This window comes from Hirundo rustica, chromosome 8, assembly GCF_015227805.2.
Source record: "Hirundo rustica isolate bHirRus1 chromosome 8, bHirRus1.pri.v3, whole genome shotgun sequence".
Lineage (NCBI taxonomy): Eukaryota > Metazoa > Chordata > Aves > Passeriformes > Hirundinidae > Hirundo > Hirundo rustica.
Window position 1 is genome coordinate 30,914,460 of NC_053457.1, and position 144,179 is coordinate 31,058,638.

The 144,179-nt window shown below is 41.3% G+C and overlaps 1 protein-coding gene and 1 long non-coding RNA gene across 2 annotated transcripts; both read left to right on the forward strand.

Moving 5' to 3' along the window:
- The first annotated feature begins 63,200 nt into the window (after positions 1 to 63,200).
- On the forward strand, positions 63,201 to 113,561 carry PLPP4 (phospholipid phosphatase 4). The gene is made up of 8 exons (XM_040071139.1): positions 63,201 to 63,353; positions 81,344 to 81,452; positions 85,300 to 85,390; positions 88,624 to 88,687; positions 89,912 to 90,036; positions 104,932 to 105,102; positions 110,599 to 110,787; positions 112,089 to 113,561. The coding sequence occupies exons 1-8, from the start codon at positions 63,298 to 63,300 to the stop codon at positions 112,097 to 112,099; spliced, it is 816 nt and encodes a 271-aa protein (XP_039927073.1). The 5' UTR covers positions 63,201 to 63,297; the 3' UTR covers positions 112,100 to 113,561.
- Positions 113,562 to 123,536: 9,975 nt separating this feature from the next.
- LOC120756083 (uncharacterized) lies at positions 123,537 to 127,133 on the forward strand. The gene is made up of 3 exons (XR_005702011.1): positions 123,537 to 123,949; positions 124,815 to 124,881; positions 126,850 to 127,133. It is a non-coding gene; the product is annotated as an uncharacterized LOC120756083 (long non-coding RNA).
- Positions 127,134 to 144,179: the final 17,046 nt, after the last annotated feature.

Genomic DNA, 144,179 nt, shown 5'->3' on the forward strand with positions numbered 1-144,179 from the left:
TGATTAGACTGTGGAATCTATCAATTTTATGGCCCAGCATGGTAGCCCAAATTACAATTAACTTTCAAAGGTCTGTTTAATAAAGTTAATATTAGGGTGTGATGTTACTTAATAATAATAATAATAATAATAATAATAATAATAATAATAATAATAATAATAATAACAATAAACATTTCTATGTGTAAAGGTGTAGAAATAAAAGCTAAAAAGGAAAGATTTGTGCTATTTGTGCTGTTCCTGTTCGTATTGCCTGCAGTGGGACCAGCAGTGCTTTCATTTCCCTCTTTAGAAGGTGACTAAATTCCAACATTTGCTCTCTGTTATTCACCTTTAACATCATCCTTCTGTTCCTAGGTAGCAGTTTCACTGACAGGGCTGCCAAAATACCCCACACGTTTGTGAAATCATTTTGTCTTAACACAGCTGAGATCTCTGAAATTAAAATGATGGTTTGTGACACCGAATACGAGACTAAAATGAAAACAGAAAACACAGTGATTTATAACTGCTGCTGCAGGAGGAAATTTCTATGGAGCCAAACTTTGACTGATCTTGACTGGTCTTGATTTGATAGTCAAAATGGTCTTGGTTTCCTTGTACAAAAATATTTTTAATGAACACAATGGAAAGCCTAAATTATTTTAAGAGTTTTAATGCCTGATATCTCAATAAATTTTTCATCCAACCACCATAAAAAATATAGTTTGAAATAACACTCAAAGTCCTTATGCTATGTTCTGAATTTTTGCCATTCTAATGGTATTTTTTCCAACAAGCTAAAGGTTAAAGCTCTTATTAAAACTGAATTCTGTAACAGGACTTTAATCACAGTGCTTCTACTTTGATGCTGCAATATAAATAATCACCCCTGTGACAAATTTCACATTGCTGCTCAGTGAGCGTTGCAGCTACTTATTCCTGCTAACTTCTTCTTATTACATCCTGCTGGCTTGTTATTGTCATAATCTGGTGTTATCTAGGCAAAGTCCCATCACTCTTCCTGTATTTCACAGGGATATCCTCAATGCCATATAAATCTTTTTTTTTTTTTTTTTTAATATATTAAACCAGAATTAGGTGGCCTCCAGCATGTATATTTTTTGATCTATTGGCAACCACAAACCCTCTTAAAGCTGATGCACATACTGGATGTCTGTCACTTCCTTCCTTGAAAGAAATGAACAATTAAATTGGTCTCAGAGACAGATGAAAAAGGCCAAGGGATTGTCATCATGTAAATGCTGGGATTGGAATTTAATAGTTCTGCAATCTCCTTTTCCCTTCCCACCCCTCACCCCCATCACTCTGTGGAAGAGCTGTCAGTGGTTAAAGGAGAAAAACCAGGGGAGCAAAAATAAAAATGGAGAGCCACCAGAGGAATAATAAGAAACTCAATTTCTGTCATGGCTTTGGGAGAAAATCTACAGATGGAATTTAATTTTTAGGGAATTTTTGGATAAAAAGTGTGGTTGGAATTGCAAACAAGTTACCTCATGTTACCTAAACCTCTTGTATTCGGCAAAATAAATGTCTCTATGCATAGATTTTCAGTCACCTGAGAGGGATCAGATAAACACAATTTGCTTTAAAAAAAGTTTTCCAAACAGAGCTAACTCACACATTCTTTATGATCAAGCTAAGCCCTTGATGTGAGATGTGGTCTCTCAGTGTGAAATTCCAGGTTCACTGAAACAAACCCAGCTTTATCAATTTTTTTAAAATCTTGGTTTATTTTTTAGTTGAACTGTTATCCCTCAGTGGACAGGTTTTTCTGGGATTATTGTGTAAAAAGCAAATTTAAACTGTTAATGATGTTAAAAAATGAAAAAAAAGGTATTTTATTGCTTTGCACTTGTATTCCATAAATAGTTCATTTAGGGCTGGGAACCTTAATCTCATGACTAATATATGACTCTATGATCTTTTTCATTTCGTAAAACAGGAGGAAACACTTTCTAAAATTTCTGTTTGCAAGAACTGTGCTCGTTGCTTTGGGCTAGTTTATCTCTAGATTTTTTGTGATTGTCTCCAACCAGACTTTTCACAGGAAAAAAATGGAGAAAAATCTGATGCTCAAGGAGTTTAACTCCCATTGTCCTTGTATGTTTATATGGACAACCTAAAGGCCAAAAGAAACTCTTTTTTTGCCTCTGCCCTCATTTCTAAGTGCTTTAATTAGTGCCATGATATTCTGGATCATTTTATTTCTTAGAAACTGCAGCTGTATAATTTTGATAAAAAGACTCTCAGCTTTCAGAAAACTGATTGACGGGCACTAACTTTTACTTGGTGCTGTGAACAGCAAGCTGTCATGTTTGCCCTAAAGGGGACATCATTTTTGCTTTAGATTTACTATAGTATCAAAAAAAGATATGGCTTTCAATATTAGGAAGAGAAATGGGAAAAAGCTGCACTGAATATTTCCTGATTTTGAAGGAAAAGGATAGCAGAAATAGTGAGGAAATTATAGCAAGTAATAGGGTAATACCAATAGAAAAATTTAGTGGGCAGTAGATTTATGTATTTGAAATTGTGTTTTTTTCATTTTGCTTACAGACCCAGCTGGGGTCAGCTTTATATAGGGAGAGCAATAATATCATGATTATTGCTGCAAACAGGAGCCAAAGAATACCAAAAAGGAGAAGACAAGAGACACACTGAGGTCAACAGGTCAAAAGGAGATTTGGATATTTTTTAAATTAAAAATTGTTGTCAAGGGCTAAGCAACACCAGCCAAACAAAGTGCAGGGCAATGTTACTGAGATTTTTTTTTTTTTTTTTTTTTTTTTAACCTTGGTTCCTTAATTTAAATTGGAATTATTTGTTACAGCCAACTTCAGTCATGCCGCCTTACCTTTCCAAGTACAAAAGAGGATGAGTCTTCGTGTTGTATCACACTTTTCAGTGCTGATTATGGCTATGATCAGTTGAGTTTGGTTGGCTTCCTCAGGAAGAGGATTTCAGGTTTTTTGTGTCCTTTGAACCCGTTAACAACGGATCACCAGGTCAGGTACACTGAAGTAATGGAGCAGTTAGAATGTGTGAATTCTGTAGCCTACTTTTCCCTGAATAATCAGCTATCCTGACATTACACACAATTCATCTTTCTGGCTGTTATTTCAGTTGTTTTTACAACGCAGTTCCGTGGTGCTCATTCTTAGTTATGATGAGCAGATCAAAGCAAGGACAAGACTGGGCTTGTATTGGAGAAGAAAACAGACAAAACCTCATCTCTTTTAAAGCAGACTTGCCCTTATTTCCATTGGAAAACAGAAATTTGAGGCTTTTTTTCCCTCAGAAACCTTTTTTTCTGTTTGTTCCTGGGGGATGACTCTGGCTTTGTTCATGCAGCTCAGCACAGCTCTGTGGTACTGACTGTGATTTGATGAATTCCTGTAGTTGTCTCCATATCTTGCCTCCATTGCTCTTTCAGTGATGGTTCTGGGTGCCAGGAAATGGACATTTGATTCCTGAGCCAGCTCAGGAGGAACGTGTCTTGGTAATTTGTGTTACGGTGGTTTGCAGAGATGTTGTGGGGGATTTGGAACAAAATAAAAACCACTGCCAGTCTGGGATATCTGGAGGAAAAAAAGTAATCCTGTTGATGTTTTGGCATGGTTTCACCATTCTTTCCTCCTTTCAAAGCGTGGAAATGAATTAATTGACTTAAACCCTCTGCCTGCTGGGCCTGGCAGCTCTGAGCACCCAGGTGCAGGCGGTGCCTGACATCAGCTGTGGCTCTGCCTGGAAAATAATTCTGGCACGAGGGGGAGTTCAAAAGCTCCTTTTGAAGGACATTTTCTCATGGAGGTTCTTTGAAATTCCAAGGAATTAAAATGATGAAAGGTGGCTCTAGTCTGTGAGAGGAGGCAGGTGATTGCTTCACGTGTGCTTATCTTTGTGATCTGTGGATCTTTCAGCAGGTGCATTGACTAGGTATTGCCATAAAATGCATTTTATTAAAAATGCAATACAAAGAAAATCAGCTCTTTTAAGCTATAAAATGCTGGTAAAACCTATTAAAGATCAGAAGAATAACACCTTTCTGATCTAAGTGCATTTTGTGGGTGACGGGCTCGTGTTCCAGTCAGTACTTTGTTATTGGAATGGAGTTGTTTCCTGCAGGAAGAAAAGTCTGAAGCAACAGATTTGTTAAACCATCTTTTGAGGTTCCAGAGAAAGGTGTTCCTTTTCTAAAATCTGCTATAGAACTATTTTTCTTTGCAACTTGTTCTGATAAGAAATTCTACCTAAGGATCAGAAAAAATCCTCCTGAGCAAAAAATCTGTGGTGGGCCCAGTATATGCATAACACTCATGCTGCATTAGAAGAAAAGATATTTTGGTGAGAAAACCACCGGCTGGAAATGTTTCTGTCAGCTCTAGAAAAAATTTATAAGGTCTGAACTGTTTGTGAGGTGAATGATGGCTGTTCTGCACAAAGCTCACAGCCGAAGACCTAGAAAATAACCCACCTTTCCTCTTTGACATGTGTCAAACCCAACATGTGTCCCTGTTCCTGTTGAGCACTGGCCTTATGACCCATTAAAAACAAACTTTAAATTTAGTTCACTGTTTCTTTTGAAAATTCTGTTGATATTTTCTCCTTGCGGCTTTATCCCAATTTCTCTTTGGTTTTGATCAGCCCGAGTCCATTCATGTGACTTCAAATTTTCCCAGGTTTCAGAGCAAGTTCTTTGTAAGAATTTCTGTTGGATTCTTTTTCCAGCACTGTCTGTACTGATGTATTGCAGATATTTATAAAAATCAGAAAGCCATCATATTTCATCTTCACTTTCTTGTTTTTTGACTCCTCACGCCTCTTCAATGTTTTCCTTTTAGCTTCACCTCCTGTAAACACATAAGTGTATGTGCTCTGTATTTTTAAAATCTTCTGCTTTTTATTTGATTTTATGGATGTTTTTGTAGTGTCTATTCTTTCTCCATTGAAAATCTGTTGCTAATCTCCCATTTTTCTCAAAGATCCTTCACCGTGTTGCGCTGCATCGAATACACAATGTGTATCTGGCGTCTTGCAAATCCATCTGGATTTAGGAAACCGAGCTGTGCTCAAATGAACAAACATTTCTACGTGATTTAAAATAACTTTTAACACCCTTCGAAGCAGCCATGATGGGTTCATTGCTGAAAATTCCTTCCCTGTATGGTACAGCTGCTCTTTACGCTGACAACATCTTACAGTGTGGCCAGTTCCATCCTATGAATTTTCATAACCCTTTAGCTCTGGGCTACTGTGAGTCTTGTTGTTTTTGTTTTTTCTTATTTACCTCGAGCAAATCACTTATTTCTCATTATTTTATCCAAGTTGGCCTCTGATATTGCCAGTGTTCTGAAGATTTCTCTCCTTAGCCTTGAGTTATTTTCTCTCTCAGTGCTTCCAGTCTCATTGTTAGTCTCATCTTGCTTTCTGTAGGTGGCAGCAAGTATATTGTTCTGCTGATGCTCTTTCATCTCTCAAAGTGTTTGCTCCAGACCTAACCCAAGGAATGTGCAAATAAGAGTTTTACTGCAGAGGAAACACTCAGCAAACATGCTGAGGTCTGGCCAAGACGGGAAAGTGGGATTTTTCCAAAATCTGTATTCGGAGAACAGAACTGCAATAGATCCTTTGCCTGAGAGGAGTCACTGCATTGGCTGAGTGGTTAGGATGAGAGAGAGCTCTTTGTGACAATAGAGCTCCATCCAATTCCAAAATTCCAGTCTGAAACTCCCAGCACATCAGGGCCCCAGGGCATCCTTTGCTCCTGCCAGACCCCTACACAGCCCCCAGGACAGCAAAGAGAAGAGGAGAGAGGATGAGGAATAGAAAGGGAGGAATGAAGTGCACAACAGGTACTAGTGGATCAGGAATACCAGGCACTTGGGCGTTCTTTGCTGATAAAATGCCTCTGCAGCAGCTGCTATAACAGCACAGCTCAGAGCAGCCCCAAAGCAGCTCTGTGTTCCAAGTGACCCAAGTTGTTCTTGAGGTTTAGTAGTGTACTCTGTCCTGTAGCTCAGAGAATTTAAACAGCAAGAAATTCTCTTTGCTCCTCTCTGAAGGGACAAAGTTGTCTGTTGAGTGACGTGGTGAGAGATCTGAGTGCTGAGCAGCTGCACCCCATTTCCCTTCCCACCACCAGCCACACAGGCCCTGGTGATTTTCACAACATATTTATGCTCAAATACCCTCCACTGGAAACTTTGTCCTATTCAGAGGACCTTCTTATTGCGTCACATTCCTTGGTGAAAAGTAACAGGCTGGTCACCTTTCCTGAACCATTTCCCATCTGTTCTCTGTTTTTGCACTCAGGGTTGGGATATTCACAGACAGCACCGAGGTGGGTGGGAATGTGGATCTGCTGGAGGGCAGGAGGGCTCTGCAGAGGGATCTGGACAGGCTGCATTGATGGGTTGAGGCCAATTGTTTTTGTCTCAAGGATTAAATGAAAAACTGGATAGTGAAGTGTCTGCAAATTGGTGCCATCACTTTGGGAACACCGTTCACATAGACTCACGGAAAGTTACCCAGACATCAGCTGAAACAGGAATTTTAATGGACATCCACATAGAAAGCAGGATTTCAGTTTCAGAAGTCATCAAACCTGAAATGTTTCAAACCTGAAATGTTTCAACTCTGACCTGAAAATCCCCAAAATGAGGAGATGATCCTACTGAGCCTTGGTAACATTTCACAGCGAGCGTGGATGTGACTCGTGCTGCCCAGGAGGGGCTGAGTCTTGGCCTGAGAACGAATGACAGACAAGTCTCAGCTCTCAGCCTCACCCCAGGCTCTCCCCCAGGCACTACAGAGCAGCACCAGCGCTGCTGACTGAGCCAGGGAGGTTTTCCTGCCTCTGTTCCCTCTCTTCCCTCGTTGTCTGCACAGCAGCAGCAGCACCGTGGTGTGCAGGGCAGGGAGGGCTGAGGATGTGGGTCAGGACTCTGTTCAATGCCCAACGCAGGAAGGGGAAAGTGGAGTAAAATAAGATTTTTTTTTTTTTAATAAAGGTTCTACCTCATGTCAAGAGGGATGAGATTTTGTTCTCAGCTGCAGGGAATGCCTTGGGGAAGCAGAGCACTCAAGCTTTTAATTTATTTTCCGCTTTGCAGCGGGGTCAGACTGCAGAGCCCCGCTGCTGCTCTGCCTTAGAATGGTGCGTGTGAAGGAATGAAGCTTTCCTGCCAGCTGCAGGGTGCTGCTGCTTTGCTGTCTGCTATCCTGGTGAATAAATGAGCAGGAGCAAGTCGAAGGTCACCCTCACTCTCATCGTGTGTGAAATCCACCTGTACCCTTCACACACAGCCCCTGAGTAAGCAATTCCCTCATTTGTCTGGCAATGGAAAGAAAGGAAATGCAGCATACAGGAGTATCAGTGCTGTGAAAAGTGGCAGAAAATGGCCAGCTTCTACCCACTGAAAAGACAAATGCTTCTCTCTCTCCCCAGCACCCAACACTCATCCCAGAGCACACTTGCAGTGAAGTGTGCCAACAGGAGCAGCTGTTTCTTCTGTCTACCATTGCTTTACTATCATAATAATTTAAACACTTTCTGTCACTGAAAGAGATACTGAAAGAGAGAACTGGTGCAGAAGCACTCTCCCAAACAGATTTTAATCCTAGTTTGCTCCATGATACCTTGACCCCTATCTACAGATATATTTTTTCAGAGGAAAAAAACCCAAACCCAAACCAAATAACTTCTTTCCTTTCAGAAAAACTGTGGGTTTAGGGGGAGGGAATAAAGCTGCCTCTGTCACACACTAGTTTGAACTCACACTGGCCTGTTGCATATTCTGGTGGTGCACATATCTGAGTTTCAAACCAGTCTGGATTTTGTAGCTTTTGGTTTCCAAATTTATTTTTTTTTCCTGATATACTTTTACTTCTTTACTTCTACACACTGTTATATAAATATATGTATGCCTAAACTGTTCAAGACTGATGGATAAAAGCTAGTCCAATTCTATGTGTTTCCTTTACTCCTTGAAGCTAGTTCTGGGACTTGGATGCAGAATTCCAGAAGATTTTTGGGAAAGGCTGCACCTTCCCTGAGCAGGAAAGTCAGGGAGCTCACTGGGAAATAAATCTTAAATGGCAGTGGTATCCTTTTTTATACTGGGATTGAAGGCAGGTTTCAAAGAAGAGCAAATGGGCCCAAGGATAATTTCCACAGCAAAAAAAAAAAAAAAAAAAAAAAAAGTGTACGTGTGAAACTCTACTTCCACAAGGCAAATTTTTAGCAAAACTGATTGAAAAGACCAAAATGTTACAGGTAGGATTTGATAAAGAAATCCTGTGCAGCACCACACACAGGCCTAGGTACATTTTAGTGTTGAATTTTGGTCACGTCAGCTTTATGTACCTCTGCATTCTCATATTATATAATATGGCATGTAATATTCACACATCTGGCATGGAATTACCGTGTGGTTTGGGCTGGAATGGACACTAAATTCCTCTGGTTCCAACCCTTCTGCCGTGGACAAGGAAACTTCCACTAGACCAGGCTGCTCAAAGCCCACTCACATATAAACCCTACACAACAAAATACAGAGACATGCAGGTATAAATTTGCTTTTTGAACAGTTTAGAGGGAGAGATGAGAACTGAAGCAAATTAAACACAGAACAGCTGTATATTGAAAGAGGAATCCCTTGTAAATAAACAGGAGGCTGGGAGCAGCATCCTGGCAAAGGCTGTGGTTCTGCCAGCCAGAAAATCTTGAGGGGACCTCTCAAGCTCTGCTTGTGAGAAGATTTGTGTTGCAATGAACCTTGGAGTTTTTGGAGCCTGGAAGATGAAAAAAAAAGCTGTGCTGGCGGAGCAGAAAACAGCGTTTCAATAGCAGATCACATTTGAATCCTTGGAGTCAGAGAAAAACAGTCATTAACGAAGATGATCATTGTATTTATTCTGTTAAAAATAATATTTGTTGGAGTCTCTGGGAATATTTTGTATTTGAGCCATTGCCAGTAATGTTTAGCCAGAAAAAGAAAGGAAACCAGTTTATCATGAAGTATAGAATTGTGTGCTGAATGTGATCTAGGGATAGTGTCGGGTGTCACCGAGACACACAAAGCAGCCACACGCAGACAAGAGATTTTCTCAGGGCAGAGGTCCTTCTGATCCAGCTCAAAACCAAGACAGGCGGAGAGAGAGCCTCTTTGTTTTATTTCTTACTCTTTATACATTTGTGGGTCTAGCAGCAGGTTGGTTTCTGGGGTTTTTCAGCCCTCAGCCAAGTGGCTAAACCAACGGTCAGTTACAATTGTTTTCAGGTTAGAAATATGCAAACAAAGGACAGAGAATGAAAAACAAAGGATTTGTTTATGTTACATCTGTGGGAAAAGGTAGAAAACTGCTCTTAATATTGTACAATAACTAAAAAGATCTGACTCCATTTAAGAAAATCAAAAACTCAGAAAAACCAGGGTAACAGTCAGGCTGGGGAGCACCTCCTGTTCTCTGCTGGGCTTGCAGCATTTGTCACAGCCAAGAGCAGTAAAAGGTACCTGCAGAGCCTGCTCTCTGTGAGCCTGTGTGCAGAGCAGGTGCTGGCCGTGCCTGAGGGATGCACTGAGAGCAACCACACAGTCCAGCACGTTCGTGGGACATTCAGGCACTGAATGCTCCCTGCCAGCTCTGCCATCAGGGAAAAGCACACTGCGCAACAGCTGAACAGCAAAGAGATCATAACAGGCTGAAACCTTCTAGGGAGGAATTCCTGGAGTGCAGGCACGTCAATGACCTGGAAAATGACAAGGATCTTAAACTGGGTGATAGACATGAAGGGTTAGAAGGGATTTTGGGCAGGAATTCCTCCCTGTGAGGGTGGGCAGCCCTGGCACAGGGTGCCCAGAGCAGCTGTGGCTGCCCCTGGATCCCTGGCAGTGCCTAAGGCCAGGTTGGACACTGGGGCTTGGAGCAGCCTGGGATAGAGGGTAGAATGAGATGGGCTTTATGTTTCCTTACAACCCAAACCATTCTGTGATTCTGTGATGATTCTGTTATTTATTGCTTGAAAAGGTGGTGATGAATTTGTACATTCAGTGGGCAGCAACAACAGAGACAGCGACCAAGATCCAGAGGAGTTTAGGCAGTGAGTCTTTTCAGTATTCATTTTAAAGAGACAAAGATAAAGCAGAAGTGGGGTCATTACAACACTTTTTGACAGCAGAAAGCCACTGAACTTGTGGCAGTATAGTCAAAATAATGTTCCTGCAGTTTGTGGGTTTGTTACTCTTCTGTAGCGCCAAAGTGCTCTTTATCATCTTTTCCCAGGTCAGTTTTGAACCGCTACAATAACTTTGCACTTTGAGAGAAGAAGTTTGGGTCCTGTTTCTAAAAGCAAGAGAATCTTTGCAAGGAGCAGGTGAAGCACATTTTTGCTGTGCTCTTGTAGTTGTTCATCAAGGCACATCTACCAGCTTATTTCAGATCTTCCCTGCCATGGACATTCTCTAATGATCCAGCTAAAAGATATACCCTAAACAAGTTAATTCTTTTTTATTTCCTTTACCCCTAAAGACTACTGAGTTTTATCCAATGGTGTAAATCCTGTTTCTTAAAGTTTAAGGGTTTTAAGCAGTTTTCTTTTGTCTGTTGCTTTACTTCTGGCCTCTTGTAGTCTGATTTTATCATTACACTGATTGAGAATAAAAAGTACATTAGTAGCATATTTCTCTTGGTTATTTATGAAGTTATTATACCATTCCCTAAAAACGAGCTCGTAAAGCAGCCTTAACTTTTCAGCTCAAAAATCATGACTTTTTCTAGTGTGTGGACTATTAATCTCAGTCGTACATCTTCCATGTATTTTCTTCAAATTTCTTTTGCAAATTAACCTCACAAGCCATTTTACACTGCTGTTAATACTGCTGTGCGCTTAGGAGCTCAGAGGCTTTAATAAAACAAAAACACACCTGTACCTGGCCTACTTCTTTCTTCCCTTAGTGACGTTCGTTAAAAACAACTCCACTGAACTCTGCAGCATTTCTCTGGTCTAAAGCAAGCAATCAAATTAGGCCAATGCATTTGCTGCATCCCTTCTTGTACTTTTCTTTTTCAAAGTAATGGGCGAAATACAATCAGTTTGGATAAAAATGGGGATGCTTAGGAAAAGATGGCTATGTATGAAGTTATCATTTTTTTTTTTTTTTTTAATAAAAAGATAAGATTTTTTAAAATGGGATTTCTCGCACAAACATATTTTATTTGGAGCCACACTGGAGGGGTGTTGTCTGCAACATGTAATTATATATGTTGTTTGGGAAGATTGGGCTCTGGTGAGAAATCCAGGGGAGTGTCTTGAATAGAAATCAATAGCTGAAGCACCACCTCAGCTCTGCAGAGCTAAAACACCGCTTTTTTGCGTTCAGCAAAGTGGAAAACACATCTGTCAGCAGCAGAGATTTCTGTCAATACCTGTTTTGCTGTTCTGTGGAGCTGTGAGGATTTACAGCACCACAGTAGAAAAGCACTGAAGATGATCAGGGAGAGGGCCTGAAATGGGACTGAATGCTCGATTTAGCAAATGCTCTGAACCTTGGCTGCACCATGTCTGAAAACTCAGAGGGAAAACAGCACCAAAAGCTGCCAAACACCTTGGCACGGAGAATGGGCGAGTTTGAGCAGCAGGTATTGGTGCCCAGTCTGTCCATGCTCAGAATAAAACCAGAACAAAACCAGAATAAAACCTCATTTTACCAGGGCCAAGTAAAACAAGGATATTTGGACAGGGCTCATGCACGTGGACACACGCAGCTTTTGCAGGTGTGAGAAATCACAGGGAAATTCAGCTCTGCTCAGGAGTTTAGCTGGTGACTCACCTTCTAAATCGGTGCATAGGAGGGAAACGTTCCAAGAGGAATAAAGAATGGCTCAAGCTCTCCCTGTATTTCACCAGGAGTTTAGGTTTGGGCCTTGGGAGGCAGAAAATATTCCCAAATCCTGCATATTTCCCCCATGAAAAGACTTTTTTGAAGTTGAAGTGGATTTTTCTTTCCATTTAAATGAGATTAATGCCAGAAAGTATATGAGAGTGTGAGTTTCAAGTGGCTTTCAAGTAGCTATTTTGCAAACATGTCCAGAGTGTCAGCTTTAAAAAGCCACAGAAGAAAAATGAAAATCCTCATGTATAACTCCTTGGAATAAAAAGAAATGTACAATCCTTTGGGATAAAAATCATAGATATTGCCTTCAATGCTCTTTTCTATCAGTTTAAGAAAGAGAAACATGGGTGTGGGGTAGTGGAGCATTTCTGAATTATTTTGCATCTGACGCCCAGCTGTAACAGGGGTTTATGGAGGAGATGCTGATGTTTATCCTTAAATTAGAAAACCAATGGACTTTGGGATTAAGAACTTCAGCCCATCTTTTCTCGGTGTTTCTTTGCACATCCCTTTATTGGCACAGTAAATTTGCTGCAGAATGTAGGATTTGGGCAACGGCTGTGCTGGGTATCAGGGTCCAAATACACACCAGTGACCAAATAACTTTTTGGAGTTTGAGTCCCTAAACCTGTGATTTGGCAGCCCAAAAAGTCCTGCCCATGCAGGGTGGAAATGCAGAATATCCTGGGGTTGTTCCCAGGCCTGGAACACTGTAGCATCCCCTGGGGAAATAAAACTCAGTGCTTAGGAAACACTGAGAGTTCCTGCTTTGTCTTGTCACTGAATCTCGAAATAAATCTTGATAATGCCCTTTTGAGAGCGTGTGTGTGATTTAGAAACATTTGTGAGGTTGGTTTGTCATTTATTAGTATCCTACCTTTCAGCAGAAACTACGACAGATGGAAAGGCAGTTGTGACAGGACTCGCTCTGATATTTAAATGTTTGCTAAAATCTCTGTAAGACAGCCTGTATTTGGAGACATACTGGAGTTTGATTTAAGAATTTGAAATTAGAAAATATTTAATTTCAGCAACATTCCGTTTAGATGGTTTATTACAGTGAGCACCACTGCATTCATTATGCACCACAGAGGAACATCATTTACTCAGGACAGGTGTTTATTTTAACCAGCTGAAATACTGAAAATCTTTTACTAGGCTCTAGAATGACTTGCAATAAGTCAGATTTGTTTCTGAAGAAGAAATTAGGCAAGTTAAGTTCTAATTAGTTCAGTGTGCTGAGTAAACACATCAATCTGGATAAAATCTGAGTACAGATTGTGCCTGGAAGCTGATCCCAGGTGCTTTATTAAGAGACTCATTGTAAGGATGGGGGAGTCAACATTAAAAAAAGTCTCATTAAGTACCTTGATGGATCTGAGCCAACTGTAGGACTTCATCTTTGTCCCCCTATTTCCTAGAATTCCATTTTCTAGGATTTTTTCTTGTTGGAGAAATGGACTTTACTGCTTATGCCCACGGGAGGTCAAGTCAGGACAGAAAGTGACTGACAGGTGGAGCTTTAGCATTAATCAAAATTGTTGCCTCCATGGCATTTTCCTGGCTGTTTTGGAAGTTTAAATCATTCTGTTTGGAAGCAGAAATGTCAGAGCTCCATTTTTGCCTTCTTCATGAGCTCTGTGTGCTTTCCTGTGTCCAAGTCTAAGGGACATAACTTGATTTGTTACCTGCCTGGTGAGCTGTGTGGAAGGACGGATGCTCTGCCTCACATTCTCATGGAACAAGTGCAAAAGAAATCACCTTATTTCTGTCATCCTTGAAGTTTTTGAACATCAATGAACTGGAAAGATCAAAGCAAATTACAACCACTCAGTCTGGCACAGCTGTGTCGTGGACTGGGGGCAGGTCCTCAGGGTTACACTGCCCCAAGATGACAGATCAGTGACACAAAAATGCCAGGGGGGTGTCTGATTCCCTTCATATTCCACAAAAATGCCAGGGGGTGTCTGATTCCCTTCATATTCCACAAAAATGCCAGGGGGATGTCTGATTCCCTTCATATTCCAGAAAAATGCCAGGGGGTGTCTGATTCCCTTCATATTCCATAAAATACCAGGGTGGTGTCTGATTCCCTTCCTATTCCATAAAACATCAGGGTGGTGTCAGATTCTGTTCATATTCCATAAAATGTTAGGGGGGTGTCTGATTCCTTTCATATTCCATAAAAATTCCAGGATGGTGTCTGATTCCCTTCCTATTCCACAAAAATGCCAGGGTGGTGTCTGATTCCCCTCATATTCCATAAAAATTCCAGGATGGTGTCTGATTCCCCTCATATTCCACAAAAATGCCAGGGTGGTGTCTGATTCCCTTCATATTCCATAAAAATTCCAGGATGGTGCCCGATTCCCTTCTCATTCCCTGTCCTGAGCCATCCACTGGTGTTCCACTGAGCACATACAACTCCCCATGACCTTGCTGACCCTTCTGTAGGCTTGGAGCAAACTTCCTCCTTGCCTGGGAGAGCGTGGGTTGAATGCAGGAAGCCTCAAACCCCCTCTGAACCCTTTGGTTCTCCTGCTTCATCTGCATTAGGGAAATAAAGATGATCTCCAACATCTTTATTCTGTATAAACACACAGCTGAGTTGCAGCCTCCTTTATCTGTCGAGTAGAGCAGGATGTATAAAAGTGTCGTGGAGAGAAACAGCCGCTGTAACCATGAATATCTGAAAGATGGATGGTGTTAATAATACAGGAGGTGTTGTGCAAAAAAGTCTTGGAGGCTTTTGAAAGCTGGAATGACCTGCACAGCCAGGGCTGGGTTTCAAGGTTTTAATTTATTTTTTTTTTCTGGAAGGACTGAACACAGATCTGGCAATGCCAGAGAAAAATAAAGTGATTTTTACCCAGGAAAGCACAAAGTGTTTCCCAGCAGCTCAGTGTGTTCTAGGTTCTTTCCAGATACAGCAAATTTGCCATGATTTGAGTATTTGTGTCCCACAGCCCAGGCATGGAGAGATGAGGGACACAGGCTCCATTAATGACTTTATTTATTATGAAAATTGGAGCCAAATCACCACATTGAATTTGCCCAGTCTTGGTTTTCTATTATTTAAAGCAAAACCAAAACAAATTGGCTTTTTTTTCCCCGCCCCGCTAAATTGTTCTAGAAATCTAAATTCAGCCTAAAGGTTACAATTTCTCTTCAGATGGTTTCTGCTGACATTCACAAGATTAGATATTCATTATTCCTGACCCAATGGCTCTGTGTGTCAGCTCCTTCCTCAGCAGAGCCCAAGTCCTTACAGAGAAAAGTGAGGAATGTTGCACTTTCAGTGGATCTTCTGAAGTCACACTTTATTAAAAAAGAAGTTAACATCTGAAGCTGGTTAAGCAAGGAACAGTTTGCATGAAATGCATTAGTCAAAATTCCTGAAGGGGAAGGTTTCAAAGTTTAAAACCAATTAGTGCTTGAGTTTAGTCCCCCAGAGCTGTGTAAATGCAGCCTGTAAATATAACTGAACTCTGGAAATTGCTGAGAAACCCCAAAGCAGTGTATGCTGGAGATTATTAAAGAGCAGCAGCAAACACTGACTATATAGAAATTGAGAAAATATAAGGGATCACCGTGAACTTTTTGAAAGGTGAAGCTGTAATCATCTTATTCCCTGCATCCAATTTATACTTTTGCCAGGAGCAACCTGAGTGCTGTTAGCTGGCAGTGATTTTATGTTCCTCTGGGACTCTTGCTGCTGGTGATTTTCTTGCTAGATTATGATCATATAATGACTTTACTTGTGTGGGGGAAAAATTATTCAACAGGTAGAGTATTACAGAGTATTACTGGTCTTGTAGTCATTGTTAATTACTTTATAGTAGCTTTTGAACAGATTTCAGTCAGCACACTAACATTTTCAACTGCTTTTCCTCCTCTTCGTTGTATCTCATCCCTTTATGATCTCTCAGTTTCATGAACAGTGACTCATTTCACGTTTCCATGGGTCCATAAATGTATCATGCAGCCCACCCTTTTTCTCACCTTGCTCTCTATTCTCTCTGAAATAATTTTATTCTTCATCTCTCTGTGACTCAAAGGATGAGGAATTCAAAAGATTTAAGAAAAAAAAAAAAATGGGTGGAGAAAAGGCAAGCTAGACAAAAATGATACATCCACAGGCAACTACGGGGTAAGGTTTGGGGAATCCTTCAAATCTGCTTTTTTGAAAGGTTAAAATTAAGGAAGCACGGGGAAAAGTTCCTGAGGCTTTGCTGCTCACGTGGATGTGGTTTTGAGCCTACTCTCTGTAGCTCTGCCAGTCTGCTGCTTCCTAGTGCCCGAGTGAATGCCAGCCCATCAGGCTGCAGGAAATCATCATCACCACATCTGGCACCCAGGCATTCCAACCCAGACAGAAATCTGCCTTTTGCCAGCCGTTGTTACAGTAAGCAGCAACTTGGAAGCAAATTTCCCTCACCTCCCAGAAGTTTGAACACCAGCATCCTTCCCCCCTTCCCTGCAGCAGCATCCTGAATGGGAAATCTGATATTTGAGGCACCGCAGTTCTGGTGGTGGTGCCGTGGCTCCCGAGGGAAAGCTTGGTGTCTCACCAGCGCTTCCCCTCCAAATTCTCAAGGATAAATCATTTCTGTCAGCAGCTGGGGGCTCAGGAGTTTTTGATTCCTGCCAGGGTGGCAGAAGAGCTGTTCCCTGTGTCTGATTCATTTCACAGCTCAGTGGGGCCACGGGTGCCCATCCTGAGGGCTGTTATTCAAATCACACCCCGGACCAGATCGGATGTCAAGGATGCTTTTTAAGGGAGAGAAACCTTCCCAGAGAGAGGCTCAGACTAAGCTGCAGCAGAGGAGTGGGAAAGCACAAGGAAACATCATGAATTGCCAGTTACAGCCTCATGGATCTCTTTCCTCTAAATCTGAAAGTACTAAATTAATTTCAAATCAAAGGTTAAATTAATTTCTTTTGTCCTGAAATAAGTTCAATGAGCAGGAATAACGGAAATTTCAGCAAATGTTGTTTGTCTGTCTGCCAAAAAAGAGCTTCACCTGTGAGGGAGGAGTGCCAGATATCCATTAGGATGGGCCCGGAGTTCATAACTAATATTGAAGACTGAGAGCAAAAGTACTTGAATTTCTCAGTGTCTCTGGGGAGGTGAGGTACATGATTTGCTCCTTTCATTTCCACAGACCATCAGCTGAGGATGCTTGTCCTTGTCTACTTGTAGCTGATATTGAGTAAAATTTGTGGAAGTTTTTCTGTTTACGAAAAATTTCAAATAGACACTAAATCGTAGTGGAACCTTTAGGTTTTAAAGCACTTTTTAGCTGTTTTCCTTGAAAAACAGATCTTTTTGATCTGTTTTCTCCTGATTTAAACTTTTTCATCTAATTTTGATCTTCTTTTTTTGCTGCAATATTTTTGTTTTTCTCACAGCATAGTAGATCATGGGTGTCCCTGAAGCTGTTTTTGTTCCAAAGAAGTAAACAACATTTTGTAGAAAGAATTCAAAACAAAATATATAGTTTTGCTGACTAGCTCACTGGATTTTGAGTAAACATGCTGGATTGGGCATATATATTTATATATATATAAATTTATCCCTCAAATGTTGAAAGCAGGCAATCACCACACGCAAAACTGCAGCTGATTTAGGAAGAGAATAGAGACCCTACCAATTGAAACTAAACCATATTCAGTTTTTAAAGTAGCTTGACACTTGTAGAATTCATCATCATCATGGTGAGTATGAACTGCATCTGAATTAGGGCTGTAGGTCATATTAAAACAATTTGAAGTGAAAGGAACAATAAATTTCCAGTAGAATCACACCCACCTCATGGATGTCTTCGGTCTTGGAAAAGCAGCAATTTTGAGAAATGTGATGTAAGGACAATTTATACTTCTGAGGTTCATCAGGATCTCCTCAGGTTCTCTGTGTATTCAGTGCCATTTCTTTGGTTGGTTTCTTTTGTTTGGATTGTTTTTGATTTTTGATTTTTGAGGTTTTGTGGTTGTTGTTGTTTGTTTGTTTGTTTTTTAGTTTAAATACGCTAGAAACAATTTTACACAAAATCTAAATCCTTCATAAGACTGCATTCCAAAGAATGCTCTTCATAATGTTTGTGTCCCACCCCATTTCTAAGAATATCTGACCTGAGGAAATGTGGCACAGAGCTGTGCAACTTCTCGGGTTTCAACTCCATGCTTGCCTTGGGATCCTTTTGTGGACCCAGTTGTTCTATCGTTCAAAGTCTAAGGGATTAACTTCAAGACCAAGCTGTAGGATCAGGAGAGAGAAATTTAATTATTTTATTATATTGAATTATTTTATTATATTCAATGGGAAGAACTTGAAAAAGAAACACCAATTCATATTTGAGCTGGGGTGAAACACACGTTCTTGACTAAATATTTCTTTCTTATGAACTTCATAGGGGCAGACAAACCAGAATGCCCAGAGATGGATACTGAAATAGTCCAGTCCATGCCATAAAATGTGTGTGTGGGGATATGATGATGTTTATAGACAGGTAGTGATCAATATAGGAAATATAAGAGCGGCACAAATCGGAAGTTAAAGAGCTTTTCAAATAAAACTTTATACCTCAGCTGGAAAAAGAGTGTTACACAGTGCCTTTGTTTAGGTGTCCAGGAAAGTTAAAATCATATGAAATCTAAGTTAGTAGTGAGCCCACCTACTAACTAAGGCAGCTGTGGAAACACCATTTGGGAGAGCAGAGCGAGACGAACCCGGGGTTTGCTCATGAGGCAGAGCTGAAATGCAGGAGGGCGTCCCAGAAGGAGCTCTGCCCTCTGCTGCATCTGCTGCAGAAAAAATGTGCTGAATTAAACCCAAGCATTTGTCTGGCAGCCTGATTGCAAAGACTGATTAGGGATTAAATCCTTCTGACAACTGAACCACTTAATAACAGAGGTTTCACAAGGTGGAAGGCTCCAGGCAATTGGGCTGTGGAGCAATTAATTTTTGTTGTGGTGAAGAAAAAAAAACAAAAACCAAAAACCCCAACATAAAGAGCACTGAAAAGTCTCAGTGTACTCATGGCAGGTAATTTATTTTCCTTTTGCTTATTTGGAAGCTTACCTTGAAGAACTAAGCATTGACTTGAAGACTATGAGGGGAAGAAGAAAGGTGGGCAGGCAAGAGGGATGCGCTGAGTTTTAACTGCCGACAAAATGGGACAGAATTCTTTCACTGAGAAAAGTTTTGTCACTTCTTAGCAATTGTTAGAAGCAGCTCAAAGGTGGATTTTGTAAGAGCTGATTCTCAGAAAAAGTTGGCATCTGCTGGACTCTGATGAGCAGAGAGGGGAGGGAAACTGGAACGAGTCTCTCGAGCTGAAAAAGCAGTCTGGGTTCAGATTCACGGCCAGACCCTCTCTAGGTTTGAACTAAATGTGGCAGCTCACATCAATTTCTCATTTTTTAAGGATTCCTTGAATTCCTTACTCCTCCTCTCAGAAAGATGGGCCCAGGAAGTCAGAAGAAATGGCAGAAAATTGCTTCTTCCATGTAAAAACATCAGCGGTCGTGGAAGTCAATCTATAGAATTATTAGCAAATTCCTGCTAATTGACTCTCCAGTCTCAATCGTGCTTGTTTGTCAGTGTGTTCTCAGTTTATTTTTCCCTGAGGTGCGATTAACTCTGAGCTAATGAATCCAGAATTACGCCTGCATTACCAAAATAAAGAGATTGTTTAGCATAACAAAGCTGATAATTAACAGCAGACATAAGCTGGAATCAGCAGCAGTGGGATGTAGAGCCAAACTACCTGGAGATACCTCCCTCCAACAAAGTTATTTTGATGGCTTCTGTTACCTCGAAGCTCTTCTGGTGGTGACTTAAAAAAACCCAAGTTCTTCAGGCTGAAATCTGGCTTGCCCTTGGTTAATTGTTTGTGATTCACCAAGACAAGCAATGCAATTTAATTTAATTATGAAAATTGCCAGGAGGATCTCATGCAATTAATTATTTACTGGTATAAATATTTTCCGTGCAGATGAGAGATGTAAAAAATTTAGTTCCTCTGACCCACATATCAGGTTGGAGTACTTGAGGGACTGATGTAAATAAACTGTGCCTTCACAGTTTAAGGATGCCATCATCTTCATCTCTTGCTCTAATTCTGGGATCTCACATCCCACAGGGGAAATGAAAACTCTTTTGTAGTTTCTCTGTCATGCCTGAGCAGTGATAGAGATTAGGAAGGTTTTCCATGTCTAAGGCAAGAGAAATTCAGCAATAGATTGCCGAGGGAATTGTGATTTCTGGCAGCTATGGTGCATGGAAGATAGAGAAACTTGTGAATTCTCTGTTCAGTTCAAATGATCTGGCATTATACACAATATCAACATCTGAAATGCTGTGGTAACACCATCAGTTGGCGTGAATCTGGGGAGTCATTTACGTCCTCGGAATTTCAGACAGGCCTGTTCTTAGGAGTAATTTACCTTTCTATTTGCTGCAGCTATTTTCGGATCTCTTAGTCCATCTACAGCTCTTAAGTTTAGCGGTGCACAGTTATGGAGAAGGGAAACAGAGTTTTGGTAAATCATGGCTGTGAAGTTAAACTGGTAAGCAGCAGAGTGATGTGGTAGAGATCGTGGGTTTGGGAAAAGCAGCCTGTGGTTGTCAGAGGACAAAAATGAGAGTCAGACAATCTCTGCCTGACTCAGCAGAATTCCTTAACTTGCATGATGTTGGACAAATCATTTTAATGCTTTGACACCGTTCCTACTGCTGTTCCTACAGTGCAAGGGCACAGAGCCAAGCAAAGGCATTCCATTAGGTTGAACACCGCTCAAATTTAATGCCAATATTAACAATCCCACCCCCCCAAAAAAAGAAAAAATAAAATTCCTCAGGGAATACATCCAATCAGAGCAACACTCCATGTCCCTGCCATGGTTTTTACTTATGGGCACATCACCAGCTGAACTTCTCAGCACGTGATCTGTTCTTTTATATATCCCTGTAAATAAAAAAGGGTGCTTCTCTTTAACGTGCATTTAACTAAAGCTCATAAAAATCCCTTGTTTCTACTTTATAAGAACTGCAAGAATAACGTGCTGATTTTCGCTGCAGCTGTTACATTATTGATATTTCTAGGGCAGATTGTGCCACCCAGCAAAATTTACTTACAACACACTCAAACTAACCCAATAACATCAAACAGAACCACAAAAATGAGCCGACAGCATCAAACAGAAGCTCAGAAATAACCAAAAAAAGCCCAGCTTTAAAGTTTCAGTCAATAGCACAACTGGGTGTTTATCCAGTCCTTTCTAGTTGAAGGCTTGTGGATGTGGCTTTAAAATCAGTAGATTTGGTAGATATGGGAAGAAATGTACTTTATAAAAGACAGGATGGGTGCACAGACTTGAAAACAGTTTCAAAATACGGCACAGTATCTAACATTTTGCCTTTCAGTTTGGCTATGGAAATTTTTCATTGTAAATATTACAAAGGTAGCTAAGAAATCACAAATCTCGTGGTATTTTTTTTCCTGAAACTTCGACACCTTAAAAATTAGTTATTTGTCCATTTTTGCCTTTTCTCTGCCATTAGCACTGAAACAGTGGGCTCAGATAATTTATTTTAGTTTTTCAATGGTAAAATTCCAGCATAAACTGATAAACACTGTCAGATTCCAAGATATTGGGCATTTTGGGTTTATTGGCCAGCAAACCAATTGAGAATAGCACAACACAGTCCCTTAAACTGTGCCACGGCTAAAGAGACACCAAATGATGTGAAATAAGCTACACAAGCAGATGGGGATATATTACTGTGAAAATTCCCCATCCTTAGAACTGCTTAAAAGTTCTTTTTGTCCTGTAAAAAACTTGCTTGCAATAAGGAAAACAACTGATTTCCCAGGAAAGAGAATTTTAAAAATAATCTTTCATGAAATATCTCATTTTTACTGGTTTTCGTACAAAAAAGAGAAAAAATTAGGGAAATTTTTGCAAGTTCTGAGACAATTGTGAACACCACAGGGAACAGAACACCCAAGGCAAAGCAGCAGTGAACCAAATTCTTGTTGCTGAGAAATGAGAAGCACCAGCGGGTTCTGTGCCCGTGTTCGGTACAGCAGCCTGGAAGTTCTGACCCGCATTTTAGCAGCCAAACTCTGCATTTAGCATGGTTTTTCTTTCTCAGACTCTGATCCACAGCTCTTACACTGCATTTCTGGAGCTGCTGCTCCCCAGCTGTCAGATCCTTTGGGATGTGATCCAGCCTGGCAGCACAAACAACAGATAAATTGTATTTCCAGGAAAAGGCGTTTAAATATCGAACACGTTGGCCGCGTGCAGGAGCGAGGTGAGGACAATGACAATCACTCCCAAGTAATTAGTGAAGTGATCAGCAGATGGGTTTTTTTTCCTCTTAATTCCCAGAGATTGTGGTGCCAAGGTCAAAGCTTTGACCTTTTGTGGGGTCTCCTGCGACGGCACAGCCCAGCCTGAGTGACAATCACTGCCAAGGAGCTTCCGTGACAGGCAGGAGGGTGGAGACCAGGGAATTAAGAAATGCACTTTTGCAGTCACACCGTGCTTGTTCTCGGAGCTAATCACCTTCCTGTGGGCCAGCAAATGAGACTAAAATATTCTGTGGTGGACTCCTACGGCTCCCCATGAGTTGCAGGCAGCTCCTGTGATTTTAATGGTGTCTCTTGGCATGCATAAAATGGGAAGCTTCATTCCTGAAAGGTAATTTAAACTGAGTGCTGGATGTTGCAAATGGGATTGTTCAGATGTACGTTTTTCATTCCTAAAAACAAATTAAAACAATTAAGGTGTTTATTCTGGAAAAAAATAAAAAGCCCACAAACCCCACCCCAGAATTCTCTCTTGAAGAAGTGACATTATGTTGTGTGAAAGGCACCAGGATATTTTCAGTCCAGTGAAACTTGTTAGTATCAGAGAGATTTTATGATTGCTCTGTGACTTTTTCTGCCTTAGCTGCCATAAAGACTTTCTGCCAACAGAGCAGATGGAAACAAATGCATTTAACCTTGCATTAAGTGAGTTGTGTTCAGAATAATGTTACCTGTGGTTAATCCTCTTCACGAGCATCCAAAAAAATGTAGTGTACATGAAACATTCCTATCTATCAATAAATCCATAGTCAACACTGGAGGCTATGAGAGAAGAAGAGAGTATTTTTTCAACAAACAGGATTTATTTGGGTACTGTGTGGGTTCACTTTCAGTTCAGATTTTTGGGCCATGTACAGGTGTGCCAGGGGCCAAACAGCTCAGCAAGGCTGGTGACTCTGTGAGGCTTTAGTGGCATTGAGCACGTGGGCAGAGAGATGACAAGTGATGGGGAGAAGGAAGTAATCAGAAAATATCCTGGGGAGAAAAATATGAAGAACTCACTCCAATCAGATTTGAGTAGAGTCCCCAAAATCACCTATATTAAAGGAAGATCCCAGCTCATTTTGATTTTCATACATATATGTACATACATATACATTTTGATTTTTCATACATATGATTTTCATATTTTTATAGATATTGATACGTATAAAAGATAGATTTTTATATAGAGGGATGAAAAAAAAATATAAACTATAGATGGATTAATAAGTTTTAGTTCAACATGTCGCTGACCTGTCCTCACAAGAATAGAGGGAGATCCCTGCAGCTTGCACTGTGTTTTTTCAATATTCATCCTGCTAACAAGAACACATGCTTTCTTTCAATCAGACTTTTTTCTAAATTATAATAATATTAACACAGTTAACTACACTGGTTGTGGTAGAGGGAATAAGGTAAAGGTAGTTTCTTTTTACTAAAAACTCATGAAATTCAGTCTGCAATGATTCATCTCATGCTGGCAGCATCAATCACATCTTCATTTGATGTCACGAAACTATTTACAGTATTTCATTAAAATAATCAAGTGTTTGATCAAATAAAAGATTCAAAAGAGAGAAGAAATAGGATGTAAGATGTTGATTTAAGGGCAACTGAGACTATATAAAAAATTTGCATCACTTAGTCTACCCTCAGGCTCTAGAAATTTCTGTTTACTTGCAGAGAAGTGGGAGTTCTGGATATTTTCCATCCTAATATTCTGAAATCAGGAGCCTGGAGCCGGACTTTGCATTAAGAAGAGGAAATATTTTATTATGCTTCTTTATTGTGCTTAGGAATGATATTGAAACAGAGAGCTTAAAAAAACAAATGCTATCCATACATTATTAAAGAAATTGAGGGAGAAGTGATTAGGCCCAAACCAGCCATTTGGTTTGAATTAGATGGAAGAAGAATATTTGGAAACAGATCTGTAGAAAAAGAATGGCTCAAGGATAGATGTAAAATGGGAAAGAGAGAAAGAATGTTATATAAGGCTGCTAAAAGTCAGTGGTTGGAATCATCTCATTTTTTATTTGATATCAACATTGAATATATATATAAAAAAAAAGGAATTGTAGTAAGTCGAACTTTATTTTTTTTTTTTTTCTGTAGTAGTAGATGCAGTGTAATTTGTGAAATTATGCTCTAACTAATGTACAATAGGATGTAGCACAAATTTTATCAAGTGTTAAGTGGCTGTGAGGTACCAGGAACAGGCAATGTTGGAAAGAAAAGGACTGAACTGGATGATCAGTTTATTTCCTCAATAAATGTTTTTAGGCTCCTGGTAAAAGAGATGAAAATAGGCTAATAAATTCCTTGTTGGCCTGTAAAAAAAAAATGAAACAGGCAAAGAAATACAAGTCCAGGTTACTTGAAAGGAGAATCCCATTTAGATGGGAGAAATTTCAAATAATCCCACTTGTCCAACATTGTGGGAGAAAAATGAAAGATGTTGAGACTTCACACAGAAATGTCTTCACAAGCTAGAGAATAAATGTCCTTTTCCAGCACTGAGGGTGTGTTTGCCTGGCAGTGATTGCACTCACAAGATCTTGTGATGACACTGAAATTCGGGGTCAAGTTCTCTCAGCAATGTAATATGCAAAATCATTTATTTCGATTATTTTTCAATCAGTTGCCATAACTATCATTATAGTTTGTGCTGATCTGGCATTTTATAAACATGAGTAACTCAAAGAGCGACCAGAATTTTCTAATCTCGTTCCCAAGACAATCTAGATTTTTATAAAGGGGAAAGCTGAAAATTTTGAACTTTCTTGAGTGAATGTTAGAGTGGTCAAAGCAAGAGGTGGTCAGTCCGAACATCTCCAGTCACACATTTGCAGATATATAAACAATTTTTAATAGAACCTCAGTGGGTCACAGGATTCCCAGCACTTTCTGTGCTGATATAACATTAAAGTGGGATTTTCTTGGCTTCACTTAGTTGCTGTGAAGCTAACTAATAAAACAATACACGCTATGAAAAGACAAGGCAGAATTCTGTACTAGGGTTGCAATCTTTACCCAGCAGCTCTATTAGCAGGTCAGGATAACAAGTATGTTGTGACTAATAACCTGAAAAGAAGCTTCTGGGGCTTAGGCACTTCACAAATAATTCCAAACAGCTCCATGCAGCAGGCTTCACATTAACACTGTTTTGATTTACAGCTGCAGGAGACACAAACCAGCTTCAGTTCACTGCCTTTTGTGAAATAACCCTGATTTATACTAGCTGAGAATATTCCTTTGCATGGTCAGGACTGCTCCTGCATTGTTTCATTGCACTATGATGAAAAAAAAAAAAAAAAAAAAAAGAAGTAGGCAGCCATGGCTTATCTAGAGATAGAGATGTGTTAGTGATGTAGCAGTGGAGATTACTCCACGGTGTTTTGGGGTGAACTGAGCTGCTCACATCCACTTTGCAGATGGGGCAGCATTTCAGGGCTGCTCACGTTCAGCAGAGGCCCAGCTGCAGGAAATTAGTCCCACAGTTTCTAGAAAACTTCTGTTTCTCATTCTGGCTGTTCATCAGGGCTTGATTTTCCTGAAGGGAAAAGGAAAACGTGAGGAAATGGGTCACTTTATACTTCAGAGCTTTGGAGGCCTGCCAGAAGAAAGTGGCAGCGCTTTCTTGGCCTTAGTTAGTGTCACCACTCTTTCCAAGATGGATTCATGCATTAAACCCCTTCAGTCTGACACGATCCTGTGATTATCCATAAAAAGGTGACAACTGGAATTCCTACTGGTCACCCTCCTGTAAAGCTGGGTCACTCCATCTCCCGCCAGGCACCAAACTCAGCTGCGGTTACAGTGGGATGCAAAGTGTGTTTGAGAGGACACAACAGGCTAAAACTGGCACAGGTTACTGCCCTGAGCTGATGGAGTGACCACACAGATACAATCCTGCTACACCCCTTCACCAAGTTATAGAACTCCCCAAAGCCACTAATACGTTAATAAAATTAGCAAGAGTGACAGAGCACGTAAAATATTTGCAGATTTGCACCCTTCCTTATTCTTCCCTAAAATGACATCTGTATAGCTGTTGAATTCACTGGCCTGGGGGAATATTCCCAGGGTTTTTGCTCTCCCATCCTGCTGTTGCTGCTTCTCGCACAATCACAGTCTCCAGCCAGAGAAACCACGGCAGAACCTCTGGATGTCTCAGGGGCTGAACTTCCCTTGGTGTTCTCAGGAGTTGAACTTCCCCTGGTGTTCTCAGGTGTTGAACTTCCCCTGGTGTTCTCAGGGGCTGAACTTCCCCTGGTGTTCTCAGGTGTTGAACTTCCCCTGGTGTTCTCAGGGGCTGAACTTCCCCTGGTGTTCTCAGGTGTTGAACTTCCCCTGGTGTTCTCAGGTGTTGAACTTCCCCTGGTGTTCTCAGGGGCTGAACTTCCCCTGGTGTTCTCAGGGGCTGAACTTCCCCTGGTGTTCTCAGGGGCTGAACTTCCCCTGGTGTTCTCAGGGGCTGAACTTCCCCTGGTGTTCTCAGGTGTTGAACTTCCCCTGGTGTTCTCAGGGGCTGAACTTCCCCTGGTGTTCTCAGGGGCTGAACTTCCCCTGGTGTTCTCAGGGGCTGAACTTCCCTTGGTGTTCTCAGGGGCTGAACTTCCCCTGGTGTTCTCAGGGGCTGAACTTCCCCTGGTGTTCTCAGGCATGAACAGAAGATCCGTATGAGTGATTCAGGACTAAAATGCTCCAAAACTGCTCCCCTCAGCTGCTTTGCCAGTATTAGGTCATTCTTTGGATATTTACCACCATTTTCTGAGTCCTGAACTTGCTTCTCCTGCAGTGGCCTCTGCTACTTTGTCTCCAGGAGACACTGACGCATAGGTTCTACTTTAATTTTTTTTTTCACTGACACAGCACTGCCTTATTCATGGGAAAATGGTCTGTAAATGTCACATGGATGTGTTCTCAGTATAAAACGTAGTCACATTTTAAGGTATTTGATTTAACACATTCCAAGACACGAACTTTAGCAGGCAAACTCGATGAATGCAATTGCAGACAAAGTGAAAACCCAGTCACCTTAAGGCATTTACCAAGCATTAATGAAATCTTGTAAGTGTAGTTCAATCAAAACTAATAGGCTTTAAGAACATCTTCAGAGACCTGAGCTATGTGAGATGCCACATCTCAGTTTTTCTTTTTAACTCACAACTCATATCTGACTCTCTGGTAGAAATCTGAAATTTCTTTTTTGGGTTGGATCATCTTTGCCTGGTCCTTGCATATTCCATTATGTGGCTCTTCCCTAATGATAAGGATTTATCTACTCTCAGAATCCTTCCAAAACAGCTCTTCAGGCATAGCTCCAGCATAGTTTATACTAAATAGGAAGAAGACATTTTAAATCTCAATTAGAGAGCCTAGCCTGGTAATTATTCTTTACTATATATTTTGGTAAACTTCCAAATGCAGCCAAATCCTAAGAGTTCAATTACATACAACCCCTGAATACATTTATTGAAGTAGCTCCATTATAGTAAAGACTGAAGACTTTTTTTTTTTTTTTAATGCTCCATTAAAGTAATCATGGTTGCTGCTTTTCAGGATGGCATCTGTCTTGCTTTATTTCTTATCTGTCAGCCAGACTTCACTCTGAATTACACTGGCCCTTCAGAGTGGAAGGCAAAGCTGCTGTAGGGCCTTCTGCAAGGGGGATGAGATTTACCTCATTTCAAAACAGGCTCTGTCGTGGCACAGCAGTTACTGGCTGTGTGGAGAAATGAAACTGGTTATCTGTGAAATCTGGGGTCTGGCAGCTCCGGTGCCTCAGCTCAGTCACTGTTTTTCCTTTTTCACCCAGATCTCTCCTCCCTGAGGGTTCTTGTTCGTGTCCCCACACAGGTGAATTGCCCTGGAGTCCTTGTGCAGTGTGTGAGGTGAGAACAAATGCACAAATCTGGGCAGGATCAGTTAAAACATACAGGAAAACTATTAAAAACAGAGAGGGGTTGTCAAAGCTGAGGGAAACAATCTGCCATTACACCATTGTATCAGTCTTTTTCAGACTTACAGAAATTTCACTCACAGAAAGAGGAAGGAACAAGAGACAGTGGAGGATGGTTACAAAAGAATTTTGTAGTGCCTTAGACATCTCCCAGAATCCTGAAACCTGATAATTCTGGGTCAGGACTGCATTTGTATCGCTAGTGGAATCATCAGTTTGAGGATAACAGTTTTTTCTTTAAAAAAGCAAGAAACAGATTTTAAACTAAAACAGACCCATCTGCATTTTGACTCTTTGTTTTGTCAGTTTCCAAACTATAACATAGGCTTTAAACGGAAATGAAATTGATTGACCTAGAAAACACTGGAATGGAGATCTGATATTTTTTAAGTTTGGTTACAATTTAAATTAATTATATGGAGAAAAGGAAAGTATTCCCTGAAAACTTAACGTCACTTTTAATTATGCAGTATCTACCTCTTATACTAAAAGAATTTTAACAAAATGTTCTGAAGCCTTCGCTCAGCGCTGTCATGCCTGGGCTCAGCATCTATTTTGCCTGCAGGCTGGGAACAGAGAGGGAACCTTGACTCAGCTGTGATCATGCTGGCAGATGTGACTTGGGTTCTGACTGCAAGACAATTCCCTCTGCAGCAGCGACGAGGGTAAAGGATGTGCAGAGGGCAGAACCAGGCATTGCTCTGTGTTTAGGGAGTCACAGCTAGAAAAACACAGTGTTCTTCTGAAAAACACACAGAGAAAAACACCCTCTGGATTTGTGGGTGACGCTAAAGCAGGAGGAATGATTGCCAAATGGCTGGGAGGAAATTCAGAGGGGTCTTGAGGCCTGGGACAATGGGGACCTTGTGGAGATGAACCAAAAATGCTTTGCATTGTTGGGTGAGGAATACGTACAGCCCTGCTGGAAAACAGGGAGGGTGCAACTGGGCTGGTCAGGGACCCAGACCAAGCTCTGAACCTGAAGAGGGGATTTTGTGAGCTGAGAACAGCCTTCAGCTGTTTGACAGGGAAGGGCCAAAGGCAATGGAGCCAAACTCTTCTGTGGTGGTTGAACAGCATGGGGGAACAGCCCTGAACTGCAATTTGGGAGGTTCAGGGTGGACATATTGGGAAAACCTTCTCACTAGTGAGCTCTTGCCGTACCAGGCCAAAATTTTCTAGGAATGTTGTGGAATCTCTCATCCATGCAGACTTTTAAGATGTGGATTGACAAACCACGGTGGGCACCACCTGTGTTTTGCAACAACCTCATTTCTACTGGAACATTGGAGCAGATGATCTTCAGGGATCCTTTCTAATCCATATTTTGCTGATCAGAGCGTTTCATTCCACTGAAGCCTTCCCCAGAGAGCTGGTCTCTGCCAGAATTTTCATTATACTGGCTGATCATGAGCTTTTTACATCACCTCCATTTATTCAGACACCATTTAGTTTACTAATTTTATTTTAATGTCAGTATATTACTTAATTGGTAATGGACTAATTAGCATTAGTGTGTTAATATATAGGCATCCTTCAGCATTCATAATCTCAGTGCCAGCTCTATTTCTATCACAGCTGCGTTTCAATTACAGCCATCTCTCTTCTCACCACTTTACATTTTCAGGTTTTCATAGGTTTATCTAAAGACCCACAGATCTTAAAAGGTTCTAAGAAGATACAGTTCATTTCAATAAGAATTTTTCCAGTAAAAATTGCCACTAAGATCATGAAAGGATCTGCTTTAGAAAGAGGACCAGGTTCTGCTTTCCAATAACAGAACAAAGAAATTTGGGGAATGTGGCTCTCAAAGTAGGGGTTCGCTACCACTACTGCAGAATGCTGCAAAACTGTGGGAACTATCTGGAATATTACGTGATGAACGTGCAGGCTTCTTTTAAAGATGAGAAAACCCCTTTGGGAGGGTTTCCTTATGAAACTCTCAACTGAAATAAGAGCTAGCTAAATTTCGTCCCTCTTTGCCCTGCAAAACAACAAAACGTAGAAAGGTCTATATATTGTTTTACTCTTGTGGGAGCTACATGCTTGAAGTAAGAGCAGCTCTAAAACTTTTTAAGCCAGCTGCAATAAAAGCTCTCCAAAGTGGCCAGAGAATGTGTTCCTTTAACTGGTGGCACAAATGAAACACAGCAAATGCATCAAAATTTCTTCCACCTACTCTTGCTGAAGAAATAAACCACAGCAAACCTATTTTCCCAGGAAGGATTGAAGAGAATCCACTGACTTTCAAGGGCAGAAATTGCAGCTAAATCAAGGAGTATAGTTCTGTAAATGTAAAATGACACAAACGGCAAAATGGCTTTTGGTTTGGAACTTGGCTGGGTAAGTTCCCTAAAGTGTACAATAAAGCAGAACAGTGCTTAGGAGTGTTTAATGAAACCATTGCTGTGCTGGGATATTAACCTCATTTGTGATTTTCAACACAGTTTCCCAAAGTGACTTCACGTTGTTCCAGTTTAATTGCTTTTGTCAACTTGAGGAGTTTATTTGAGGAATAGAAGATAAAAGTCTAGGATTTGCCCTCTGTTAAACCATGGCTCTGATAACTCAGATCATTTTATATGCACAGGGCAGAATTAATGATATTTTAGATGGGAAAATTGCATTTGCTATTGCCTCTGACCCCGTGATGGAAAACCCATCATTGCCATTAAGTTTTAAAGGTCTGGAGTTGGTACACTAGGAATTCAGAAGTTCCATGACCTCTATTAAAATTAAGTTTTAATGTTCTTAAACAATTAAAGCTCAAATATTATATGTCCCCTAATGAACTTAATAAATATTTATAAGGTGCCGCTAAAGTGCACAGTCTAACACGAGTACGGTGAGACATTTTCCTCAATTTGAAAGGATTGTGTCCTGGTTTGGAGGCTTCCTACCTGTCTGTTCCACACAGTTCTGTGTCCTTTTATCAGAGGAAATCAGAGGTAATTACATGAACGTCAGCATTATTATTTACTGGTGTGGAAGCAGTAAACCCCAAATATCTCGCTGTTCCACAGTGGTTTTGGTGGCTCTGCTCAGGCACCAGAAGCTCTGGGCAGGACACAAGGACACAGGAGATCCCAGGCTGTACTGTCAAGTTTCAGCCACTCCTGGTTCATGGCCAGGAGGGTTCTGACATTTTCAGGTGTTTATAGATGCAGTGAAATATTTAAGAGTTGTGCAGAGAGATGTTTCCAGCGTGGTGTGTTTTACATCCAAATGCCGAGAAATGATTCTTGCACCTAAATCTGTGCCAGTGAAGCTGATGGAATGGTAAATGTCAGTGTAAAACTGATATACCTGAGGGAAGAGACGTGGCACAGTGATTTTAGCTCTGCTTGCAGTTTTAGACCCCTGTTAAAAAGCCTTATTGCAATAACCCCTCCCTGGCTGCAGTTGGGTTGCCACAAATACTTACATTGGATATTGTGTTTTCTCTCCCCTCTGTCAAACTAATGAACTCAGTCGTATTAGGCTACTCATATTATTTGTATTTATGAACATTGAGACATTCTTGCCTTTGGGAACTTGAGGAAGTTGCTGATTAAGATGACTTGAAAGAAAATATTCTTTTAAACAAGTTAGTTTAGCCACAGGCTCACTGCACAAAAAAAGAAAAGCTTTTTAAAGTTGCCCTTGCTCTAATTGTTTCCCTACATCTTAATGTTTTTCTACAGGTTTTCATGGATTCTTTCCTTACCAGTTACTTCCAGCACATGGATTACACTCATCTACTGCCACCCTGATGGTCCATCTCAGTCCACTGCCTCAAAATATTTGTTTTCCTTTTGATTATAACTCTCTGGGGAAGTTCTTGGTCGGTATCAGAGAGCTGCATTCCACATCCATGAGGTTCCATTGCTTCTTTAAACACTATTGATATTTGCTGAAAACCTAACTTTTTTTTTTTTTTTTTCCTTTAAAATCTCTCACTAGAAATAATACATTTTACTTTCTTTGTCTTGAATATTTGCGTTTTTCTCTCTGCAGCTGCCAGGTTGCAATGATTAGTTAATAAATGTCTGTTTTTCCTCTGTCACAAGCTGGCTGCATCACTTCTTTTAAAGGGCAGCCCAGGATACTTTAGGGATTGCTTCCCAGATTGAAGTGAAATGCTTTCAGTCAGTGTTTGGAAACAGATGAGCACGAGCCACCCCCTTTCAGACAGCATTCTTGTGTTTTTCACAAATTACAGTGCCTCCTGTAGACTGATAACATGTGGAGCTTTATAAGGAACAGTTTTCATCTCTGATTCTTTAGTCCTTGTTAGAGCTGCCTGAATTTAGCCTTCGGAACGGATGCGATTTTAGAGAGGCAGAAAATATTCCCTCAGTGGGGAAAGGAGAACAGCTTTGCTGGTATGACAGAGGCTCCATTTTATTTTATCTACATAACAGCTCAATAACAAGACAATTTCATTTGTTTAATTTGGTTTAGTTTCCTGGAATATTTGCACATGGAGAGAGGGAGGTTGAACCAATGGATTTTGGCACTTATGGCCACTGAGAACTGCAGCATTAACAAAAGTTGCATGTGAGTTTCACTTACTGTACTCTAATTAAAACTCTACAGATGCTGAGGTTCAAATCAGAGCTGACTAATCATATTGAATTTAAATGTCTTAATGGCTGTATTTTTAATAGAACAAGGGTACATTAGCTAATCCAGGTTTTCTTCCTACAGAGAGGTGTGTTAAAATTTCTAAGGCTTTGATCCAAAAAAAGCACATTAACTCATAGATTAATTCAGTCAGCTAATAACTCCCCTGAATTCAGTGATAATATTACCTGCTTAAATTTTTTTTTGTACAGAAAGGGTTGTTACAACTCACCTTAAGTATATTTATTTTTGCAGCAGAATAACACCATTTTGGTGGAAATTGATTATTTCCTGAGCCTCTGATTCGCAGGGACTCAACAACATTTCTGCTTTTTGCTTTTGCACCGGGTGTAGCACATTCAAAGAACCTGAAACACTTCCCAGGCTCTGTGGGAATAAATTCCATCCAGAGCAAAGTAGGGCATTACTTACACCTCTGGAGATAATTAAATGACTGAGTGTACTTAAACTGTGGTAAATGAGGGCAAATGTTTGCATTAATTTTGGATTCCACCTAAGAGAATTGTCTTCTTTTCCTTCTCCCCAGAATGAAGAATTATCTGAACCTTAACAAGGGCTCTTTTAAGGCGTTCAATGAACACCAAGCACTTTCAGGGATAATTATAAAGCAGGAATGATTACAAAGTATTTTGAGTTGTGAAATTATTCATTTCTTCTCTGTTTTGCCAAATCAGCATCTTTGAGGAGTTAAAAAATATTGAAAAATCGTAAAAATTCTGAAGTTTCTTGCAGTCGTTTTCTTGTAATGATGCAGCGTCTGGGAAACTGGAATAAAGTTTGTGAAAACGTTAATGTGTAAAAATACATTTGAAGTCTGACACTGTATCTTGTTTTCAAATCATGCTTAGATTCAATAAGTTCTCTTCCATTATATCAGTACAGAGCTGCTTTTGAAAGAAGTAATCATTGGACAGCTGTCTTTACAAGGTACATACATATTTTTGGCACCTCATTTAGCTGATTTATGACGTATTGCTTCACTACCCTCTGAATTTTATGGCTAACTTTTAAATTCCTTACTAAAAAAAAAAAAATTAAATGGAGCTCTGATATTTTTTTTCCCTTACAATCAATATGGAACTGCAGCAGGAACAAGTTTAGCCTACTTATGACTCAGGTTTTCTTTCTGACTGCACTATACAGAAAGACTTCAATCATTTGGAATCACAGCACCGCTGAAGTTTAGACAGAAAAATAGGTAAAGAGCCTCTGTAAAATATACAGAAGGAAGGAAGCATGAAAACCGGTTTGCTTTTATAAGCTCTGAGCTGTATCTTTGGCTGCAGACCTCTCAATAATAAGGTAATAAATCCACATGAAAAGAGAGCTGGTTACAGCTGTGCTGTCCTGCAGCTCTGCTCACTCCCTGTAATTCCAGCAACTGCTGCTCTTAGTTTTTTCTTCATGAAAACATCTCAGAAATATCCAAATACAGGCACAGGTTGATATTTTTAAATATCTGTTTTCCATGACTTCACAACTGTCCCTAAACACAGAAGGGGGGACACAACTGCCATTAATTTATCTTTTCTAACATAAAATGTTGACTATATTAATGAGATTAATTAGTCATTTAGAGGCCAAACATATTAATTAGATACTATCTTTAAATTTTCTGTGTGATAATGAATATTTTATAAGATGGTTTTGTTTAAAGTAATATTAACAGCTCTCACACTTTAGGCATTATTTCATTAATACTGTTCTCTATCATGTTATAAAAGGCTTTTAATCAACAGGTTTCAAAGGGAAACATTTTCTTCCTCATCTGCTAAATTATATCCAGGCAGGGTTTTCTTCCATACACCAAGAATTGTTCAGGGGCTCTATCCATAGTTTTGTTTTGATAAATGCAGTTTTCTTTAGAGAGGCATCTACAGTCATTCCATTCTGAATCTCTGACTGCAAGGGCCACAGACTCCTGCCCTGTTTTGTCAAACGAGCTCTGTTAGATCCTTGTTTTGAAAATGTCTCTCTTCAAAATGTATGTAGCTCTGAATTAAAGCTGCATTCAAGCATATCAGATATTCAGTAATGTATCACTGAGAACACAGTCAAAGGTGTTAGCCTCCCAGTCCATCAACAGGAGCTACCTGGAGTTTATGGAATGTGAATATCCTCTGGAATATTTAGATTACCTTCTAGGAAACACAGGAAAAAGGTGGCTGTGAAGGGAATGTAAGGGCTACTGCTCCATTTTTTCATGAGAGGAAATAAATTCCAGAGCTGCCAGTCCTTCTACACCAAGAGAATTCTAGAGACTTAACCTACAAATCACTGTACCTTGCCAAGTCAGCCTCTTCCCAGCAATGCACAGCACTCATCACCTGAGAACTTCCACTCTGTATTTATTGTGGTTACAGCACCTTCACTAAACAGCCTCATTACTTGTTTGACAAATATATAAAACATGAAAGGGAATTCTTGCTGCTCTCCAAATGTCAGCAGATTCTTTCCTTGTGTTGCCCAAAGCCAGGGGTGCTGATGAAGGTGTTTCATCGCTCAGGGTGGCAGGAGCACCTCCAGCACCTCATCCATGTCAACTGATCTGACACCCCTTTACTCCACATGTAAGGAGTAAAACTCCCAATTTTAGGGGGAGAAACCTTCCATTTTTAGTGTTTAGACTGCGGTTCTTTGCATAACATGTGCCATTTGATACAGAATGAAAATTATTTCATTAGAAGAGTGTGATTTCCTGTCAGCCTTTCATAGGCAGATGGATGAGTTCTTAATTCAATTTCAAGATTCTTTTAAACTGCAAATGACCGCAACAGGTGAGGATCTAGCGAGGGTGGTGAACTGTTTCACCTTGAAGCTGCTCATGCAGACTCTTCATTGTTTCCCTCAAAACAGTGCATGAAAAAATTGTCACATCATAGTGCTCTTGGCATTAAATTCAAATATATTGACGTCAGGATGAAATCATGAGTATAGATTTTGCCAAGAGCAGGAGAGTAAGGGCAGTCCCAGGGGAAAAAAAAAATTATGAGTCCTAGCCACAGGCAAGAACTTTTGAGGGACTGGACAGGATATTCACTTTATTTCTGTTGCTTCCATCCTAGTGTTTTACTCAATGTCCTTTGTCATGCTTTGCTTTTACTGAATTGTTTCCTGTGATGAAATTTAATTTTTTCAGCATTCATGACTATGAACACTTAAGGATTTTTTTTTCTGTGTAGTTTACTTACTAAAGTGTGTAAAGTGGCCTTTGCTTTATGGGGCACATTTCTTAAAACACTTCTTTGCGGTATGAGAGAAGGTTTTCCTCTAATTCCTGTGAAAAAGAGTCTAAAGCACTTTCCTTGCATTCCAGGGAAGTGCTCTCAGAGGGTTTTAGGTAATCATGGCAGAGAACTTTGAACTAGCTGCAGGGGTTTGGAAAATTAGTTAAGTACTCACTGATCTGGAATGAAATGAAGATGTCCACAATTAGGTTTGCAGCCTACAGGCTGGAGTGCTCTCAGGGCAAGGCAGAGATTTGAGTCTGAGATACTTCTCAGAGATAGAGGGAATATTGAATCAGGTATGTGGTGAAATGGCTCCAGTAGGAGAAAAAATAAAGTAGGATATTCCTAATTCACTCTACTCTTTAACCTACGATTTCTTGATGTCAGAAGGTTCGGGTCAGATGAGGTAGAGGAGAAAACAAAAGTGAGATGACACCACTTATCTATTGCTGCAGCAGTTGCAGAGACAGTCTTTGCAAATCCTGGCCGATTCTCCCTGCACCGTGCATTTTTTCTGCACCACAGACACAAAACTCAGCTTGGCTTGTGGAGCTGCATTTTGTACAAAGTCTGGAGTAATTTAAGGAGCTACTACTTCTTTTATAGGTGGCATTAATCTGACAAATTTACCTCGAGGCGGAATGTAATATTGTTTTCAGTCCAGTTTCTGATGGTTGGAGATTTGCCATTACAGAAAGCAGCACAAAGGGAGACAAATAAATGCCAATTTTGATGACTGCTTCAAGACAAATTGAAGGACTGACCAACCCCTACCTCCTTCCTCATTTTTAGTATTGCACAGGTTGCACAGATCTAGAGAGCAAAGACAATTCTTTTGAAAATAGAAAAATGAGTGATCTAATCTGTGTCATGGCAAGGGGAGACCAGAGGGATGCCAGGCTGAAATATTTCTCAGGCATCTCATGGTGTTGACCAGAAGGATTCTCCATCAGCCCAGGAGAAGGAAGATCAGGAGGTCAGATTTTCTTACTCTTGAGAATTTTCTTCTCCCTTTTCTTTTCCCTCTTTCTTACAGCAAAGGGGTTTTATTTCTAATGCTTGTCATCTCCTTGTTTCCTGATTTCAGGAATTTGTGCCCTGGTGCATTCTTGTAAGTCGGATTTGCTGCTCAGTGGGGAATAGAACCCTTTTCCAAGGTGTTATGCTCAAAGAGAAGACTGGAAATCTGTACCATTTGAAGAAAGGTACCTCAGTCCCCCTCATATACAACAAAATCAGCCAGGCAGTCATTAGCTCTTTCAAATGTTACTAGAAAATTCACACGTTACCAACGTAATCCAGCGTATACTGTCCTCGTGATGGATGCCATGGACTTCAGCAGTGTTATTAAAAGTGGATGAATCCGTATGGATTGTTCTGTGCTCGCAACAACAGCACAAAGCTCAAAGGAACCAAATCCAGCCTGGAATTCATACATCGTTGAATGCGTTGCCTCACACTTTTTCCTACTTAAAATTACTGGACACAGGGTGAGTAGTCCCCAGGTTAGGTTAGGTTATCCGTTTCAGCAGTTTAAAGCATGTCAGATAATGAGACACTGATCAGATTTAAAACAGTCCCAGAACCAGAGATATTCAAGAGCTATTTTAGAGAGCAGAGTTAGAAACACAATTACAAGACAGGATAATGAACAGCACCTCTTCAATTTCCCTGTGGCCCTTGCTAAGAAATTAAATCAAGTTTGTACTGTATAAGCATGACTGAACTGTTAGAAATGGGGGAAAGATTAAAGTGTTATCTTGCAAACAATCGATACATAATGAACAGAGAATAAAAAAGAAAGCCATTGTAATGACAAGAAATGAGAAATTTAATGGGTTGTGCAAGATCCAACCGTTAGAATTGGTACTAGAAAGACCCAGTCAGGAGTTTATTTGGAATGAATAACCCTGAAATTTTGGAACTTGTGTGGGAATAGCTTTCTCTGATATTTAAGGAATAGTCATGTTGAAGCTGCTTCTTGAGCCAGCACCTGCCAGAAGAGGAAGATGAGATGTCTCTATGGATACACAGGAGATGAAATACAAAACTTGTCAAAATGAATGGAAATCTTTCCATCGGTGTCATCAGGCTCTGCATGAGGCTTTAACAAAGCAGGTTTGGGATCTGATTATGGGATCAGTGTCATGTGAGGTCTCACCTTGGTTTTCTGGAAGATACAGGAGAAAAGGAGTTAAGCCCAGTGTGGAGCAGCAATAAAAGGTTTGCACAGCTGGGAGAGCAGCAGTGATTCCCAATGCTGGGCTCCACCAGCCTCCAGGTGCCTTGGTTTGATGGGGAATTGATCACCTACATTTCATGTTATTCCTTCTGAGGTCTGGGTAACCGGGACCTCTTAAGTTCTAAGCATGAGCATGGAAAACAATGACAGAATTCTTTCTGCTTTTAAAATTTAGATTAGTGGAAAATACTCTTGGAATATTGGCTTATTCCCCGTTTTCCATTAAAAAAAAAAAAAAAGAAAAAGAAAAAAAAAGCAATGTGCAGATATTTGAGCAAAGAATTGGAATATATCGTATATTTTTAAAGTGTCATTTCAGGTCCCAATAATTTGTTTTTCTGCACTCTCAGAGTGTCTCTGTGTTCTGTTTTGTTTAAATAAGTTTATTTTCTGAATATGATGATTGTCAGCACTCAGGATCCCTCTGTTCCTGGAGTAAAAGGAGAAACCAACAGTCAGACTGTTAAAGGTGTGTGAATCTTCAGCAAACGACTTGTTGCTGTATTAAGAGATGCTACAGACACTTGCTGCACAAAATCAGAGGGAAGAAATGTCATGCTTGTAGCAGATACCTTTTTTTAGCAGACTGGGTCCCTATTTATATGATGGGCTGCAGGAAATCCACAGACTTCAATACTAAAGACATTCTCCTCTTATATATTTTGCTTAATTTAGTAATCTTAAAATAAAGTACCTTTTCCTCCATGGCGTTTACAACCTCCTTATGACATTGTAGCAATGACATTGCCACATCTAACTCTCTTTTCTTCTCCCTTGTGGGCAATTTTTATTTTTTTTCCCTGAAAACTTGAAATTTTCTCTCTCCTAGCTCAATTCCCGTTTTGGAATATTCCTGTTTCGTTCTCTGTCTTCAGTACCAAGCTTATGAAAAATCAATATTCCAGCATTCATCACAAGTTAGAGAAGAGAAGCCCTCAATCACAGACATTTTGGCACGCTTGTGAAGGTTACCCAGCACGTTATGGCAGATGACCCTTCGCAGATTCCACGGCTCACCTCTTCTACCCATCCCACACGGTGACAAGCCTGCCCATCTTACAGAGAAATGAATGGTCGAGCCTGCTCCATTACAGTGAATATCTCTCAGAGAGATGGGTCTGCTGGGGAAAAAAATTTGTACACTTCTGGACTTTCCAAAACAATACAATTGATCCTTTTCTGAGCCAGCTGTTCCTGCGGAGCTAATTCCCGAGCAATTCAGTTTTGCTGATTGAGCTGGCAGATCTGGGCAGGACAGCACAATCAGCTGCTTTTGCAGGTGGAGCACAAGCTCCCTGTAGAATCTGATGGAATTTGCGTTATTTCTGAGTGAATGGTAGATGTGTTTGTGTTCACTTTCGGGATGCAGCCTTTCCTAATCATGGGAATGCGGCAATCAGGGGAAGTATGATTGTGTTGGTGTTACTGGCTCAGCTGGAAGGGGGGACATCACTTTTTCTGGGGTGAAAAGACAAAGTTTCTACTGTGAAAAGCAATCGCGAAGGCATCAGCTCAGAGCCGCTCCGAAACTAACACTTGCCCAGTGCTCTGTAATCAACTCAGTCAGAGTTTGTAAGTCAAGAACAAACTTCTTCAAGCTCACTGAGGAGAAAAAGCAGCTGAAAAAAGGAGCTGCAGCAATATCCATGTGTGCAAATACTGTGCCTGTAGTTGGAACCCCACCCCTGGAACGATTTCTGAATCTGATCACTAAAGAGTGAACAGATCCTGTTGGACAAGAAGGAAAGGCACAGACACAGAAATTGGAATTACTGACCTGGATAAATACTGGGCAGTTGAGAAAGATTGAGGGAATGCAAGTCCCTCAACCATTTTAGGAGTAATGTGAATTTTTAGGTGTAATGTGTATTTAAGGAGCTGCTTCACAAGTGACAATCTCGTCGTCGCAGGGTAGGAAACACCAAATGTTACAATATTTATTTGCTGTTTAAGAAGCTTCATTTGCTTCTAGATCCCCGTTCTCAGGCAATTCTGTAGGGAAGCAAAATCAGGGTTTTCTCATTGAGGATGGATACAGGAATCCCAGAAAGATGCTGGGAGATGGGAGCTGAGGTCAATCAGCTGTGACACTTGAGATCCTGGCTCTCCACAGCACAAGAACAGACAATTTCACCAAACCTGCACCCAGATTTTTGCAAAATTAAGGAAATAACGTGAGGCATTTCTGTCCCAGATTTCTCAGCTTTGATTTGGATTCAGGGATGACGCCCCCTGAATTTACAAGCTGTTCCTCAGTTCTTCTTGCTAGGCTAACAAAATGCTACAGAACAAAAACAGAAAGTTAAAATATCCCTCTTGCCTGCATGCCTAATTTTTACACTGGAAGATTTATGCGTGAGATTAACTTCATAATTATCCTGTTTAAGGGCATTGCTGGGTTTCTAAATTAAGACTGATGGCATAGATAAACAAGTAAAGGTCATTCCTTGATGCATTAGCTCTTTGTTGATGAACAATTTAACACAAAAACGCTTTGTGTTTAGCACGAAACCTTTTTAATGAAGATCACATCCCACTGCCTGTCTTTATAAATATTAATTCACAGAATGCACGTGCTTTGTGTGGGTCCTGACAGCCTCTTTAGTGGTACTGACAAGACAGTCAAAAAGAGAGAAGTACAAAAAAAAAAAAAAAAAAAAAAAAAAAAAAAAGCTGATAAAATTTACCCAAGGCATCAAAGGGCATTAAGACATATTTAAATATAGGATTCCACTGAGTTGCAGAGCATAAGGATCAAGTTGAAGACAATGAGATGAAAATGGGACAGTCAGCAGCATAATCAGATCTTAAAATTCACACTGTGGGTGGGAATCCTTCTAAAAGGGCCTGGGATAAGAACAAATCTGCAGACAAAAAAATTAGAATCAAATCAAATCAAAACTGCCAAAAAAAATCCCCTCAAACCTAAAATCAAATTGTGGTTAGACAGTTTGTGAAGAAAAGCAGGGACTACATGGAGAGTCTTTGAAGGGTAAAAGTAGAAGAACTGGCAAGATGAGCTGCCAGATTAACGAAAACTGAGGCTGGAAGAAGGCACTTGTTTGCCAGCAGGAAATCAAGAGAGCTTTTTGAATATCTGCTCTGTTCTGTGAGGAGCTAGGTCAGAACCTTCCAAGCAAATCCATAAACACGGAACCAGATGGGACCCAGAGGGGTGAAGGCACTTGGGGAGATGAAGTGCAGAGCTGAAGGAATTTGCTGGGAAATCTGAGGGAATAGCTGAGCTGATAAATGGAACCAGCTCAGCTTTCTGGTGTAGCACACAATTCCTAACCAAGCTGGGGATCCTGCAGAGGTGAAGTCACAGATCCCCAGTGGACACAAAGTCACAAATCCTGCTGGTGAAGGATCATCCTAAGGAGATTCTGAGCCTTGTCAAAATATTGTCTTGGAGGGAAGCTCTTCCCCTAATTCCCATGAAATAAACCACAAGAATTTGCATTTATCCTGCTGGCACCATGCTGAAAAGCTGATGTGTTTATCAGTACACTGGTCCCTTCTCTCCCAGCTGCTTTTTTTATTTATTACCCTCTTTTTATGTAGACCTGAAACTGAATATGATGGGAAGGGGCAGAGATTTGTCTTCCTCTTCACAGGAATATAATTTATCACTGTTCCCTGGAGTCCAGCACACTTGATCTTGAATTACAGCCACTCAGTCCAAGCAGCAAATAATTCAAATGAGCCATATTTATTGAGATCGTATAGAAAGGATACATAGAAACATAAGCATATACATATCCTTGTATAGAAAGGTAATTTACTGTAAATCACAGCGATTGTAGCACCTCTTGACTTGCTTTTATACTGCAGAATCCAGACGTGCAAATCTGATTTCAGTGACTGGGGATTTTCCTGCCCTGCTTAGCTCCTATGAAGTCCCTGACTCTGCCAATTCTCAAAAGAATTTGCAGCTTGGAAACTGATTCTATAAAATATTTATCTTGATTCAGGGAGATCTGTAGCCACTGTACAAGTTTATGTTACAGGAAAATCTTTGTAGAGCCGGATCATTCATTTGAACCAAAGGAAAATTATGTCAGAAGGTACAGAGGGGTTTTTCAAAGTAAGAACAGGCAAATACTGGTAAAATTATCAGAGGTCATGCATTTTAAGGACCTGGTTAACTCTAAATAATGCTGGAGTTCTTCACCTCTCTGTTAAAACAGTGCAATGAGTTCCCAGCTGAAGAAATCAAAAGGGTTTTATTTTAATGTCCTTTAAAAAATATTTTCTCTGTGGGTGCTGCACACACTGCCGTGTGGCAATACAGAAAAGCTATAGCCAGATTTGTTGGATTATGCTTTCAATTTGATCTCTATAGTAGGTCTTGTCCTTTCTGATTTGGGGTCTCATTTATTGCTTTGTGCACCCTGATTACAACAGACTAAATCAGCACTCCATATTAATTTGTACACACAATAATAAGGACTTGACTACAACTTTATTAAACTGCAGTTTGTCAATTAAAAAAAAAAAAATCCAGTTACTTTATTTACCTTAAATTTTATCTGGTTCTACTCATGGGTGGTGTGAGCTCCATATGCAGATTATAGAGTATTCTCCTGGAATTTGACCAGTGAACTTTGGCTATGGGATTAACTTTTAGCGTTATTCTAAAGCACTGTTTGTATCTCACTGACAAAATGATGCTGTTGCCAAGGACTGAGCTGGCTCCATAAATTTGTGTATTTTCATTTGATCAACAGGAAGGTGGAGCAGCCTAGAACTTCATGGTGCTGAATTTATTGATTTTGTTTTTGAGGTTCACCATTACACCCCACAAAGCAATTTAATAATTTCATCAATTTATAATTGAGCTACTGAAAAAAACCCAGCAAATAAACCCAAAGCTAGCTCGTTATGACATACAGGGATCAAAGCATTGTGAGCTTACAATAACAAAGAAAGCTTACTTTAAACATTTCGTTTGAGAGCACAAAAGTGATACTTCAAAGCTCTTCTCAGACTAGAGAAATCTTGAGCATGCTGCAGCAATTATTGTGTTTTTCTGTGTCCACAGCATAGTTAAGGCTGGGAAGCAAAGGTTTTCTTTGAATTATTATTTGTATTCTTTCACTGCACTTCAGGAAATTATATTGGTCCTTGCATTTGTTTATTTTGATTATTCTGCAGGGAGTTTACACAGCTGTTGCACAAACAAAATCAGCTTATATGTTCAGCAAATATTATCCATTTCCATAACATTTTTTAACAGCAGTCAAGCTATATAAAAATCTAAATACCTCCTGAATTTGAATATGCAGCTGTAAGTTTAATGCCTGGCTCTGATGTGAGGTGATCCAGGTCAGAGTGTCTTGCCACTCCTTTAGTGAAGGATGTCGTGATTTAAGCTCTGTGTTAAAATATCTTGTTCTTTAGAAATTATTTATTTTCTGTGGATATGAGATTGCCATGCACAATATTCCAGAGCTTTGCTACTCAGAATGAAGACATATTTGAGACAATCAGGGTGTGGTTTCATAACTGGGTTCTCTCTCTCAAGGGGGTTTTTTCTTGACCTCCTCCAGCTGAGAGTTCTCTCCTACTTCTTTGAGCAAGCACTGGTATTCATGCAGCTCTGCATGAACAACCAAACCAGAAATGCACCTTCCAAAAATGGAATGGTTTGATTTCATTGGAATAGTGAAACAACTGAAACACCAGCAATAAACTCAGGGTGATCGTGTGGAAGCAGGATCAGGAGGAGGGATGGTAATAGAGCAGGCTTGGATTGGATCCTTGTTTCTGAGATGTTTTTTGAGCCTTTGCATCCTGATTGCTCTAAAAATGCAGATTTGTGGCTCTCAGATCTGTGGTGGTCACAGCACGGGGTCTTTTTTGGACCTGAGCATGAGAGAGGAATTTAGAAGAATTCCTAGGTGGGAAATGGTTTTGCAGAGGACTCTCAAAGCCTGACAGAAGGCTCACATCTGTATGCAAACTTTGAGATAAGAAATGCTGACTTAGAAATGCCATGGAATAGGACAGACATTGTTGAGAGAGAAATGGAGCTGGAAACAAGTTCCCAAAGATAGCCTTGCAAATAGACCAGATATTTTAGAGAAATAGAACAAGGAAAGGTGCATTGTAGTAGGACCCACGAGGGGTAACTTTAGATGATTGGCTTTAAGGCATTAGCAGCCTTGTGTGGCAAAAGCTGATGGGCAAAAAACCCACATTATAATGTAATGTAATTAGGAAATAGTTTGGCTTCTGATAGTGATGGCGTGAATTGTAACATTCACGTGAGATGAAAATGGAATAAAAGTCTTTAAAACGCCTCTCAGGAGCCCCAAACCCCATCTCTAGGTCAGAAAAAGGGAAAATCCGACACCTGGGCTGTGCACGTTCTTGAAAACAGAGGTCATGGTGTCATTTGAAGGACAAAGTCTGATCCAGATGTATTTCCACATATTTCAACTTCTTCCCCGCTCTGCTGTACCAGCACACATGGTTCTGAAAATGTGTTTCTTTATCTGCTGACCCAAACCTGCATCATTTAGTGCCTTAGCAAAACTCCTCTCCTGGGACCTGTGCCAAACATTTAAACTCATGGACCTAATCTGAAATATCCGAGGGGCAAAAAAAGCGAGTTAACATTTGGATTTGTGGAAACAATATTTAGTTGATAATGGTGTAGCTTCTGTGAGCGTAGTTTTGCATGCAAAGAGCGATGAGTCGAGTCACAGAAAAGAGGTTGGAAAAATAATGAGACTTTGCCTCAAAATATATTATTAATTCTGTAGATATTAATACTCGTTTTCAATAATTCATGACCTGCGTTCATTTCTGTGGGATCCCAGTGTTTTCTGAGAGGATCTCTCTCCCTGGCAAGGGAGGGATGAGCAGAGCAGAAGTTCACGTGTGGAAAATGATCAATTTTTGCAACACTGCAGACCTGAGCTGCTGCTGGGGAAGCCAATATGTGAGGAGCAGGAATAAAAACCCATTTGGAGCCCTTAGACAGTTCAATATGTAATTCTGGCAATATTATAGAGTTTTTTAGCTGCAGTTTCTGTACAGATTTATCAGACCTAAGAGACTGCCGTTAGTTATGGGTGTACTACATCTATTTTTCCTCCAGAGCTATATCCTTAATCGCATTTCTACACGATATATTCTTGTCTTTTGTAAGAGAAGCTGTTGTTTTCTTCACGAAAAGCTTGTCAGGGTGGCAGTGGAGTTGCGGGTGCTGTAGATCAAGCCTGGCCCGAGCAGCAAGGAGCTCCCAAGGGCAGGGACTGGTTGCAGCAGGGTGTGGGAGCTCTCCCAGTGGGAAGGGGCAGTCCTGGAGCTGCCGAGGGGTTGTACTCAGGAGCCTCTCACTTTTCACCAGAAAATTTCCTCTTTTAGTTAAAAGTCAAATATTGAGAATTAAACTCCAGGAATTTCTACTCCAAGAGCCAAATAAATTCCTTTTCTCTCACCTCCTTACCCCTCCCTGCACTGTCCTGGACCATTCCACTCCAGGACAGAGTCTTTAACCCTTATTTGTGAGAAAAGGTGAAAATGCAAACAATCCAAACATACAAAAGAAAAGAATCCAAGCTTCTGTGTTTAAAAAATGTCATTCTTTTTAAACCAGTGGCATAATTTATGGGTAGCTGTGAGACAGGAGAGTGAATTTTAGCATTACTCTCATGAAAGATGGATATTCATCCTACCCATTCATCTTTCTGAACACTGGCTCATTTTACCCTTTCACTTTGAGGCTGTCGGGGAAAAATTCTATTCTGGAAAAGCAGAATTAGGTAACTCTCAGGCATTGCCAGGTTGGAATGAAGGGCTTTTCAAGGACCATCAACATACGAATAGGATTACCTTGGATGCACTGGTGACCAGACATATTTTTAGCCTTTGGCAGAGGAGAATGGAACCTCTGAAAACAGCATGACTGCCACTCAAAATGTAAGAATCACTTTACAGAGGGGGAGCTGGAACTTTTGGAGAAGGGGAGAAGGAGATGGGCAGACTCATATATTTAATTTTATTTTCCTCTTCTTATTTAAAGATCATAAAATGACACCTCCCAAACGAGTAACAAATAAAAGTCTGCCTGGTGCCACTGCCCATTTATGCTGAGTTGATTTTTGAAAGGAAGAGGCTTTATCCTCATTTGGGTCAAGCTGGGGGTCCTGGGGAGAAATCAGGACAGTGAACTGAGCAACAAGTTATGAGGAGCAGTGATTGCCTAAAATTTAAAGCTGAAATGGTGTCCCTGCTGCGGGAGAGATTGGCTGATGTTAAAAATGGCAATCTTCAAAAGGAATTTTAGCTCTCTTTTGGAATTCTGCCTCCTTTTGCAACAACATTGAATCATTCCCACTGATTTGTGAACTAAGCTCTGTATGCTTAAAATATCTGGGGTCTGCTAAAATCTGTGACAAAGCAGAATTCTCTAGGCTCGACTGCATCCTCTATCAAGATATTGTAAATCAGTTTAAGGTGTCTCTTGCAAATGCAATGTCACTCTTAGTGCCAAGGTGGCACAAAACAGACATGTAAGTAGGTGATGGAATAAAATCCATGTATTTTTTAAATGTGTTTCACAAAGGGATTATTTTTAAGCCTGACTAATGAATGTCGTCAGGCTAGCTTAAAACAAGGCAAAAGTGAAATAATAATAAAAAGACAAAATTAGAAAGCATTTTAATCCTCATGGGAACTGAAGTCTTAAAATATTTTAATTAACTTCTGTTCATCTGCCTTTATTTTGATATTCCTGAGCAGCATTGTACTCAGCCGTACCAGCACATATGGACACCTCATAAAGAGATTCATCCCATCACAAAATCTGAACAGACCAAGAATAGGGAGGATGGGCTCTTCTCTGAACGTGCTGCGCTTCCACCCTGACTGCAAAGGGAGCGACAATGAACATCTCAAAGTACGCAACATATGAAATGCAAAATTAAGGTGACATGAATACCATGTTGAATTCAGATTTTTGGACAAAGGTTTGTTTGAGGGTTTGTTTAAGATTCCAATTTCAAGGAAAGTCAACTGGGCTTAAATGAAAAATTCTTTTCAGAAAGACTCTTTCAATACCTGATGCCATACATTAGTTCTTCCTTATTTCTTCTGTGACCTTCAATATAGACAGAAAATTTCTGCACCAGCACTGTTCCTTTTTATATCAACACCATTTAAGACAAAACCACTGATTTAATTTTTATTCCCTAAGAGCTGTTTGTGATAGGATTAATAAATAATGATAAATAGAGTGCATGGCAAATGTTCATGTTGCATTTATTAGCTTTTTAACTGCTGTACAGCCTCCAATCTGCTGCAGTGGAAATGCAAAAAAACCCAACAAACAAACAAACAAACAAAACAACAAATAGAAAACTGAATAAAAGTTTAAGACTGGTTTTACTCTGGACTTCTGTAGCTCAGAGATGGAGTCAGTTTGGCCAAATATAATTTATAAGGGAGCAGAAGTTGCTATTATAAAAGAGCATAATTTGGATGTCATTTGCTGTTAAATGGGAGTTTTTCCAGAAAGATCTCTAAGATGTGTATGGGTTAGTGCAGGAAGGGGACAAAAAATGTTTTAGCAACTGTTAAAGCACTTTAGGTAAGTTGCTTTGTTTACTGGTGCATTTTCAAACACGTTAAAGGTTGGAAACACTGAGGAGAAAATACCTCTGTAAATTTTCTTCTCCCCTTTCCCTGAGTCCCACGAATGTGAACTGAAAGCACTCTTCAGTGTGTTAAAAAAAATCGATTCCTATCTAAAAAAATGCCTTTTTAAAAATTGTATCAACCTCTTAAACCCCATTCATTGACACAGATCTGAGGGGGTCTCAGTAAGGAATTAAGTTATGAATGCATGCAAGAGGCTTTTCTCTGAAAACCCCGCCAGCCCTGAGCCAAGAGGAACTGAGTAAATATTGAAAACGTGCTCACTGTAATCTGTAACTTCTGCTAGGGCAAGGAAGAGGCAATTCCTACTTTCCCCCCTGCAGCCACACAGGAAATCAATCCGCCAGGGAACCTGCCTTGTTTGTGCCCCTTTTTGTTGCACTGACTAATGTCTTATACTGCTCTGATCATTTAGCAGAAGGCACCAGAGGTGGATCTCATAAAAAAAAGAAAAAATAGGGATGGAGTTTTTTTCTCTGAAGAAATCCAGATGATTTAAAAAGCCCACGTGTCGCTTGCAAGTGCCACATGGGGTTTCATGACCAAGCAGAGGATGCCGTTGATAATTGGCATTAGAGCTCATTAGAGCAGCATTTGCTCTCGTCTTCTTTCAGGGATTTGGACCCTAAATCCCAGGGCTTTAGCTAAAGCTCTCTGGAAGATTCCCTCTTGTCTCCTGAGCCACTTCTGACCTGTCACTTTAACCTCTCTCTGCACTCGAGTGTGATTTTCCCTTTTGCAGAAGAGATAATGATGGTGGCTGTTTATGTCATTCTCAGACAGATCTCTGGCCCAACACTCTTGGTTTTATTTTCCCCCCTTGTTTCTTTTTTTGTTCTCTGTTTTATTATTATTTTTTTTAATAACTTGATGGTCAGTAAGATCTGTATAAATCCTTCAGAACTCCTTTCTCTTTTGTTATGCAGCTCGATTTTTGGTGCAGACACAATGCCAGATACTAACCAAGATGTTTGCATAAGGTCAGGTGGAAAATGGGTATTAACCTGTATATAACCCTGAAATATCCCATTTCCTGCTCTGCTTCTTGGCTCTTCTCCACTAGTAAAGAGTTTTCCTTTCAGAATTGAACCTCTGTAAAAACAAAGCTCAGGAAGTCCAAATATAAGTGAGGAGAAACATTTGTTTTCAGTGAAACATTTGTTTTCAGTCTTCAAATCGTCGCTCCAGCTGTCCCAGACATTTTTTAGCATTTGTACTCTCATTTGGTCAGGAGATAAACACAGGAGAATGGATTTAGAGAAGATTGTGAATGAGCAAGCTCTGCTGGACTGTCCATCACCTCCCTCTCTGGCCCCTTGTCTGCTTTTTGTGGAAGAGTGGCTGGAATCAGCAAAGCACCACGTCACACACAGCGAAAGGGTGTGAAATGTGCCCAGGCAGTGAAGATCTGCTGGGCACCCCAGGTGGGAGAGGAATTGCCCTGGGGTTTGGAAAGCTGAAAGCCTGAACGGGCACAGTGATGAAATTCCGCGTGTTCTCAGCTCCACGAGGGTTCATCACGCTCTGAGAGCTGAGCTGCGACCCCTCAGAACAAGAATAATAATGGCATAATAAAAATAATGGAATAATAATAATAATAATAATAATAATAATAATAATAACAATGGCTTAATAATAATATTAATGGCTTAATATTAATTAGCGAGACGGCTCAAGATGGATGTGTTTTGAAAAACAAAAGGTTTTAATTAAAGAGAAAATAAAAAAACAATACAAAACAAAAGCAAAAGCCGTGCACAGGTGTGGGGAAACCCCTTTACACCTGGCTAAGGCACCCCAAAAAGCCCAGAGCACCTCTGTGCTCTTTTTAATGTGTTTAATGTTTTAGGAGGGTTCTTTGGCTTGCTGCCCAATAGAATCAGCTGCAGGTTTTGAGAAACATCCCAAAGATCCAAGCAGTGCCCCTGTGCTGCCACTGGGCCAATTACGGTGAAAGGAACACAGAAGTCTCTGCTGCTTTTCCCTTAAAACCCTTCTGAGGTGAAACTGAAACGGCTGTTACCCTGGTTTTTCTGAGTTTTTCTGAGCTTTTTGATTTTCTTAAATGGAGTCAGATCTTTTTAGTTATTGTGCAATATTAACAGCAGTTTTCTACCTTTCTCACAGATGTAACATAAACAAATCCTTTGTTTTTCATTCTCTGTCCTTTGTTTGCATATTTCTAACCTGAAAACAATTGTAACTGACAATTGGTCTGGCCACTGAGGCTGAGGGGTGGAAACCCCAAAAAGCCAATCTTCTGCTAGACCCAGAAATGAATAAAAAGTAAAAAAATAAACAAGGGGTCTCTTCCTTCTCTCGGCTGTCTCAGCTGTGAGCTGGGATCGGAAGGACCTCTGCCCTGCAAAATCTCTTGTCTGCATGTGACTGCTTTGCGTGTCTCAGTGACAAACCCCCTTTCCATTTTTGGAGACATTTGCTCGGGTGTGGGGGTTCAGTCCAACAGAACAAATCTTTCACTGCTCAGTGCCTGGAGCTGTGCCCTCGGCGCTGTGTTGGCACCAGCTGGGTGAGAGAATCTCCAGGTCACTCCCTGTACCACATTGTGGTGGTGCCTGATGTTCTTCTGTGCCTCAGAGCACGGAAACCGAGATTTATTTGGATGAAACCAACAGGAAGACCCAGCTAATCCATAAGCTGGATGCTCATCTGTTGATCTTTTCCTTTTAAGTGAAAAACTCCTCTGGTGAGTGCTCTCCCAGACATTTGGCCCAGGGAGCCAGCCTAGAAGAGTCTGGGACAACCCCCATCTATAGAGACAGTGCTGAGCACAATCCCACACCAGACCCCACTCCCGGGAGGCTGTGCTCCCTGCAAACACATATCCACGTGTAACACATGCCAGAAAGGTCTGGAATATTGCTCCCTTTGCAAAACCTTCCCCCAGGCAGTGCTCTTGAAAAAAACTCCAGGAAAGATAAACACAGGCGTTCCACCGAGGTTTTGCTCTGCTGGGATGCCCGCTATTTACCACAGAACTTGTTTTTCCTCTTTTCCAGGCTCCACTGGTAAAAGCACAGCGCCTCAGCCCCAGATTTTCCGATTTTGTCGGATCCTGAAATGAATAATTTGTAAGTTTCTGAGCCATCTCCTCCTTTCCTCCTCAAGAAATGCTATGAAATGCAAAATCTTTGCAGCATCCCCTGAAGTTCCCATCCCGCTTTTATTTTTTAGGTGATTCCTACATTTAATTTCCCTGTTTTGCAGGGATAAAATGTGTTTTTTGCAACTCCATCCCTCCGTGGGACATTATTCTCCTCATCCTGTGACAGTCTTCAAAGGTTTTATCACTTTGTCATGACTCAAAATTCTGTTTCTTTTGCAGGGGCAGCCTCCCATCTGCTTTGCTTTTGGCACTCAAAGGCAAAATACAGAGCAGGGGCTGGGGGATGTCAAAAAAGGGAGGAAAAGCTGAATGTTTCACTGTAATCTCTCTTTATCAGATGTGCAAGAAGAGCTGCCCTTATTCCCATTGTTTATGCCAAGACCTTCCAACTTGGGAAGAAGCTGGTAGTTCAGAGAAGAACCTCTGTTTTGGTAAAGTCTGTATTTTGGTGGATTTTTTTTTTTTTTTTTTTTTTTTTCCCCTCTCTGGGAAAAAAAAATTTCTAATTGGCCTTGCACAGAAAATAAAAGTAGATTTTCCAGAAATCAGGTCCTTTCAGTGAAATTATTAATTGAATCTAAACCCTTCGTTTTCCAGTTTTCATAGATAAACTTCAACTTGTTCTTTCAACTATTTTTTTTTTTTTTTGAAACAGAGAGGAATTTTAAAGCAAAGCAATTAAAATTACTGAAAATATACATCAACCATGTATGAATGACAACTTCTGCTTTACATTTTTACAAATCTGTTAAATAGACACGTACATTTATTAAAAATCACATCCACTAGTGGCATAAGCTCTAAGATTGCTTGGGAGGAGTAAATACTTTCAAAATATGGGGATAACCATGTTCATGTTTCACAGGTCAAACTTCTGGCTGGGAAAGGTCACCCAGAACTCAAAATCACCTTGGGAGGTTCTTGGCTCCCACTAAAGGTGCTTGATTTACCTTGAAGACACAGAAGTTATTGGGGAGAGAACCCAGATCTTTCAGAATTATTCCGGAATTTTAATTCTGAAGGATTTTAATTCTGGTTTGAAATAGCACTGAGTGTCGTTGCTGCTTTTGTTCTAGCAGTGGCAGTAGGAAATGCAGGTTTTTGAGAGCACATATGACAATGCTTGCTCTGGCGGATGTTTTAGTGCAGATACGCTGCAGGAAATAACAGTAAATGAAATAATTGGTATCTTTCCCACATGGCAGGGCAAGGCTTGACTCATTCAACAATTTGAGCTAATACTTTCATAATAGATACACATGCAAAGGAGTGTGTACGATGCATTCTGTAATATTCAAGTTCTTTAATATTTATGCAATTCTTTTAATGATTCCTAAGAACTCCTGTTCTTAGGCTGTGCTGCTTTGGTTGGGAGCTGTTATCTTCAGCTCCATTTCGACTGTGATATCTTTGTGTGCCTTTGAAATCGATATTTTCTTCAAAGGAAAGAGAGCTTTTTATTTTTTTGTCCCTTTCATCTTGTAGCTGTTTTGAAAAAAAGAAAAACAAAAAACCTTATTTTGAGTAAAGACAGCATTCTAAATTTTAAAATATTGATGTAAATACTGCAAGGTGTTGGTGTAAGAGAGGTGCCAACTGTGCACAGGACTGGTTTAGGCTCTGTCTAATCTCCTGAACATCAAAAGTATCAGACGGTTGCAGAGGGGGCTTTATAAAAGAGCTGGATGACACAATTAAAGTTATAAAGCATAATGGTAACATCCAGTTACAGCTCAGAAGCTGAACTTCAGCCTTTTTCACTCTCCCACTCTCTCATTTTTATCTGCTTGCATCATTATCATCTATACAGAGCTACGATTCCTGAGGAAATACCCAGTTTTGATTCCTCTGTATTTTTCTGTTGGCATTTCCTTTTTCAAGGCACTTTACACTTCAGAGAGTGAATCAGACACTTTAAACAACCAGCCTGGCTGCTCATACATTTCCTGAGCCTTATTTGCCATCTCTAGATATAAAACAAGTTGCTGTGATAAGTTTATTGTCAAGAAGGAAAACTCCTGAAGCTTTAGCCTCAGTTCTCCATTCTCCTGACAGGAGTTTAATATTGCTCTGATTCTTTGGGTGGCTTGAAAGGCACAAAAAATTCACAAGGAGATGCAGCTCTGTGCCAAAATTAGGAAATATGGATTTATCCCTTGCAGGGACTCATCCTTGGACTCCTTTCCATCCTGAGTCTGGGTTAATTTTTGGGCTCAGTGATCTTTTCCAGCCTAAATGGTTCTGTCATTCCATGGTTTGGATCACCTTTACTACAACAGGTAGCACATTCCCAATTTTCTGAAGATTTAAGTCCCCCAGCACAGAACTTCCCCTCCAAATGATCCCTGGTAAACCAAAGTTACTAATTTCTCTTTCTGTCAGGTCTGTGAAAATCATACAATTGCAGAAAAGTGTTGTGTCCTCATTTATTGAAAGGAAAATTCTGAGCAAATATCCAGTGCTCTTGACCTAAAAGTACTGACAGATGAAACTGAATGTATTTTTTATACCTATAAAATGATGCATTTGTTCCACAATATTTGCTAAATCTTTCCACCACTGTATTCAAAGTTCCATCACTGTATTTTCACAGTTTAAAGTCAGATGAGATTATGCTTCTTTTATCTCTCCATCCATGTACATCTAAAAGTAAACCTTGTAAACTCAAGTCTTTACAATTTTTGTGCCATAAAACTGCACTAATAGGTGGAGACATTCCATGGTTCAGAGTCCACTGATGTGCCCATGAACAGCTTGTCAGACTGCAGTTAGAAACTGCAGCTTTCCATTAAAAATAAATATCTGTACCCTCACATCATAACAAATGTGACATTTTCTTCCTGATAGATCCAGATGTGTCCTCCAAAAGCGAGGAAATCATAAACCCAAACAAGTTTTCTGGGCCAGGATCTAAAGGACCTAGTCCTGAAAGCATGGATAGGAATTTTCAGCCCAAATCCATGGATTGAATGCAGTATTAAAACAAATCACAAGATTATTCCCTTATTCAGAAGTGGCCTTCTCCACTCCACTGCTAAAACCTTTCTTTGCAACTCTAAATCTAAAGAACTCCCTTTTTTCCCTGCCTCTAGCAGGAATTAGAGACAGAGCCTTTCAACTGCTCTTTACAGTTGTAGAAGATTACAATTGAGGGCAAGTCATAGTCCCTGCAGAAGTAATGAGAAATTGAGGTTATTTGGGAATTATATTGATGGGAGAATGCTTTGATATTTTTTTGTGCCACTGTAAATCTAAACTTGTCTCAATTCCAGTGCTTGAGCATGAAGAGGATCACTCCTATTAACTGTGTTAATACCAGCACTGAAACATCAGCTGGGATTTTTCCCCTTTCTTCACCAAGACCTAAACTGCAGTCCACTAAATATGATTTGATTATCCACAGCAAGGAAATGGGGCTGGGGGAAGGTATTTACTCTTTGAAGGAAGTAAAAAAGCTAAATAGATAGAGGAAGAGGAAGAAGAAAAATGAAAAAAGAGATTTAAAAAAATGACAGAGGATGAAAAGTAAGCATAAATGAACTTCTTATTTGTCTCCAAGGGTGCATTAATTCAATTTATTCCACCTGAGTGTAGGAAACTTGGATGGAATGCCAGTTCCCAAAAAAACCACACACACATTTCATGGATGTTGGGCAAAATGGAGATCCACAGTTTTGGAACCACCTAAAAAAAAATGAAGGTGTGTTGTTTTTTTTTTCATTCTTTTACTAAAGCTAACCTTCCATTTTCGTATATACAAATAATGGATAGTTCACGTTCATTATTTAGAAAATACACAGTATTTTTTAATAACAGAAAACAAGACACGAGAATATGAACCCTAAGAGTCAAAAATTACGAGACTGGAAGACAAAATGAGAAGATTTAGGCATCTAAAAAAGGGAATTTTAAAAATTTTAATACTTAGCAGTCAGATGTGTTCATGTGTGTGTTTTGTTTTTGGGGTTTTTTTCCCTTTTTTTGTCATGTCCAACACAAATCTAGCAAAACTGATTATTCATCATTTAAAAATTATCATGAACTACACTAGGGACCAAAGAAGGATGAATTATTCAAGAAAAAGATGTATAAATAGACACTTGAATATACTGGGTTTTCTCATGCCTTTCTCTAAAAGCAGTGATTCTCTCTTATTTGTACTATTCTCTTAAATAAAAAATTCAGCAGGAAATGGAAAAAAAAAAATCAGATTAATCAAGGAAGTCAACCTAATTGAAAAAAAAAAAGAAGAAGAAAAAGAAAAAAGCTTTATTCCTTATTTTTCAGTGCACTTCATTAAATGCCTTCCTGAAGATTTGAAAGCATTTCAGCTCGTGTGTATCTTTGCAATTTCAGTGGCAATCCAGTTAAAAAGCCTCTAACTTAAGTCTGGTAAGAACCTGCTGCTTTCTTGTAGCCCACTGCCACTGAGGTTGAGTTAAATATTCCCTCTAGAGCAAATCAGAGCACAGAACAGGTCAAGCCTTCCATTAAAACCCTTGGAAACTTCACCTGAAAGTCTGTTTTATTTGAGGGCTGGGTTGCCAACAGAGCTGCCGTTCTTTTCTGTCTGAAGAAATTAAGCATTCAGGGAAATATTAGATCCTTCCCTAATCCCCAACAAACCAATCCTCATTGCCCTTGTGACTCCACATTGGTCATGATAAATGCACAGAATTTTGGTGAGTAAGAATTCTATAGGAATGGCACAATTTCATTTCGTTTGAGTCGATATCCTTTCCAAAACCAGGTAATTTGTAGCTGAATCCCCAACAGGATCCTTTCGTGGGTCCTTGCCCAGCAGAAAGGCATCATTTTGCCAAAAGTAGTTCTACAGTTCAATATTTACACACAGCAGTGTTGGTGATGTTAAACAGCTTCCTTTCTACCCCCAAACAGCATAAAAGCTCATTATTTAAAACCAGTTGATTAAAATCTATCTGCAGTTTTAAAATGTAAAATATGCATGAACCGATTTTGCTCGATTACATCAACACCTCTATTTATAAATCAATGCATAAAATTGCATAATATGTTTAAAAAGTCAAATAAATATTTAATATTTGCCTTTGGCTTTCTGAAGGGAAGTTGCCCACTGACAGAAATTCCTTATTTCTTCTTCTAAGAGGAGACAAATTTGCCTCGTAAAATGAAACTTAAACATTGGTGACATAACCAGCATCCACGCTGATGGCACCAGGCTCAGGGGAGATAATTTAATCAGCTGCCTGTGGTTGGATTTCATCCTTATCAACAGCTGTTATCATTTTCCACTCAGGCATGTTGGGCAATCTCTGGCTCCCCTAGAAAAATGCGTTTGGATTTTCCAGCTCAGGGTGTCCAGAATTGTAGGATTATTACAGGAATGGCAACATTAGTGACAAAACTGGCTTGGAACACTGACTGCTTGGTGGTGTAAACTGAGGTTCAATCACCCTCAAATTAATTAGTGGCCTTCACTATGAGGAGCTGCAGCAAAATGTGCAAAATTAGCAGTGACACACACGCACACACACAGACTCAATCAGCTCCTTAGCCTACTCAACTTGCAGAGCTGCTGATTTTTTAAATATAGATAATATAGAAGGCAAAGAAAATGAGGCTGTCACAGAGCAAAAATAAGCACCAAGCCTATCTTTCAGCAAATAACGAAATTGTAAATGCATTTTCCAGGCATCCAGAAGTTCATACTCCTCAATGTTTTCTCTGTCCTTAATCTTCTTGAGCACTGGTAAAATATTTCCTGTATTATATATTGAAAATGATACAAATTAAACCAAGTATCTTCATTTGACAGTAGCCTACATCATGCTGGATAGGCCAGACAGAAATTACTTTGGTATTTAAATAAGCACAAAAAATATGACTTAATAAGTGCTGAGAAGAATCTATTCCAGGGTTCAAGCTGGGAAACAAAGTTTTGCCACCTCAGTTGCGAACAGCACGAAGAGTTCATGTCTAGTTTTAATTTGCCTTCAGTGGCATTCGTGGAAACTGGTTTTAAATCAGGATCTTTCAGCTCTCCTCTGACCTGTGCTATGGGCCTGACAAAATATCATGGATGTATCCTAATTAGCCATGGAATTAAGGGTGCTTCCACTCCTGCAGCTATTGACCAGGCACTTCAGCGTGTAATTGATGTGAGCAAAAAGGAAAATGCTTCTTATACCACACTGCACCCAATCTCACAGCATCACAGAATTTAAAGAGGAATTAGGTCCCTGGTGTTGTTTCCTGGGTTAGGAAAATGCTTTTGCAGTCGCTCAGAGCTAGAAACTGGTCTCATTCTCATCCAGCAGAAAATCCTGTTTTTCTCCTCCTACAAATCACTGACATGATCAGTGGCTGAGGAAGCCCCCAGAACAGCAGCAAGATGTGATTCCTGCTGGGAAACCCTTGGCATTTTGTTCTTGAAGCCCTCAGGTAGCACTGCAGTGAGCACAGCCCCAGAATTCAGTGTTTGTTCTTCCAGGATGCAGAGCCTGTGCAGTCACAGTGGGAGGTTCCTGGGGCAGAGCAACAAATGGCACGCTTAAAGAGGGAATGCAGCCTGAAACTGTATTAATTAATACACTGTCTCACCCTACTTTACCCTTCCTGGGGCTATTTCCAGTAAATTTTGGGTTTAGAACAAATTCCTGCTGTGAGCAGCTTCAAAATTCTGGCTTCTTTATTACACGGAATCCAGGAGAAATGGCTAGTGGTTTCCAAGAATGCAAGTGAAACACGAACAAAGAGTCCTTTGTTGTAACCAGTACTAAACCAAAAGGCCATGTTCAGACTCTGGAGTGGTTTTTTTGCAGCTCACTCCTGTCCAAGAAAATTGGCCATTTTATTTTGTTCTCCTCTACTGATGTAGAGCTTGTTCTTCCCTTTCCCTCTTATATCTAATTATCCTGCATCATTGTGCTCCCTTCCAAGTCAAGGGCAATTTGAAATGGCTGCAGGAACATTTGGCAAGTTTCTACTACACTTAGAAGACCTTGGAGAAAGAAAAAAAGAAAAAGAAAAAGAAAAAGAAAAAGAAAAAGAAAAAAGAAAAAGAAAAAGAAAAAGAAAAAGAAAAAGAAAAAGAAAAAGAAAAAGAAAGAAAAAGAAGAAGAGAAAAAGAAAAGTAATTACACAACAATTTCATTGAAGTCAATAAGGCCATTCTTGGCATGAAGTGTTACTCAAGATTAAAGATAGCAGAAGTCTGCTTTAAGTCACATTCTCCTGTTAAGCACTGCACAGGAGCACTAAATATTGTAAAGGTTAAAGACTTGAATTTATCACAAGTTTATTATGGGAGCATGAATACTTTTACAACTGTAACCCCATAACAATATACAGAGTATATTGAGTACTAACACCACCAGTGCTGCAAATGTCAATTGGCTCATAAATAATTTATCTCAGCTTCATGTACACATGAATTTAATTGTTTGCACTACTCAAGTTTCCCCAAGATGCTGATCATTAGGGGCAGTGGTGTGCTGGCTGAAGATACGTCAATTCTTGTTCTAGAAGGGTTATAAAGGACACACTTTGAAACAGGTCAAGGTTCAGCAGAGAAATTCCATGGACATTGATGGAGGAGAGCCCTCAGGGCTGGCTGTTCTGTAGGGATGGGATGTCTGGGATGTCCAGGATGCCCGGGTGTTGCATTTTATCTTCTTTTCTGTCAGAGTCAGGATTAAATGCTTGAGACGTTGTTTCATGTTTGGACTCAGATGTTTAGGAATTCTTATCTATGTTATAGTCTGACAAGCCGAGAGTTCTACAGCTAACAAAGTAAAAATAGAGCCATATCTCTTTCTCTACAAGGCCTTTTAAGGATAAACTGTCCAATTAATAAATGACACCTGAATTATTTTTACTTTTAACTCAATAACCAACCACCCGTGGCCCGCAATGCGGATTTTTCTACCCACTTACAAAATATCACCCAGACCCATGAAGAAGAAGGTGAAAAAAGAACTCAGCCTCTGCCCTAAAACTTCCATATTGCTTTATATATATTACTATATTCTAAAACTTTAAACTCTTAAGTTTTACACCCTGTGATATCACACACTTCTATCCAAACCCCACACCCACAATCCCAGTGCTGTCACTCAATTTTGGAAGCCTTTTCCAAGCCTCAGGTCAAATGCAGTGTTTTCTCGAGGGTCAGTGCCTGTCTGCACAGAAAGTCTGGAATTCTCAGTGCCCAGGGAATGTCCAGGTGAGTCTGCCCGGGATGGGCAGCAGCACCTTCAGGGCGCTGTAGCTCTGCTCACCAGATGGCCCCAAGCACATACATTCACCCCCCACTCAAAAATAAAAGTCCCAGATGAAATATTCGTCACAACCTCATTTGAGGGAGACTGCTGAAACCCGCTGATGCATTAATGGTTAGAACTGTTTAATTAGGCACAGTCAGGAGCCAGCTGTAGGCACCTGCACGGTAACTAAGCAGGAGCATTAACGATTTGCTTTTATAAATGTTTTAAATATGATACCCAGGGCAATTAAGATGTTCACGGCTTCATCGTGCTGATCGAGGGGTTTTTTATTCCTTTGGAATTTTATTGCCTGAAGTTTCTTTTGTCCATCAGAGTACTAAAAACCGCTTAGGAAAGAGATCAGCAGCAATGTATGTGGAATAGCAGCCAAACCCAATGATAATGGGAAATTCCCGTTGCCATATTCTTCTGTGTAGAGATGTACAGAATAAATAAAATTATCACAGCTTTGACTATTTTTTTTTTAAACAAAACCCTCCATGACTTTGGAGTTCCTCTAAAGCTGACTCTACAGCCAAGGGCTGTGCACGGGAATGTGCATGCAGGAAAGGAAGGGGGGGGAAAGAGCTTTTTCCCACTGTGACCTAGATTTGAATGCTCAAACAGGCAGGAAAAAAAGTGGTAATAGCTAAAAAGGGAAAAAAACTGACAGAAGTAAAGACAATGTAAGAAAGAGCTAAAATAGCCCTTCATTTATATCTTTGAAAGTTTAAGTTGGTTGTTGAGTGGACTGTAGTTGCTAAAGAATAAAAACCTGCCCTGGTGTCATGTCAGGCTGGATTTTAGTGGTTCTTTGGCCAGCAGCTTTTGCTAAAGCAGCTGGTTGTCTACAGACTCAGGCAATGGAAAACTGGAAGTGTTGTTCATCCAGACATGGCTTAATGTTTGTTCTCAGTGATCTGTCAGTTTTATGTCCTGTGACAAATCTGATTGTAAATCACTCCAAAATGAAAGTTGTCTACCAAGGTGCTCCTGATTTTGTGTCAGAACTATGAAAATTTTATTCAGCATCCTCTGCATCCTTAAAACATACAAAATTATTTCACTTTTACGTGTTGTGTTGAGACTCTTGCCTGGTTTTAGTGTTTCAGGTGTTACCACCACCATTTTTTTTGTTTGTTTGTTTTTTGTCACGTCCCTTCTGCTGCAAGCTTGCTATTTTCCACAGCCTTTTGGCAGGATGAAGTTTACTTGCTTTGATAGAAGAATCAAGGTTTTTTAAACTCAGCTTACCATGAGCTGCCAAGATTTTGCCCCAAGGCAAGCAAGAAGCATGCACACATCCTGGCAAAAGGCTCCAGAAAAGCCAGGCTAGCTGTGCTGCTCTTTCTGGCTGTGAGCATCTCTTCAAGGACAGAAAGCTGGCTGCAGGTGGCTCCAAGAAAAGCTAATCTTTGTGAGAGAAAAGCACTGGGAACCCCAGTTAGCCACCTGAAAGAATTGATAGCTGCCTCCATTGGGGTGGGATCAGTCCTCTCTCTTCTGCAGTCACTCTTAAAAACATGAATAGCATTGAGGGCACCTGCTGTGCCTGATGTAGGGATGGGATGAAGAAAAAACTGGGCTGTTCCCAGGGTCACTGTTTGCTCTAAGGATGTGCTGTAGTGCAGTGGCTGTGCTGTTCCCCCTGCTGGGCTGTAGCTTAATTCCACAATGTAGCCCAAAAATCTTTTCCTTGCTATTTATCGTTATAGCTCATGTTCAGTTTAAAAGTCAAAGCAAGATTTTGCTCAGCAGCCAGCTGCAAGCTGGGTCTAAAAAAAAAAAAAAAAAAAAAAAAAAAAAATTAGTCTGAAGTATTTATGCTTCTTAAATCACCATCATATGTTGGAGAGCCAGGACACTGCGAGCAGATCGCTGCAGCAGGACAAATCTCGTTTCATTTGCAACCAGAACGCCTTGCTTAATGACTGGATCGATTCACACAGATTATGAGGCTCTTTCTGGCTATTAATGCAAACAAAGATTATTCCCATGCACACCTGTCAAGAGTGTCGGTCCACATTCAGTCATTGGGGTCACAAACCAGAGGAAGTACAAGAATTTGACAAGAGAAGACCAACTGAATGTCCTCAAAGGGAGGTGATGGGTCCTTTACCACCACCACCAGTTTAATATGGAGGTTTCACAATTTACCTTTGCTTCCTGAGAGTGAATCACAGTATTTAAAATCCACACTATAAGTAGTTGACTGAGCTTTGTACGAAAATTAATGAAATGAGGTGTACAAGGGAGAAAGTTCTCTTTTAAGTAACATTTTTAGTGTTCTCTCCAACACCAGTCACACATCTGGGTTTTCTGGGTTTCAGTCATACTCATTGCAACAAACCTAGCACTGGTGTACTTCTCTGTAGATGAGTTTAGTACAGAATCTTATGTCTCTGTTCTTCCACACACACGGTCAATAAAAGTTTTACTGCTTAGTAGTTAACTCAGAGTTCAAGGCTTCCCTTTAATGCACAGTGCATACATTAGGCAGATAGGTTTAACAAAGCCTCTCTGGCACTAATTCTCCAGCAATAATCACGTAGTAAAGTGGATTGGATTCCTACTGATGGCTGTTTTGTAGCTATGTGCAGTGTTGATAGCTATGAACACTTCCCTGTGAACACTTTCCTGAAGGACATGCCCCTTCAAATGCCCCAAGAAAGCAGATAATTAAATACATTTAAATGCGAATTAGTTTGCTGCATTTCTTGACTTAAGGCTGAAACTCTCTTGCACTGAAGACGTTCAGGAGTCTCTCCATGCTTAGGAAGTTAAAGGAAGAGGAAGTTAAATGAAGTCTGTGCAAAAGGCAGTACAAGGATTTGGGCAGCTCAGAGATTGCTATTGAGAGGAATGTGCATGGATCGGAGGGATCACCGGAGGAAGCCAAGTCATAGGTTGTTTTGCTGCCTTTCTCCCATCCCAGCAATTTGGGGTCCCATATAACTACAACCTCTGCATATTTAGCTAAACCCATGTCTGGGAATGCACAGGCACTGAATTCATGACATCTTTAGGCTATGACATCACTTAATATCAGAATCTGACCGAGGGGTGACACGCTGGGTTATCTGCACTAACAATGGGGAACGCGGTTTAAAATGGCACGGGTGTGTGAGCAGGTGGGAAGCCTGTTACATAAAAACATCAGGTAGAACGCGTTCAAACGCCGCTAATCCTTCATGCAAAGATAAAGCGAATGGGCCCGCACGGGTGGTCCGGTGAGTGACTGCCCTTTATCAGCACCCCACGTTATCCGTGTGCGGTGATGCTCCCTCCCGCCGGCCCCATCTATTTTCATTTCTCTCCATCCTTTCCAAGCGCGGGGCTTCATCACGAGCCAGAGATGAACGCCGGAACGCCAGCCCGGCTCTGAGCCGCAACCCAGCGTGCGGCGGCGGTGCCCGGGGATGTCAGCCCCTCGCAGCGATGGGTTCACGGCTCTGCGGGGAAGGATGGGGCGGAAAAACGGGGCAAAAAGAGCGCTCTCATGGCCCCGCGCTAGGCGGGGACAGCACCCGGTGCCGGCGGGGCCCGGGCGGTGCCGCAGAGCGGGACGGGGCCGGGCCCGGCTCCGCTCGGCAGCGCCGCGGGGGCGGGCGGGGAGGCGGGGAGGGGAAATCCCCAGGATCCCCGGGACCCTCCCCCGAGCGGGGACACCGCGTTAGTCACCGGGACCCTCCCCCCGAGCGGGGACCCCGCGTTAGTCACCGGGACCCTCCCCCGGCGCTCGGCTCCGCCGCGCCGGCGCCGCGCCCCGCACAGCGCGGCAGCCGCGGCGGCCGAGGGATGGCGGGGCCGGGGCTGCGGCCGGCCGGGCTCAACGCGGGGCCCCGGAACTCCGGCACGGGCGGCCTGAGGCGGCCCCGCTGCCCCCGGGCGTGAGAGGAGGCGGAGCGGGGCTGCGGGAGCGCCGGGACCCACCATGCGGGAGCTGGCGATCGAGATCGGCATACGGGTGCTGCTCTTCGGGGTCTTCGTGTGAGTAGCGCCGGGCAGCGGCCGCCGGCCGCGCCGCCGAGGCTTGGCTCCGGGGCTGCGCTGAGAGCGGAGCGCCGCTCGCACCGGGCCGGGAGGGAGGGATGGAGATGGCACGGAGCTGCGGGATGGAGCTGCGGGATGGAGCTGCGGGATGGGGAGGGACGGAGGGATGGAGCTGCGGGATGGAGACTGAGGGATGGAGCTGCACAGAGGTCCGGGATGGAGCTGCGGGCTGGGGATTGAGGGATGGAGCTGCACGGAGGTCCGGGATGGAGCTGCGGGATGGGGAGGGCGGATGAAGATCCATGGAGCTGCGGGATGGAGCTGCCGGACGGGGAGGGAGGGATGGAGCTACACGGAGGTCCGGGATGGAGCTGCGGGATGCAGGTGTGGAATAAAGGCTCGGTGGGCTCCGGCGGTCAGGGAACCCCGCCGGGGCATCCCCCTGGGGATGCCCGAGCGAGCGGCAGCTGCCGCCGGTGCCCTCTCCGGGATGCTCGGGGGTGGAATATTGCCCCTGGAGGGGAGTCTTTGAGGGAACTCTCCCAGCCCCGGGGTTTTGCCGAAGAGCGGAGTGGGATTTCTCTTGAAGAAGCTTCTGTTCGGGAGAGAAGCGCGCAAAAAGCGACCGGCCAAAGCAACGCAGCCTCAAAGGAGCCGGTGGTTTCCTTGTGCCGGCTGTAGTTTGTGCGGTGAAGTCTCACCTGGCGGGGCTGTGGATGCGCCTCAACAGCTGGTTCTGGCAGCAGCGGGAGCCCCGGGGCCGGGGAGCTGCGGCGCCGGGGCTGGAGCTGAGCTAGGACCGTGAGCTGATGTGGAACGGGTGAGAGCGGCTTTGGGAAGCTTCTCCGCACGCTGTTGGGCAGGGAGGAAACTCGTGAATATCTGGTTGTTGAAAGATGCGCAGCCCTCGCTGCAGGACCCGTGTTTCTCTCAGCCTTCCTTTAGGAGACAGCAGTTTTGCGTTGTTTCGCCTTGTGTATTTCAGCCCTTTCTTTCGCGCAGTTTGTGTTCTGCATGCATTTGGACAATGAAAAGTTCCACTCAATAGAAGTTTGCATTTCCATTGCTTAATGTTTAAAGATGGGTGTTCTCTGTCCTTCTGGGCTCTCAGGAGTGCCACAGAACCGGGATCGGATTTTGCTGTTTGCTCGTTTGTTTTCCTGAGGATGGATGCTGCTGGTCCCAGGTGCAGGCAGTACAGGGCATGTTTAAGCTGTGATATTGACTTAGACCTGGTGATGCTGAATGCTTTGATGAGTCCTTTCATGGTTAATTAACAACTTGTCCAATTTACTGGTGTTTGATTCTTTTCCCTCGATGCTCATTTCTCTTGAATATCGATGCAAATCTTTTGATTTGCAACACAGCCCTGTAAAGTGCCTTTGATATCTGTCAGTCCCGTTGCATCTGACTTTCAAAGCAGACCTGTTCCTGTCAACAGAACTCCTTTCTGGAATACGTGGAAGTTACAGGGCAAAGACCTCAGGAGCTGATGCTACATCAGAACCTTTCTCTTCTTTATGATTGTGTGTGTAATTCATCACCTACATCACCCCTGTAGGAGATCTCTTCATGTAGCTTATTACTATGATACGTAAATCATGAGCAATCCTAATTGGTAATTTCGTGGTTGTGCTTCTCTTCTGTCTTTATTTCCTCCCTAAAAGATTTCATTATTTTCACTACTCTTTATGCTGTGGTTCCAAAATCCTCTGAGGAGGGGTAGCTAACAGAAAAGCTCTTGGAAGAGTCACCATAATGGCAAATGCCTATGGTAGAATTTCTCATATTTTCACGGAGCTTCTGCCTCATTGGGATTCTGGGGAACAATTCTGATGTTTCAGTGGGTCATTCAGAGCATTCATTGACGTCTGAAAGTACTGGGCAGGGTAGTGTTCCAAATTCAGGTCGGTGTTTAGTTTTGTGAAGAACTGAACTTTATTTGCAGGTAATGGTTGCAAGAATGCAACCTCTAGGCAGACCAAAAGAAGAACTTTTCTATTCAGATAATATTAGCACAGAAGAAATATTCTGCTATTGCAATAGCATTCAATGGTTCTCTCCTTTTTCTAAAGTGGCAGTTAATCACATTTTGAAACTTTTATGTTCCAGAGGTTTGAACACTGTATTTCCCGTGGCTTTATAGACAGGCAGTGCAAAGGTTTTTATGGAGCATTGAGTTCAGTGGAATATCCTTTCAGGAGTGAACATTCTCTGGCGAATTTGGGACTCCTGGGACTGGAATCCAGGCAGCAGCAACTTGAGCTCTGCTGCAGAAGGGATTTCTAGGAATGAAAAGGCTGCACAGGTTCCACCTCCCCAGGAAAGGAATGCCATTAACAGAAATGAGTTGTGGCTGGGTCTGAGCTCATCCCTGTGCTGAGTGCCAGGAACTGAGAACTGGACAGAAGAGAAGGAGCTCTCTGAAAAGTCTTGATGGCTTTGTGTCATTACCAGTCCTTGTGGTGTCAGAAGCCTGACCTCAAAGGTAATGGCTCCACAGCTATTTGAGAGTTCTGAACCATCTGTGCCTCCCAGATGTCTTTGAGCTCCAACCCAGGAGTTCATATCACTCACAGCAATAGACTGGCATATTTTGTACCACAGAATGCAAAAGAAAAAGGTGCACATTCCACGCTGGAGCTTTGCTTGGTAATAAATGTCATTTCATAAAAATGGAGGTGTGAAAACTTCTGTTGATGATTGCTGAAATTGAACGTATTGCCAATTTGAATGCATTTTAGATCAAGAACAGCCACGTTTTCTGTTTAAGACTGGCATTTTTTTTTTCCCTCCAGTTGCCATAATTATCAACGTCAGTCAATCCATCAAAGGCAGAAACCTCTACTTGTTATATAAGATCTCTTCTATCCTGCAGATGGGCATCCTTAGAAGCAGTGCACATTTTTGGTAGTTGAGGATTGATTTGGTTGAATTCAGCAGCCATTTAGGGAGGATAATGATAACAACTGACTCAGTTCTAGGTGTTGTGTTAATGGCAATTGCTGAGAGCTCACTTAGTACTTAAAGGCAGGATTAGGTATTGAAATTTAGCAGCCCAAGCTTCTCTGCCTTTACAAAGATCTGTGCTAAAGGGCATTTTAGCCCTCAGGATTTAGTGGTATTGAAGGAGGGATTAGTTAGAAGAGATTTATTAGAAAAACTGTGTCTGCCTGAAATTGAGAAGCAGGAGTTAAAAAAAAAAAAAAAAAAAAAAAAAAAAAAAAAAAAAAAAAAAAAAAGCCAACAAACCCAAACTCCAAACAACAAAGAGTCAAAACCCAAAACCAAGTGGTTGCAGTAAAGAATATACCTAAATCCACACTTTGCTGCAAAGTTAAATAGGTATTCTTTGAGTAGCTTCAGCAAAATAGCTCTCAAGCTACAAGTTACAAACTGCAAGGATAGTGATATTTCTGTTCTGCCCCACAGTTTCTCCTGGTTTCTTAACTATCAAATTAATCTTTAGCTTAAAAACATGTGTCCTTGCACCTTTTGGTTGGGATGAACTGATCTGATGGAACACGGGTGGTTCAATTGTTAATTCATTTATGCTATTAATTATTAATTTAATTGTTAATTGTGTTAATTCCAAGGTGAAGAAAAATCTCACACTAGAATTTGACTGTAACATTATGAAGTTTCAAATATTTTCCAATCAAATCTTGACTTTGATCAATTCCCACTTTGTATTTTTGTTTAGGTTTTTACTTATCAAGAAATATTTGTGAGTACAGAACCGAGTTTTATTTTTAAAGTGAGGTTTTTCATGTAAGCTCTCAAAAATAGAAATGGTCTATTGTTTATTGTAACAGCCATGAGAATGTACTCTGTTTACAGGAAAAATCTAATGCTGATTTGAAGAATGATTGAATTATGGTCTTGCAGCTCTGTTTTTCTTCATTTTTGTACTTATTTCTATGACTTGGAGCATGTTAAAGTGCCTGATTAATGCTAAAACATGTTAAAAATGACCAAACTTCCATTTCCATGCGTGCAGTGTCATTTGTCACTTACACATTGCTTGAAGAAAGCGAATTGTTTTGACTGACTTGGTTTTACTCAGATAAACCAATTATAAAAGGATTTGTGAGCAAGTCTGAGCGTTTTACACAAGAGTGATGCCCTTAAAACAAAGTTTTTCATCTGCCCTGAAATGAATTCAGTGAGTGGTAGCTCAGAATGCGCCTGAGGGGTGTCTTTATTTCTTAGTGTTCTGTTTTAGGTGTCTTCTATGAGGAAGAACTTTTTGCAGCTGTTTCAGAAGTTTTAGAAGACCACACTGTTGCCTCTTGGCAGAGAGAGAGGATTTGTGTGTGTTGTCGTATATTTAACCCAAGGGCTTGTCAACAGCACGTCACTGATGTTTAGAGAGCTAATTGATTAAAAAGGCAAAGTCTTTCAAGGATTGCTCCATCAAACCTCGAGCTCTCCGGTGCCTGTGATGCGATTAAAATATAAATGCCGTTTGGAGTAATTGGATATCTTCCCCCCGGCACAGTCTCATTAGCAGCCTCCCTTGGGAATAAATGTTTATCTGCAGGCTAATATACAGATATATATTGCACACGTGTGAGTTTACAGCACTGACTAATGCTGACACCCTTTGTGTGTGTGTGCCATGCTCAGTTCCTGGTGTAAGTAAATAAAAGCTGTTCCTGGGCGTGTTGTGTTTCTTACAAGTTTACAGTATTAATATTTTAATCAGGTTATGAATATGCACGAAATAATTTGGTGTGCAAAACCCTTTCAAGTAGCTTTCTTTGTCAGGGGATGTTGTCTTCTGGATAGCCCGCATATGTTGCCTTTATAAATGAAACTGTGTATTGTCTTGTTAACACAGACAGAAAATCAATTACCCGAGGAAATTCTACAATGCTCAACTTTTGCCTTGCTCTTCTCCCAGACTGTGTTTGCCTCTTCGCTCTCTTGTGGATGGGATTTTTGGAGGATAGATTGAGCTGGAAATTGCGACTGTAGGTAGCAAAACCAAGATGGTATTGAGAAGAAATCACCAGACCAAGACATTAATTTTCTCATTCTGATTCAAAGGCTGCGAATTTAGGCAATCAGTTGGACCAAGAAATCAAAGCACCTTTTAAGCCTTGGCTCTCTAGCTGAATGTTTCAAAGTAGGTATTTGACCACTTCCTAGTGGTTTTGTACCCTCTGTTCTTGATTTGAATATCCAGTAATTCTGACTTTGGAACCTGATTTTTGGTTTCTGATCCTCACAGTCTTGGACTTAATTTGTGTGTACACGAATTTCTCATCAAGAAAACAAGGGCAATCCTTCTTTTTCTCACCCTAATGCTTCAGTTAATTGATAAACTCTTTGTCAGGAGGTAGCCAAACACATTGAACATTCTTGGAGCTTTTTTGGTGTTAGTTTCACGAATAGTAAGGATAATAGGAAAAGAGAACATCAATGTGGTTGCTAACCTGCTTAAAAATAGGTGTATCATTGTAAACTATAATTTACAAATTAGTAAAGTCAGGGAAAGATTTATTTTGTGGTGCAGGTCGAAGTCTAAATCAGTAGGGTCAATGAAGGGTTAAGGGAAGGACCTGCTGTAGAGAAGAGCTTTTCTGGTGCTTAGGATCTGAGAACACTATCAGAGGTTTCATACAGAGCAACAGACTTGTTCCTGTGCTCAGCAGAGTCCGTCACACCTTTGAAGCGATGGGAGAGCTGGAATGACATGGAGCTCCTCTAACACCCTGATATACCACAAAGCAACCCGAATTTTAACTTTGCTCTGCACTCTGTCCTTGACAGGTTACTGTGAAAACAGCAGGCCCTAAATACCAATTATAGCTGGTGTCATGCAAGGCACAGAACAAAACGACCATGTGGCTGTCCTGATGTGTGTGAATTACCTGGGAGCTCCCAGGAAAACTTGGTTCTGTGCTGGGTTTGATGGCCAGGTCTCGGTGGCAGGGCGGCTGCAGGGGTGGCAGTGATGACCTGAGGTCAGTCTGCATTCCCCATCCCGCTGTACCACTGCAGGGGACGAGGGAGGAAAATTCAACATGGAGCCTGGGGAGAGGGGTGGGAAGGCTGTTTTAAGGCTTAGATTTTATTTTCTCGTTCTCCTGTTGTGATTAAATTAGTTTTCCTCAGCCAAGTCTGTTTTGCCCGTGCCAGTAAGTGCAGAGTGAGTGATCTCTGCCTGTCCTTACCTCGACCCAGGCGCCTTTCAGTGTATTTTCTCTCCCCCATCCAGCTGAGGAGGGGAGTGATGAAGCAGCATCCTCTCAGTGTCATCCTGCTGTTCAGCTACCTGGTGTTTCAGTTAGCTGAGGCTTCTGATTCCACTGTTTTTGTATTTTATTTACTGGACTAGGGTAGGGTTTTACTGACTTTGGTTACAGTTATTCAGGAGAAATTGTTCCTGTCTTTTTGTGCAGACTCTGGTCTGTGCAAAAGACAGGCTGTTTTTACAGTACTTCAATACTTCTACATTGTGGAACTGAGTGATTTCATTTGTTTTCCCTGAGTCTCAGGGAAAGAGGGAGTGAAAGGATGGGAAGAGGGAAGGGGATTTAATGTCAGGAATTCTAATTGTCCCGCTAATAGGATAGGATTTACAGTTGATCTCCATGGCTAAACTCACAGCTGAATGCATTCTAAAAGAGGATGTTATTGTCAATGCCAAAGCATCTGCTCCAGATCTTTTGAGGAGTAAATGGTGACTTTGTGTCTCTTGTTGAATCTTGTTGTTGAATCCCATTTACTCACAGGCTCTGGCACTTTGTGTTTATTTGCTTCTAGCCTGATTGAGGATGTTTTATAGTGAGAATGCCACTGATAGGGTTCCTGGGGGGAAATTTTTTCTTTAATAAATTGACTCTTATACTTAGATCTAAGCACAGTAAAGGTAGGGCACAACTGTGATTCTTATGGGAAAGAATTTAATAAAAATTATCATCTTACTGCTGAGAATGTACTCATATCTGGCACAGTAAATCAAGATCTTTATGGTCTCCCAGTCTGTCAATGACTCTGAAAAGCCAATACTTGGAAATAGCTGGCAGAATTATTGATGCTAAGAATGAATTAAGGATAATATTTAGTGTGTCTTGTAACTTTTTTGTGTAGTAAGGACTGTGCTGGTACGGAACAGGGGATGCCTGAGTGCTGCATCTGTATTGGCAAGGATTAGTGGAGAAGGACAGAAAGCTAAAGGCAGCACTCACATCCCTAATTAAATACTAATTAAAGTATTGGTTGTGATCCACTAATGAGCATCAGTGACTTAGGCTTGGATGGTTAAGGAAAGCTTCCCTTGTTTCTGGGTCAGAAAAGCTGCTTTACAGTAGATCCCATTGCATGGAAGAGACAAAGTTGTCATCAGTTCTAGCACTTGAACCAAGATTTTCATGACTCTATGGATTTTAAAGTACCTTCCATTCACATTGCCTTTAACTGTTAAATTTGTCATCATTGGACCACAAGTCATTGGTATGTCAAAAACTCTGTGATTGATTGATTGATATGATTCTGTAGAAAACTAGATTGGGATTTTTTTCTTAACTTTAAAATCAGATTGCTACAGTCACTCTGTACTCTATTTGTTTCTCTGCATTACAAAACATTTCTAATTCTACTATCTGAATGGCTAAATATTTTCCTGCCAAAGTTTGTGCGCTAAATATTCTGCATTAACCTGACTGTGGGAAAAATTAAATCCTAGGTTAGGTGCAGTGTTTTACTCTGCAGTCTGACATTTTAGCCTTTACTGGGGGAGAAGTTTTACTGCTTCTTTAGCATGTATAACAGGGGTGCAAATGCTAGCTCAGGAAGGGTTTGTGGCCCCCTGCCAAGTGTTGTGAGACCTCGCAAAGGGAGAACAACAGAGGGGAGCATCACCTGATGTAAAACGTTCCATTTCCATTTCACCTGATGTAAAGCGTTCCATTTCCATTTCACCTGATGCAAAGTGTTCCGTTTCCATTTCACCTGATGTAAAAGCGTTCCATTTCCATTTCACCTGATGTAAAATGTTCCGTTTCCATTTCACCTGATGTAAAAGCATTCCGTTTCCATTTCACCTGATGTAAAAGCGTTCTGTTTCCGTTAGCTGCCAGTTCCCACTGACGGGGGAACAGATCTACCAGGCTGTCTGTGCTCTCACAGCCCGCACACAGGACATGGATAATTGTCCATCTGTGTCCGAGGTGCTTTCCAGGAGTGGAACTATCGCTGCTGGACCTCAGCTGAGTGCTACAAAATGCAAAAAGCGGCGCTCCTGTTTGACGCCGAGATTTTGGCATGTCTTCATTGAAGAGCTAAAGCTGGGCAGATGTGAAAGTAATGTCCTTTATTGCATAGCTAAATCAGCCTGGTGAGGGCAGAAGGTATCACAGTTTGTGCCAGTAAGCAGAGAGCCTTCTAGCATGAAGTCCCCATGTCCCAAGCAGAAGTGGCAGCATCTTAGCAGCAGTGACAGCGCCATAATCCATGTCCCGTGAGCGAGAGTGCATTCTCTAAGCACTGCATTTTTATTCTATTTTTAAACAGTCAGGTACAAACACGAGTTTTCTACAGTCTTGCTGGACCTATCCTAACTTATGGTTGATGTGCGAAAGTAATCGTAAATTCTTACACAAATTCTATGTATATAATATGTGGAATATACATATATATCATTATATATATTATATCATTATTATATATTATATGCACACATGCATGTATACAATATATATAATATATATAATATAAATTATCTATTATATACAATATATTAATATATATTAATTATATTATATTATATTATATATAAAATATATGTAATATATTCTATATCATATATATTATATATTATATAATAGATATAATAGAAAATGTAATTAAATATTAATATATTATAGATTAATATTGTATGTACAGAATATAGTATATATGTTATATATATGTTATATAAGAGACATCATATATACGTATACATTATATCTACATATATTACATATATATTCTATCTTGTTCTATCTAGGAATGCTTAGCAAGGCTACATTGTTTTCATTATGTCAAGAGCTTAGCTAACTTTGTAAAAGCTAAAGCTACTGAACTTTAAACTAGGTTTTGGGGTCTTTTCTTACTAACTAATTCAGGGTCTTATTTGCTTAGGGTACTTAAAAGATTCTCTACTTACTTAAAATGAAACTTGCATTTCTACCTGATGCCTGTGTGGATTTATGTGTTTTAGTTTCTCTGAAGGTTTTAATTCAGCCCTCACCTCTCTGAACACCCCTGGGCCTGTGTGGATGGGGTCCAGAGGAATTTTGCATCTCAACACCTATTCTCCATTACTAGATCTTCTTCTCTTTATATTATTATTTTTTAAAATAATTCCTAATACTCTGGAACTCGCAGTTCACTCTCAAGTGTTTTTGGACTGAGTGATTTTAATACAGTTGGATTTTATTGGGAATATTGTTATGAGGAAGAGTGAGGGAGGGAACAGAGATAACAGAGGGGGAGATTTTGCAACAGAGAGAAACTCAGCATGGGTGTGAGTTCACCCCAACTTTCATTCTGGGTCCAAATATAATCAATAGTGTGTGACATGCAGGTATGGAAAAAATAAAAATAAAAATAAAAAATAAAAATAAATATAAATATAAATATAAATATAAACATAAACAAACTTTACCAGACTCAGCTCCAACAATTTGCTGTGAAGCTGTGTAGTTGTGCAGAGAACTGTGGAGAGTTCGACTGAAAACAATTTGAGATGTAATCAAAATAAGCATTAAAAACATCAAGAGGGAAATTTTGACTGTCTGCAGTGTGTTTGGGTTCATTATTCAGACATGTGCTTAGTTGATTTAAGCCTGTAATATGAATTCTGTTTTTCACTTTAGGATAATGTACAGCTGCCAGCTTTGATGCTTCTAATGGCTGCAGAACTCATTATTTTGTTTCCCTCTACCTTCTCCTCCCCAAACACACATTAAAATGGTTTTTGTGAAGTATCTTGTATCACAGGGCATATTTAATAAAAATAGATGATAGAGGCAACAACTAATACCATAAATATATATATTTTTTTCATAAATGAGAGATAATGCAATGAAAGCAAGATCGTTTTCGCTTGGCGGACATTGGTTATTTCTGTAAAACTGCCTCTGTTGATTATTTCTGGTACGTTTCTGGATGGCCTGAAGAGTTGCACCCTGACACTCTAGCAGCAGCTCTGACCTCCTTGCCTCGTTTTCCTGGGGCAGCACTGCTCCATGTGAGCAGGGATCATGAGGACCGAGTGGCTCTCTCACCCCAGGAGCAGCTAAATGCCAAAACAAAGGTGTTTTTGTTTTCACAAGGGTTTATTTTATACTCTGCTGACCAGAAAGCAGAGCCTCAGATATCACTTTCGTTATTAAGTCAAGGAAAGTTGTAAAAATTAAAAACAAGTTGAAGTAGATGACCTCGACTCATTTTGTGGTAGGTTTGTTTTGGTTATGTTTTTTTTTTTCATGGTTCATTATAGTCACTCTTGCCTCCTGCTCTTCTGATCAAAGCTGCAATGCAGCACGACCAACTGTTCCCTCTTTCTTCCTTTCACTTTGCTCATTTCCAAATATCCCCCTTCTGTGAGGAAGATAACAATGGTGAAAATGCTGTATTGAAGCTAATTAACTACTTTAAGTTCTGGAAACCCATTTTATTCCCATGGGATGGGAGCTTTCTAGATTCACAGGGGCAATAATGGCACTCTACTTGCTAGCAAAGGCTCAGCCCCGTCAAGGAGAAGTCATGGATTGGAAGTTTTTGGAATCTTTCAGGTGCACAAGAACGACTTCCTAGCTATGTTAACCTCTTGTTCTTGTGCTGTTGATGCATGCTCAGATAATCCTTTCTCTCTCCTCTGTGTCACAGTAAGGAATTTTTTTACTTAAGAGAGAGTTCAAATGCCAGTGGCTGAGAAAACAGGGACAATTTAATTAAAGTGCAAAGAAAACTGATATTTGGTTCTAAAACTCCACTCCAGGCTGCTCTTTCTTTTTTGGCGTTGTGAAGAGATTGTTGGTTTGCTCTTTCATGTTAAGTATTCTAAGTATATATCTCATTTATATGTGATTTCATAAGCTGCAGGACTCCTGTTGTGTCTGCATTGTTTTTAGTGTGAGATCTGAGTTTTTAAGTGAGCCCAGGCTCCACAGTTGTTGCTTCCTTGCTGGGGACAGTGTTGGCTGCAAGGAGGAGAGGACAGTGGGTGGCCATTCATCTTTGGAAAAAATTATACCCTGATAAAAATCTGTAAAATCAGTGGATATGTGAGGCAAATCTGGGAAACCTGAAGGAAAATACCGGAAACCCTCCTTTTTTAGCACTTTGGGGAAATATGACAGCTGTGGTGATACGTGGGCGTTTTAAAACCGCATCAGAATGTATTTTCAATCTTTTCTTAATCAAAATTATTTCTTGTATATCTGAGGGGCTAATGGAGGCATATGTGCTAATTAAATGTCACACTGCAATTGCTAGCTAATTTAAAGTATTCAGAAATATTTTCCATCAAGTCATACTGACTCATCTGAAGCCAAAGCTGCCCTCCAGAACCAGTCCTCTGCTTGTCAGTGACATTAAATAAAAACCCCAAAAACATTGCCCATGCCCTTTGTCTTTATCAGTCCCAACAAAGCTCTATGTGGGGATTTCAAATTGGTAATCAGAAAGAGGCGTATACACTGCAGGACGCTGTACTGGGAAACAAAAAGTTTTTAGGTCTTCAGAAGGGATAATTTATTGATACTGGTGTTTCTGTGTCAGAGTGTACAATACTTAATTGCTTTTAGTGCAGTTAAAAATGATATTTACAGTAACACGTTTCCGTAAGTCTGTGAAGAACCAATAAAACATTAGGTCTATTCTGATGGGAACTCTTCTTTTGCATTCAGTACCTATTACAACATAAATCTGGATATATATTTAAAATGAACTCTTTTGATTTCTCTGGAGAAGTTGAAGCTGTTGCTGGGTGTTTGTCGGCAGTGCACACTTGGCATGTGTAGGTACCAGTCCAGTTAATAAACAAACTGCACAATTAAGAATTACTTTGGTACAGGTTCTGGAATGGTTTGCCCTACCTTGCTTTGTAAAACCACGTCAGGAAACATCAGATCTCTTGACACCCTTAACTAGAGGGAGCATTTCTTTTTCTATTAAAGTAGAGTTTATATTATTGAAGTTACATTTTTAATTCATGCTGGCTTCTCCCTTGCTCATCATTCGTAATTGAGTCTTGGCCGTATATATTGTAACCCTTCTTGATGGCTGAGGAGCTGTGGATTTCCCAAATTACTTTAGATACGTAATGGCTCAGATGTCTTTGCTTGTGCTAACCTCTGAGCTGACACAAAGCTATCTCATCATGCTGATACACACAGAGAGCAGCATTTCAGAGTCTGAATGGCTCCAGCTCCACAGAGAGCAGAACCATGGTGACAAACCACAGGCACTGCTTCTTATCTCCCCTCATCACTATCCCCTCCCCTTCAGTTTTGTTAATCTTACATGCCAGCCACAGAACATTTCAAGCTTTTCATATTTTGTCTTTTTTTTGCAGGACTCTGTAAAATAACCTCTGAAAAGTTATGTGGGTTGTTTTTTGGTTTTGTTTTTTTTTCCCCCCCCCCATAATATTATCTGTAGCCTATAAACAAACCTAGGTTTTATCATGGCTTGAGAATAAGTTATTCTCTCCATGGACATCAAATAACATGACGTGAATGCCTTCCCCACTATTAGTGTGTTTCAGAAAGGGTAAATTGAAGTCTTGAATTCGAATGTGAGCCAAGGTGATGTGAACAAAGTGTCCAATGCCTCCAACTGATGCAAACTCTGGGCTCTTCCTCTTCTAGCCTGGATCACTTGTGGGAAGCCCCTAAAGCAAATCCTGAGTTAGGAATTGTGCAATACTCTGTAATTAGGCCAATGATTGCCGACTTCAGCACCACTGACACCGCTCACAACCCTGCAGAACAACTGTTTGCACAATTTAACATGGCAGGTACACTAGACAAGCGTTTACTCCTAGCTTTGAGACCCAGCCTGGGGAATACTAGAGAAAATATCCATGTAAAAACATGCCATATGGAGTTCCGACAGCCCAGCCACAGTTAACCTGTGTTTTTGGGAGAGGCAGCAGTGTTTGTTCACACAGAGTTCTGCAAGCAGGGAATGGTGGTCAGAGCCAAATTTTTTTTTTTTTTTTTTAATGTTTTAGGTGTTTTATAAGAGATGTTCATGAACATCTGCTATCTTTTGGTTGTTTGCCCCAGTGGGGACAGGCAGACAGAGCCATTTGAGGATGAAATCTGCTTATCAAGAGATGAACCTTAAAAAAGAAGAGGATCATGCATTAGGTGTCTCGGATGAAAGGCTGGGTGTCACAATCACAAGCTCCTCTTCATCCTCTCCTGGTGCTTTGCCATCCCTGTGTACTGCTCTGTCCTCTCAGCTATTGTCACTTGGTATTTGGAACAAGATTTGTTTGTGAAAGAAAAAGTAAAAGGCAAAATCCCAATTTCCCCCTCTCCTGCCAACCAACCACCCACCCTTTAGCTGATGCTCAGAGCCAGGCAGAGATTTAAACCTTGCTTTGTGGTGCAGCTGAGGACCAGGCAGTGGTGGAAACAACAAGGTGAGGTGCCAGATGATATCCTGCTGCTGCTTATGGGGGTTGAAAACCACTGTGGAAGCTCAGGTCAGAACCTCTGTGAGGATATTTGTGCCCTGCCTGATTCCTTCACTATCAGTGAATGGTTTTATAAAAAGATAACCCCATAGTTATTGGTCCGTATCATCCCCAAACTGCTTTTAGTGTGCTGTTACCTGGCTCTGGCTGTGATGTGGTGCTGGCACGAAATGATCCCGGAGGGCGGCACGCTGTGAAATGGAAATGAAGTTAATGTACCTCGAAGACCTCAGGAAAGAGCAGCGTTTTTACTCAGTGTGGGGCTGTAAGCAGCAGCGTGGGCATGGCCAAAGCAACCCCAGGGACTGGGGCACCTGTTGCTCACAGTTTTTAATGGAATTTGGGCTTCTCTTTCCCTTGCGCTGCTTTGGAAGTCACAGTTAAAGGCCCTCGAAGTTAATGGAAATCCTTTCATGCCTTAAAGACACGCCATCAGGATGAAGTGTTTGAAATCGTGCTTGCTAAGCTGTTAAAAACGTTGGGTGAATATGTAAAAGTGAAGAAAAAGGCCAAGAAGCTAAATCTAAATTCTTCTGTACTAAAACAATGGCAGCTTTTTTTGCCCACCTGCTGCCAGGGGACGCTTCCACGGCTGAGTTTGTACTTTGGGCCGTAACACAAAAGGATCCAAACCAGTTTTCTTTGTCCAGGGCCTGCATTCATTTCTCATAACATCTAGCCCTTTAAACAAGCTTGTGCTGACTTATGAATAGTGACAGACTGTATTTTTGGTTGGGACAAAGGATCATAAATCACCAAGTGTCAGGCAGCTCAGAAACCAGTATGTCCTCATGATTGTTTAATAGAGTACAGAGGGAATTGCCTCCAAGCTAGTGAAATCTCATATCCACTCACCCATTGGTGATGCTTCAAAAAAGAAGAGAATTGTTCTCTTATGAGTCTTGGCATAAAAATTTAATTAGCAGTTGAGCTCTTTGGGAAGATTAAAAAAAAAAAAAGTTATTTCTTTTTTTACAGTTTCTTTCCTTTAACTGTTTACTTTCTATTTCTGTATTGTTCACAGAGACATCTGCTCCCTTCTGCAGCTATTTTTTTTTTTCCTCCTTCAACAGTGATTTTGAAATTATTTTGCTCAGTTTCAGAAAATTTGTTTGGCTGGATTTTTGGGGTTTTTTTGCATTATGTTGCACTAAATTTGAACACAGTTTTGAGAAGATATTCAGAATGCAAGTCAAAGAAATAAATGAAAACCTAATCAGATTTAATATATAGTAGATGCAAAACTGCTGCTGCTGCATAAAATATTAATAATTACAGTCATTGATGGATTTGTTGAAATGACTCATTCTTTATATGAGTAGAGATTAGTATATATTAATCAAAAAATCAGTTCTCATCTAAAATCAGATACGATTTGTTATTTATTATGTTTTCATCTCTTTAGCACGTGTTATTTTGCTCTTAAAGGCATTAAATCTTATGAGAGTGTATATCTGCAGTGTCCTAGTGCGTTTCCTGTGAGACTTTGATTTTTTCCAAATTTCTCACATTTAAACAACAATAATTTTAGCTTTCTTACATCACGAGGCGCAGGAAAAAAAAAGATCAAGAAGAGCCCCAGACCTTTAACTCTGTTGGCATTTGTTCATAATGTCAAATGTCCTAACACCTAATTAATTACTTTTTTGATTTAACGTGACAAATTTTCCAAAAGTGCACTGGTGCAGGGATGTGTCCTGATCACCTTGAAGCACAGATGTTTGTGTGTGGTTTGCTCTCTGCAGTTACCAGAAATGCTTCAAATAATTTACTTTAGGACTCTCTCTTAGCTGAAGTTTGGAACCAAACCTGCTCGCATTGTCTAGGAGTCGACCTTTATTTTTCTAGTTGAAAGCCAGAAAATGAATTTTTCATACGGGTGATATATTACCTGGAACTGCTCTCCTTTAGAAATGTTTCCTATTTTCATGTCTCGCACAAGCCATTGTCTTTTAAACTTCTAAAAACTTTGCGTTCATTTTGAAAACACTGAAACAAATTGTTTTGACACTTCTGAAGTTCGTCTTCTTGGGAGAGCAGGCCCAGACTCTGGGTTTGGAGAAGCTGGGTATAACAGTAAATGTTCCCCTTCCGAAACCAGACTCCTTAAGCTCCCAGAATAATCTTGTTGTCCATGTGGGCCGGTATAGGAAACATAAATACAAGTGACAACAATGCAAGTGATGAGGTGTTTGACCTCCTTTGGTCTTAAGTGTGGTTGTTTTCCTTTAGGAAAAGAGAGGAAGAAGTGGTCAGTTGGCTCTTTTGAGTGTTGTGTAGAGGGAGTCTGGGTGTGCTCAGGTGAAGGGGGTCGGAATGGTTTGGGTTGGCAGAGACCTTTAAGGATCCCCTGGTGCTCCAGTGCACCCCACACCCAGCAGATGCTTCCGTATTAGGAAAAGAGTTTCATTTTCACCTCTGAACTTATAAGGAAGGTGAACCAGAATCTTCTATGCTCTTCTCACTGTAATAGGCCCAGTGCCAAGACAAAGGCTCCCTTTAGCTGTTCCTCAGGTAATACAGCTATTTGCTATTGGGCAGCATGCCAAAAAAACCCTCCTAGATCACTGACTACATAAGAGAGAGCACAGAGAACCTCGGGGCATTTTCGGGGCGTCTTAGCACTGTGCATGGCTTTAATTCTTTTGTTTTGAATGGTTTATTTTCTCTTTAATTATTTTCTCTTTAATTAAACTTTTTTGCTTTTTTGATCGAGCTGTCTCGCTAATTATTCTCAAGCAATTTCTGGGAGGTTGCTGGCAGCCCTCAGAGCTTGATACACCTTCGTGGGGCTATAAACACGCTGGCCCCATGCAGGATTTTGTCACCCTGGTTCCAGTCCCCTGCCGTGGGCAGAGGCAGTGGTTTGCTCCTCTTGAGGAAATTCCCGACCCAGCTCGGTTTGAGGGCTTGTCTTCCCTGGGGAGAGTTGCATGAGTGAGAATGGTTTGATTTTATTCTGCTCTGCAAACTGCTCTGGGCTTTTTCTCTTTGCAAAGCCACGTGATGTACCGCTACTGATGTAAAAACCTGGGTTTGGAGAGGTTTAAAGCCCTTGGCTTCGGAAAATTTACAGGAAAAGAAGCTTTGGGTGGCTGCACCTCTGAGTTGTGGGTCCAGGGATTTCTCGGGTGAGAGCAATCTGCAGAAAACTTCCTCAGCACCCATTCCTCCAGCCCTAATAAACCAGACCTAAAATGAACAGTGTAAAGCCATGGCCAAACTTCCCCATCTGTCTGATATTCCCAGGTTGTCTTAATTCAAAGCCAAGCAAATTTAAAGAGCACTGAAGGACTCTGAGAGAAAAAGGAGCCTGGTTTAAATCAAGTGAGACAGTTTAGGTAGTCATGAAAAGCTTCTGAAACTTCCTGCTGCCACCAAAGATCACAATTCCTGCTTTTTCTTTCAATGCGTGACAAAAGATACCCACCTAAATAACTTTCCACAGAACAGTGGGATCTCAACATTTTCTTTTGATGCTCTTAATTGCAAAATAATGTAATTAGAGAATGATGAAGTTTTTTAGTAGTTTGTTTGGGTGGAGTTTTGTGGTTTGGGGTTTTTTTTTGTAAGAGGGTTAATAGTCAATAATGAAATTAAAGCTGTTTTGGTAGAATGAGACATTTCTCATAGACTTAGATTCTTCTTAAGCTTGACAGCCCATCCTGTTTTAGAAGTAAATCTCTTTTGGAGATATTCTCTAAAGTTATCTCCTTTTTCTGTCAGTAAAATAAATTTTCTGGGCTGCTTCTTTCTTTTGCCTTGTGATCCTGCAAATGCAACTGTCATGGTTCAAAGCCTGAGTCTTGACATTTGAAAGACATTTTATAGTTTACATTTATTATATCTTTTCTTCAGGGTAACAGACTGGATTACATTATTGTAAATTGATAATAAATGACTACATGTTTTATTTAATCTCAGAGTGTTATTTGCACACTTTTCCCACAAAAACAACAACAACAACAACAAACAACAACAACAACAAAATCCACAGTAGTGTTTATGGAACTTTCTAAAAGTTGTAGAACAACTTTGAAGGTATAGACTTTTAAAACCCATTATCGGACGGGTGTGTTTATAAAGTTTATATTGCTAAAATGCAGTGAGGTAGGATGGCAATGTAGCAATTTATTAATAAGGATAATTCAAGCATGCTGTGTCATAGTCAAATTTGGGGGAAGTTCTAAGCGAGCAGAACTCTTCTGGAGGGTTTTGGTCAGCACTTCAAATTGTGAAAAAAATTAAATTTATACCCTTTTTTTTTGTTTGTTTGTTTTAGTTTTACAGAATTTTTGGATCCATTCCAGCGAGTGATCCAGCCAGAGGAGATCTGGCTGTACAAAAATCCTTTGGTGCAATCAGACAACATCCCTACACGGCTCATGTTTGTAAGTACTAAAGGCCCCTGGGTCATCTGATGGCTGTAAACTTTTCATTTGAAAAGCCACAGGAAATATTTCACAAGTAGAGGATGCTCCTTTAATCCTGAAGGCAATTCTTTTCCAAACCAATGTTGTCCAAAATGTAACAAATGATGGGAAGTCTTTAAAAAGCAGCGTTATCAGATGGCTGAATTTATGAATGTTGTTTTTTCAGTTTAGGAGTGAAAGCAGTGTTAGCTGAGAGGGGTGTGAGAGAAATGAGTAGAGAAGCTTTTTCCATCAGCTGGTTGGGTGACCTGACAAAACCTTGCCATGCTCTTAAAAGGTTAAGTGCTTAAATTTTGAAATCCAATTTGTTTTAGGCATGTTAGGCTCTGAGATACTGGACTCTGGATATTTTTTCCCCCCTAAAGACAAAACCTTTGTTTCAGCTTCTGCCAACACTAAATACATCACAGAGCTGCCCTGCTGTTGCTGCTCTTCCCTGCTCAGCACATGCAGAGTGCATGGCTGAATTTGGTTATCAAACTTCATAATTCTGATAACCTTCACTAGCAATAATTAAGGATTAAAATGAACTCTGTGTATAAGAGCTCAGTAAGACAGAGCACCTCAGAAATGCTGAAATTATAGGCGCAGTTCAGACTGTAAAAGTAGAAATTCAGTCTTTCCAACAGCTGCCTCAAAGTCATCTTTCCCTGAGTCTTCAGTGGGGCCAGGGTTTTACTTTTCAAATTTTAATTCAGATTAAATGCAAATCAGCTACATCATTTCTATTCATCATTTCTATTTTTTAATAAAGGCTTAATCCTTCAGTTATAAACAAATTTTAATTAAGGAACAAGTTAAAGGCACCTCCTGCATTCGAGGTGACCATATATCCCAGCTTTCTAAGACAGAGGCTGAAGTCCTGATGTTTAAATTTGCCTTTATAAATAAGAAATATTGTGTTTATATTGCATTAAGAAGCAGCTTTCTTTTGGACTTTTTCATCCAAAAGGATGTTTGAAAATATATGTTTTTCCTGAAATGGAAGACAGCTGTGTAAAAAACCCTCAAACCCAAAAATCAAACAACAAACAAACAAAATAACCCCAAGCCAAACATTGAATTCTTGTGCTGGGAAAGACTGAGTTTAATTGTGTGATTTTTCCTTATGCTCAGCATTCCTTTGCTGCATGGTTTCTCTGATCTCATTATAACTGAGGAGTTCCAGAACCAGGAGTGAATCACTGTACAGGGTTTTGCTGCAGTGGTGGAACTATTTCTGAAACCAGTTGGGATAATCATTAGTGCATCCTCTTGTTCCCTAGGCAGTAGGCACTGGGAAGCACAATTCTGGGATATAATTGTAATATATTCCCCTGTTCCCACAGCCCCAGGTTTTGGCTCTGGTGGGTGGAACTTTGAGGCAACTCTTTGTCAGTAACATTTGTGTGGCCTGTGCTCTCTTTCTGGCTCAGATTTTAAACAGTGAACAGCTCCTTAAATCAGGAAACAGAGCTAATTTCTATATTCTTTTCTTATTTTTTAAAATTTAAAAGGAGGCAAATCTGACTCTAGCATTGATGACAAGCTTTCATTGTGGAAAGAATTTGTTGCCACTGCTGTACTCTGATATTGAAACTCATGGCTGTGGCTTATCAGAAGGCAATCTCTAAGACTTTACGAATTGCTGGATTCTTTTATTTGCTGTGAGAGACTTGAATTCAAGAGAAAAGCTGTGAATGCCCACCCAAATTACACAAAGCCGAATCCTGCATGGGTAGCAAAAGCTGGAAAGAGCTGAGCCTGGTCCTACCTCTCAATCAATGGATATTCCTTGTCTAGGAAGGTGCAGGTAACTGCCAGCTTTCCCTTGGATGAATGGAAGAGTGTTGCAGTCCCTGTAACTTCAGCACATCTCTGGCTTGCCAGGATGAATAATAAATGGCAGAGAATTCGCCCGTGTTTCACAAAAGCCTGGCAGTGCTGGAATATTTCGCTGCTGGAAAAGGAAACGTAGCTGCGATGCGTCCGAGGAGAGTATTGCTCGTTAGAATGTTGCCAAATCTGTTTTAGATATGAGCCACAGAGAAACTTTTTTTGCAAAGTAAATAAAAAGGAGTCTGTCGCGAGCCAAAATTTCCTTTTGTGCGCATTTTGCTGCAGAATAAAAAGCACCTTCCTGCTAATGCTTCTGTGTAAGGAGCAGCAGTACACCACGAACGAGAATAGTTCATCTCCCTCGAAAATTCACACGCTTGTAAAATATGAGGAAATCTGCAGTTTTACCAGGTTTCTGAAGATGGATGGGGAAGTGGTTTGGAACAAGCTGCCACTTGAATGCTATTCTTTGTTGATAATTTCTGCTGCTCCTGCTTGTTCAAAAGATTTCTGACTCCATTAAACCACCACTATAAACCTGCCAGCCTTGGCTATATTTCTACATGTTCTTCAGTACTGGAATGCAGATTTTTTTTTTTTTTTTTTTTTTTTTTTTTTTTTTTTTTTTTTTTTTTTTTAAATTTCATGATCTGCCTCTGAAAACAGAAATCAACATCAGAAATGTTGATGAGGTTAGAGAGAAGTAAACATTTCTGGAGCAGTAACGTGGCATTGGCATCCGAAGTTGAATCTCACAAGTACTTACGCAGGGAGAGATTTTAAGTGGAATTGAACAAATTCTGGTGCCTGCCTTCCTAAATGTTGAAAAGGGGAACAGACTCCAGGCTGTGCTTTAATCTGCCTGGTCCACTGAGTTAGTATTTTGCAGATGCAGGCGAGGACAATCTGCTACAAGATGCAGAGCCAAAATAAATGTAGAGCACTCTCGCTAGCGCTGCTTCCTACTCAGATTATCTAAAATCATAAAGTGAGGTCTGGGATTAATCTGTGGTACAAAAAGAAGATTGAGTCAGATGTCTTTTGCCATAATATATCTGTCTGGTCTGTTTTTTATGTCACTGGGGCTATTTAAGAAGTAAGAACCAGTTCAGCTTTCTTTTCTTTCAGTACAGAAATCATAATATTACTTAAGACCTGACACCCCTTGTGCCATTTACAGCTTCATTTTTACCTTGTTAAAAAAAAAAAAAAAACAACAACAAAACAAACCCAGACCTCAACCAGTAATTTTCACTTTTTTTTCTTTTTTAAGAGAATAAGTGTGTGCACTGAGGCACAGATGCCATTTCAGGTTGCTTGTAGGAGGTTTCCTGTCCTCCAGCACTGACAATTACAGGATAAGGTTCTGCTCAACCTCTGACTAAACCTGTGGATGCTCAGGTGTTGTTTTTCTGGGTTTGAACAAAACAAAGCAGCTCGCTCCACATCCGAACACTTATAAACAAAAGAATCACAAAGACACAATCTTCCCAATGCATTCAAGCATGACAGTTGAAAGGAAAACAAGAAAATAAGGGAAGAAGCATTTTAAAAGCTGCAGCCTGTTGTGTTGAGCAGGGTCTTACTGAGCACTCAGCCTGGGTTCTTACTGAGCACTCAGCCTGGGTGGGTGGGCTGCCTTCCTCAAAAATACACACTGAGGAAAAATATGTCCAAAATCCATATGGATCAATGCATGAATTTTGTGGCCCTTATGGACTGTTACTTTTTCACTGCAGAAGCTGACATTTTAAATGCATCTCTGGGCAATTACAAATCAATTATTGCCGAGGGCTGTATTGGAATATTAATGGGCTCGTCACCCCGTAGTTGCAAAGACAAATGATCCCACTTTGCTTAAGGTCAGGAGTTTGATAAAGATCGTTCAGCCTTTCAGTTTAAATGGAGCTGGCTGCAGCTAATTATTAATCAGTTGGACTGAGAGGGAATTGATGCTCTCACACTTGGTATTTGTTATCTCTCGCAGGCAATTTCGTTCCTCACGCCACTAGCAGTCATTTTTGTGGTGAAAATAATCCGTCGAACAGACAAGACCGAAATTAAAGAGGCTTTCTTAGGTAATGTATGTCATGCTTCGAGGCGGAAAAATGTGTGATGGCTCTCAGAGATTGATTGCAAGTGTAGTCCAAGCCTTGAAGAAAACCTGTCTCCATCACAGTCCATTATAGCAGTTTCCAGTGCAGTTTTGAGGCATCTCACACAAGCCTTGGGGGTTTATTTGTGTTTCTAGATGTGCAAATTCTGTGCCTTAATTCAACAATCCAGCCAGCAAGGATTGGAATTAGATCAGCAAAGACAAGTCCATCTGAGAGCCTGTTCAGATGTATACTTTTCTGTCACACCCAATCTATTGCTTACCTATTATTTATACTTGCAGCTATTCTAAATTGAGGCTTTGACTGGGAAGTCCTGTGCAACTCAGCTGTTTAGTGTAGGAAATCACTCCTCTCATAGTTTTCTCTGATCTTCTCCTGGAATTTACTGCTACCCATTGCAAAATCCGTGCTCTTGGCTCAGATTTCTAATCAGGAGCTGTTGTTTCATCTTAACCTACCAATGGAATTGGCTGTGCAGTTAATCCTGGACTGTGAGCAGTAGTGGCTGTGCTATGGGTGAGGTCTAATTGCAGTTGTAGGCAGAAAGTTGGAGCAGAGGACAATGGAGAGGGTAAGTTTTAAGCTGTTCCAGCTAATTCTAATTCTGGCTGTGCCTGTCTCTTGTAATCTTACAGTGATACATGCTCAGGTCCTTTTTACATAGATATTGCCAGAGACCAATATTGACTCAAGCACTTTCACTGGCAAGGGATACCTTGAAGCACTAAGAACTGCAATTTTTTTTTATTAGCCTTATGTTTGAAATATGCATAGTTCTGAAATTCTGTTTTACTGGCTAATTTGCACTTTATTTATTGCCCCCTATATAATAAAATCAACACAATACTCAGCCTTGCCTTAACTAGATGGGATGTAAATGGCATTGTGTGTCTGCCTTGGAAAAAAATTTTTAGACAAGGCTTCATTCCCATAGATTACCTTTTCTCCAATTGCTCTCACACAAGTGTGAAACCATCCTGGGTTTGTTTTGACTGCTGCCAGTCATTTGTTGTGAGTTCTGAAATGTCTTAGAGGGGTACTTTACTGACAAGTCCATTCGGTGGAAATAACTCCTCATTCATAAAACACACAGAGTCAGTTCTGAGCCTCGCTGTCTGTTGTGTAAGAAGGAAAGGAGCTTAGGCTCAGTTTCTCCATCACTCACTTTCACCTTTTTGTTCTAAAAAGACATTATTTATTTTTTTTCCCCCTCTATTATGCCTTCTGTTGTTATTGCCTCTATAACATCTAGGAGAAAAGTTTCCAGCTTCCCCAGTATTCCTCGTGGTACCCAGAGTGAGGAAACACCAACCTTGATGTTCTGTTCAGTTTGTGCCATAAGTGTGGAACTTCCTGTGGCTTATTTTTTGTTCCAGTGCTCTGCACACTAATGAGGTTCGGTGTCTGGTGATGTGGAGGTTCATCAGGTGTGGTGGGCCTCTGATTTGCTGAGATCTGGCACAGAATGTTCAGAAAGGATGGGAGTACCCCAAATGATGGATTTCTTTAAGCATGATGCATGGAGGAGAGAAAAGTTTAAAAAAATAGAAAAACTCTTTGCCCCCCATACAGCCATTAACACAAAGAAGGGGATTCAATGCACCTAGAGTAGGGAGGAGTTAATTTAGGTGTCGTTAAGCCTTCCCCTTGGAGTGCCTAAATCTCTCACCGACTGGGTTGATATGACTTTAGATGGGCAGTATGAATCTTTCTTAAAGGAAACAACAGCAGAGCAAACAGAATATTTTTTCCCATCCTCCATTCCCACTGTCACTTGATGCTTGCCACAAGGAATGTGCAACAGTGAAGGCACAGCTGTGTCAGGTGTACAAGGAACAGTCAAGGCAAAACTCAACAAAAAGACTCAATTTTACTGCCTGTCTTCAGAAGTAGATATGTTTTTTTCAGAAGGGGAGTGTAGTGCTTTGGCATTGCTGGTCATCTGCATTTGACTTTATGGAAAATTTCCCCATGCAATTTCCTAAAAACCTGAGACAGAGCACAGGATTGAATGGTCACTGTGAACACAGGTGTTGAAAGAGGAAGAGTTTTTTAAAAATATGGGTGTCTCTAGGATTGACTTTTCTTTTATTTTTGCTGGCTGCTATTGTTATATTCTGAGAAAACCCTTGTTTTTGCTTTGATGAAGGTCCCACTATTTATTTTATTTTTTAAAAAAACCAGATCCTGTAACACATTTTTATGATCTGTAATATTCTGGGGCAAAGGTTTCATGGAGTCAGGATGAGTGCTGCTGGAGTCCAGCATCTGGGGCAGCAGCCCAAGGAGAAAATATCTCCTAATGTGGCTGTCATAATCAAAGTTATATTACTGTAAATGTTCCACTGGAAATCAGACTCTTTTTTTTTTCTGATGGGAAATAAAATTCATTGGCTCCAGGTTTGCAACAGGGAGCTACAGTGTGGACTGCAAAATCAAATCAGTTTTAATCTAAAATATGTGTATGTGCAGGATCCAAGTGCCAGTGAAATCAAGGCAAAGATCTCCACAGGCTCGAGATGAGGTTCTTTGGAAAGTCTGGGGACTTGGCATGCAAACACAAATAGAAAAGATGATTAAGGCTTACCTAGTATGACAGTTCCTTCTCCAATTTTATTAGAAAAATTTGTTGATCATGGGAGCAAACTTAAGGGGAAAACACTGAAATATTTAATCAAAACATGCAAATCCTTTTGAAAGAGAAATGAAGTCATCCAATTGTAGTTTTAGCCAGAAGGCAATTCCTAAGCCTGAAAATGAAGTGTTTAATATATATATACATATACACACGTGTGTGTGTGGATATATCTATATATCTTGTGTATTGGTCTATACCGGAATTCTGCTTGACATAAAGAGCAGAAGAGTTTAACCTGGTAAATTACAAAACTCAAAAATTACAAACCCACAGTTCTTCATTTTCTATTTTTTTTTTCACATTTGTTGACTTATGCCTGTGCAAATGGCATGGTAGGAAAACGGGCTTTGTGTGGGGAAAAAATAACAAAGTCACAATTATTACAGTGCTCCGAGGTCTGTCCTTAATCTGGCTAACAAGAAAAACAGTAGGCAGAAAAAAAGTTCAGTTCTCAGTCCGGTGGAGGTTTAAGCCTGTAAATCAAATGCTGTAACTCTGCTATTTGTTGCTCGGGACTCAGGTTATTGTTGTTCTGTTTGTTCATTCTGTTTTGTAGCTGTTTCCTTGGCTCTCGCTCTGAACGGTGTCTGCACAAATACGATTAAATTAATAGTGGGAAGGTAAGTGCTGTCGTGTTATAAGTGATGGGTTTAACTGTGGAGAGGGATGGAGACAGATTGAGAGCCGCAACAAATCCCAGTAAACAGAGAGCTGCTGTTCCAGGGCACGTGGAGCCGTCCTTGGCCGGGTGCAGGCGTCGCACAGCTGCATGATGTGACATCCTGCTGTGGCAGGAGTCCCTGCCCCTGTCTTCTGCTGCTGGTTTGACTCTCTGGCAGACCCAGAGGAGCGAGGGGTTTGGGAGGAGTGGTGGGAGCTGGAATCTGTTCATTGAATTGGCAACACAAGCCACAGCTCATGGGAGTCTGGATGCCCCTTGTCTGATCAAACAGGGATCAGCTGAGTTCCTCTGTGTAGCCCAGTGCCTGGATTTTGTGGGAAGCATGTTCTGTGTCCAGGTGACACCAACATCCACGGCAAAACCAACCTGGGAGTTAGCAGGGAATGGATTCCTGCAGAACATCTCTTCAGGGAAGCACTATTTTGAGTGAAGGGCTCAGAAAAATCTAGCAAACAAAACTCCCTGGAAAATATGTTTTTTGGTACTTTTTTGTCTCTTTATCAACATTTTGAATAATTTCAGCTGAAAGAGACACATTTGACTTGATTTCATACACTATTTGACACATTCCAGTGCCACTTTTGTTGTTGGGATGTTTTGCAGCATTGAGGAAGCAATATTTTTGTTTGGTTTCTGATGAACCCTCTCTGCTGCAGAACTGATGGCCTGACAGTAATGGCACTTGGCACTTTTACTTGATGGATGTTTTTAAAATAATTAAGAATACACCCTCTTCTTTAGACAGGAAAAAGCTCATTTTTCCTGCACTCCAAGCCAGGTATTTAGCTGTCAGCTTGTGTCTGAATCTGTGGTCATTCCCTTTTCTTCTCCACGTGGTTTGTTAGCTCAGGATCAGTGTGACACCAATCAAACCTACACGCAGCAGGGCCAGGAGGAGCTCAGAGGTTTTCTCAATGCTCTGAGACAGTCAGCATCGAGGCTGGTTCAGATTTTGGTGGCTGTTTTTAGGATCTTCTGAGCTGGGTGTTTTGGCAAGGGCTGTGAAAATTTGGGAGTCATTACACTCTGCTCTGTGCAGAGCTGATCTCTCTAGGCAAGAGTAACCTGCATGTGTGTAATAAGCAGCAAATGTAACAATCACTGTGAGGTTTATTTGTTACTACAGCTTTTGTATTTTTAATATCCATGGTGTTTTTTGTAGACCGCGTCCCGATTTCTTTTACCGCTGCTTTCCAGATGGAGTAATGAACTCTGAAATGCACTGCACAGGTGATCCAGACCTGGTCTCTGAAGGCAGGAAAAGCTTTCCAAGCATCCACTCTTCCTGTAAGTTCACTTAAACACGGTGCCTCTTCTGTAAAAAGCTGTCCTCTCTGTGACTTGGGGTTGCTCTTTTTCTTCTGGATCGTGAACCTGATTTTTGCTGGAGAAGTCTGAATTTCTGACTTTCAGAAAGTTAGACATTTCCTTCTGGAAATAAAATTGTCAGCTTGTGCCCTCTCCTTGTCTTGGGAAACACCTGAGATCGTTCAGAGTCATAGCAGGACTGTCAGCAGAGTGAAGAATATTTAGGGTTACAGAACCCTGGGATACTGAGGGGCATCTGTTCCCCAGTGCAAACCTTTGTCTAAATAGTAAATATTTATTTTTATATTCCAGTGGAGGATGAAGGACAGTACAGTCACTCTTCTTTTGGCTTTGAGCTGGTCCTCAATCTAGGTCTCATGGTTTGATCAGATACTCCCAGTTTGTGCTGAATCCTGACAGAGGTTTATGTGGCTTTTTGAGAATTCGTCTGTCTGATTTAATTAGTTTTACTAACTCAGATGTTTGTAAAGGTTCCTTACTCTGTCTTGAAAAGATGATTTCTAGTGTGTTTTATGTTGTGTCTGATAGAATTTCTTTTCATCTGTAAAATAACTGGGCTACTGCGAGCTTCTTTGGGGTTTTTTTGGCCAGTAATGTTTGCTGTTTTCAGCTGTTCTGTTTCTAAGAACTGCAAATTGAGAACCAGTAAATCATATCTGTGGAATTTTTCTGAAAGTGGAAACTTCAAATTGCCTAATTGTGCAGAAGTATATATGGCAAACAAGTCAGGTGATGAGATGAGTGAAATAGTGAGCTGATTTTGCTCTTTCTTTCTTCTTTGAGTCACAGAAATAAGTAAGAGAGCAGTAGATGTTTGTGGATATGTTAGAAGCTTTAGTCCCAAGCCAGTGGGGCAGCCACAGAGGGAATCCTGGGGTTTTCCTTTTACCTGGCACTGGTTGTGTAAACACTGAGTGCTGCAGCTCACACCAAATTTATTGGAGCAGAATGATGTCCCAGAGTTTTTAGATCAAAATTATGAGAGCAGCTTTCTCCATCACTGACATAAGATTAGTGTGTGGCTGAGTTGACTCTATTTCCCACCACAAAGCCTTTTATTAAAATGTCGTAAGAATGAAGAGATATTATGAAATCAGTATTTTTTATCACTTGGTAAGCGTGTCTTAGAGTGAGGCAATTCTGCAGCTGCTTGAACTACTTAGCTGTTTGAAGCCTGATGTTATAATATCTAAATCTCTGACAAGCCTTAAAAATCCATACATATTTTAGTCTCATAATGGAGAAGGAAAGCATTTAATTTGACAATCATACAATGCTAACCCTTCTTCTCTGCAGCAAAATTATTTCGATAACCAAAATTGTCACTCTTATCGAGAATAGCTTATAGTTGTGATCATTAATTGAGTTTCTTGCTGTTAGTTCATTACCAAGAGTATAAAGAGTGGAAACCAAAAGAGTATTATGGGAAGCACATCATTATACTGCTTTCCTACACTTGTAAAGCAATGAGGATGCTTGGGATATAATAATTCATGTTTGCAAATCGTGGTATAATTTTCCATTTTCTTAGCTCAATTTTAAAAACTGTCCTTCCTGTCTTCTTAACCCGTAGGTATTCACAAAATTTCCTTCCATAATCTCAGTCCAAAACTTTTTCTTGGCACCTTTCTCTCTTCCTTCAACACAAGATTGTTATGAGGTAAAGTGAAGGAGTTCCACTCTCTAGATTTCTGTCATCCCTTCCCCGTGTGTTGCGAAATTCATGAAACAGCACCAAAAAGGGGTTTTGTTTGTTTGTTTGTTTGTTTGTTTGTTTCTGTTAGTGTTTGGGGGATTATTTTTTCTCTTTTCATGACTGCACAAATGTAAGTGGTGCGGATGAGAGCTGACATAAACTCTATTACCTCTCTTGGCATGATAGTTACAAGGAGCCCACAACGGTTTGGTATTTCCTACTTCACTTGAACCCATGAGGAAAATAAATCACAAATAAAAGCTGCCAGGCAGCTCATAAAGAGGGGTTAGAAGCTCCAGTCAAGAGCCATTCTCATCTTCAGAGCAGTTTTTCTTGAGGCATTTCTAGGATAGGCTGTCAATCACAAGCTTTGTTATACCAGAATCTAAAACCTCACCCATGCAAGACGAAGCCTTTAACAAGAAAATCTCTGGTGCTGTAAATGGGGAGCTGTGAGAGCGTAAAACGCAGGGATGCGTATCAAGAGTGACAGCACTGGCAGTCCCTGCTGGCCTGGCTTGACCTTGCTTACTCCATAAAAATGTTGTGAACCACCTGTAACCACTCTCAGAGCCAACTTGTGCCCTGAAGGAGAGTTCTCCTTTCTTGGAGCACGGATGATTTTCTTGGATTCACCTCCCTGGGCCAGGGAGTCCATGTCATACAGAGAGGAAAAATGTGTGGAGCATGGCTGTTTCATAAAGCCAAAGAGTGACGTGCATGTTCCACTGGACCAAAGAAATCTCTGGGTCTTTTGGATTGTTTGGAACCCATTTTGCTTCTTTTCCAGTGTATTGCCCGTCTTGTGTGTGGGAATGGAGCTTTGGCTGTAGGGATCCCAGACTCCTGCCTGCGTCCAGCAGCTCAGAGGTGTTCCTGAGTGGCACAAATGTTGCTATTCTTACACCCCAAATAACTCCAGAACATACATTTGTTTATTCCTTTTTTAGTATGTCCACGGTTTTATAATCCATTGGCAATCTTCTGCTAACTTAAAGTTAACACCTGTGATGGCACCGTGCAGTGATGTTTGTGAAGGTCATAAATGCAGCATTTTTCCTGCCTTTGTCCTTCCTGTGTGCCTTCTGAGGAGTTTTCTTGCAGAGAACCTTTGGGCAGCCTGCCTTGGAGAGGCCCCATGGCATCCCCACCTCTCCAGGTGTATTTTTCCTTCCTTGCAATGAGATGGAAACAGCAGCAGCAAGCTCAAAAATGAGCAGCCAAATGGCTGGACACACAGACAGAATGATTGGGTGCATTCAAGGAAACAAGCAGGACAAGTTGTGCAGAAATCAGTAGGGATCTTTTATTGGTGATGGTTACCCAGCATAACCCTAACGTTGAAAAATGTGATGCATGGATAAAGAGAATTTTAACTGAGTGCAACACATGCAAGAGGAAAATTAAGGTGAACGAACACAGGACATTTAATTGGACAAGCCAAGTGCACAACTGGCACCTGAAAAGATCACTGAATTTGCAGACATATATTATACTAATGGGATGCATAGGCAGCTTTTCATAATTGATTTCTTCCTTTTCATCTCATGTCTGATGTCATTTTGACATTTGTGTCAGGTTGACAAAATCTCCCAACAAACAAAATAGGAGCTCACGAGCCCTGGAGTGTTATTTATCTAAAAATCAATGTGCATGGGAAATAAATGCTTGTAATTCCAGGTTTTTATCCAGTGGAGCAATGCCAGGTAGACCAAATATGCAGTAATTAAAAATGGAAAAGAAATCAGTAAGGTTCATTTAATTAACAGTTCTTTGTTACTTTCAGTAGCTTTATGTATTTGTCAGCTCAAGGAATATTTCACAATGTGCCACTCTGTGCAGGCTACAGGAGGTGAGCATTTGATTGTCTGGTATTTGTGTGGACAGGGAGGTCTGAGTTTATTTTGGAGACAGGTTTTGGAATTTGTATTACCACCATGGGGTCATGAGGGAGAAAGTCAGCTTTCTAGATCCTGTGTTAGTCTTTAATTGCGATTAGTTATAACTGGTTTTAATTGCTATAATTGGGTCAATATCTTCGTTTGGAGAATATATCTACATTTTTTCAGGGAACATGTTCTGCCTGGAAGCCACCAGGGTTTTTTCATGCACAAGGAAGGCTGATTCTGCTTGCAAGCAGAGGGCCATATGTCAAAAACATGTTTAATTAAGGTGACAGGAATCCTGAGCGTGTTTTCCATATCAGAGCTCACATTTCTGAAAGCAAGTAGGGTTCATGAGTTGCAGCTTAAATTGTTGCAATGCCCTGGGAGCTCTAAGGAGTTCTCAGAGGAGAGCAGAAGAATCTGAGCAGTAAATTTCCTGTGATGTTCCCACATCACCAGTCAGGCAGCTGGAAGGAGTGGGGGAAATAACAGGGCAAATTCTCTTTTCACTTTATCTCCTGGCAATGGCACAAATAAGAACTGATTCTACCAAATTTTATGAGTTGGGTTTTGTCCACATCTTTTTCCATTTGCTGTCTGAAATGAATTCTGGCTTAAAATGTGAATCCAGGTCATCTTTCCAAGTTGGTGATATCAAGTTTTGGATACAGAGCTCTAAATCAAAGGAGGAAAAGCCTGATCCATTGCATTCTAAGTGAACCTTTGACCCAGATTTCACCTGTATAGATGAAGACAGGCCACCAACAGCAAACAAAAGTGCTGCAAAAGTAATATGTGTTTATTTTAAAATAAATAACAAATGAGTCTTGGCTTATTGCCAAAACCAGGACAACTTCATGGTTATATCTTAAATGTTTATGTTCATATGTTGCTTAGCAGAACAGTAAGTAGCAAATCAGCATCATAGCCTTGCTTCAAATATTGTTCAGTAAAATGGGTTGTTTAGCTTAAAAGACGAAATGAAATCCTAGATAGGGAGATGTCCCATATGCTGCTGTGATTGTAGTAATGGAGTCCTTGTACAAGCAAATACGGGTAAATAATAGTAACACAACAAAATTTATTTAGAAACACCAAAAATCCTCTGTGAATTTAATGCCAGATTCTTGACCCTGTTTGTTTTCTTAGAGGAAGTGATTAATTCTTCATGATATAACTCCCTTTAGGCTCTTATTCTGCTCGAAACATGTGCAAGTAGATTGCAGTCGCCAGTTTTGGCTTCAGCTTTATTTAGTGACTATTTTTAAATGTGTTATTCTGAATTGGCCAGAGCTATGGAAGCTGTGTTTTTCAGCTAAGGAATTAGAGTAGAGGAAGTTGCATGAAAATGGTTTTGGTGCCTGTTCACTGAAGCAAAAGCAGTGGCTTGGTGAGAGGTTATTTTAACCTCCTTGGAGCTTGTACTGCTGAGTTTTGGGGGTCAGGGGGAGATGGAGCCCGTGTTGGCCATCAATTCAGACATCTTGAAGCTGGTGTGTCTGCTGTGGCAAAAAAGAATAATCACTCGTTAGTCTGGTTTATATCAACTTATGGCTGGATTGACAGAACTCTGAGGACAAGGATGCCTCTGGAAATTGTGCAGTTCCAGCCACAGCTCAGAGCAGGGTCAGGGCGAGAAGGTTCCAGAGGACGATTCCCAGTTTGATTTAATGTGGAGATTCCACACCTTATCTCACAGGGAAACCTGGTCCAGTGCCTGACCACTCTTCCAGTGAAAACCTTTCTTAAGTTTAAATGCAATTTCCTGTTCTTCAGTTGGTGCCAGTTGTTTCCTGACCTCACACATGTTCTTCCCCCAGTCCAGGAACCTGCATTTCAGGAGATTCCTGCTGGTTATTGATCCCTGAGAGAGAGAAAGATCCCATCAACTGACTGGAAGCCAAACTCACTAAAAATTAATCATTTTAACATAGTGGCTGCAGAGATAATTGAACTTGCAATTTCACGTTGGATTGGATGGATTTATGGGAATAAAATCAATTAAAAATTGACATATCCTATATAAAATTGGTGTATCAGCAGCAAAATAAATAAAACACTCGTGCAATTTTTATTTTTGTAGCTGAAATTTAGTTAAATTAATTTGAAAAGTAGACTTTTGGTTAAATTGTGTCATTGATTTTTTTTTTTTAAATTAAAAATATTTCTTGACTTTAGACATTCCTTTTTGCAAGGAAAAAATGGAGTTTTGAAGAAATGATTCTGTGGTAGCATCTCAATTTTATATATACAGAATGAATGTTAACATCGAGCTGTGTGAGAGCTTTCATTTCTTATGTGGGTGTTTTTGTTTTTCTTTTTATTATATTGCTGAAAGAGGTTTGTAGAGATTACTCTTGAACATCGCTGAATAAATCAGAGAATTCAATCAGAAATCTGAATTGAAGAATGCAGAGACTGTGGGGACAATAACAGTGACCTGTGTTGTTGTCATATGTTTCTTAATTACCTCCTTGATGAATGAAGGTGTCTTGATATGCTTCAGAAAGTAATGGCCCTTTAAAAGTGAAGGAAAAAAAAATTTTCTTTGCCTTTTGAGCTACAGTTTGCACTTACAGACAAAATGGAAGTGTAAGTAAATCTCTGATCTTAGCTGAAATAAACCAGTTTTCCCAGTAGCTGCTGCTCTTTCTTGGTTATTATATCTGTTCAGTTTGCTTAATTATGTTTTTTATCTAATTCTTCCTTTCTTTTTGCATAACTTTAGCTTTTTTTAGGCAAAATTTGTAAGCTGTTGTCAAGGTAAATGCTTGATATCACAGGCTGCAGAAGGCTTTGTTGTGATGCTGTAGATTTCAGCTGTATCTAAAGTAAAGATCATTGTTCTGACCTTTTTGGTTAAAAGGACTCTGAGTCACACCAGAGATCTAAGGATCAATTCCCATGTGTGAACTGTAGTGACAGCTCTTCTCTGGTGTGAAATGGGTCAGAAAGCACGAGTTTGATCTGAAAATGGGAGGCTGTGGAGTCGGAGGAGGCTGGCACATCACTTTTCCGACCGTCTTTAAGGAAAAAATTCTCACTACGGTGCTGGCAAATATTGGGATTCCTTGAAACAGCCATTGCAGCACGTGGTGTGGTCTTCCAGCCCATGGTGAGAATAAGTCAGAATATGCAGGAGAGTGTTCTACCTATGCCAGAGCTACTTGGAAATAAACCCAAATATTCTGTGTCCACGAGCATTTAAAACTCCCTGCAGAGCACTCACCTTTATAAGTTGGGGTGGGTCTTTTCCACCCTAAAAGAATTAGTTGTGATCAGTCTCCAAATCCTCCTTGCACACTCAAAGCCCATTTGAGCAGCAAAGGGATAGACCTGACTCACATTAAGATCATGTTCTTCTAAAGCAAATAGCTGTGAGTCAATCCAGAATTATTTCATTAAAATCGGGAGTACCAACTACAAATCTGCTATAAGCAAAAGAAAAATAACTCAAGAAAACCCCTTGAAATCGAATGATAAACTTCAAATGCCAGGCACCTTCCTTTAGAGGTGGCTGACTGATTTATCACACGGCAGAAATCTCAGTCATAACATTTTCTGAAAACATTCATTTAGGTCTCTTGAAAGCAAGGGGATATTAAAAGGCTCTTGAGATAAAAGCTATGAGATAAATGCAGGAAATCAAGTATATTATTTATGCCAGAAAGAAAAAAGAAAAAGCACCTGCAAAGGCTTCATTTGGATTTTGCTAATGCTGTCAGTTCTACATAGAAAACACGAGCTATTGCAGGTAATCTTTTTCTCCTTCCTTCTGCAGAAGACTGAGAAAATAATGACATCAGTGTTTTCTCAAATGAAACCTACATGCCAAATATTTATGCAAAATATTTTTACAACTACTACAGCTTTGTTGGAAATGACTGATTTGCCTGGTGGTGTTCACTTGAGATTTTCGGTTTTCCTTTGTTTCAACCTGAACTAAGACAGGGGGTTTAGATGTCTCTCAGTCTGGTTCCTACATTTTGTATAAGCAACCAGGAACTTTTGGAGAATGATTATGTTGAGGGTTTCTAATCATGTTGGAAGGCAATGCAAGTTGGATTTGTGGATGAAATAGCATGGGAAGTATTTAAAAAAAAAAAAAAAATCAGGGGAGGTGGGGGGAAGGAAGAAATCTCTGGATGATTTTAGTGAGGGAATTGATCAGAAAATAGAAATCAGAATGATTGTCCCATTGTTTATGCTATCATAGCATGTCCACAGACACTTGGGAATAAATATGATTCAGTACAACTGCTAAGTCGTATTAAGTCTTATTTAACAATATTTCAATATCACTAAAGAGTTAAAACATCACTTGCTCAGTCATGCAAGTTCTCTGCCATATGATAAGCTTTTTTTTTTTTCTTCTTTTTATTCTTCATTTTATTAGCCTGTCTTTGCTGGTCTCTTCACCCTGGGATCCAGTGACAGGACACGTGAGGATGGCTCAAAGCTGTGCCAGGGGAGGTTCAGACTCGATATTAGAATAAATGTCTTTCCCAAGAGGGTGGTCAGACACTGGAAGAGGCTTCCCAGAGAGCTGGGCAGTGTTTCCCAAACCTGTCTGTGTTCAAGAGGCATTTGGACACTGCTTTTAATAATTTGCTGCAGCTTTTGGTCAGCCCTGCAGTGGCAGTAGGAATAGATGATAACTCTTGGTCCCTTCCAACTGAAATATTCTGTTCTTTTCTGTTCTGTTCTCTATGTTCCCTGCTCTGTCTGCCTTCGTTACTTGCTTGAAGCCAGTGAGTTTGTGTGGATGCACACAGGAAGGTCCTGTCTAAACAAGTTGAGCTACTAGCTGATGTAAATATCAAAAAAAGTCAATAGGCAATGTTGAAAAGATATTTATGCTGTCAAACAATAGGAGATGATCTCACTTTCTGGCATTGCTTAGTGGGGCAAGGAGGCTGGAAGCTCAATGAAAAATATCACTGTATGCAGAGAATGCCTCTTGCAGCAGGGCAGGTGATGGGTAGGAGTTAGATATGGGGAGCAGGAGAATAATTTGGATGTGAATATCCATGGATCTGGCCTTGATTCTGTGTGTTGTTCTACAGTATTCTTTGAAAATGCGAATTTACCTCTAACAGCTGCAGTCCTGATATCACAGACCAGTGCTGCATTAATTTGGACGTGTCCCATTCCCCCCAGCTGAACTCTGCTCATTTGGGCTGAAAGCATTCTCAGGATCACTCCTAAATTAGGTTTCTGTCTAGTCCCCTCCTCGCTTTTGAGACAAATAGAGAGAAATCTCTTGGGGTTTTTTGCTTCTCTGGACCTGTTATAAACTCTGTGACAGCAGCCTGGGTGTGAATTTTCTTCTTAGCCAGATAAAGGCTCTACAACAACTCTCAGAACGTCCCAGCACCTTTGCTGCTGCCTGGCTGCTCGTTAATATTTTATTTATTTATCTCTACCTCTTCACAACTGACTGCTCCACTCTATGTTCTCATTGTATGGAGCATCACTGCTGTATTATCCCCAAGGAGTTGCCTTCTCTGATGATATTAAAGCTGATTATATAATTTATGCTCACACTAGGCTTGCCTGATGAGGCACTAATTAAATGAACGTAGCATTTGTGGTGTTTCTTGCTGTGCCACTACAAAGAAAAAAGGGGACTGGGAAATATGATGTCATTAGAATGAAAGGACAGGTAGCTCTTCCTCCTTTTTCCCCCTAAATAATTAAAATTAGTCAGTTGTAAGAATGAAATTATTTTTACGTGTTAAAAGACATCCATTTGTTTGAAAAATTAAAGTGATTTATATGCTTCAGAGTGAAGAAATTATTGGATTTCAATAGAAATGTTTGCTGTCCTGATAATTTTTATAAAATATTACCTCAGTACTTGTAATTATATTGGGTATCTGAATTTGAACTGTTAATTATCTTTAGCTAGGAATTTCATGGAGGATAATCATATTTCTTTCACTTGAAAATGAACATCTTAAGTAACGAACGAGCTGCAAGCCACAGGTTTTTGGCAGTAATTGCTGCTACTCCCCTATTTTCAAGATAAATCTCTTAATTAACAGCTGTATGGCACTGTCTCACTGCAATATTTCATGCTTTTATAAAAGAATCCAGGGAAATATGAAACGGATTTCTTAGATACGCAAGGAAAAACAGAAGTCCTGCGTGGTTTATTGGCTTCTTAATTCAAACTCTAAGTATACTCAGGAATGGTTATGTTTAATGCTTCTGCCTCTTCTCTGACATAATTACCTGTGAAAACTCAGCAACAAGGGCTGTTGGAACCCACGAGGGGCTTGTGAAATGAACTCATTAATGTTTAGATTTCCAGCCTTAAAAACAGATCAACTCTTTCGAGCATCAAAAAGGTTTTCCTTTTTTTTCTGAATTAAAAAAAAAAAAAAAAAAAAAAAAAAAAAAAAAAAAAAAAAAAAAAAAAGTGGGGTTTAATACAGGAGTCCTGGCAGTGTACAGCAGAGGTTCCTCACTGGGATTTATCCTACCTGGCCAACATGTTCTATGAATTTGTTTTACACAAAGGGTGGAGCGTCACTGCAGGGTTTGGGTTGGAAGGGACATTAAAGATCATCCAGTTCCTCCCCCTGCCACAGACAGGGACACCTCCCGCTGGGCCAGGTTGCCCTAGAGCCTTATCTTATCCCTGCTGAACAACTCAGTTATTTAGCACTTCTAAAAATTATATTTTCTCCCTTTTCTTTGTATGTTTAAAGGTATTAATCCCAAATCTAGTGTGTACTCCAGAATGGAGAGCAACTCTAGTTTTGCTCTCTTCAGACAGCAAACTTCATTCTAGACTGAATTGGGAATGAATATACCCAGTTGTCCAGTCCCTGATTTTCTCAAGAGAGTTGTATAAAAGTCTCTCTCGAGTTTCTGGGAATTTTGGAGCCCACTGAGTTCAGTGGCAGTACAATGCTGCTGTGCGTCCACTTTCTCCCAGGTGTCCTGCTTCACTTGGAAAGTGTGGGTGGAGAAGGCTCAAAGTCATTTGCCTTCTCCCTGTCCAAACTCTACTTCTCCACATCGAACCCCAATGAAAAGTTCCTCTTGCAGGTGGTGGATAGATCAGGCTTCACTGCTTTACACCATGTGGTGTTGCAGGAACAAATAACATTTTCCTATTCCTGCTGTGTGTGCCCCACCATGAACCAGAGAAGCAGTGATTTTCTGTATAACCCTTGCTGCTCAGGCTGGGTGTAGTGCCCCAGTTCCTTTTTTGAAGGATTTAGGGGGATTACTTGCAGCACAAAAACTGGTGTATTCCAGTAAACTCCTTGACCCTGCTGATCATGAGTTTGACAGAAGCATTCTGATCCTCCACTGTAAAAAAATCCTATACATGGAGAAAGCCTTCAGCCTGTCTCCTAAATGTGTTTTACATGCTAATGTGAATGCTTGGGCCAATCTCCTTCAAACATGTTTTAAATTGCGTGCACACCCCTGAGTGAGTGATGCAAGGAAGAAAAAATTGCTTTTGGTAGGGATTATTTGTTGTTAAATATCTCATAAATACCTCCACGACCATGATTTGTACTAGAGCTGAAAAGGCAGGGATATGAGGCTTGTGCTTAGATACTGTGCTTGAAAAGAGAAATTACTAGAAGGAATTCCAGGATCTGAGCTGGTTTAATCTTCTCTTTTGCTGTGTTCTCAGAGAAGGGGGATTTTTTCAAGGTTTCTATCCGCAGAAATGGAAAAGTAGGCTGAGGAACAGGTTCGCTTTTAGGACTTTTACAAAAAGGCTGGTTTTGTTCATGAAATGAACAAATCAAAGCTTAGTTCTCATTTTTTAGTGGCAATGAGATTCATCCTGAGTCCACCTTATGAATTTCAGGTGAGATGAGGTATCTAGAAAGGTACATTAAAATAAAAATCACCAAAAAACCCCCAAAAAAGTTCATAAGAATTCACTGTGACAGTGTTGCAAAAACAATCGAATGACTAATGCTCTTGCTTTTCAGATAATATAAGTCTGTTTTTGTTCTAACATGTCTGTGTCTCCAACATCTTTTATTTCCCACATCCCTTCGTACATTTGTATTTTGTGATGTGCTTTTCACGTTGCTTCTGCTGAACCGTCTTTCTCTGTGAGAAGAAATTGATAAAGCCAAGCCAAAGGGAAGGTGATTGATTGTCCCACTTGGAAAAAAAAAATTAAAAAATATTTTGTGATAAAAAGCTCATAACATTCTTTGGTACTTGTACTTCTACAAAATGCCCTTTGAATTGAATTTCAGCATTGAAATGTATGCACTCATTTGGTGTCATACTTCTTCCTTCAAGAAAGATAAACATTTCAGTCTTTGAACAGTGTGAAACTGAAGACATTCAGCAGTAGCCCTAGCTGCTGGAATTCCTCGGTAGGCTGCTAAGCAATTCCAGTGATGAATAGTCTGTGTTTGCACTTGGGAAGTGTACAGCAATCACTGCAGAAATAAAGCTCTGCAGACAAAGAGATGGATGGTTTTATCTGGTCCTTACAAAGGCCATTCGGATGGCTGTTTTGTGATTTGATGTCACTTAAGTAGCTTGAGGGGCTTTCTTTAGTTCAAAAACTGTAAAGAAGTCATTTATTGTGTGCTTAGCAAAGGATCCATTAAAACTTGAGGGGCTGAGGATCCTCCTGGGATAGTTTAAATTTCAGAGAAACACTCACAAAAGCAATTACATTTTTAAATGAATAATTTATTTGGGGTGCTTTAGATCAGATTCTTGTTTACGGTTTTTTCACCTCATGCATTTCAACTTGGTAATTGATTTGGTCTGCACAGAGAGGTTTTTCAGCACACCTAAATGCCCTCCCTGGAGGGAATCAGGTGTCTGGATGGGATCTGTGGGGTCTCCAGGAGCTGTTATCCTCCTTATTCCTTCTGAACTCATTTCTTTAAAAATAACATCTTAGAAACAAACAGAACAATTGAGTCTAATGTAATTTTTTACTTATTCAAATAATGATAGTGCATTTTAAAGCATTTTGACAGGCCCTGGCAGAACCTGTGGCTTGTCTCACGGGAGTTTTTCCTGAGTTCAGCATCTTATGGCATCAGGACTTTGATTTGAGTTAGCTACACCAATTGTCAAAAATATCTCATTTCCTCATTCCTTTCTCCTCTTACAACATTTAAAATCAATTAAATATTTCTGTCTGCAATTGGTATCCACATGTCTCTTGTGTTGACATTGTTTTAAACTAACTGAGACTGATATTCTGCTATTCATTTACATCAGTGTCTCCAAAAAGGGCTGGTTGGTATTTGATATTGCTTTTTTCTTCATTATATATAGAGATTTTCATTTATTTTCTGGAAGAGGGCAACTTAGAAGTGTTATTTGTATCGCTTTGCTGAATCTTTGGGATCTGTTTTCTCAATAATTTTTACTAGGACAGTAGGCAGGGTGTAACCCTTCAGGGCACGTGTGTATTTGCATTTCCTTCGTGATGCAGTGATGTATTGACTCCAGGTGGTGCAGGAAAAAGTGCTCAAATATATTCCACTGATGGACCAATTCTCCAGCATAAATATCACCTCTAGGCCCAGGATTCTTGAGGAGTGAATTGTTTTTCTTAATGTTCTTGACTGACATCTTCAAAACAGAGCCTTCAGGCAAAGTTGCCCCCATGGCGTGCACAGCAATTGAGTTGTCTCGAGTTCTGCAGTTACTTTTAGAATGGATATCCCACTTCCCAGAGCTTTTTGCTGTTAATTCCGTGGGTTTTGCTGCTGACTCTGCATGCACTGGGGCTGTTTTGTCAAGCAGCTCTTCCTGGATTTGCACACTGCAGGGTAAGGGAAGTCAGTCTGAAATTCTGCAGTGTAAGGCTTCTCTGCACAATGTTAGTTCTGCAGCCACAACATTAGTATTATATATTAATATATTGTTAGAGTACTATGCTTTTTTTTTTCCCCCCTCTTACATTAGGTGTGGGTTCCTCCAGAGGGGTGTTTGTGACCCTCTTCCTTATGCCTTTTGTAGTTTAGAGGAACACATCAACCACCCAAGATCTGCCTCTGCATTTATTACAAATACAGAACCTGCCGAGCTTCCATGAGCACCTCCTGCTGGAAGTGTGGCAGACCCTGAAAAGAACCCCACAGATTTCGGGGGAAGAGTCGTTTTAAAATATCACCAGATTCTCGCTAAAGCCCTTCTAGCTAAATCTGCTGCTGCTGCGCACCAGGCTGACAATTGCTGGTAAAATTGCCTGGTAAATATGGTCAGTATGGTCAGTAATCCTAAATATGAGTCTGTGTGAACTGAACACCTACTTTGGAGTTTGGGCAATATTCCTTTAAGCCTCTAAATTGCTGGGAATTGTCGATTGCCTGAAAATGAAATCACGAAGCAATTGATTCTTCTGCCTGGGAATACTGCCTCCAGATTTCAGTTCACCTAGAAAATAACAACCTGAGGTGAAAAACAGAAATATTACATAAAGGTATTTTTGGAGTGGGAAAGTTTTTGCTTCAGGATTGCATTTGATATTGCATATCAAATATTAATATCAAATATTAATTTTGGTGGCTCCATTTACTCATCTGGAAGATGAAATGATACAAACAAATCCTTTCCTTGTCCACTGTCTCTCTGGAAGGTGTGAGAGCAGCCACAGGAGAGAAGTTCAGTGCAGAAATTTGGTGCCCGAGTTCCCTCGTCACTGCCACTTGTGCATGTTCTATAGCAAATGGGTAATGGAACCTAAAACTCTCATTTAAATATAATTCAATTACAGTGCAAACTGTCTGGATCCTTTTCTGCTCTGAACCTTAATGTTTTAGAATAGGTCTAAAATCAGGAAAGATGTGCTGAAGGTTGAAGCATGAGAAAGCTTTTGTGACTCATGTTAAAAATTGCTTAAATGTTTAATTTAGTGTCTGATGTCCCCAAGAGGAAAAAGGTAAATTGCTGAAGGAAGAAAAAAATTAAATTTCTTTGGGATAAGTGAATGTCTAGAGGCAACGCAGTGTTTGCAGATGTGTCAGATTATGTGAAAGCTGAGTATGTATATTATGAAAACATCAAATTTCTTCTGAGTGTTCCCTTGCCTGGTTGCTTGCATTATTCCATAGGTAACACCACTGCTGTGGAGAATATACGTATGCCATGGATCTTGTTGAAGAATATTTTTTCCCATTCATTTCCCCAAAAATGTGATTTTCTTTAAGTTTGCAAGGTCGTGGCTGCTTTAATAAAAAAAAAAAAATCCCAACCAACCAAGTCAGTGTTAATTACAATTTACTCTAGTGATGTGTTCTGCTTTATCAGTTGCATTTTCAGGCCTTGGCTTCACCACCTTCTACCTGGCTGGAAAGCTGCACTGCTTCACGGAGAGCGGCCGAGGGAAGAGCTGGAGGCTCTGTGCAGCCATCCTGCCCCTCTACTGCGCCATGATGATCGCCCTGTCACGGATGTGTGACTACAAACACCACTGGCAAGGTGACACAGGGACAAACCCTTTATCCTGCTTTGTTTTTTTCTTAGTTACTCATGAATTTCTTTGATTTTTAGTTGGTTGTTTTTCTGGTTTTTTTTCCCAGTACATCGTGTGAGTTAAAACACGTTGCTGTGCTATAGATTTTCCTCGCTCCTGGGTTGATGCTGGGGTTTCCTAGTGAGGTTGAATTAGCTAGCACTAACCTTCAGACCACTCTGAACCTTCAGAGCCTCAGGCCCCTGCCACAGCATCCTCTCCTCCCTCCCAGCAGGCACTTTGGGAGTGCAGCACCCCGTCAGATCAGCTGCATCTCTCACTGTGCTCTCAGAGTCCTTCAGAATTCAGGTGTGAGATGTAACTGATGTAGAAGGCTGTGCTCTTTATCACTAACACACTCATGTGTGACAGTTCAGAAATCTCTGCTATCAATTCTTTCTTTCATCATGTCTTGACTCCCTTTATGGTCACCTTTGTAACTTCCTTGCTTTACTCATGTCTTCTGCTAAGTAGACCAGCCTGTAATTACTTTTTTTCCCTATTTGTGCCTATGTTCCTATAAGAAATAGCATGCATGGTATTTCTGATGCTGTTATGTAGGTCATCCTGGATTTCTGGGGTATTGCTTGCCCTGTGCTGCTGGCCTTGCAAACTGGACTCCCCTCAGGGTCCTGAGTGCTCCCTTCAATCACCTGAAATTTCAATTTCACGCGGGTTACATGCTGTTTCCTGTTTGCCAGCACTGTGGTGGGCTGACCCTGGCTGGACACCAGGCCTGTCACTCCCCTTCCCAGCTGGAAGGGTGAGAGAAAATGCAGTGAGAGGTTCGTGAGTCAAGATAAGTTGAGGTAGAGATCACTCAGCCGTTGCTGTCACGGTGCCAGGAGCAGCTCCTGCCCCTCCTTCCTCACTGACCTTGGTGGCAGCAGGGCTGTTTCTCTCACATGTTCTCACTCCTCTCTCCAGATGCCATTGCAGTTGTCCAGATTTTTATTCCAGATTTTTAGATCTGCTGTCCCAGAGATGTTCCCACATCCCTGCTGTGCTCAGCCAGTGTCAGATCCATCCTGTAGCTGGCTGGAGTTGGCTCTGTTGCGTGTGGAGAAGCTTCTAGCAGATTCTCCCAGAAGACATCACTGTAGCTCCCTCTGCTACCAAAACCTGGCCCCAAACCCCAGAACAAAGGCGCAGCAGTCTGTTGGTTCCTTCACATATTTCAGAGAATCACAGAATCACTGGGTTGGAAGAGACCTCCAAGATCATCGAGTTCAACCCAGCCCCAACACCTCAACCAAACCCTGGCACCCAGTGCCACATCCAGATTTTATTTAAACACATCCAAGGATGGTGACTCCACCACCTCCGTGGGCAGACCATTCCTGTTCTTTAGCACTCTTTCTGTGAAAAACTTCTTCCTAATATCCAGCCTATATTTTCCTCGGTGCAGCTTGAGGCTGTGTCCTCTCCTTCTGTCAGTGCTGCCTGGAGAAAGAGACCAACCCCAGCTGAGCACAGCCATCCTTCAGGGAGTTGTGGAGAGTGATCAGGTCACCTCTGAGTCTCCTTTTCTCCAGGCTGAACAACCCCAGCTCCCTCAGCCCTTCCTCACAGGGTTTGTGCTCCCAGCCCCTCACCAGCCTGGTTCCCTCCTCTGGAAGTGCTCAAGGGTCTCAATGTCCACTCTGAACTGAGGGGACAGAGCTGGACACAGCACTCAGTGTCCACCCTAAACTGGGCACAGCACTCAGTGTCCACCCTAAACTGGGCACAGCACTCAGTGTCCACCCTAAACTGGACACAGCACTCAGTGTCCACCCTAAACTGAGGGGACAGAGCTGGACACAGCACTCAGTGTCCATCCTGAACTGGGCACAGCACTCAGTGTCCACCCTAAACTGGACACAGCACTCAGTGTCCATCCTAAACTGGACACAGCACTCAGTATCCACCCTAAACTGAGGGGCCAGAGCTGGACACAGCACTCAGTGTCCATCCTGAACTGGACACAGCACTCAGTGTCCATCCTGAACTGGACACAGCACTCAGTGTCCATCCTGAACTGGACACAGCACTCAGTGTCCATCCTAAACTGGACACAGCACTCAGTGTCCATCCTAAACTGGACACAGCACTCAGTGTCCATCCTAAACTGGACACAGCACTCAGTGTCCATCCTAAACTGGACACAGAGCTCAATGTCCACCCTAAACTGAGGGGACAGAACTGGACACAGCACTCAATGTCCACCCTAAACTGGACACAGCACTCAGTGTCCACTCTAAACTGAGGGGACAGAGCTGGACACAGCACTCAGTGTCCTTCCTAAACTGGACACAGCACTCAGTGTCCACCCTAAGCTGGACACAGCACTCAGTGTCCATCCTAAACTGGACACAGCACTCAGTGTCCACCCTGAACTGAGGGGACAGAGCTGGACACAGCACTTGAGGTGCAGCCTCACCCGTGCCCAGTACAGGGGAAGAATTTTAGTGGATTGCTGCATTGCTCTGTCCCCCTGAGCGCCTTCTTGTCTCACCCAGCAGCCAGCACACCAGAACCAACTCAGCCATGCTTTCTCTCATCCTGCTGTGCTCCTGCAGCTGCTCCATCACCAGCCATTGGCCTTGACATGTTCTCTGAGGAGCCTCCTGGTTTCCAGCAGAGCCTTGTCTTGTTTCAGGACTCATCAATCTCCTTTTCTCTGTGACACTGGGGCTGGAGAGAGCCTCCAGCACAAAACGGCTGAGCGGGAGGTGCTGCCTCGCCAGCCTGGCAGGAGGCACAGAAAGCTCTCCACCCTTTTCTGGCCTGAGCTCTCTGTTGAAGAGAAAAGGAGGAGTGTGAAGAAATGTGGAGGGTGCAGGTTCACTCTGGAGTTTGGAACACGTTGCAGTGTGTACTATCTCAGCAGAATTATTTATGGACTGTGCTGTGAGGCAGGGTACGATGGTGTGCTTTGTGCATGGTGGAGGAAAACTGCACCCAGGGGGTTGTGGCTTGGTTCTTCACAGCTGCTCCTGTTCTCCCTTTGAATTTCAAGGAGATGGAGCAGCAAACTCATCTCTTCCCAAGAGCAGTGCTGGCAGACGTTGTCCTGCAGGCGACCTCTGCTTTCCCCTGACAGACCTGTGCTCCCAAGGGAGAGACTTCTTCACTCTGGGCACAGCACAGAACCTCAGCCCTTGGCTTTTATGCTCAGCAGAGTCAGCTAATTGTAGTAAATTATTTATGGTGCCTTTGCGCTGGAGCCTAACTCTGCTGTGGGAAAGGAAAAAGGACCATTAGTTTGGAGTCCAAGACTTAGCACAGTGCAGGTGAGAGATGGAGGGGAGTGTCCCTACATTAAAAATCCATTGAGCGTGCTTCCAACATTAATATTATGAGAGCTTTATGGGCTCCCTTCAATTTGGCTGGAGAGAGTGATATTCAAGGCCTTAGTATTGATATTAGTGAGTGTTAGGATATTTCACTGTGAATCCTGAATTCCTGAATATATCAATCCCCAATATATAAGTCCCTGTACAGGCTTATAATTCTAAAAATGTTAATTTACTCATGGAATAAGGGAGAATTTTGTATGGAAAAAAGTAAAGTTAAATACTGAGAATGAAATAATATTCTTTTTCCTTTATGGAAAAAAGGGGGAAAAAAAAGGAAAAAATAAAAAGAGGAAAATTATTTCTACCATGAAATCAAATAAAAGACTTTTTTTTTTTTTTTTTCCCCAAAAACAGGAGTTAAAATAGCTGCCTGTGTTTTTTGTTTATTACCCCCAGTCAAGCAAGGTCAGTAAGACAGAAACCTTTGGCATAAATCATGCAGTGAATTTGTATTACTGTGGTTCTCAAGCTGAGACATGCAGAGTTGCATGACTTGTGTAAAGGTTTTGAAAGAAATTATCTGGGCAAGTTTTCAGCAAGCCTCAAAATCCCGGGGAACTTAAAGAGCACTTGAAAAATCTGGTGTTTCTCCATGATTAAAAATAGCAATCATAGGCTTGACCTGATAAGCAAAATAATAATAAAAAAAACAACTGGAACACTACTCAGTCAGAGTAGGATAATCTAAGAATTGTGCCCAACACAGGTTTACAGAAATTAATCTTGTCACAGTAACTAAGTTTTTTACGGGTTGATTGATGCTGTGCAGTAAAAATTCTTGCCCTCAGTACCTTTAATACCATTATAGTTTGGTAGGGACAGGCTGATGAAATCAGTCAGCCTCCAGTGGGGTAGGATAAGTTGCTGTCTGCACACAATCACCTTTTAAATTCTTGTTTGAGCCCCTGTTACATTATTTTGTGACAGATTCATTATATCTTTTTGTGTGGAGGAAGAGAACATAGGATTAGAAAACATCTCCTGGGTCATTCCATGTAGTCCTGTTCTTCAAATGTGACTTACAGTTACATTTCTTAAATTTATCCACCTCAGTATCAAATTTTTCAGGTTTTCTTGCCCTAGACATTCCTGATGAAAGGTCTCTCACTCCTCTGATGATTACAAACTGCACACTGAAAATTGAACCACATGTGTGTTACAACACAAATCACGCTGAGGAAACAGAGTTTTTAATCTATATTTAATGACTTTAGATAAAACTAATTTGTATTGATTTACCCTTTTTTGCCAGTAAACTCAATGATTCACCATTTTTACTATACTTCGGGTTTTTTGAAATTGAAAGAATAGAAACACAGGTATACACAGATGATGTGGTGCTGAATCAGTCTTGTTAAAATAAAATGTGTTGTCAGGTTATATTTTTAACCAGTGCCTTTTACCTCGCTTCATTATTCTTCATGGTGAATCTGAGGCTTTCACAGAGAGTGTATTTCCAGTGAAATTTTTCTCTTGTTGATTGTAAATGAAACACAAGATGAGGTATTTTAGTAGGAGGCAGAACCAGAAACAGAAGGATTCTTCCATAGAAAATTTAAAATTCCCTGTGTGTGAGAGCTGCAAATATCTCACCCAATAGCCTTATTTTATTTTCTGATAAGAGCATGGGGTACTAAAAAAACATCAAAGAAAGATATTCAAAAGGTGTTAAATCAGTTAACAGGCATGCTTAGTCTTTGACCTTTCAGATGCTTCTGGTAAAAATTCATCCAGATTGAAATTGTTCTTGGCAGTCTGCTTTTGTAAGTGGGAGAAGACCCGTGGGTTGCCTCCCCACAAATGGTCAGCTGTGATCTGGAACATCAGGAGTGTTTGATACCCCAAGGATGCTGTCCAATTCCCTGTGTTCATCTCCCAAAATTTAGCCAACCATCTACAATTTGGGTGTTCAAAATATTACACAAGCCTCCAAGGACTGATTTTATGTGCCCAGTGTGATTGTGGTGTTTGGTTCCAAATTCTTGAGGAAAATTCATATTTCTCATTTTCTGTGTTAAACACTTTCACATCAACCAAATGTCTTTTATTTCCAATTGCTGCTCCTGGCTGCCCTTTCCTTGGTAACGTGCTTCTGCTTTTGTTGCTTTTTTTCCCCTCCAGATGCTTTCGTTGGAGGGATCATTGGCCTCATTTTTGCTTATATTTGCTACAGACAGCACTACCCTCCTTTGGGTAATACAGCCTGTCACAAATCCTACGTCAGCCTGCTGGATCAGAACTCAGTGAAGAAAGAAGAGAGACCTACAGCAGACAATGCCACTGGGCTGCCTCTGGAGGGAATAACCGAAGGTCCCGTATGACTTTGAGAAATGTGCAGAATGAACTTTTAGCCTTCTCACATTTCCTCCAAACTCGTCTCTTAACAGTGGTTCTTATTGTACATTTTTTTCTTTTGTTTCTTTCCTTTTTTATAAAGGGAGTTTAAATATTTTGTTTTTAATGCCGTGATACCATCATACTTTTAGAGTTAAGCTTTCAGTTCATACTGACTTGCTGAATTATCTGTTTTCAGTCTACTGCAAACAGGTAGAACTACTCGAGGGAAGGAGAAAGATTATTAAAAACAATCTAATGTGGAGAATGGTTAAGAGAGTAATTTTGAGATCTGGAAACAGATTTTCTGAAGTGCTGAGTATCTTCTACAAAGTTCTTCTCGTCTTCAGCACTCATTGATTTCGATGGGTGGCGAGTACACAGAGCACTTTTCATCAGGTGTTCAACATCTGTAATTTGATAATTTAGGGCATCATCCTTACTTTTGTCTTGCTGCCTTCTGGCATTAACAAAAATCTCCACATGTTGGTGGAACTTTGTATTAATTGTCAAGTTTTGCCAAGGTCATTCTGAGCTACTAATGACTAAGAAGGCGAAAGGTGTGGATGGTGAAGCGCTTGTAAGGGCCAAGCCTTGTGCATTAGTAGTTCCATAGGATGATTCTTACATTCAAGAAACTCCATGCTGTTAAAATTACCAACTAATCCATCCAGGGTGGATTAGAAGCTTGGTATTGCACCATCAGCAATTTTTGAGAACTCTCGCAGTATTTGCCGTCAAAACAGACCGAAAGGAAAGAACACCCATTGCATTTAACAAGCTGAAGTCTTTCAAACAGGTGTTTAAAACCCCCTCAAAGCGGGAGGATAAAGAAACACTAAGTTTTCCGTGGATCTCGGTGTGCCATGTTCATTCTTGTGTAGTGACTCACTGCAGCATTGGTGACCTGAGGAAACGCAAAGATTCCCATTCGTGACTTTGGGCGCACGACCATGAATGCTCGTGGTGGTTTCCAGCACTGTAACCTACCCAGAGGAAGGCTGGAGACAGTTTTCCACTAACCCCACCCCACATTTTCAGCTCACCATGCCCTTGGGCGTGGTGCTTGCCAAGGCTGGCTCGGTACCTGAATTGGAGCTCTCCTGAATCAAACCGCTGTCGGTACGGAGAAGGCTGACGAGCGTGTGACCTAAGTTAATTTGTTATCAGTAGGATTCTGTTGGCTGCGTATGCACTTTGCAGTATACATCACATTCCTGCGAGATGATGTACCTTTGGATGGCAGAATGTCAGATTCCAGGTTTTCTTCTCCTTAGGTTTCCTGTGAAAAATGCAGGCAAAATATTCCAGACCACACCCTGGCAGTTGAATATTTCTTGGAGCAATCAAGATAAATGCTGATCAACGACCACAATTACGGTGCTTCAGACTGGAGGAGACTGCTGCCATGATTATAATTTCTGTGTTCCTGTTGGAATAGGCATCGGCCTGGTAGACATGTTGTGATTCAAACAGCTCTATGTCTTTATGTAAGGCTTGTCACTTACTTTCCTCAAAGCTAAGCTTTGTAGATTTTTTTTTTTTTTTTTTTTTTTCCTTTTTTTTGGAGAAGAGCTGCTTCCTGATTGGCAACACTTGAATTTTTATAAAAAGCAAGTAAATTAGAGTCCCACTAAATATAAGCCTAATAACTGTGTACAAGAGGATGCAACCTTGCCGTATATAAACTTATATGATATTTGGAAAAGGCTATAAATAGGAAGTGACATTAAGGAACAGAATGTAACAGGCGTGAACCCAGGAGGTTCTGTAGAATTCAAGCCTTGCAAAGCTGGTGCAGTTTAACCATGTCAGAGGGAGGATGTTTCACTTACAGAATTCTGAGCTCTACATCAGAAGCAGTTGAACTTAGCTGTGGTTTTCCTGGTGAATTTACAGTAATTCACAATGCCAGCATCAGCAAAGCAAAGTTATTTGGCATTTGCACCGGATTTGACAGGACGCTCCTCTGGTGTGGTTGAGATCTCATTCTAGAAATCCACAGAGTTCAATGGAGGTTGAATCTTCCTACAAAGTTTTTAAACCCTCCTACAGAATTCTGTAACAAATGTAGTTTTCTATTGCTCCATGTGGGAAGATTACTGAAAGCCCCAGAGTCAGGGTAAGGCTTAGCCATTAGCTCTTTCTTTCAGCAGGAACCCTAGTCTTCCAGGTTATATGCAAATGTTAAAAAAATTAAATCTTCAGTCAAAATTAGAAGTTTAATACCGATGCATAGAGCATTTTGCATGTTTTTATATAGATCTGGCTTATTCTCAAAATGGAGTGGGGCCTTCTAACTGTGCTGTAGACATTCTCAGTGTTTTAATGGCTTTTGGTACAGAAAAGCTGTCTTTGGGATGAGGAAAAGCTCACACAGCCCTTGAGCGAGTAGTGGCTGTTAAAGGATTGGAACACAGAGTGTAATACAGCATAAAAACTGAAATTGCAGGAGTAATTAGTGACCTCGGAAAAGCAGTAAAGAATAACACATTTTAATGGGAATAATTAAATCGAGAGTCATAAAATAGACAATGTAAAAGGTTTGATTAGAATGTAATTAAAATTATGAAAGACTTAATGGAATGAAATTTGTGGAGGGGTCTGTAGGTGCCACAATCACCAGTGCAAAGCCAGCGTAGGGAAGGCATTTTTGTGGATCAATGTGTTTTAATCTCATGCTTTCTCAGTGTGAAGGAAATGTAATGTTGTAATGCACCAATAAAACAACACATGAATGTGGGTTTGTACATCAGCGTGTTATCATTTTTTTGAGAAGAATATAATTTAGCAAGTTATTTTCGTTAATAAACCATGTAGAGCATCACACACAAAAAAACCCCTGGAAACAGTCATTGGTACTGATAAACAGTCATTACTGATGCTATGAAAATGGAACACTGTCACCGAGACACACAAAGCAGCCACATGCAGACAAGAGGTTTTGCAGAGCAGAGGTTTCTCCGTCCAGCTCAAAAGCTGAATCCAGGCGGAGAGACAGCCTCTTTGTTTTATTTCTTACTTTTTATACAGTTGTGGGTCTAGCAGAAGATTGGCTTTTAGAGTTTTCACCCCTCAGCCTCAGTGGCCAGACCAGCCGTCAGTTACAATTGTTTTCAGGTTAGAAATATGCAAACAAAGGACAGAGAATGAAAAACAAAGGATTTGTTTATGTTACATATGTGGGAAAAGTTAGAAAACTGCTCTTAATATCGTGCAGTAACTAAAAATCTGACTCCATTTATGAAAATCAAAAAGGCTATAAAAAACTCAGAAAAACCAGGGTAACATAACACCCTCCATAATGCTCTTCAACTTTCCTCCAGGCAGAGGTGTAGTGTAAGTCTGCAAGGCTGAAGTTCTGTGATTGTTACCCAGCCAAACCCAACAGGTCCTTTCCCTGGTCCCAGTCCATATCTCAAATTACACTGCAAGTGCTGTATTTAATAACAAATGTGCTAAAGCTAGAACAGGAGAGCAATATCGAATCAAACACAGCAGGGATGTCCTGAAACCATGAGACTGGGAGCCAGCAAAATGTCCCCACGGTGAATGCAAACCTCAGGCATTGGGTTAGGAATGGAGCATTTGTGCTGATTAATTCAGATTTTGTTGCTTTTTCTAATTTGGCCCTCTATTTTTTTTTCCCTGTGCATAGAACAATTTCTATTTAATGTGAAAATAGGACCTCATTTTCTTTCTTTCTACCCATGGCAAAAAATACTCTGCTGTGGACTGGGGGAAAAAAAAAAACAACCTGCCCAAACCCATGGAAAAAGCCATATTTGTGTTTTGTGGTGCTAAAATTCTAATGGCTTTGGGAGAGCTGCTCTGGATCACTGAGCACATCACATCCTGTAGTTGGAATAAAGCCTTCACATGGGTTTTGCTCAGTTTTAAATTTTTAAATTTGTCTTAAAATTGCTAAGCAGGACCATGTTGTTGGACAGTTAGGAGGAGCACCCACAGGCAATATCTTAAATCAAATTTTTTATTACTCTTACCCATCTTTACAAGGCATAGAGTCTCAGCTGCTATCTCAGAGTGCACTCCATTCTTGTCTGATAAGCAGAATGCTGACCCTGCTGTCCTAAGAGGCTAAAACTAAATTAGAAATTTCCACTGGGATGCACCCAGTTTAATTCCATTTATTATATAGAGAAGTCCTGTTCTACAGGTGTGCAAATTGCTCCCTGCTCAGGAACTTGCTCTGAACAGAGAAAAAAACATTATCATTTTACCATTAAATTAAAATTTGCTCAGCATGTATAAAATTAAAATGACAAGACTGGGTGGGTAACTCCTGATGCACTGAATTAACTGAGATTCTTTTTGCAGATGCTACAGGATTTTTGCTTAAACTTGCAGAAATAACAAAAAACCCCCCAAAACCTAGCATTCATACTGAACCAAACTTTGGACCTTGTTTGAACCCAGATAACTGTAATAAAAACATTTGAGCTGCAACAGATGTATGCTGAAGTTACAGAATTGAAGATCTACCTGTTATTTTGTGGGGGAAAAAAAAAAAAAAAAAAAGCTTTCTAAAAGGAAAAGCAGGAGGCATTTAGGATAACTCACATTAGGTAGTCTGAGTAGCAAGGTAGGAATGGGGCGTGAAATAGAAATTCCTCACCCAGTACTTTGCCTTGGTAAAAACAAGAGAGTGATGCATTCAGCCAGTTCAGGAGGACTGCAGAAAGTCAGGCATGAAACACGATTGAAGCAGCTCCACAAACCTTAAACCTTTGGACTGAGTCTCTTTGTTAGTTTGCCAAAAAGGCTCTTAATTTCCCTGGCAGAATTGCAGCAGCCACGCATTACTCTGCCAAGCTACTCCATTTTAACACGGTCTGAAACAAGTTTATTTCTAGGAGTAGATGGGGCTGGGTGCTCTGGTTTTTATTCCAGTGATTACCTCTGGCTTGTTTTTCTGTGGCCTCTAGTTCACAGATGTAATTGTGCTTTCTCATTACAGCCCACACCGCTGTGTTCTCTGAGCTCCTTGGGGTCCCTGGTTCTTTCCATCTGCAGAGCAGCCTCTCTCCTGGTGGTGAGAAGGGGAGGAGAATTGATGGTGACATGAACACACCTTCTTCTGGATGCTGTCTCTATTCCTTCCTTTTCATCTTAATTAGACTTGCCAATTCTAATTAATGCACTTACATCTAAGCAACATTCACCCACAACAGAGTGCAGCTGTAAAAAGCACAGATGTCATTGCAGAATTGCCCAACTGAACCCAGACAAGCTCCAGCAGGAGGGCTCGGGTTGCCATTGTCCAATACTCAGAACTTTTCAATTTTTAAGCCAAAGGGCATTTTAAAGCATTTTAAGGCTTTTACAATGCTTAGTGTCACAGTGAGAAGGGGTGGTCAGTGGAGGGAAGTTTCCAAATGCGCTTTCACCCTCGAATTCCAGTGGATTCTCCCCCCGATTCACAGCTGGAGCCAAGGCAGATTTCTGTTCTTCCCATTTCTCAGGTTACAGGCTGAGCAAACTCCCACCTGCACTGGGAGATGCTGGGAGGAGCTGGTGAGTGCCCTGTCACACCTCTGGTTTGGAGACAGTCCAAAACATTCTAGTTAGCATCACTCTCAGAGTGACCTTCTGACACCATTCAGATTAAGAGAGAAGAGCTGCTAATTAAGATCCAAGCCCATCACATAATTGCTAGAAGAGATCCAAGCCAGGGGAAGTTTGATTTATTAGTTCCAGCAAGTTTGTCCAGTGCCCCTTGCTGGACACACAGAGCAGGGGGCTCTGAAGGCTCCCAGATTATTGTCAAAAATCTCCTCGAGTTTTTATTAATTGTTTTTGTGTGTGTCAGGGTTATTAGGAGAAAGGACTCCCCGCTCTGTTGAGGGTGATATTTACAAATCTTTCACTGCCACTTAGCAGGCTGTTGAAAAATATCTCCTTTAGCAGGCAGGCTGAGTACGCACTTCTGTTGTGTCGGTCTGTATTCTGTTCACATGGCCCCTTATCAGCATTACAGAGCATTTGTGAATACAAAACCCCATTTCACCTTCATTCCCCGTCTGAGAGATCGAAGCCACAATGAGAGTTTCAGATGTGGGCTCCTGCTGGAACCAATATAACTGTAAAAAAAGGGAAGGGGAAAAGAACATTACAGCAGTGTCACAATGTCACTCTAATCTAAGAGGTGTAAACTTGTCTAGGGAGTGAATGGAGTCATGGAACTCACATCTGCAGCGTTGTTCAACAAAGATAAGGCTACTTAAACATCCTCTGGATCACTGAGTGTGGAAAAGACTGGGGCTGGCTTCCTCAAACAAACCACTGCAGGGAGTAAAGGGATAGAGATCGTATTTCTGGGGCTTGTTTGGGAAACAGGAATTCCCTTTATAAAGGCTGGGAAATATTTTTGATTTCATCTGTTAACAAAACTCATAATTTTAAGAACATGCAAATGGAGAAAATGTAATCTCTTGTTGCATCTCAGTATGTAAAGGCTTTTGCCAGCCTGTGGGAGGATGATTTCCACCCTTCCTCTTTTGAGGCTTCCAACCTTCTCATGTCAGGAAATGTCCAGGGTAACAGGGTTATTCTCGAGTGGGTGAATTGCTCCTTCCTAATTTGCTCCTTTCATAATTGCATTCTGGTCTGAACAATCTCCCTTGGGATTCCAGTGCAACACCTCTGCTTCTGTGAATTCTCCTGATGGGAAATAATTTCATTTTAACTTTTGATCAGTTTCTTTTCAGCGTCGGCTGGAGTCTGCTCTTTTTAAATACTGAAAGTAAACTCCTGTGCCATCAGGACCCCAGAAGGGCTGAGCACAGCTGATCTCAGTATTCAGTTCAAACTAATGGGGAGCAAGAATTGTCACAGAAAATCCCAGCTCCTGCAGCAACGTGCTGGGTAAGAGCTGGCAGGGGAGGCACAGAGGGCTGGTGCAGGAAGAGGTGCCACAGGAATTCTTTATCAGTAAGTGGATTTACATTTTCCATGAGGTGATGAAAGCAACCTCTGCCGTGTTTGGGATTTCCCAAAGTAAATGGAAATAGATCAGTTGTGAGTGCATTCCAGCTGGGAATTTGTGAAATTTAAGCACTGCTTGGTTTAATGTGGAAGAAACTGTGGGGCAGCTTATGTGCTGTGGATGAAGGGGAGAGCAGAAATATTGACCTTGTTCCCGTATGGCCCTTAACTTTTTCAGAGGTTTCTGCAGCAGGGGGAAGCAGAATTATCACCTAAGAAACTTTTTCAGCGTTTTTTTTTCTTCTAACCAGGGTTTGTGTTCTCTTATTTGCCATTAAAAAAGGCTAGCTTTTAATTCCAGGTGTACTGGCTTATAACCAACCAATATTGTTTATCTCTTACTTTTATTGGTTATACTGAAGAAGGCAGCTGGGTTTTTGAACTTGTATTTATTTATTACTTACAGTATTTAATACTCCCATTTCCCAGGAGTTATAGAGAGCTGTTATGCAAGTAAATACATGTTTTGCCATAATGCTGTCCTTGCAAAAATAAAGAGGATAAGTTACACTGCTTCTTCTGCCATCTCTCTGTCAAACTGCAGTGGTGAGAGCACGGTTAAATGGGTTTAACAGCACTGGTAATGGCTATGCAATAAGAAGCATTTATAAAGCAGTAAATGCAGCTATGAAGAAAGGTGCTTACAAGGTAAATCATAGCAGGAGCCCCTTGTTATGTTGTGATACTGCACCAAATAACCAGAGTCAGTGCAATAATTAACATTACTGTTCAGAATTTTACACGACCTGCAGCCCCCTCCAAAGCTGGGGGAGCAAATCCTACACGAGGGGCTGTGAGTTTGCTTTCCTCTGCTCTGCCTTTGCTGACGTTCACCCAGGTGCATCAGCATCGTGCAGAATTTGTCTAAACACCAGAACTAACAGGTGCAATAGGATCTAAACCATCCCCTGATGTGAATTTCAATGGCTTTGCCGAGAGAGAGTGGGACAAAAATACATCTTGTTGTCAGCTGAAGCAGAGTAAAAGCTTTTCTGTGCTTCCCTGTCCTGGTGAATTTTCACTTCATTTCAAAGGGAGGCAAGAGGAGTAATTGACTCTTTGGGTTTGGTAAAGGAATAAAGGTTAGGTTCAAAGGGGGCAGCTAATCACACGATGGTCAGGGAAGTAGAGAGAGATTCACAAACACTCTCCTCTTCTGTCCCTGCCCTCAGTGTAGCATCACAACTCATATTTTATGGTCCAGCAATGCGCTTTCAGGAAACACACTGTGCTTTTCTTCAGGCCAAACTGTGTGTTTACGTTTTGCCATTTCTAAACCTTCACATTAATGCCTCCAGCAACTTTTGTGAGCTAGGGCTGTGACACAGGAAAAAAAAAAAAGTCTAGAAGCTGAGCTTTTAGGTGTGAGGCTTTGTAAAATGGTCTCTCAGCGTCTGTAATGTGCAGTGATTGCTGTCTGTTATTAAGCAGTGATTCCCCAAGGTGATTATTTGAGAAAGTGAGATTCCCCTGCAAAGCTCGCATTGTTTCAGTTAGATGATGGGGTTTGTTTGGTTTTGTTTGTGTTTTTTTAGTTCTTTTTGATTTTATTGTGGTGTTGTTGTTGGGGTTTTGTTGGTTGGTTGGTTGGGTTTTTTTGGTTGGTTTGTTTGTTTGTTTTCAGCAGTGCAAGGCACACAGCTGAGCAGTTCAGGTTCTGTCCAGAGAAGCTGGAACTGGCTCATGTGAGCGGGGTCTGAGCCAGGTTTTTATCAACATCAGGCCCTTCAATGAGGTTTAGGGGCTTTGGGCTTTTTCACAGCCAACAACTCTGTACTTTGACTGCTCTAGAGAAGTTTTAAACCTACATCTGCAAGGCAATCCCTGATTAGGACAAATGCAGATACCTGCCTGCAAACCTGACAATGAAAAGTTTGCACTGAAATTAAGGCGGTGACTGGGAAAAAGGACTTTGATCACTGCTGAATTCAGTGGGGGCCAAATCAGGTTGGGGGATCCTGGCATTAACACTGTGCATTATTTTCTGTGAATTTGTCTGCGGGGAGGTGAGCTGCTAGGCATGGCAGAGCTCCTAAAAACCTCAACATAAACTCAAAATAGCTTTTTATGTGAGATAAACTCGCCTGAAGTCCAAAAGTGGGTCAGTCAAATTGTTCCATTTCAACAAATCTTAATGTCAATTATTCAAACTGGTTCTCAAGGTCTAATATAGGCTTTCACTCTTTCCTGCTGCCCAGTAAATGCAGGTGGGGGATGGATGTTCATCTGGGTTGAACATGGCTTGAATCACCTTTATGACTATGAGGGTTATTTTTTTCTGATTTTTATTGATAAAAAACCTGATACCATCCAAAGGACATGAAGGGGCTTGAGGGATGCAAGCAGCTCTCATCCTTCCTTCCACTCTCCTTGGCATTAAACTCCAATAGGCAGGAGCTGGGCTTTGGTTCGTTCTTTGTTCAATGATTTGTTTAAATGAGTCCAGTGGAAACACCTTCCTCTTTCACGTGGTGAGCTCTAGGGAAAATGTTTGTGTCGTGCTGGATGCATGGCAGTATTTCACACAACGTTTGCATGAATATCAGCAGCTCAGAGAGAATTTATTTGCACTGAGCACTGCAGAACCATCCTTGGGGTACTCTCTGGGCGTTTAGGGAATTATCCCCATCCCATGGGAAAGCCTCTTTTATTTCCCTACATGCAGCAGTGGTTAGAGACCCACTCCACCTCAATACAAGCAGGAAGGGCTGTGCTGACATTTTTCCCTCCCTCTGGCCTTGATCTGAAGTCATTCATTAACTTAAATCACTTCTAGAAGAGCGCTTTTAATTTTTCCAGCTTCGTGCCTCCCAGCAGAAAAACATCTCTAAAACTATTTAATTGATGTATTTGGGAGCTTCTCCTCTGTGTATGCCCCAGGACAAGAACAGCTGGAAAGCTGCAGACAATGGCACTAATAAATTATCCTGCAAACTTTTTCCATCCCTCAAACCATGCAGACTGAATTTGGGTTGCTCATTTGCAAATGCATCTGTCTGTCCCTGGCTGGCTGGATGTCCTGTGCTGACTCCCAGGCTCCCAGCTCCAGGCCATTCAGGATGTGGGTGAGCTGGATTCTCTTTGTCTCTCCAGCTAAAATTGAAATCAGAGCAATGTGTAAAGTAAAATAGCGTTACACATTGTGACTGCAGCAAGGAATCTGAGCCTGTAAAATACCTGGCAAAGCCTGAAATGAAGAGAAAATGAGATACCAGGAAGCAAGGCAGTGCAGAATGGAGCTCCCTGTACGAGTACCACTGCACGAGAAGAGAGGCATCTCTAATTTATTATTTTTTTCTTGTATATTAAATTTCACAGAACCAAGCATATTCCATTTCTCTGGTCAACCCTTGCAGGTGACATCAGTATTCCTCAGGTGACCATCAGAACAGAGTGTTTTAAAGGGAATATCACCTCATAAAACCAAAATTAACGGCTCAAGGGCTGACAACGTTCACGACGGCACGTTTTGTAGCTTGTTTATGTAAGTTCTACTCAGAGAAAGCCTGAATGGTGCTATGAAAACAGATCATTGCTCTGTCTCTGGAGAAGGAAGGGTTTGTAAAAGTGAAGCCCCTGAGGAGCAGCACTGCCAGGGGCAGGCTGGGCACACGCATCCTGTGCTCGAGAGCGTTCTGCCTCCTGGGCACCAAAAGCACCAGCCGGGTTTTGGCAGGAGCTGTAAATTTTGGCTTCCTAAGTGGTGCTTCTGCACCTCTTGGGTTTTTACCAACAGTTAATGTGCAAATCAGCTTTTATTTCCTCTACGATCATTTGTCCTGAATTATCCAGCATAGATGACATACCGAAAATGAAGCCCCCAGAGTGATAAAGTCTGGAAACACCCAAGAAAGAACGTGCATCAATTACTTGGCAAGTTGGCCAAGTAGCCTACATTAATATTTACTGATGAATGTTAATGACCACTGGCAGAGCAATCATGGTTACAGGGCAGCTCTTGCATTCCAGAGCAATCTGGAACTCCAATCTCAGCTCAGTTATTGCTGGCAGGAAAATCTTTCAAAAGATCTTTCCTGCCAGAGATAGCACACGTTTGGCACACCACACATTGACACCTCCCTCAGTGCTGGGGGAGAGAGACTTACCTGGCCACAGGTCTTAAAAAAATAATTAAAATGTTAAAAATGGTGGTTTTTTAATATGTAACCCTGAATATTTAACCCTTAATATGTGGGATCTGGCTGAAGGCCCTACAGTCTTGACATTAAATGAGGCAGAAGTATCTCTAAAGTAAAAATCAAACTTGGACCAAGAACTCCTGGTGGAAAGTCTGACCCAAATAATCGAACTGAAAATAAGGTGAAGAGATGTATTCCTAATATTTTCTCATTGTTAATTATTATTATTGTAAGTAATGTCGTCACCATTTGAAGACATCAGGTCTGTGTGTCTTTCTAAAATGCATGCTCTAATTAAATCTCAGGTTGACAGGAAATAAGGCTAGAGAAAAATTATCATATTTTTTCATGCCAAAAATCCATTGCTCTGAATAGGTTGATGATTAAACTGTCAGCAAGGAGAGAATCTCTGGCTTTAGGATTTGGGCACTGGATTTCTCACCCCACAGATTTTTTTTTTTTTTATGACTGAGAAATACATGTTTAATTTTCTAAATATCAATTACAAAGGCCATTAGGAAGAATTCTTATTGTACTTTCTCCCACCTAGTTTTATCTCCTAGCAGAGGGTGGTTTTCTTGAGAGTCTTTTACACTGCAATTCATCAATATTAACCTGGTAATGCACATAAGGAAGCAGGTATGTCTCTTATGTAGTAATTTAATCAGAAAAAAAGAAATTAAGTGGCTTTTGTCTTTGGATTCCTGAGCTACCAAACAAGATGTACGCAATGCACTGAAAAATTAACATCATAAGCAACTTTTTTCCATAACATCTGCGAGCCCATCTCCAAACTGGGGAGCAAAACTGAGTGAAATTCCTAGATTTATATTAATTTAGATTTGATACTGACAAAAATACCTCAGCATTTGGCATCATTCTGGTTCTCACCACAGCTTTCTGATTAAGATAAGCTCTTAAATCCCCCAAAACAGGAAATTGTGCCCTTTTTTGGGCAAGGATGCCTCCTGAGCTGTGCCAGTGTTGTTACTCGTGCCCTGCTCTGGGGAAGGATCCATCTCCCACAGCGGTTATCAGCATTTCCTCTGCTGATAAGGGATGTTTGTGCAGGAGGTTTCTCTTTGCCTTTTAATGCCAGCTTTTAATGCACACACACCAGATGTCTAAAGCATATCCTGCTGTGTATTTATACTCCTACTTATACTTTCAGTCCTACTTATGCCTGGGGTTGTTGGAGAATTAGGCAAAACCTCCACACAGATAGAACTTGGGGGTTAGCAGTGATGGACATGGGTAGATTGAGGTTTGGACCTTCAGCCTTGCACAGGTAATTGTTGTGTTGTTCTCCTCGGGGAAGGTTGCTGTTAGCAAGATAACAAGTCTTATCTGGGTAAATAATGAATAATAATTAACAACCAGCTTAAACTACACCTGGGAAACCTGGAGGAAGGTTTGTTTGGAGAGGTGCAGGTCAGCTGTGTTTTACAGGGTAAGAAACTGCATTTTCAACGTGGGCTGTGTCCTCATGCCATCAGCTCTGTGGCAATGAAAACATCCCAAACTTTTGGGTGTCTCTTTAGCTGATTAGCTGCCACTCATTAAAGCAGTGTGCTGTTGTCACTGATTGCTCTTTCCCAGCACGCATCCCTCCAGGACACACCAGCCATCCTTCACCTGGCTCAGGGCTCAATCCTTTCAGGAGGTGCAGTCCACTTTATCTTCTCCTTCAGGCAAAACACACCAACAGCCTTCACAAACCCCCATAAACACAAAGTTCAGGAAGCTGCTGCCTGTAAATCCTTTCGCTAACATCACTTGTTTGACTGCTCTGTGCCAGCAGCACTGCAGTCAGGAGATAAACTCTGCTCTGTGACGCCTGCACTGTACCTGTCTGTGCTTCCTGAACTTTGTGTCTCTCAGATCTTGCTGAAAAACCTGATTTTGCATCTTCTGTGGCCGCCTCTGGGGCTGCAGGTGACCTCACCTAACACCCTGTATGTGTGTGAGAAGAAACAACTTCAGGGAGGCACCAGGTAAGTTTGGGTAAGTTTTCTTGCTGCCACTTAGGAGTTTATCCAAAATTAGCTGCCTAATTCTGAAGTGTCCTGTGTCAGTCCTGGACTGGATTTTGGGCAGGAATTGTTCCCTGAGGGTGGGCAGGCCCTGGCACAGGGTGCCCAGAGCAGCTGTGGCTGCCCCTGGATCCCTGGCAGTGCCCAAGGCCAGGTTGGACAGGGTTTGAAGCAGCCTGGGACAGTGGGAGGTGTCCCTGCCATGGCAGGGGTGGCACTGGGTGGGATTTAAGGTCCCTTCCAGCCCAAACTATCCCGTGGGTCTGTCAGCCCTCAGTGCCCCCAGCCCTGGCAGAGCCCTGCCGTGCCCCTGCCAGCCCAGGCAGTGCCTGGAGCTCCGTGCTGCTGCAGGCTCTGTCTCCCCAGCCCTGCTGGCACAGCTCTGCTGCCAGGGGACAGCCCTCCCCAGTGCCAGGATCAGAGGTGGCACCTGCCTGTGTTGGTGTGTGCGTGGGTCAAGCTCCTGGCCCTGAGCCCAGCTCACCATGGGCACTGAGCCTGGGATCTGCTGGGATCAGCTGGGATCTGCTGGGATCTGGGGCTGCACTGCTGCCTCCAGGGCATTTTGACAGTTGTCAGGAGAATTTTCCATCGCTGCTGGAGCTGGACAGCTCAGGCATCTCCCAGAGCTGCTCTTCCCCACATTACACTATTGGAGTGTTTGTCTGTTCTTACACCTCTTGCCACGTTGCTCTCTGGGGTGTCTGGGGCACCAAGCATGGCTCAAAATTCTTACTATGAATTTGATTTTTTAAAAACTATTTTTAGAGACACCATCCATAATGCCAGTGGTGTGCAGCTTTTATATATTTTCATTCTCTCTCAGAATTTTTTGCCTTTGGAGGCAGCAGGATGTGTTCCTCTGTTCCTGACAAACTGATCCAGCTGGGTGTGTAAGTAAATAAACATTTAGGTTCTTTTCCTTTGTGAGCAGGGGAGTTAAAGGGTTCAGGGCTCATAGAGATCCCTTCAGCTCTGATCTCTGCCTGCTCTCAGAATCCATCCTTACTCTCTGCATGGGAAGTTTTATTCCCTTTTTTTCCCAATGAATGCTGAAGGCGCTAATGAACCCTTTTCCTCCCCGTGGCAGCCACCATATTTCCCAAAACCTCAATAAGCATTTGTTTCCCAAGTTTCAGCCAGAGCTGGCTCTGGGTGCTCTGGCTGTTTGCCTTCTCTTGCCTGAGGCATCTCTACCACCCTGGCACACTCCCCAGCATCCAAACCCTCACACAGACAGGCCACTCCCTGCTCCTGGGCTCCTGATCACTTGCAGGAACGTCTGCTGCTTCTCGTCAAATATGTCACGCTCTTTGCAGAGCAGCCTCTCTGTTTAATTGCTCCCAACTGTGGCGGTGCAAGAATTGTTTTATTAAGTTTTTATAAGAAGTTTTGTGTTATGGTTCAGTTCACTGTGCCCCCAGACCTGTAACAGTCCATCCCCTCTGAGTTTTCTGTATAACAAGGTGTTTCATGTCAATCATCCCACCCCACACCTATCATTGTCAATCCCCTCTCCCCACCCCCACCCTGCTCTGGGGCACCCTGTCTATCACTTCGGGACCCCTCCCCAGATTGGGAAATTCCCAGGGAGGGCGTCGAGTGATAGGTCAGCCCCGGGGGAATTCCTTTTCCCTTTGTGTCAGTGGTCAGAGGCTTAGAAGTGGACACCTCCTGTTGCCCCCCGAATTCCCTGATTTGCTGTCCTGTTGTAACCTCCCCTGAATCCTCCCCTGCTTATAAGATGAGAGAGGGAAATTCAAACTCTCTCTGGCCAGCAGTCTGGATGAGCTGCGGATCTCCCACAGCTCAGCTTGAATAAACATCTTTGAACCTGCTTAGCCAAGAGCCACCTTTTATCTGCCGCCTTTGTCACAACAAAATTTGGACCAGCTGCTGCTGAGAAGCCGAGCCCAGCAGGTAAAGTTAACCTGCCTGCATATCCGAACTAAAAACGCTCCGGCCGCTGTGCAGATCTGAGCCAGCCAGGCGCCCGCGCCCGCCCGGTGGGGAGAGGCACAGCCACAGACCCCAGCCCCAGTGCTGCTCCCCACAGCCTGCCTCCCTCTGCTGAAGAGAGCCCTTCTCTTCACAGCACGCTGATGCTTTTGGCCTCGCAGCTTCGCAAGAGCTGCTGGAAGAAGGCAGTGTTGCCATTAGCCCCTTTGGTAGCCGCCTGTGCTGCAGTTTTTCTCTTTGGGGGTTTGTGCTTTGCCCTTCTTGTCAAATTCTTGAGTTTCTGCGCTTAGATTCCTGTCACTCACAGCCTTTGTTTGTTGATTTTCCCTTCTGCTGCATCAATGAAGTTTCCCTTGTGTGTTCAGCTTAGACCTTCTCACTGAGTAATTTTAATTTTCCCATTGCATTTGTAGTTCTTGGTATGTGAAGATTGTGTCCTCTTCGCCTCCAGGTGCTGATTGCTTTCCTAGGGGCACATTCTGCATCAGTTGCATTTTTGTGTGGCTTTTTTTTAAATTTCTCAAGATAGTAAGGTCCCAGAAAGGACTTGCTTAGCCAATGTTGTAAGATCTTTTTTTTTTCCATTCACTTTGGTTGGTGAAAGGGAAGAAAACATCAGTGCTTCTTTGGCTCAGTTTAGATGGAGCTGTTTGCATCCTCTTTTCCTCCATTCTTCCAAGGCTTTAACTGCCATCCTGCTACTTCTGCAGTTCTCTACTCACAGTGGTTTTGTTCATGAGATTTACTTCTCCCAGCTGTTAACTGGGAACCACCAAAGGACACTGGCAGAGGTTCCCATGCTAAAATCCTGAATTCCACCGGAGGGGGTGGGATGAGGTGAGCAAGATGCTTTGAAAAAGGCACCTGCCATTTCTAACTCTGTTGCTTGTCTGGTTCTTCAGAGGGAGCAGGATTTTTACCCTGAGGATTGACTGACATCTAATTACAACAGAAAGACAAAGAGTATCCTACAAAATCCCTACAAAACAATTCTAACGTGGTCATCTCACCTCTGGGAACTCCACTGCAGCAAGACATCGTCTAATACTTACTTAGCCCCTATTTTCTCCTGATTAACACCACCTTGAGGTTGCTAATTGGCTCAGAAAATATATGTACTGCAGTGATAGCATGCCTGGCCTTTCTGACTGCCTCCAAGGGCAAAAAATATGTTTGTGTTACCTGATGGTTGAGTGAAGTTCAATAGATATTATTACTGTGCCAGTCAATAAAGGGATGAGCAGAAAGGCTTACTGCAAATCGTGTGTTTGAGGAGAGTCAACTCATTAATCTAATTATCTACAAGCCCTCTAAAAATCTGTTATTGACCGTGCTTGCTGAAGCATCAACTCAAACAGAAGAGCTGCTCACGCTGAGCTGACAAACTCTCTCCATCCTGGCAGAGCAAATTCCAAACCCTGTCAACAAATCCCCAAATTCCCACTGCACAGCCAAGGGGATGTGCTCCCTGGGTGGGGACAGCAGCACCTCGCAGCCAAGTGTTTCTGAGGGTGAATAATTGGGAAAAAAAGGCATCTTCCCCACAGAAAATCCTCTTGTGATAACAGTCTGTGTGCTAATCTCCTGATTGCTGCCCACCTAACACAGCCAGCTGTGCACCCCGCTCTGTGCCTCTGCTTTTAGCTCACTAAAATGTACAATGCTGCGTGAGAAAGCAAAAGCTTGGGGTTTATTCTGCTTCATAACTGTGAAACTCGGAGGGGGAAATGTTAAGACTCACAAGCACTGGGAAGTTGTCCTTTTACCAGGCTCCCTCCACAGTTTGTGCTGTCTTTTTCCAGACATCTGTCAGGGCACAGAAGAGACCTTGACTCTTAAGTGAAGCCTGGAGGTGCTCCTTGGGACAGACCCCAGGCAACATTTGATTCCCATCAGCTTGAGCCCTGAGGCTATTTTGAGCTTGAATAAAGTGCACAGTTGTGCACAAAATGCACATTTTTGGCTCTAGGTGCTGGCACAGCCAAGGAAGTGAGAGAACAAACCTCACTGGGGAGCGTGTTGGGTTCAGGGGCAGAAATCCTGATCCTTCAGCCCTCGGCAGGTTCCTTTAAAGCAAGTTTTGCTGCTGTTTCCAGAGCCAGGAGGGCTCAATAAAGAGTTGCTGCTGAAGAGCCCAATAAAGCAATAGCCCATGTGAAAATAGGGGCTTTCAGTGTGAGCATTTAAAATAAACCCAAGGAGGATGGATGTTTCTTCTTTCTCTAGGAGAAAGAGCACACAAAAAGGTTATTAGCTCACTGGGGACTTCATAAGGGAACTAACCACTGATGGACATGAAATTAAAATTTTACATAAGCGCACAGGATGATTGGTTTTATTAGCTTAGCTCTGACTTAATTAGAAGAAATCCTTTCCCCTTGCCAATAATGCTAATTATAAAGATCTTGACACTTTAATAAATACGCTGGGTAAGGAGAAGTTATCCTTAAGGAATATTATCACAAAATCAGAGAAGGGTTGAACGGAGAAAATGGTTTTAGGGAGAGCTCTAAAGCATCAGAACACAGGCCACAGAAGTGGTGTCAAGTGAGCTGTGATGATTTGCCCAGCACGCCAAAGAATATTTCAAAGCTTAGCCCAAAATAAACACAGACATCTTTAATAATCTACAGGAACATATTTAAAATCAGAAAAGGGAATTGACAGAGTGCTGAAAGCCAGTTTCACAGGGGAGCTTTAAAAATGCACCTGGAGCTCTGCTGAGTGCATGATTTAGACCCCTGGAACCCTCTGCCTACACGTTCTAAAATGGGGAATTTTGCTTCTAATGACACATTTGTATTCAAACAGAGACTTAAATCCTCCTCATCTCTTTTGGGCTTGCAGATAGGGGCTCCTGTACAAAACAAACAGAGGAACCTTCGATTTTCAGGCTGTTGCAAATTTGAACCTAATTAATAGCCTTTTATCTCTAATTTCTTACAGTCTGTAAAAGGCCTGCATTAAATATTTCATTTTGCCCATCATGCTAACAGAAGAAAGTCTGAATTTTTTCCTCTGCAAAGTTTTCCAGTTTGAGAGATGTTTGAAATTAGGAATAGTTTCTAATAGTTGTTTTGAAATTTGCTCTTCTTAAAAAATAACTTCTCCAGGTTTTAGTCTCATGTAGTTTATTTCAGATCATAATTTTCATTCTTTTGCTGTCTTGTATATACAGAAAATTGAAACTGTTCTGTTTGCTCATCGTTACATATATTATCACCTAGGAGAGGTGTAGTTCTCGTACCCTTAAACATAGTAATTCTTAAAAAATTCATTACCTGGGAAATATTTATGTCATTCATATCACCAGCTGTGTGATGTGAATTACTGTTATTGGGTGTAAACAGTTTTAAACAGCTTCTAGAGTTTGTCTCCTATGGTTTTATCCTGAGAACCTGTGTCACACAGAGCTTTCATATCTTTAACCACTTTTAAAATAAAGATCTGGCTAAGGTAGCTCAAAGCCTCGCATCCACAAATTTTCTTTTGAAGGAAGTGATCTGGAACAGCCAAATCCTGGAACTCCTGAAGCTGGTAGGAAATTTGGACAGGCTCAGAATATCTGGGAGGATTTGGGGTCTGTGTTGCAAACACAGATTCGATCTTCATTTGTGTTGAAAGACTGAACCAACCTATCCCTCTGCCAAAATAAGCTTTGTATCAGGTAATTCAAATAAAAAGTTAAGACCCGTGAGAGGGACAGAAAGCTCAGCTTGGTGGCATAAAATGTGCATTCACCAGCGCATCTGAAATGAAACAAGATCTTGTGAGTTTCCTCAAACACCTCAGTGAGTCCAGAACTGGGAGTGCTCATTCTGATCTCTCCCACCTGCAGGGGCTGTGATGCTCCTGGGGGAGAATGGTCCAGGGTGGAATTCCTGCAGCAAACTCTTCCCAGCGCTGAAAGACCCTTGGGCACAGAGGCAGTACTTGCCTGGACCCTTCTCCTGACAGCATGGATGTGATCTCTTTGGAGAAGGGCGCATTCCTGCCCCACCAGTAAATCCCACCACGTGCCTTAGCAGCAGTTCTGCATCACAGGAGGTCAGGGAAGGGGAAAATGGAAAGCATGAAAACTTTGATTTTGCTCTGAAAGCGCTTCTGTTTATGCTGCCATTACCTTGGTCTTTAAGCAGACTAAGAAAGAAGCCCCCAATATTAAACAAGTTTAATAAATTAATTTAAGAACAAATAGTAAATAAGGTAATATTGGAACAAGCGTAGGGAGAACAAAGGTAACCAGGGAATGGGAAACAGTTCTTAAAAATGTTTATGGAAATGAAGACCAAATACAAGAAAGGCTTTCATTGATTTAGATTGGGAAGGGAATTTTTGTTAATAATGTGCTAATTTGCCCTGGTGAAGACTGAAATTTAGCAACAGAAGGGTGAGCAGACTCACCTGAGGCCACGCCAGGAGTCTGTGGCTCCAGCCCACAGCTCCTCAACCTGCAGCTCTGCCAAGAGTCTCCCCAGGCAGGAACACAGCAAGCTCACAGGCAATTACTCCAGGCTGGGATTCCTTGGATCATTTTCATCCATCACTTGAAATCTGTTGTATTAATTCCACCAGCTCAGCACAAAACCTGGAGATTTATCACAGGACTGACGCCACTGCTCACCTCACGATCTCTGCAGTCAGAGCTGCCACCACTTTAATGGCACCGTGAGGAGCTGTGATGGGTTAATACCAAAACTTTGAATAATTTCTTTGTGCATAAATATCATAAAGGTTTACAGGGAGCCTTTTAAGACTGAGCAGCTGCAGGACAGCACACAGGAACAAATGTATTTCCATTTCTGTGGGGTTTTTGGCACAAACCTTTAGAGGTCAAAGGAGAGGAGGAACCGAGAGATGCAGATCTGTAACTCACCCTCTCACACAGCTCTATTTGATTCCTCAGTGATTTGGGGTCGACACTCCCTCAAGAGCCCAGTTCTCTGACACTGTTCATCATTTCTGGGATTTAACTGTGCCCAAAACCCTCACAAATCAGCTTCCAAACAATGGTTTTTATTTTTTTTTCATTTTTTTTCATAGTTGTAGGGCTGCACCTTCTCTTGTGTTTATGAAAAATGTATCACTCTATCCATAAAATGTCTGTACCTCTGAATTTCAGGCATTATTTAAACATGCTATAGCAGCAGCTTCTTTGTTTGCAAAGGTCTACAGATGAAAAACCATCAAGTAAAAGAAATGGATGCATTTTGATTTGAGGTTGTTCTTGTTGCTAAATGCTGCATGCATTAAAAACTTTCTTGCCATATTCTGTCCTCAGATGACAAACGCTCCTGAAGTTATATTAAATACAGGTGGTTCTTCTGACAGGCAGAGTAACTGCTGAAAGGAAAGGCTTGCATGAGCTGATCAGAGAGGGGATTGCTCCTTTGATTTAGCAGATACTGATTAGCCTAAAAATATTCACTTAGGATAAAATTAAAAGTAAATGGGGGGAAAATTGGGCAATCATGATCCTGTAATACTTCGGGATGTGCGTGGACTCCATAACAAGTTTGGCACTTTCTGCAAGTGTAGAGAAAAAATGACACTGAGGCTACTCAGCAAACAGGTACTAATTAATAATTAGGTATGTTTAGGCTGCACAATACCAAAAATGGAGATACAATCTATTTCCAGAGGTTACCAGCAAAATAAATCTTTTTTTATTAAGACATTATTGGGAAGGGTCTGATTTCCCTGCTGTGTTTCTGTGCTTTACAAAAAGATATTCTCTTTAGCTTTTCCGTGTCTCATCTGGTAGCTCCCAGAACAGCTGGACACAAGCACCTCAAACATGCTGCTTGAAAGGGCAAAAAGGATTTTACAAGTGAAAGGAGGGATGTAAACTCACGGGAGGGTAAAAGTTGTTTCACAGTGTAGTCATTTAACCATACCAAAGACAGGTAGAGAAGAGAGAAACTTCAAAAGGAGAAATTTGGGACAATGAGGCAAAGACCACAGGAAAACACATCTGACCCGACTTCAGCTTTGCAAAGAAGTTGTGCAGAACTCTAGTTGAATTTCCCTGCACCTTGGATATGAGCCCATTGATTTATGCATGACAGTTGCTCCTTCAAGGAGGGCTCTGTGTCACTGCGTGCAAATTTGCTTTGTGCCGAGCCCTTCTGGCAGACCCCAGCTCAGAATACTCAAGAGGAATGAAGAATATAGTAAGAGTAAAAGGAACAGCAAGAGTAAAAGGAAGAATAATTGCTTTTGCACAAGAAAGAGATGGCAATTTACATCTGTGCATTAAAAGGAAAACAAAAAAAAAGGAGTTGAAGGGATTTTAGTGGGATTGTCAGGAGTCACCTCACTGTTGTAGAGAATTCTCCTCCCACGAGCAGAGGCTGCTTGCTCTGGAGGCCAGTGGCAGATGAGCAGGCTGGCGCTGCCCCTGGGATGGAGGGAGAATGAGTTTTGGGGCTGGAAGAGCAAATTCACAAAATTGTTTGTAAGAAGAGCACTTGTAAATGATTTCCTCTGCTGGTAATGCCCTTTCTAGGCACAGAAAGCTGGTTTCTGGAGTTTTCATCAAATCCTGGCCACACTGATAACACTTCTGGGAGCCTGGAAAAGTGTGAAAATGCAGTGGCCTTGTTCCAATTTATATCTTACTGTTGCACTTTAATGTCAACTTCTTCCCTTTAAGCCAACTAAAGTTAGCCTCAGTTGTTATTTGCTTTTCTATAAATCACTTTGAACTCTGCTGGTGGAAAACACTGCATGAGAGCTGGGTATTATCATTATATATGAAGGAAAAATTCTGTATTTAAGACCCAGACACAATATTTCACACAGTGTTGGTACGGGTTAGAGTTAACTTTAATTTATTTCTGAACCACGAGTTATTGCTCTTCCTGCATCTTGCTTTGAGATGGAGAAAATGAGGCACTGAAAGATTAAAGCCAAATGAGTTTTTGCTTAGTGGCAGGCCCATTTATGGTAGGAATAATAAAACATTTGCTTCCTTACCAGCTATCCTTTACTTACAACTGCATTCCTGAAAGATGGTGTTGAAATTTCAGGCTATGGATGCAGAGCTGGAGGCAGCCCTCTGTGGAAAATGGAGCACAGAGGGTGGAGAGAATGCAAAGAAACCTCCAAAATCAGGCAGTTCTTCACTCTGAGACAGACAATGCACAGGAATAAAGAAAAACTCATTCTGCAGCAGCAGTTGCAGAATATTACACTTGGATAGCAGGGGAAGCCAGGGAAAACACAGTTAAAATGATCTGTGGCAGCATAATGCTGAAGATCTGGGTAGATTCTGGAGAGACTTGGGGCACAAAGGGAAAAGAATCTGCAAAATATTAAGCTGCTTGTTAGAAGTCTTAAGGAAGACAAGCACAGGCAGGCTGGGGGAAGGGCAATAACTCGTGCTTTTAAAAGCTTTTTTAACTTTTAAAAGCTTTTGTTCTTTCTTTTCTTTTTTTCCCCCCTCCATTTTTTTTTTTTTTGGTTTTTAGTTTCTTTTTTTTTTTTTTTTTTTCCCCAGTGATTTTTTTTTTCTTTTTCTTTTTACTACATTGGTGATTGGAGTAATGATTCCAGTGGAGCACAAAATGTTGCTCTTTGTGGAAATTTGGGCTTTGCTTTCTATAAATAGTAAGATCCTGTCCAAACTGGTGCTCTTAGTGGTTTCCCAGTGTCTGTAAGAAGGGTTTGGTTGATTTATGATCTCTTTTCTTTTCCAGTTCTGTTCTATACAATGGATAAATTCCCCCTCTCTGCCTGTGAATGTGTTCACCCATTTCTCTCTTTGGACCTTAAGAGCTTCAAAGTGTTTCTTGTTTTTACATAAAGCAACACAGATGAACTTTCCTGTGATTTAATCCAATAATAATAATAATCCTTCATTGGCTGCCCTTCAGTGACACAATTTTGTGTCTTAACTGATTTGGAGGAAAAAAGGATCTGTGGAATCTTGCTGGGCTTAGAGAGGACATTATTATTATTATTATTATTATTATTATTATTATTATTATTAATTATCTTAACATCTGAGGAATAGAAGAGGTAAAAAGATAAAAGTTATGCAAAATAAGTGGTAAAATGTATGAAAATAATCTCAACAAATTCGATTTGTTTTCCATGGCCTTCTCTCTAGCTAACAACATGATATTTCTTACAGTTCCTCTTCCTACTGTTGACTAATAAAGTGGCTAATGATCTGCTACGTCTAAGCAAAGTACAAATATTTCCAAAGGTCTAAATATTTCTTGGTAAGTATTGCATGAACAGGGACTAATCTGAGCAGAAGCATTTTCAGATACAGAATTAATTTGCTGTTTCATACTGTGATCCAATGTATCAATGAACGATGCATTAATACCTCCTTTAAACACCTTCAAAAAATGGGACTTAGATATTATGTTTCCTATTCCTCTGGAAGCATCTGCAAACTTCTTTTTTAAATGAAACAATGTGATTTTAATGTCTGGGTGCTTTAACTCCTTGAGGAAAATGGTGGAGCTGGAACAAACGACAGAAGAGAGGCGATTGTTAGGACTAAACTCTTTGCTAGTGCTCATCTGGGACACAGGATCTGAGATTTCCAAGCTGTAACACGTCAAGGGAATCCATGGAAGAGTTTTCCTCCTGCTTTCCCTGTCACCTGAGGCGAGATGCAATTTGCTTCTCCTTTATCCCATCTGTTTGGGAAACAATCCACAACTACCTGAGGGGAGGCTGCAGCCAGGTGGGGGAAACGCTCATTTTATCAGCTCAGAATGGCTGGTAATAGATCAAAGAGACATCATTTGTCTGCCTGGTAAATAAACAGCACAGAAGAGCTTTACACAGCCTCGGCAGATCCTCAGGCGGGCTCAGGCACGGAGCTCAGCCAAGGACGAGTGCCAGGAGGCTGGAGATGTCCATCTGTGTTTGGAAGGCTGCTCTCATCATCCCTGTCCCTGTTTGGGTCTGGGGTGTCCCTCCTGCAGGAGCCCCACGCTCAGACAGAGTCAGGAGCTGGAGTTTAATACCTCTCATCATTTGGGACACATTTATGTGTGGGTGGGTCTGGGATGTCCCTCCTGCAGGAGCCCCACGCTCAGACAGAGTCAGGAGCTGGAGTTTAATACCTCTCATCATTTGGGACACATTTATGTGTGGGTGGGTCTGGGGTGTCCCTCCTGCAGGAGCCCCACGCTCAGACAGAGTCAGGAGCTGGAGTTTAATACCTCTCATCATTTGGGACACATTTATGTGTGGGTGGGTCTGGGATGTCCCTCCTGCAGGAGCCCCACGCTCAGACAGAGTCAGGAGCTGGAGTTTAATACCTCTCATCATTTGGGACACATTTATGTGTGGGTGGGTCTGGGGTGTCCCTCCTGCAGGAGCCCCACGCTCAGACAGAGTCAGGAGCTGGAGTTTAATACCTCTCATCATTTGGGACACATTTATGTGTGGGTGGAGTTCTGCAGCCTGGCGTGGGTGACTCAGCTCTGGTCTGCTCCTGAGCCACTGCCACAGCCCATCTGATTTATCACCTCATTAAACTTCAGCTGCCTACTCATGGCCAAATGTGGTGCCAGGTGAGTTCAGTGCTCCTGTGGGTGTCTGTGTGTCAGGAGTATGGAAAACCACGTCTCTCACACAATAATACACCTGGCTTGGACTCCTAATAAAAAGTTTCTGGCTTTGCTGACGACAATGCAGATACTTTACAGATACTTCTAAGCCAGTTTCTTTTTACAGTCCCTTGGAAAGAATGGATTCTGCTTCCTTTTACACGCAGTCATGAACGATTACAAGATGGGGACACTGCTTTATGAGCCCTTTCCAAATCATTAAAAATACATATATTGAGCTACCCAGCGCTGTAAAACATGAGTCACCGTGCAGCTCATGAAAATACTTCTGAAGGGTATAAAAAGTGCCACTATTTCCATTTTTAATTAGTTGCTTTTGTGCTTAAGTGCCTTTAACAATGAGAAGGCGGCAAGTTCAATTTTTTTTTTTTTTTTTTTTTTTGCATACAGGCAGGTTGCACCAATGGATCATTAATAAGGCAGAGCCCTTTTCCTAACCCAGGAGTTTTTTACTCTGCTTTACAGAAGTCTCTCTAAGATATCTGCGTGCTTATGTGAAACCAACTCACTTGTAAGACTCCATCATTAAAAGTGAAATGTGAATTGGAATGTAAAAGGAAACCTGAACCGATTGTTGGAGGTCCGATTTCTGATTAAAAAATTGCAGGACTCCTTTGTTTTCCTCATCCTGTCACAGAAAGAAAGAGAAGTCACTTCAGTATCTCAGCTGCGGATCCACAAATGCAGGTAAAACCATGAGAAGAATGCAGAATTGGCATCCAAAAGACGAGAGACCAATTGAAATAGTGATGGCAAAAAGCAGTAGTGCATCACCCTGTTTTGATGTATTTGAGTACAAGTACAGATGGATGTTATACCCATTCCTGCATTTCAGTATTTTATTGAAATTGTATTTCTAGGATAAATAAAGTGAGGAGCTGCCACAAATTTTAATGGATCTTTAGTTACAAATGGACTGGCTGTATCTGGACAACCAAATTATCTGGTGTGCAACTGAGAAACATTATTACTGAAGAAAAGCAAGATAAATAGAAATAAAACCAGTCCACTTCAGTATTTCTTGAATGTTCCTCTGGGATATCAGAGGACTTTGGACCAAGTGCATCATTTTTTGTTTCTTTGAACATACAGTATTGTAGGGAAATGAATACTCAGGCCAGCCTTGATCACAAGCAGTGAGGGTGTGTGCTTGTGGGGAGAAGAAAAGTGTTTTGAAAGTTTTAGTCTGTTTCTTATTGATTTTTTCCCCTCTTGTAGTTTAGTTAATAAAGCTTTCCTTATACCCTTTCAGGTTTGAGCCTGCTTTGCTCTTCTCCTCATCCTATTTCACGGCAGAAAAAGAGTAAATAATTCCAGTGGGCACTCAGCCCACCACAGGGCATCGAAGAGCCCCTGGATGCTTAACACCTGGATCCTGGAAGCAGAGAAAGGAACTGGGGGCACTTGGGGTACTGGGATTTAGGGGTCAGGCACATTTTTATTTCTCTGGTTACCCCAGCTGAGATGGCCCAGGCTGTGAAGAGAATTATCTGTGTCAATAAATCAGCTCCTCTCTAGGCTGGGCTCTGGGCTCCGGCACAAGGTGCAGTTGAGCTCAGACTTGGCACCCCTGCAATTCCTGACCAGCAGATGCAGGGTGTTAATGCCTGCCCTGAGCAGCTCTTTTAGGCACTGGGAAAGAGATGACAGAGCTGGCAGGGAGCCTGGTCAAAGAGCGGCTAAAGAGGCCCCAGTTGCTCCTGCATGGCACCAGGCACACAGCAAAGGTGCAGCTGGGAACTTTGTTCACAGTGTGAACACTCCTAAATGATTCTTACGCTGCTCACCTGGTCATTCTGCTCTGGAGAGGAAAAGGGCTGGAATATAGGATGCTTGACTCTCAATTTTAGTATATTTAAGTGAATTTTCCCATTTTATTGCTTTTGCAATTTTTTCTTTCCAACACTTGGTGAGAAGCAAAGAGCTTCGCCTGTGAGAGGGGTGAAACCCAGGCTCCCTGTGTGCACAAAGTCACGACAGGGTCTGAGAGCCTCATGCCTCAAGCTTAGATCACTGTGTGTGGGCTCCTGTGCCCTTTTAATAGCCCTGCATCCAGTTTGCACACTGAAATGCTGCAGTCGCTGCGTGGCTGATGTGCTGCAGGAACCACTCGGAACAGTCACGAAACCCCCATTCATTCTGAGTAAATAAATCAGTTTATCTGACCTCAGAGCCCTGTGTGAGCAGCTGTGACACTCTGCTATCTTTCACTTGCCTTTTAAACAACCGTGTCTTTGGACTGTGACTGTGCTCCTTAGCACACCACGGCCAGCATTATTCTCTTGCATAATATTAGAGCTAAAATTAGGCGACACACTCATTCCGTCTGCTAGTTTCTCATTATATCCACTGATAGCTGGGAAAAGCTGCAGGAGCCAGTATTTTCCCTTGAGAAGAGAGCACTGGCAGGTGGCAGCTTGCTTCTGGATCGTGGTGAGATGCTCCAGAAGAGCAGCTGGCCCCAGCTCCAGCCTCAGCTGGAGCATCAGCAGAGGAAAATCTGAAGAGTAACCACTCAATGAGACCCTGGGAGAGAGAAAAGTTTTGTGCCCATTGAGAATATTATGATATCAGACCAATGGAAATTCCACAGGGTTGGTTTTCTTTCCTAAATGCTTATTATAGAAATAGGGATAAGGTGGATTTCTTTAAGAAGGGAAAATATTTGCACAAACATATTTTGGAAAAAAAAAAAAAAAAAAAAAATACTGACTGGAATCCCCGTGCAAACTTCATTTAACTTAATATTGACAGAGATAAATAGCTGAAGTGTTAAAGATTAGAAAAATAAATTCACTGGGATATGAATTTCTTCCATTTTTCTGTTTTACTGCTAAGGATTGCAGTGAGAAGATCTGGGCAAGATGTGGGCATTGGGAAGATGTTCTTTGTTTTGCTTTTTACAGAGTCCAACTTTTATGCAAAGATGAGGGAGAATGAGTCAGTAAATAAAACCTGGTCTGGAAATCAGTGCCTAAGATGGGGGTACACACCTTTCTAATTTTTTTTTTTTTTTTTTGTAAATTCTACCTGGTCATTTAGTTTCACTATGAATACTTCATTCAGCTTTAATTTTAACTTTACTTTTTAATGTTTCTGAGAGAAACTCTTTAAAATACATCTCTAGAGGTTCTTTCTCTTGTGGCATTATTCAATTCTGGTTTTCATAGCTATCAGGTTATAACCCTTCCTAATTAGATTTTCGTAGCAGTTTCTTTTTTTTTTTTTTTTTTCTGAATATAATATTTCAAAAGATTAGACTTTTACTAAAAACCTATTTATAGAAACAGTCCCTCCGAAGCCTTACACAACTTAATCACTCAGCTCATTATCTTTCTGGCTTCATTCTCCTCCTCCCCATGGTTGTCAATCTCCCTGGGTACAATAAGAAAATGTAAAAATTTTCTGAATATTAGACCACTTTAACCTTTAACAAATCAACTAAAGCCCCTCAGAATTCTAGGAATGTTTTATTGACTAAAAAAAATTTTTATATATATATATATATATATATATATATATATATATATATTCTGGAACTTTTCAGAAAGCTATGGATGGAAAATGTGGGTCTAATTTACAAGAGTCTCATCTGGGGGGATGAACTTCAACTGAAGAGTCCAAACCAAGACTTGGGTCCAAATTATGGACGCATTGTCTGCACCTTTCCTCAATTTTCCCCAAAGCTCATCCTTTCTTCTCAGCTCCTTCTGATAATTCACAGAGAGAACAGGTGTTTCTATCATAGAAATTATTTTGATAAAGGTTTTTTTCTCAAAATACCTTGTGGCCTTAAAGTAAATAACAGGCAAATTTAGACACGTGGAACATGATTAATTTTAACGTGCATGGCACTTCATTTTTTTTTTTTTTTTTTAAGGAGTGCTGGTGTGGATGTTCCTGAGGAATTCATTCCTGAGAATATTCAGATATCAGACCAATGGAAATTCCACAGGGTTGGTTTTCTTTCCTAAACGCCTATTATAGAAATATGGATAAGGTGGAATTCTTTAAGAAGGGAAAATATTTGCACAAATGTATTTGGGGGGAAAAAATAATAATAAAAAATGAATTGTAGGATTGTTTTCCTGAAAAAAAAAAAAAAATATACTGACTGAAATCCTTACTGGAATCCCAGTGCAAACTTCATTTAACTTAATATTGACAGAGACAAATGGCTGAAGTGTTAATTCCACTGCCCTGATTATCTTCATTCTCCCATTATTGTGAAACACTGTGTGAACTTTCTCAACAACTAAGCCAGTTGGTTTTCAGGGATCTGAATGCAGCACATCTGGTGTTTGATGGAGTTCACCATCGCGCTATGGGCAGAACTTTGTCCCAGCCCGGCCGCGAGCTGCCGCCTCCCTGTCCAGCTTTCATCCCTGTGCAGTTCAAGAGGACAGGCCCGGTTCTTAGGCAGCCCTTGTGCTCAGCCACAACCTGGAGACAGCCCCCGGCTCCAGAGCAGCGCTGTCAGAGGCGCATCGCAGAGCCACGGGAAAGTTCGGGCTGGGATGGACATCGTCAGGACACCTGCTGCAGTGCCCCCAGCCCCGAGCACAGCCAGCTTTGAAGTCAGATCCATTTTGGAGCTCAATCCAGCAGCTGGGCCGCTCCTCTGGCCGAGCTCCCAGCATTTCAAAGGCTGGAGATCCCTCTCTGGGCTTTGCTGCATGTTAAACCGCTTGCGCTGGGAAGAGTTTTAGCCCGGTCCCTGAGCAGTTTTCCCTGCTTTAAGAGGCGTCCATTGCCTGCAGCCGTGGTGCTGCCGCCTCTGAGAGCAGCCTGTCTCTGCTCCCCTGCACAGATCTCCCCTTGACCCTCGTTGCTCCATTTCTTTCCAGGCTTTCATCTCCATCCACAGGCCCCGTCTGGGGCACTCCTCCTCACCTCAGCAGCCAAGACTTGCCACACTTTGTCAGAGCTCTTCTGTGCCTGGTTGTTTACTATCAAACACTCCATACCAGTCCCTCCCCTTCCTGGGAAATACCTGGACGCACTTTTTAAATTTTCCTTCTATTAGGGAGGAGAGGAGGAGGTCAGTTCCCCACTTCAGATGGCAACAATCTCTGTATGAAGATAAAACGCTCTGTCCATTGTGCTGGTGACACCTGGGACAATCCCACCATCTGATTTCTCAGCCCACGAGGATGATTTCTCTTTCCCCATCCTACTCCTGGTGCCTAAAATCCCCTGCACAGGCACGGGTTAATCCATTGTGCAGAGTTTGCACAGGCAGAAGTCAGCATCCAGAAGTAGCAGATTTTTATTTTTTTTTTTTTTCTAGAGCACCTTTATTCCTCCTGGATTAGTACAGTGTCCTTATCAACAAAATATTTCTTATTAAAGTTCAGAGACACTGCACGTCCCTCTTTGTTGGTTGTTTTCCCTCATGTCTTCTCCTGTGCTTTAATAATCTGTGCTATTTTTATTTATCATGAGCAAATAGTCTCAGACTAAATTAAACAAGCCACTAGGACCTTAATTTCCCAAGCATTACCAAGGGTTTTTTTGTTTAATTAAAAATACTTGAAAGATTCTGACTAAAAAGGCCAGGGAATGGCAGTCAAAGGAAATGCTATCTAAAAAAAGTAATTGCTCATTTCATGTGGGCAGCTCAGGTTAAATATCTCAAAGGAACAGCCACATTTTGAAATAGCTACATTTCTGAAAGGAGGAAGGATTTTTTCTGTAATTTGATTCATTAAGATCTAAATACAGAATGCTCATTGTTTTACCTGAGGTGTGATTACCACACTAGTTTTGTTTTGGTTTTTTTTAATACAACCTGTTATCTAAGCATGCTTTAAGCCAAAGATATTTCCAGATTTGGTGTGGTGGTGTGGTGGTGTTGTGGTTGTTTTTTTTTTTGTTGTTGTTGTTGTTGTTGTTGTTGCTGTTGTTGTTGTTTTTTGTTTTTGTTTTGTTTTGTTTTGTTTTGTTTGTTTTGTTTTGTTTTTTCTTTTTTTTTCCCTCAGTTATGATGTTATGGAAATTAAAAATCATATGTAGGGGAGAGTCTGAACATTCTGAAGCTCTGGTTTACAGAGTAACAAGTAAAATGGTTCATGTCTAGACCTACATAACAAATATTTGCTGGGAATTTTACGAAATATTTAGGAATATATTTAAGTGTGTTTATAATGATTTGGTGTCTGTGGAGCAGGAGTCCAGCTTTGCCCTCTGTATCTCCTCCAACCCATTTCTGCCAGGGGCCCCCCTGGCCAGCACAGGACCCCTCAGCAAATATTTCAGGGTTGCTTTTCCCAGGATTAATGACCTGGCTTGGGGTCCTTTTTGTTTCTGGCTGTGCATTTTCAACCAGATTTATAATACCATATCTATTTAATGGAAAAGGATAATGGCAGGGAAAGAAACCTCCACAACCCCAGGTGGGTGAGGGCGAATTTGAACAATTCATTATTTTAAAGGGCTTTTCCAACCTAAACTATTCTATGATTTATCAGCGTGGCCTTTGAGCCTGAAATAAAAGGGTAACACGGCCACTGGTGGGGATAAAAACGTGGAGGGATATTTATTAGACACAGTAAATGATTCATTTTACCTGTGCTTTCAACAGGTGTCAGAGAGTTTAGGTCACTAAAGCTGTACCCAGCACTGATGTGTGATGCTGTGGAGGACTTCAGCTTTGAGGTCCACAGAGAGACAGAAAGATCAGCAAAAGGGCCTGCAGGGGAAGCTGAGGAGCAGGGGAAGGGAAAATAAATATGGAAATTATGCTAAAATATGAAATCCAACCAGCCCTGGGCTAATTCCACCCAGGTAGAGCAGGTCTGCACCTTGGGTAGGGATCGAGAGTCCCATGGACTTCCCTTCCCCATGGGCACTTATGCACTGCATCCTCCTGCTTCCTCCTGCTTCATCCTCTTCCTCTCTTCCTCCTGCTGCCTCCTCTTCCTCCTGCTACCTCCTGCTTCCTCCCTCCTCCAGCTCCACTAACTCCTGGCTGTTCCCCATATCTCCTGACCCAGATAAGAACCAGCCCGTGGCTCAGTGTGTGTTAAAAAACAGACAGTGTGATTAATGTTTCTTGATTTTTCTTCTTCCCTGTCAGTGCCTTTTGAACAATTATCATATTAATAAATGATCAACATGTCAGTGACTAAAATAGTGTTTGAAGAAATTAGTGCAGTGCGCTAATCAAAAATCCACTGCACTGGTGCTAAATGATGACCAATATTGGACGTGAACACTTGACTTTTTCCTCCTTCTGGCTTGCTTTAATTGGAAATTTAAGAAAATGCTTTGACTTTTAGATAGCATTGCTCAGATTATTTACAGCTCTGCTTGGAGCACCAGATTTCTTTTCATTTGTAAGAATCCAAAGCTACCCTAAATTACTTCACCAGACTAATGATCCTGTATGGGAAACCCTCGAATGAGAAACAATATAAAAACTTGTGATAACTCATAGAATGCATATAAACTAGGAAAAAAACCCTAGACCTGGTATCAGGAGGAGCCCAACTTCCAGTTATTTTGGAAGGTCTTTCCCTCAACTCTTCTTTTCTTTTCAGTTGTGAAGTGAATCAGCAGCAGGCAAACTTCTTACCTCCATTAACTATTTGTCAGGAATATTGTTTAGGAAAGTTGATTTTTTGACACGTAGCAGCTGTTCATACCCTGGAGAGAAGAGGCCAGCAGCACCTTTGAATCCTCCTCTGACCAGCAGTGCACAGTTTGGAGCCTGTGAGTGTGGCAGTCATGCAAAGAGGGAACTGGGGACTCCCGTCGAGATCTTGGAATGTGTTTGGTGTGCTGACACATCACTCAAAATCAGATAGAAGGGATCCTAAGGGATCTCCCAATTTACCTTTCTGACTTCTTCCCTCTAAACTACCTGGCTGTTTTTCTGATTCATCTTCTCTGAGCCACTTTCAACAGCATAGATCCTGCTTTCATTTGTTTTGGCTGGTTTTATTTCCAGCACTTGCCATCCCTGGTGTTGGGTTTTACCCCTCGCCTTTGGCATACCATGGAATGGAAGGCTGGAGGAGGTCCTTGATGTCCCCTCAGCTGAGCTCCTTGCACATCAGACATCCCCAACTGAAGCACCAGTTCCCTCTGCAGCTGCAAAACACATCTGGGCCAGGGAAGAACAAACCATCCCTGAAATCTTTGCAAACCTGCAGGGAAAGATAAAATTCCTTTTGGCAGCTGGACACTGACTTCCAGAAAATTCATTAAAATGTAGCCCAGCCATTGGCTTTATTTCTCTTAATGCTTTCTCAAACTCTCTTTAGAGCGTTTAACCTATTCAATACACTAAAGTGCTCTTGTAAAGGGAAAATTCCAAGCCTGCATTCCTTCATCACAGCAATGCAGCTCCAGGTATGGTCTGTGAGTGGACAGACTGCCCAGGAGAGCAGCTCAGAACCGCCCTGCTCACAAAGCAAGCAAGTCCATATAGGTGCTGTCAGGAAATATCCAGGCTGGGTAGGCACAGACAGCCCAGGTAAATCATTTCTGATTTATCAGTGTCCTCACTCCATTCCCCCCTCACCCCCTGAACACTCCCCTTGACATTTCAGTGTTTATCAGTGGGCTTGACAGGGTGCAGTCTGTATTTTCAACCTGATCTGATTAAGCAGAAGTGCTTAACATCAGCA

What these genes read in the sequence shown, in the direction of transcription:
- PLPP4 (XM_040071139.1), top strand. Translation starts at nt 63,298, where the DNA reads ATGCGGGAGCTGGCGATCGAGATCGGCATACGGGTGCTGCTCTTCGGG. An exon ending in CTGCTCTTCGGGGTCTTCGT is followed by an intron (nt 63,354 to 81,343) that starts GTGAGTAGCGCC and finishes TGTTTGTTTTAG; the next exon opens with TTTTACAGAATTTTTGGATC. An exon ending in AATTAAAGAGGCTTTCTTAG is followed by an intron (nt 85,391 to 88,623) that starts GTAATGTATGTC and finishes TCTGTTTTGTAG; the next exon opens with CTGTTTCCTTGGCTCTCGCT.